This window comes from Passer montanus, unplaced genomic scaffold, assembly GCF_014805655.1.
Source record: "Passer montanus isolate IOZ18808 unplaced genomic scaffold, ASM1480565v1 scaffold67, whole genome shotgun sequence".
Lineage (NCBI taxonomy): Eukaryota > Metazoa > Chordata > Aves > Passeriformes > Passeridae > Passer > Passer montanus.
The window spans coordinates 503,036-647,214 of record NW_024371815.1 but is presented as its reverse complement, the minus strand read 5'-3'; the positions used below and the strand labels follow the sequence as shown (position 1 = coordinate 647,214).

Below are 144,179 nucleotides of genomic sequence, written 5' to 3'. Positions count from 1 at the left end.
TTATAATGTGTTTGCAAATGAAAGGTGCCATTGTCACTGCTAAGTATTATGACTTCTAAAATCAGGGACAGATGTGGCTGGCATAGACATTAAATTAAAAAAAAATTTCCAGGCTGTTGGTTTGTTCAGACCTTGTGTTTATTTTTCTCCATTTTTTTGTTTGTTTAGTTTTGATTATTTTTCTTTTTTAAGATAGAGATAGTGAGGTGGTGATTTGGATGATTATTTAAATGCGTGTTTCTGCCAAAACAGTTTATGTGAAATCCTTGTTCTCCTAGGCGGCATTGTTGCCTATGATATCCTCTGTTCCTGGATGAATAAATAAAAGTTATATTGATCAAGGGTTTATTATCTTTCATTTGTCACCTTGAAAGGTTTACAACAAGTATTCCAGCTAACATTTCTATATGAACAGTTAGAATGTCGGACAGCTTAACCCTATTATTTTAAAAGCAAATAGTCTGTATAGAAAATACAGGTTTTGAGTAAAAGCAAGGCTCATAGGAATTCTTGACATAGATGAACTTGTTTCTATGGCTCTTACAGCTAGATTTATATCTGTTTTTCTTTAATATTATGATGCTATCCCTTTCTGCAGCCAAGAATATCAAGTATACTTATGGATAAGCTATTAAAACTTTCCATTTAGTTCTGTACTTGAATTTTTTGAAAAATGCTATTGATGTAAAGAGTTTGGTGATAGAATTAGAAGCTGAGTGTGTCTAAAAACAATAATTGTGTTTGAAAATGGTATTAATAATCATAATTTCCCAGTGCAGACACTAGAGAACTCATTCACACTGAGAGAAGAAAAGAATTCTGATAATGTATTATTTTAATTACTTATTAACTGGAATTTAAAGGTGCTGTAAGTACAACTATACTAAACATTTTAAAGCAATCTTTCAAACTGAAAAGACTATTTTTGACTCTGTTTCTATTGAATCCTTTACATCTAATGGAATATTAGAAACAGTTGTAATCCTTCAGCTCAGAAATCAAAAGTGATGCTATTTCCAAAACAAGTGCTCAAAGGTAGTTAAAGCAATACCAATATTTATTTCAAGTTTTGGCTCACAAAGTGAACAACACTTGGATTAATTTACCCTTTAGAAATACCTGTGTCATGAGCTGAGCAGATTTAAATGGAATGAGATTTAGGTGTAGATTCTGCAGCCCTCCCTCCTAATGGCCCTGACCTGGGGCCTCCCCATCCTGCTGGGATCTGAAGGCCCCTGTAAGCTGTATGGAGGAAAAGTGAGATCTGCATGGTTCAGGGAAATCATTTAACCAGACCCTGGAACTTTTGAATGTAATGGGCTTAGTATTGAGCCTGCTTGGAAGTTAAACCCTTAATACTGGTTTGGGGGTTATCTTCTACCTCCTGGGGAAATGGGGTGGGAGAAGCGCAGGAGGAATGTGATTGAAATCTCTTTGTGGTGGCTCTGCTGCAATCTGGTCTGCAAGAAATGTTTTATGTATTTAGTCTTTGATATTAATTAGTTGTGTCATCTTGGATTACCTTTTCAATTGCTTGTCACAGAAGACTGACATCTACCTGAGCATTTTTTTTGCTGTTGATATGAAGTCTCAGTGTGATATCCCTTTACAGCTGTCCTTAGGGAAGGGTCTTGTGACTGTGACTTAGGGAAGCTTGAAAAACAAATCTCATGCCCATAACGAGGTTTAACCTACTAATGGCTTGATGTCTTTTTGGTACCTAATGCTAAAGCAATCATATGTTGTTAGAGTTAACCATAGTTTTAGCCCTGCTGGTTAGATAAACTTGCCCAGAATAAAATAATTTTCTCAAATGAAAATGAAGGAAACTGCTTCTGATGGTGAAGAAATGAATTATCCCAACCTGAGTTTAGATTTTTTTGCATTTTCTAGTTACTACTCAAATGCTGAGGCTAGTACAGCATTTTAAGCTGGATTTGTGCAAAAAACGGTGATATCAGATGCAGGAGGTGCAGGAACCTGGTGCTAATTCCAGTTCCCAGGGCAATGCCTGTATTTTATCCCATTTTTCTGCATTAAATCAGAAGCAGCCTGGGGAAATGGGAAATCTGGATCTCTCTCTGAGCACCTGCATGCCAGCAGGCTGTGCAGCCTGGTGCTGCGTGGTTCCCCTGCTCCAGCAGCAGAACAGAGGGTGTCCCCCCACCTGCCCATGTGTCCTTTCTGCTTCCCAGTGATCCCTGAGCAGGGGTGTGACAGCTGCCTTGGATCCAGCTCACTGCAGGTGTGGCTCAGGGGTACATGAATACAAGATGTTCCTGCATCACCCTGATCAGAGCTCTCCTCGTCGAGGCTTTACCTGCCTGGGTTTCTGGAACAAGAGAGTGGGCTGGCTCTGGGATGCAAGAAGACATCTCCATCAGTGGGTTTATGTAACAGCTTTGTGCAGAATATTAGAAACAATCTTCATCTTAGATCTGAAGGAAGGCGTTTTTTAGCCAGACCCTAGATTTTCTGAGCATGGTTAGGGCAGTACAGAAAACTGGCCAAATTGCCACTTTCCATTAGTAATTTTCAGTTCATGACTTCATTTGGTAAATGATTTCTGGTGGTGGTTCTATGATGTAATCACTTATCTTGAAATATGTGTCTGTCAGGGGGCTTCGTCTTTCAAAGCCTAGGAGCATCAGAAAGGGAACATTTCTGCTTCAAAAGACAGAAGGTACTTTTTTTTTGCTGGAAGCAGAGCTTGACCTTATGGATCTTAAAGAAAACATTTTCTTAACTCATAGGGGCAATTTGTTGCATTTTAATATGTCTTAGTTACTTACCACTGACAAAGCAAGAGTATTCAGAATTAGTAAGATAAACTTTTAAAAGAAATGTGTATCTTGCCTTGAACTATAAAAAGGGGCAGCCCCTTTTAATGAAAACATCCCCAAAAGGATTGTTCTGACTTGTTTCCCTCGGATGAAACTGCTGCCCTACTTTTTAATGGTTTCCCTCTTAAGGACTAATGCATCTGCCTATACAAGGAGTGGAGTTCACTGGAAGTGCAAGTGGGTTTTTACAATCCTCATACCCTTGTGGTGTCTCTCTGGATCTCGTCTATGCCAATGGTTCTGTACTTCTCTACTTTTTTTTTTCTTTTTGGTACCTAAATTATTTGAATTCATGATACAGTTTGACTTTAAGTTAATCTAGTCCTCAGTGGTGGCTGAACTCAATGTCTCAGATAATTTTTTTTTTTGTTTGTTTTGTATTGCTTTTGGAAATCTTACCTTGCAATTTGTTTAACTTTTAAATTACCTCTTAGCCAGCTGGATCTGTTAGTGCTGGATAGCACCATACCTAAGGAGGGTCAGTGTATTTGTAGTCTTTGTGTATCTTTGTGTGTAATTGCAGATGTAATTAAATTGATTACAAATGTAATTAAAATTACATTTTAAGTCTTCTATGGAAGAACAGAACATGGGAAGGTATCTTAATTTTTAAGAAGCTGGGACATGGAGAACATGAAAGTACTGTGTTTTATGTAAAATGCTGCAAACACCATATAAACTCTTTCACTCTTCAAACCCTCGAGAGCTTTTAACAGCTCTGGCTTTAACAAAGGATGTTGGGCTGTATAGTGGCTTTTGTTTTTTGGTTTTTTTCCACAAACTAAAGAAATGTAGAGACCTTTCTGAGAGGTGAACACAAATAAAACACTTTCCAAAGGGAGGAAAAATACTTCAGTAATTTTTGGTAAGTCTGGTATTTTATTGCTTTGCTTTCATTGTGGTTTTTTTTTACTTTTGCCAACTACATCTGATGTGTGTCTGCAGGGAGGCTCCCTACCGAGAGTTCCTGCATTTTTGTAACATGTAACAAAAAGGGTTTTAAAATTAGGAAGCCTTCTTGTAGCAATGACACTGAGCACAATCTTACACCATTTAGGAGTCAATCATGTATAAACTCAGCATCCAAGATTGACAGGACTGGAGGCAGTGTTCAGAACATGCATGAGACTGGAGGTTTGAGAGGTCACAAGTTCCTCAGCTGTTTCTATGTACCAAAATTGCCACTCTTAACAAGGAGGCCATTTTTTCACTGTCACACAGAAGGCAGGGTACACACCTATGTCTGTGTTAATAATTATGCAGAGATATTTCTTTCCTTTGGGGCCATCTTCACTACTGTTTAATTGAATTCATAAGATCTTTAAAAATATGCAGTGCCTATTTAATTCAGCAGAAGACCTCAGGGGTAGATGTGTGCTTAGGTCATGGAGCAATGAAATTATTTCTCCTTGCTTCTTGTGAGTATTGCCACTGGGATTCTCTGACAGTGGTTGAAGCCATCTTAAAATCGGCGCACTGAACAAAACATTTCACCTGCTTCAATGCAGAAATATATTTTTTACTCAGATGTATTTGTTTGTTTTCTAACTTTGGAAGCCTTTTCAAATTTCTCAGAAGCTTCATGAAGTCTGCACAGAGAATCTCCACTTTGATCATAGATCAGCAACAGCAATTGCATTTTGAGTCTTGTTAACTATATAGACAGGATTTTACCCTCCAAGATTATTTTTTTTTTTTAAGATAAGGGTATACTTCTGGTTTAGAAACAATGATGTGCACAAAACAAACAATAAATGAGGATATTTCTGTTAATGGGACATCAAAGATATGTCACTTCAGCCTTTTGTTTATTGTTGTAGTGGTATCATTGCAGTTTATGGTAGTGAACATTAATAGCATTAGGTGTGTCAAGAATGGAAATAGAAATAATATCATCTGAAGCAGATGATGGATGGTTTTTTTTCAGAGAACCTGCTGTCTCTCCCAGGATAGTTTAGTTTAATGGAAAATTTACAAGATTATTTTATATTGTTATATGTTGAAATCCATTCTTAGTTGTAAATGGAGATAACAGTCAATAATATTTATAGTAGGCACTTATTTAAGGAGGATAAATATTTTTATGGACTTAATCTTTATATCATAGCCACCACAGCCACATTTATGAGATTTATAAAATACTATGCAGCAATCATAAAAAATTAAAAATTCCAGCCTGCGAAAAATTTTTTTTCCTGTGAATTATTCCCTGCAGTTAACATCAAATACTTGTTTGTATTGAGAACTGTGCCTTCATTGCTACCAGAAGCTGGAAAGCTCTAACCTTCTACTATTAATCTACTGATTCATGGTAGGAGGGAGGTCTGAAAACAAGGAAAGAAATGGCAAAATGGGTTCTGTTTCCATGAAATCAGTGTGGTGTCAGCCAGCTGGTGCAGGGGACTGCAGGGAGCATTCCTGACACACAAGAACCTCACCCTCCACCACAAGAGCCTTGCTCCTAAGATGGGAGCTCCAAACCTGCATGCGATGCATAGGAAATCTGAATTATTTTTTTTTAAACAACAGATGTTTTGAGGTTGTTAAAGAAAAGAGAGACCGCATTTTCTTTTCTGAGGTTATGCTCTGAATGAAGTGGTTTCAAGTGAGATCTGCTTAGCGTGGTCTCTCCGGCGCAGCTGGTGCTGGGCTGTGGCTTGGGCGGATGTGGCTGTGAGAGCTGCTCGGGGCTCTGCTGTCTGAGCTGCACGTAGGTCATGGTTTAGGGACCCAACACTGAGCTGAAGAAATCCAATCCCAAATTCATTTCGTTTTTCCAGAGCCCCTGGTAGTCGCACAGCAGAGATGAGCCTTGAGCTTGGTTGCTTCTGAGGAATTGAAGGAGTCTGGTCTGCAGCTCACCTGATGCAGTTTTGAAAATGTCCCATTAATCAAATATTAACCAGGAAGTTCAGCATACTTGCTTTTACCCTCTGACCTCATTTTTCCAATTGGGAAGGTTTTCAGTAAGATTCAAAATCTAAGTTTCTAGCCTTTGGCCTTGACCTTTTGCTTTCTCTGTTGACTTGATATAATTAGTCTTCTTCGGTGAGCAGAAGCTCCTGGCGTGGAGCTTGCTGCTCAGGTACCTTATTGTCACCAGATCTGGAAATACCTCAAGCTACACTTAAATTACATTATTTCTCTGCCCCCAGGGGATCTTATAGGTCTTGTTGTTGTTGTTAGTTGTGTTTTTTTTCCAAACAACATCTCCTTTCTCAACACAAGATTATTCACCAAAACCATAATTTAGAGGACAAAAGTAAATGGATTTTTTAAAAGCTCTTGGGGATTTTACTTGAGAATACAAAGTGAGAATGGATCAGTATGAGACACAGAGGTAATGGAGTTTTTTTCTACAAAAGGTTTAATTTTTTGGCTTTTCTGGAAATAAAGGCTGAATATTTTCATTGTGAAGAGTATATGGATTCTATTTTTATATACTTACATATATGTTATTTTACATATATTTAAAAAAACAATTCAATCATATTTATAGGGTAATTAAATATATTTTTCTGTCTATAAAAGTAAAATCTACAAATTCACCCAAACGAAGCAAGTCAGATCTTAAAGTTTTATTATCTTTCATTACAAGAATAAAATCCCAATGCAAATTTCTTTCAACTAATTTATATTCAAAGCAGTTCTATAAAGATTTGCTAATCAATCTTTATCTATAAGCATTCTGAGACAGAAAGAAAAGAAGAAGATTAAAAGTACCTCGAGATCTCTCAACAATGGATATTAAACAAAGCTTTTGTCTTCCTGGATCAGTAAAACAAAGATGCAAACTTCTTCACAGCGTGCAAAGAATTTCTGCTTCATCAGAAGATAAAATGTTTTGCATAATCTCCAAACATTCAACTGAGGTAAGACAGTGTCTGAATGTTAAATGTCTTCTTAGGTAGAAACATCTTCTGTATTAAACAATTACTTTGATAAGTCATATAATGTCATTCTCTTAAAAAATAGTATTTGCAGATAGGGTTTCATAGGTGAAATGAGACATAAAAGTGCAAATTCCAGGACCAGCTCAGCAGCACTGGGAAAAGTGGCAGGATTGAAATTCCTGGCAATAGCAGAGCTCTTGTCTGAGCATGGGAAAGAAAATAGTTGGGTAGAAGGGAAGGAGAGAATTTAAGAAGGAACTAGAGAAATCAGCTGAGTCCATAAATCCACAAGTTTGGTGGTGGCTGAACAAAGCAAGGGAGCAGGAGGAAGTGAATGGTGCCCAGTGGCTGAGGCAGGGGTGATAACAGAGGTCAGTAGGTTTGGAGCAAGCAGGTGAAAGGGGACTGGAAGGGGTCAGGATGGGGCCAGGGCAGGGACTGTTCCTAAGGGCTTGTGGGACTCAGGGAGGCCATGCAGAGATGGGTGAGATTTACATGGGGAAGCCAACAGAGAGGGGCTGAGAGTCCTGCCCACTTCCCAGGATCCACAGACTCCTGCTCTGTGCAATCCCCTCCTGCCACTTCTGAATAACTTCAGCATTTTATCATTAAACACATGCAACTCAAGTGTCTGTCTACTGTGTGCAGCAGATGAAGAGCTGTCACACTTATTCCGTTGTGGTACAGCTTGGAAAATAACTTCCACAACAACACTCCACATTATCCTGCAAGGAGTGCTTCTCAGGGAGGGGAGAGCAGAGAGGGTTTGCTGGTTTTGCTGTACAGTGGTAGGGCATTTTAGGGGTTTCTTCTGCTGGATTGCTGGAAGAAAGTCTGTCTTCCAGAAACTTTCTGAGGGTGCCTAATTGAAATCTCAGGTAGAATGGCCCTCAGTATATCAATGCTATGTTTTCTTTAACAGTGCAATTAAGGTGCATGAGGAACATAGTCAAAATGTGGTGCCATGTATTAAATGCATATATTCATTATGAAAAGCTGACTGTGGTGACTTGTAACATGATGATACAGAGGTGACTCTTAGTGACTCAAGCCTAAATCTGCCAACATGTAAGTACGAGAGATGTGGGGGCTCTACTTTCTGCTAAATGAAAGTGTTAGCAATATCTTTTTCAAATATAGAGGTACCAAGTTCTACTATTTTTGCCTGTTGAATAAAGATGGTTTTGTACAGTGATAGGATAGCTGGAATGGGCCTAGGACAGAAAGCTTAACTTCATACATACATATTTATATATCCCGTAGCATCTAATAGAAAATTTTAGTATATAAGGTAGCAATGCTTGTGCTGTTATACATCTTTGCAGAATGTGTCTTCTTCTTCTTCTTTTTTTTTTTTTAATCTTTTAGTAGCTTCTTTCAGGATATCCAGGTGATGGTAACAACCTGCAGAGATCTGCAGAGCAAACTCCAAAAAGTAAATGTTTTGCTTATGTACTGTTTGAAAGAGAGGTGATGATACCTCTGCTTGAATATGTTCCCATGCCAGCACAAAGACCTGTGCCTCAAATCTGCATTCCTCCTGGATCTGTGCACACCACAGTAGTGCCCCAGGTTTCAGAAGAGGAGACAGTGCCCTTGCTCACCCTTCTGCTCAGCAGCTCTCCTTGGAGGATGCAGAAGCTCAGTCTGTTTTCAGCAGAATCTCTTAACCACCAGAGTGTGGTACACATTGCAAATAACTCTCCTTACTGGATGTGTCTCAGTCAAGCTAAATGTCAGGTTCTGAGTGTGCTCAGTAAATCAAGTGGGAGCAGTGCAGGAACACCTGGTCTGCAGGTGCCAGAGCTGGTGGGAAGCTGTCTCAGCAGAAATGAAGACCAGTGGGATGTATGTGATGGCACAGCTTAAGGCGTATGGGGGCAACATTGCCTTAAAAATCACCCTGGTGTGGAAGCAAGGTTTGTTCAAGACTGTTGTCCTGCCCTTAGGCACCTAAATTCCATGTAAATGAAAATGTAAGGACTTTAATGTCTTCTAGGTTATGGATGTATTTACCCAAATATACCTGTGGATGTTGCAGATGAATCTGGATCCCAACTAGTCAAGATTTTAAATGCAGCATAAATGTGTATGTACAAAGTGGATGACTTTGTAAATTCAGACTGAGCAGGATCATTCCTTTTCACTTGTGAGTATCACCTGGTTCAGCATCTGCTTTAAATTCTCTCACAGTAAGCTGAAGCAAACCACTGCCTCCCACATACTGCTGCACTGATTCATGTGCAGGGGTTATTAAAACACCCTGGAGCAGGATTTTGCAGCACTAGGATGCAAAGGATGCAGCAAAGGATGTAAAATGAGGACCATTCTATGTGATGTGCTCCCCAACTTCAGCTGGCCAAAGAACAGCTTGTGTTACATCAGTACTTCTTTGCACAGCACTCAGACTGCCTTGGGGAACTTAAGAGATGCCTTTAACTTCACATTTCTGGGCTGAGAGGTTTATTTTGTGACTCAAAGAGGCACAGCTGACTTCCAGTTGCTTTTTTGAAAGATAGTATGCTTCAGTGCCTTGTGTATAAAAGCAAATGGAATGAACACAGCAATGGCAGCAATACAAACTTTATAACTTTAATCTACTAGGACAGATCATTCAGTGGTGAAGCTGATTTAAAAGGGGTGGCTGCCATTCTAAATTTGTTTCTCCTCTTCCTTTCCCTTTCCCTTTCCATCTCCCTCTCCTTCTCCCTCTCCCTCTCCTCTCTTTCCAAGCATATTAGCTGGAGCACTAGAGACAGTTTTTTGGTGCAGAAAGAAATGGTTTTTTTCTACTTCATCAGATATGATAAACTGTTCTGAAAGTGTTAAATAATCTCCTTAGGTGCTGCTAATTAGTAGCTGGAAGAAACATACCTTCCAGATCTTTTCTCCAGCCAAGATCTTATCTTTCTTCTCTTTGTGGTCCCTTCTTCTTTCCAGGATGACTTCTTTTTGGGAACTCTACTTTTCTGTACCACCTCTGCTTTCCAGAACCCCAAGCACCTCAGAAGCACATTGCATGGTCAGCCAATTGGTGACTGGTTTACACTTCTTTATTTCTGGAGGATTCAGGATGTGGCACTTCAGGTTTTATCAAAATTTATCTGTCTGCATTGGTTTCTGCAGCAGACTTCTGCTTGAGAGTCAAAAATTTGGATTCAGATACTGGTTCTCCATATCAGTTTTTTGCAGCCTATTGATGCTCAAATTGAATTTTCTTCTTTCACCTTCAACAGCTAAAAAGGATTCTCTCCTAGGAATCATCCTTCACAAATTCTTTTTCCTTGTGAAGAAACTCCAAATTCAGAGGAGACTGAATTCTGCATGTCTCATTCTGTGTTGAAGTCAGCAGCTTCCAGGTCATATGAGAACACCTCTTTGTGCATTCTTTCTGGTTGGCAAGCAGTGACGATCTCGGGCCAGACTGGAACTGGGTTTCTGGTTTACCTGCAGACCTGTGACTGAAGTGAGGATGGAACCTTCGAGGTCCATCAGGGTTGTTCTGTCCAGTATTGGAGCCAGACTTTAAAAATCTGTTCTCCTTTGAGAAAAGAGGAGCACACTTTCTCAGCCCTTGGAGGTCTCATGTGTTGCTTGTGTCAGGTTACGAAGTTCTGCTGCTCTCATCTATTCAGTGAAGTGACTCTGACTCTGTTGGAGGTGGTGGGACCTGCACCCCCAGCCTGCACTGAGAACTCAAATTGTAGCCATCAGGGCTCTGAACAGTGGAAATGTCTTCTCATGTGCCCCCTTTTTGCCTCCTCTACAGGATGAGCAGTGTAGTATGGCCAGTCGCTGTCCTTGTAAATTAGAATATACATACAAAAAAAGATAATACAGGAAAGGATGAAATACAAACCAAAGTGAATAGCTACACAAAGACTTGACAATTTGTGGTCCCAGCACTCCATGCAAGACTGGCTTTCCATGAGCTGGCTACACCTGTGTATTTCCTTCCTTCAAGGACAGGCTTGGGGCCAGCTCATACTCAGACTAACTTTGGCAGCAATTCTCTCTCCAGCTCTCCTCTCCCAGTGGGCAGAGCTCAGAGGGTCCTGGTGTAAATAATGTCTTTTGCAAGCTTAGCCCAGCTATGGTTCCCACCTGTTCAAAGCCCCAGCCCAGATCTCAAGTCCTTAATATAAATAGTTGTCTAGTATTCCCATCCCATAACTTTCACTTATTTTTGATTTTCCAAAACTGAGATTTAAATGGAAATTTTACCCTCTTAACTACTGTGCTGTGCAGCCTATGTTGTGCACACCACTGTCTTAATTTCCTCCCCACTGGTAAACCTCTGAATTTGATTAGAAGGAAGGATGAGATGTCCAGGCTGACAAACCTACGCTTAAAAATTTAAAGGGAAAAAAAAGCCCAATAAAAAAGTATCGTAGGCTTAGCAAGCAGTAATTGGATTCCTTTCTGGCTTCATTTCAGCCTCAGCTGCTTCCTCCCACTCCCACCTCTTAGCCAATAATTCATACAACAACACAAAATATCTAAGAAGGTGGATTATACAAAATATCTTTGTATTTAGCCTCTGGTTGAAATCCAGACATGGTTAGTGATTACAGGATCAGTGAAGTCCATTGAGTGACCTATATAAGATAAATCATTGTACTCACACAGCATGAAGTTCTTCCTATAGGGAGAAGTGGAGAAAAGCACCAAAAAGTGACTTAAATGTCACTTGTCAAACTTTTAATAAGCCCTAACGTGGGAGTGGTGAAGTGTTAGTTTTAACTTCTTCCAGAGTTAAGTAAGTTTATGTCCTGTCTGCCAGTCTGGTATTGAAGGCATTTAAAAATGAGCCAATAATTCTTTCCTGGACTAGGGAGGGAAGTTGCTGATGTATTCAGGAAGATCTTGCACTGAAATCCCAGACAAAAGGAACTGTTACATTTGGTAAATTGTGTGGATGGTTTGTCTAAGACTTTCAGATATTGTAACTCAAAATGAAGACATTTCCTTTTCTATAGCTGCTCCTTGTTAAATTCTGCTTAAGGTGCTGGTGTCTGAGGCATGAAGTTTTATACTCCATCCATGGTTTTTGTTGTCACTGAGTATTATAAATCCCCAAAAAGCTCTGAGATGTTCTGTCTAACCAATACAATACCAGTCAAATTTCTGGGAACAAAAACCCTATTTCAGGTCTAAAGTATTTTGCCTCTGTATCTAATGAAGCTACTTGTGTGTGCTTAAGTCTCTGTTACAGAGAGATATCACCACCTGCTACAAATAATGCTGTGCTTGTAGCTCTGAGCAGTGATTCACTTAGTTTTAGCTATCACTGAAGATTTTGTAAATACACAAATTAGTCTTAAAAGTTCACTGCAGTTTCCCTTTCAGATCTGAGGATGTCAAACTGAAGAATTAGGTGCTGTCATCAGCTTTTTACTGCCTTTCTGTTTCATCTTATGCTTCCCTATTTCTTATGTCACATGGCAAAGAGACCAAACCCTCCCAATCTAGTGTATTCATGAGCTTCTGTGCTTGCTAAATATATGGTTCCAAATTTTCAGTTACACTTTACCATGGAGTTGTTTATGACTGTCATAGTTCTTGTGCAGAACCTGTGCCTTACTACAGTTCTGCCTCCCTAGTTTATGTAAAGTATCTTGTGCACACTGCAGGCCTGATTTGGAGGTGAATTATGGCACTTTTTCACCATCTTAATGTGTAGTGTGTAATCTCAGTAAAAACACAGCTGTGAATTTGCAATAGATTACTAGGAATCATTAGCTGATAACAAAGCTGCAGGAAGAGAAGTAAAACAAAAAAAAAGAGAAGCAGGGAATGTGGTTCAGACAGACTTTGACTCACTGATGCAACTCAGAGACATTAAACAGAGTATTGTCTTCTTTTTCCATGTATTTTCAGTCTCAGGGAAGTTTTGAGAGTAACTACTTTGCCCTGTGCAGATCTGGAAAAACACTGAAGTTATTTTATAAATTATCCATCTAGGGGGTGAAAGGCCAGATAAAAGAAAATGTTTTATTTAACATCCCCATACATCATTAGGTATTCAAGTCAGTGCGGTGCAGATAACATGCCATTAAAAACCTTCTTCAGCCAGTGTTCTTTCCTTGCCTGGAGGATTATAGCTGCAGGGTTTAGTGGGGAAAAAAGGCAGTGTTAGGCTGGGGAAGGGAATCAATGGTTTTAATGACAGAACGTGCTGGACGGTGCTGCACAGGAGCCCCGTGTGGCACTGGTGGGTGTGGGAGTGGCAGCAGTGGCAGGAGCCACACGTGTGTGCCTCCCTGCAAAGGCCAACTGTTGTTTGCCTTCCCACAGCTGAAATGTGGAAGACTGTTTATTTCAGTGTTAAAATTTGGAGGTAACTACAACAACAAAAGAGTAACTGCAGCATCCTGCTCTAGTAGGAGTAACTGAGTGGGTTTTTAATTTCCATATCCTTCTGAGGACAACTCTGGTTCTAAAGCTAGTGACAGATGACAAAAGTGAACATGTCATGTATCCACAGATTTGGAGGTGCAGCTGACAGCTGAGATCTGATGAGTCTAGAAGGTCTCTTCCCCATTCCCACCCCAAATCACAACAACTCGGACTCCAAACAAGACATTGAAATGTGAGGATTCAAGTAAAACTATTTCACTCAGGTGCATCTAAAGTAATTTGTATTTTTCCAGTTGATTGCCAAATTGTCAGGAAATTCTATCAGCTGTATTATGTTTCCCCTAGCTCTTTTCCTCCCTTACAAAAAACCCACAAGTTAAAGACAAGACTGCTAGGTGCAGTTGCAGCAGGGTGGGATGGTCCCAAGCCCAGGGCTCTGTATGAAGTTGGTGGGGCTTGCAGAGCCCTGGGCTTGGGACCATCCTCAGGCACAGGCAGCTGTGGCTGGGGTGGGCAGGGCGCTGTCTCTCACCAGGAGCTTCTGGGACCTGTTCCTTGCTGGTTCTCTGTGGGCCCTGTCACTTTGCTGCTTGTACCACAGTGTATCTAATCTTAGCCCAGAGCCCTGCCAGAACTGGAAACTTGCCTCAAAAAGAGAAAAAAGAGACTGAGAAAGGGAAGAACTGATGAGTGGTGCCTTTTGTAGGTGGGAAGAGCAAGATGAAGGAAAGCTGATTTGAAAAATGCGCTGTTTGCATGGATGATCTGATGAAATGCTAGTTTTTGAATATACCCCAAATTTTTAGATCATTATTATGTCTTTAGTGATGCAGACATTTGTCTGAGTATTATCTTCAATCATGCATTGAGAGATACATAATGCCAGTGGAATTATCATTATGTTACAAAAAGAAATCTCTATTTCTTTCACCAATTTGGCTCACCACTCTGTTAAGCTACATTTGTTCTTATTTAGGAGCTATTTTTCAGGTACCAATTTCAAATCCAAGTAAAAAATAATTTTCAAAATTTTCTTTCCAACTCAGATAAAAATGACACAGGCTGACAAAAGCAGACACAATTCCAGGTAAAGCTTGTCTTTCTATTTTTACTATTCCCCTGATGATACCATTGTTTTCCCCTTACCTGTTGGTCACTCTGTAGCCATCATTGTGGTGATTTACTGAACAGTAGAGGAGGTAAAGCACTTGTTTTATTTAGGGTGGTACCAGGGGCAGAGGAGACCGGGTGAGTGAGGGCAGGCTGAGATATCTTGTGCAATCATGCAGCTTCACAGTGAAGTGCAAATAAAGAGTGGACTACACACCTCATCCATCTATCTATCTATCTATCTATCTATCTCTATCTCTATCTCTATCTCTATCTCATCTATATCTATATATATAGATGGTAAATCCCACACCGGTTCTTAAAAAAAAAAAAAGGCAGCAGCCAGGACAGAAAATCTCATAAATTTTTCATTCATGTCTATTTTTTCATGTTCCTACAGACAAAAAAAGTCATGTTCCATGGCAGGAACTTCTGTAAAATGGAAGAGATTGCAGGATGCCACCCTAAAGTTGAGGCTTGTGAATGATCCCAATCATTGGTAATTTTACATGGGTGCCCTCACACTGACCTTGGTGCTGTGGCTGCAGGTAGGGCTGCTGCTTGGGACAACAAAGGACTGGCTATGGCTTGGGGGATCAGTGTGGCTCTTTTTCCCTTCAGTGTAAATTAGGGATGTGTCCATGGCCAGTGAGGAGGTGAAGGAGGCTGGAGGAAGGAGGGAGGAATGGGAGGGAGCAGAGCAGAATATGGAGGGAGACAGGGGGTAAGACACACAGGAGGGAAGAAACTAAGAAGGAAACTAATCAAGTGAGTAATTGAAAATTACTGTAATTTTCTTTTGAAGAGAATAAAAGTAAACTCACCCTCTGTGCAATTAGCAAGGAAACACGTTAACAGTTATCACAGCTGTGTGGGAAAGGGAGGTGAAATAGAAAGGTAAAGAGAATAGTGATGAAATTTGATAATTTTTTTCACCATCCTAGCTTCCCCTAGACTAGAAGGTGATATTTCTGTCTCGTGATTGTCAGGTTTGAGTCATGATCTGAACTGAAGAGCTGGCAACACAGCAATTCCTAGTTAGGGCTAGAAAGACACATTTTTTTCCTTTAGTTTGAGGAGATAAAGATCGAGAAGACACATGGGAGATGTCCCCAGAAGCCTAAGTAATCTTGTGGAAATGTTTAGCAGCTTTGTCTAAATTTCTCCTGCAAAATTGAAATTTGAACATCCCGTCTCACACAAAAGTAAAGCAATAAATCCAGGTTTTCTTGCTGTGCTTTAACGAGGTTTCTGTATGCCAAGTGAGAGACACAGAAGGGAATGAGCTCAAAGGAGCTCTCTGACATGTTCCCAGCAAATCTCAGTCTCTGGATCCCAAAACCTTAAAGCTCATCACCCATCTTACAGTTCAGAACTGACGTCCAAGCTTCAATCCAAGAACATGTATTTGGCACCAGCCCTGGACAGCTCTCCTCCACGTGTTGTGAGCTTTTTGTGTATCCCTTCTGGGGAGTCCTCCCACAGTATGGAAGCCAGACACCTGTTCCTTTGTGCTTCAGCCTGGAGGCCAGGCTGTGTTCCCTCCCCTGGAGGGACAAAGTCCTTCAGCAGCTCAGGTGTGTCTTTCCTGCCTGGATGTTTTGTACTCAGGTGCTGGCCATTAGGAAATCTTTCTATGATGCAAATTTTGTCTTTGGGATTTTTGATGTTCAGAATGAAGCAAGCCATGGCTAAGAGGTATGGAATTGTTGCTGAATTTATTCTTAGTATCTAGTCTAAACCTACTCTCTTTTAGTTTAAAGTCATTAAGATGCCCCTGTAGCACATGCTGCTCTGCCTGCCAAGGATGGAGAAAAAGTAAGTTCATGATTCACCTTACCAGGTAGGCCTGCTCCATAGCAGGCAATTGACAGAAGATTTATACCTCATAAATAGGTTTTTTTTCTCCACTCTGTTTTACAAAATACCACTTGGTTGTGTACAACTGCATGAATTTTCAGGTTGGGCTTGTGGAGAGGCTAAAAGAAGAGCTCACTAGATTCCTGCTGGTACACGTTTTCCTGGCCCTCCCTATATCACAGGGTTTTTATGGTATTTAGGAAAAAAATACATCTGTGTATCTAGTTGTCATCATGTCACTCACTTGCTCTGGAGCTGTTCTCATCCATGCCAAACTTTCTTTAGTGAAGCTGTCTGCAAGTTCTTTGTCCTTGGTCTCTTGCTCACTGCTGTGTCTGTCACAGGAGGGGCTGTCCCTCAGCTTGGCTTCTCCAGCTTGGGCAGCCACCCTTGACCTGCAGTGAGCCTTCCTCTAATTTAAGATAAAATAAAAATATGCGAGTTCACAATGCTTCCACCTCATCCGCACGAAGCATCAACTATGGCAACAGTGCTGCATTACTAATGAACTTTGGGGAAGATGTTTGGTTTTTTTTCCAAGCTATTCACTTTGAAAGACACAGTGGCTCTTTGAAAGCTGCTGACATTTTGAAATGTTAACGATGGTCACAATGGAAGATAGATTAGCAAGTGAAGACAAATATGCCCAGAGGGCCAGTAAACTATATTTATTACATAGTTCTAGTTACAACTTTTTACCTGTTAGCTTGTTTTAGAACATTACTGATATCTTCCTATATTCTTCCACATTTTGTTCTTTTGGGCTTCTCATGCAACAGAAAGTGCATGCCCACTGTATGCAGACAAACTGATTGAGGCTGTGTTGTATTTCTGTTTTAAAGCTGTGTTTGTTTCTGCCCAAAATGTGGATGTTTTATTTTGCTGCACCTGAGCAGTAATGTAACCTCCCCCAGGAGTGCAAACCTGCCTTTCTAGAAAAGTTGATTTTTCTTTACCAGGGTGTTGAAATCAAACTGGGAAATGTTCTTGGAAAGGTTATGGTTCCATGTCATGGCTTTCAGAAATATATGAATGTAATAACTCGATTAAGGGCTTGAGAAGAGACCACATCTTACAAGATGTAGAAAACTTCACTGTCACTAGACAGTACCTTCAACTGGTGATAGTTTACTTATAAGTCTGTTTCCTCAGAATACCTTCTCCAGGAATGTAACTGGTTACTCTGCATTGCTCTCAGCAAGACAGATGCCCATCTGAGAGATGAATCATCTCATTTTGCTTTCAGGATTTTGATTTATGCACCATTGGAGATACTGTGGAGAATGGCAACAGCTTTACTCCTAGGGAGCAGACTGAATTGTGTACCACCCCTCTTTTATTTTGTTAAAAACAAAATCCTCATCTGATTTTTAGATTAATATAAGAATTATTCTGCTTTTTTTCTTCTGTCTTCCTTGTCAATTCTCTGTTTTGCTCTCCATGGTGTATTTCACTGGCCTGACCTGTGCTTTGCTGCTCCTGGGCTAAGCAGAGATGCAGTTCAAAGTCTGGTGAAGAGCTCTTTCCACTCATGCTTGTCAAATTGAAAGTCATTTTTGGAATGCTGAACTCGAGAACTTTGGCATTTTCTTTCTTGGTTTTTTTTGCTAGTTCAAAATGAGTCATCTCCTGCCATTTAACGATCACAAAGAATTAAGGCAGTTGTCTTTTAGGGAGCTTCAGTACAGTATGAAAAATGCAGAGAACAGAAGGGCGGCTCTCCTCACCCTCAAACTGCAGTACTGTGCTTGGACAACTGGCTTTTCCCTGAGTCTGGTCACTGGGGCATCAGCTGTTATTTCAGAAGGTACATGGAAGTGTCTAAGAAAAGCAATTTTCCTGTCAGTGAGCTTTGTGTCCTACAGGAATCTGGAGCCTGTGGAAAATTTTTAGGGACCAGCAGATAGGAAAACATTGGTGAGTGTGAACCTGGAATTTATTTTCTGTTTTTCTGCTCCATATTGAAAAAAAAACCAACAAAAACTCCAGAAAATTTTGCATAACTCTTTTTCTGAAAGATATTATAGTGTTACACACAAACATGTTCTCCAAACAGTGGGGAAATTTGACCTATTATCTAGATGCATGAACTCATCACACTGATCTCCTGTAAGGAATGACAGAGGAATGAGAAACTGTTTGTCAGGAATGGTTCTTTGCTTGTCCCAACTACCAGACTCTGCCTGGGAAGTTTTTGTAAGGCTGCTGGTCAGGATGGGCCAAAACTGAGCCAGGCATGTCTGTAGTGATTTTGTGCTAGACACCTGTAAATTTAGAGTGTGCCTGGGCATGTTCCCTTTCCATCTACAAACCTAGGCTCAACTGTCAGAGAACATAAGGAATATTATTATTCTTTGGGCCATCTCACTGAGATGAGTGCCATTCCTCTGTGCAGCTCTGCTGCCACCTGACCCAGGTGGGGTGTGCAGGAGGATGTGTGCATGGAGGCTGTGCAGCCAGGAGTCCCTGCTATGGACCAGGAGCAGAGGCAGCAGTGGCAGAGGGTCCCACCAGCAGCTTTTCTGCAAGACTGTGTGGAGGAGCAGTCAGTGTGCAGTGAGGGATGGCAGGAGGTTTCCACTAGAGGTGAGGCAGCTGGTATGAACATCACTAATTACAATTTCAATTGAAACACAAATCCTGGCTCTGCAAGAATGGTGCAATTTAGAGAGTTAAATGGGACTTGTGTGCAGACCTTCGTGAATGTCAGTCTTTGGACAAGAGCCTAACAAATACTGACTTGTTTAGGAACAAATTTAGGGGCTAATATCTTTACCAACAGGAGGGGCAAGGTGATGGTGTCCTCTGGAGTTTAAATATAACCTGCTACTCTACTGGAGTGAAAAGAGAGATATACATTAAGGGAGACATTTATCTCCATTTCTGGCACAACAGATTCATGTCCTTTCTGAAGTGATCTGAAAAGTAGCTTCCAATACACAATAAATTTTGCCTTTGTTTATTATTTCAGTAATGGACTTGGCCCAAATCAGAGCATTTACCATCTTTTACACCATTTTTGTTTTGAAGCTTGTGGGGAATTTTCTAACATAGAATTTAATCCCAAAGAACAGGAAAATGATTCCAGAAATTACTTGTGTTATATTGTATAGTAACAGCGTGTGCTTTGGGAGTTAAATTCAAGCCTTTATAAGTAATAAATTGTGGACCACAGTGCACATTGATTACATTCTGTAGGATACTTTGTGAAATTATAGAAAAATATATTTTTTTCCTGGCAGCTGTAATGTTACAATGAAATCAGTTCCAGATACCTGGCTGTTATGTCTGAAGTAGCTTGGAGAAGCCTGGATGTCGGTTTATTCCAGGTGGTTCAAAGCATGTGTGTGCATTAATCCAATGCATGTCTTAATTTTTAAAAAGTCTCTAGGTCTGAAATATTTGAATGTTGGCTTTCCAGGAACATAGACACAGAGTTTGGTGTAATGCTGTGTGGATGTGAGGACTTAGATCCACTTTACTCCCAGGAACACTTTAAAATAGATTACAGATACAGTGATAGGACAAGAGGAATGATTTTAAGCTGAAGGAGTCATATTTACATTAGATATTAGGAAGACATTTGCATGAAGGTGGTGGGGCACTGGAAAAGGTTGCCCAGAAAAGCTGTGGATGCCCCACCTCTGGAAGTGTTCAAGGCCAGGTTTGATGGGGTTTTGAGAAACCTGGAATAGTGAAAGGAGTCCCTGCACATGGCAGGGGGTTGGAATTTGATGATCTTGAAGGATCTTTCCAACTCACACCATTCAATGTTTCTATGATTTTTTTCAACTTTGGAAAGTTGATCAGAAAAAGCTTACAAGACAAATTTTGCAGTGTTAGAAGAGGGAGGAAAAGGGACTGAACAAACACAGGTTTGTGATGCCTGATCCCAAAAATTTCAACTCTTTTAATAAAGATGTGTCCACATATTCAAACTTACATCACTCAAATATTTATTTATTTCATTCTTCCTTATTTATTGGTGCTCACTGAAAATCACATGATAGCAGAAAAGGTATTTGATAGTTGTGAAATCAATACTAATTATTCCTTTGCCAAATTGTTTTAAAAGCACATTTAGATAAATGCCATAAGTAGATGGGGATGGTTTTTCCTGAAAAGCAGAAATCTTGTGCACTGAATAGTTTGCTCATCTGTACTTGCAATGGAAGTAATTACCATTACACTTTAGTGTCTGCTTTCAACAGAATCAGCAGAACTTGATTAAGCTTAAGAATCAGCCAGAAGATCCAGGAAGAAAAAAATGGCATAAATCTATATTTATTTGAAGAAAATGGTGGAAGAAAACATAGAATGGCTTTGATTGGAAGGAACCTTAAAAATCATCTAGTTCCAGCCTCACTCCCGTGGGCAGTGATACCTTCTGCTAGACTTGGTTGCTCAGGAGCATGGGAGGAGAGGCTGGAGTTGGATTCTCTCTCCCAGCTCATCTCACTGGGGCTGGGCTGAACTGTCGTGGTCGTGGATAAAGCTCCTGCTCAAATCAGGATGGGATGGGGGCGCCTACAGGTCTGTTCAAGCATGGGCATGGCTGTAACCCATGCAAAACCAGGTGCTCATTAATCAGCTGAAGGTCTGATCTCTTGACAGCAGTTTCATACGGATCACTGAAGAAGGGTTGCACCTCTTTGGCTTTGTGGTGGCCTACACTTACCACAGTATGTGTATTCCTTTGTGAGGCAGTTTTAGGAAAAAAAGGCTCACTTTCACCAGGTGTGGCTCATTTCCTTGGCTGCCCTATAACCAATGGAGAGAAGGACTCCCTAGGACACAGTTTGAGTGTCAGGCAGGAGGCAGGCAGCCCCAGGACTAAGGGCAGCCTTTGTGGATGCCTCTCAGTGCCTTGGAAAACTGTAAGTCTTTTCCCCCTATGAAAATCCTTTGTCATCAGGAAAGTTTCAATTTTTCACATTTCACCTTAGCATGAAATTTTCATTTCTTCTTGATGGGTGTAAAAGACTGGGACTTTATCACCATTACAGTGATATACACCCAGGGCCAATATCTGCAAACTTACATAGGCACAATAGCAGTTATAGTCTCACCAGAATTTAGAGGATCATTTTTACTTCAGGAAACTATGATTATTTTTTTTTTTTAAATTATTGATCTAAAATTTCATTATGTAACTGTGGAAACAAAGCCCTGCATCCAGCCCTGGTTACAGCTGGGGCAATACTTTTGGTGGGAAGCAATGCAATGCTATCATGCACTTATCACCATGGCATCCAGGTAGTACTTATTTTTCTTAATCTTTCTGCAAACTGCACACATTTATCGGCTCTCCAGCCTGATATTTCTGGCACAAAGTGATTAAAGGTGTGATCCAGCAACCCCGCTATCTCTGACAAGTTAAGCAATGTCAAGATGGACAGGGAAAGAATAATTTAGATAATTTGTTAGGTGAATTTCTCTCCCTGTCATATCTTTCTATTTAAAAGTAATTTGTGTAACCTGTAAAACTGGAAGGTGATTATTAGATTACTGAGAATCTGGGCAGAAATTTGAAAGAGGCAGATTTGATAACTGTAGGAACCATGTTACAAAAAGCTGGCATTTGAGTTTACTTCCTTAAAGACCAACACAAACTACAACATTTAAAAAACTATTTTGAATAATTTACAAGAGACAGATTTCAAACCCACTTGCAGGCCTTTTCCCATTGCTCAGTTGTTGACAGAGTAGCCCTTTTTAAAGATGTTCATGGCCCAACTTGCCATACTAATTTCATGTCAAAATCTAGCCACCTCTGTTTTTGCTCATATGCTTTTCAAGGTCTCTTGAAAAGCCTGTCCTTTATCACTAGTATTTTATAATAAATATTTCCATTCACTAGTGTTGTTCTGTGAATAATGGATGAACTGAGCACAAGAAGTGTCAGTCCAACAGTGGGATTTGGGCTCTGGGTGGGAGGGAACAATTTTAATACTAGCCCTTATTTTTCTTATGCTGTTGAAAGAATGCTTTTAGACTTTATGAGTGTAAAACTCAGGCCACTGCCCTGATTTTAGGTGTCCTCTGTTTTCATTGTGCAAAGTTGCTTTGGTTGTTTTTTTTTTTTTTCGTGGAGTCATTTGGATGTTTTAGATAAGTTGTAACTGCCCAGGATGAGACATAAAGTGTGGATTTGCTACTGTTGTACTGCAAATGCCTTTTATAGCAGTAATAGTGGAAAGACAGGACAGAGAAAGAAGGCAGGCCCCTTCTACCCCAAGGGTTACTGGTACTGAAGGGGATTCTGGCTTTGAATGTCATTTACGATTGAGCATGCAATAATGTACCTGCATCAGGGCCTTCTAGAGCCTGAGAGATAATTACAGTGAAATCTATACACCAAAAAGTAAGCTGGGGATGTTAGAGGTCTCCTCTCCCCCTGCCTGTGTGTTCTGGGGCCAGAGCCATGCTGGGTTCTTTCTGCCTCCAGCCACTGCTGCCACTGCAGTCTGTGCGGTGTTCTGTTTTATTCTGCTCAGAAGCACTCTGCCTGTGATAGGCATGGCCAGCTTCCCTGCCTCCTTTCAGGCTCATCTGACAATCTTCATAAGGGGAAGACCCATCAGATGTCCCCATGGCTCTGATGTCCTCTCTGATGGGACAGAACGACCTTGGGCAGACGGGTGGAGATGAAGCAGCTCCTCGGGGGTCCCGCGGCTCTGCTCTCAGAGGAGGACCAGCAGCATCTGCAGATGGGTTCCTGAGTTTTCCCAGCCTCCCTGCAAGCACATTTCACCCTTTACTGCTGCAGTAGCTCTTGCAGCAGTAGAACTTCATTGCTTGTTGTGTGGTGTTAGCCATTGCCACAGTGCCACCTGAGGAGGTGCTGGGAGAGGTCACAGGGCACAGCCCAGCCTCCGTGCAAGCACATTTCACCCTTTACTGCTGCAGTAGCTCTTGCAGCAGTAGAACTTCATTGCTTGTTGTTTGGTGTTAGCCATTGCCACCTGAGGAGGTGCTGGGAGAAGTCACAGGGCACAGCCAACCCCGAGGCAGGCATTGTAACCATGACCACGCTGATGCTGTTGAAAGGTGATCCTTAAAATGTACTTCACAGCGTATCTCTCTTCCAAGAGAGCTATTTAAGGTAAAACATTATGTAACAACTGGAAATAGATAGTCAGCTATTCAAAGTTAATTACCTCTGCTGATGAAAGGACTAATATTCAGCAACTGTGCAGTGTAAGTTTATTGTGGAGCAGATGTTGGGAAATTGGAGTATATATTAAAGAGGCTCCATTTTCTGTTTATTTTCAACATGGTATTGTGTGAGTGTATATTCTTGTGACTCGTTTGGGAAGATAAACTTCTGCCTCCCAAGTTCCAATGCCCAGCAAGGCACCTGGGAAGTTTTCAATGGGTTTTGGTAGAGCTTTTTCATTTAACATAGCCTTAATGAGGAGCATATTTACGCCACCCACTGGTTCCATCCAGATGACATAAATTGGAATCTCCTGCTCCAGAATATTGACACAAATCACTGCCACCACCAAAGTTGAGCCAAGAGAATAAAATTATTTAGCAGCAACTTTTTTTTTTTTTTTTTTTTTTTGCCATGTGGCTTTAAAACACAGTGTAACTGAGCGTTGTGGCATTTCTATATTGTGATGCTCATGTGTAATCACTAGAGACTTTCCAGACTGGTATGTGTAGCATTTTGAATTTTAGATGCTATAAAACTTCTCCTGATTCCTATTGATTTCCTTTTTTGGACTTTTTCCATCAGCCAGGTGGAGCACAGTTAAACTCTGGGTCTGTGGATATTGTATGGATGAGAGAAGGTAACCTCATTTTGCAGTTATTATCTAGAAGTGATACACTCAGTATGGCTATGGCTTTCTCTCTGCTGCACTGTAAAAAATTTCAGGGTGAAATAAGTTCTGAGCAAATAAAAACACTCTCATCTGTACAGCATGGTTTTGCTGGAGACAGAAATATACAGATAACAGGAGAGAGGCTTTTCTGGGTGAAGTCACTCAAAGATTCAACAATTATCTCTTGTTTTCTGTCAGTTAAGAGAATTGCACTGAAAGGCTTTGATTATAGTGTGGAAAAAGAGAAAAGGATGAAGAGAGCTGAAGCACAGATTATTCCACGTGGAGTTAGAAACACCTGTGTCTGTATATTTCTCGCTCCCAGCCAGGGGTGGGGGATTCAGGGCACTTAAAGAGTAAGAGAAATTGTCATTGCATTACTGCTCACTCTGTGATTTCCGGCTGTTCATAGTCTTGTTGTGATAAAGGTTTTATCTTGCCTTGTATCAGATTGCCAATGATTTAGTCCAGAAGTTTGGACCTATGAGCAGCAGAAAACTGCTGCAAATGGCCATGGGAAAACCATGGAAGTAACCATAACTAGTGCCTTGTTAGAGAGGGATTAATTGTAACTAAGTCACTTTTCTACAATTCATTCCTTAGCACAACCAGACAAAATCCTTCCCCAACTCCCAAAAACATCTACTCTACTGTCACGCTGACCTTGCTGGTATGAAAAAAAATAAATTGCAACTGACCCCCACTAGTTCTTGTTGAATCCAGCAAGAGCACAGTTTATGTCTTCCATTTCTGCAGCAAGCTCTTATATACATGGCTTTTTCTCTGTGTGGTGGTTTTCTTTATGCTGAGCCCTGGTTCTTTTGATCTTTCTTCAGAGGTTCATGTCTGTCAGCACCACAGAACTTCTTCCTCAAAATCTCTGAGGTGACACTCAGCCACTTCCCCGGGCAGCCTGTTCCAAAGCGTTGTCAGGGAAGTGGTGGAGTCAACACCCTGGAAGGGTTTAAAAGACAGTAGATGTGGCAGGTTTAGTGCTGAACCTGACACTGCTGGGTCAAGAGTGGGACTTGGTGATCTTAGAGGTGTTTTCCAACCCAAATGATTCCATAACTGTTGGGTTCTGTGGACTGGTTTCATTTCTCATCAGTGCAGCTTTGGTTTGTGACCTGCAGGACTGAACTGCAGCTTTGGTTTGTGAACTGCACTTCCTTGTGAGCCCTGAGCAGTGGCTCAACCACACCGGCGGTGGGCCTAAAGTGGGAGTGAAAATGTGTAAATCACAGTTCTCATGAAAAGCCTGCGGGATCACAGACCTGAAAAATGCTGTTTGCACCAGTGCTGTGTAAGCTGATAGAATGCAGAAAACAATGGAATTGATGGCTAGTATGAGGAGTGGGCTGGAGCTATGTGGGGAGGGAAGGTGCTGGGAGAATTGTGCTTAAAAGAAGCAGCTGAGACTAAGAAAAAGGGTGTTCTCAATGTCTTGGTGTCATTTTGGAGTCAACATGTATGCTGAATAATGTGATTTTTCTCCTCCCTGAAAGTACTCACCAGAGGCCAGGATTTTGACCTGGTCAGGCAGGCTGAGAGCACCCACTGAGCACCTCTGAAGTTGCTTGGCAAATTCAAACAAGGAGAACAGTTCCTGTTTGTAAAAAACAGTGGATTTTGCCTGGGAGACTAAATTAAAAAATGTTTTTCTGTACCTGAGCCATCCTGTCATGTATAAACCCAGGCTTTAGCTGTCAAGCCCCAAAAACTCTGAATCCATGTTATCACACATGTTATTTTCTACACACATTTTGCTAGAGTACATAAAAAGATGCAGGCATCAATAGATTAATATAACTCCCCATTCTACTGCCAACATAAACTAAGCAATATAGAAAGGACTCCACTATTTCAGTATTAACAAGATCATAAAAATTCATGAGGCATTCAAAGCTGCTAGTTAAGCTGTGTGAGAATTTCTGAATATGCTCTGTGTAGGACTTGACTGAAAATAACTCACAAAAACTTAGTTTCAGTGGCTTTTTAAGCTGCTCTAAGTTCTACAAGAACTATGAATTTCCTATTGTTATTTGTTATTGTTATTTGGCCCTGGATTTGCACAGACGGCTCTCCCAGAATTACACAGATTTTACAAACTTTGCATCAATAACTGGGAGTAAATGTAGAAAAAGCCAAAGCAGCAGGGACCTGGAATCCCTCTTCACTAATTGTACACAGTTGTATTTCTATTTGAAGGACTAGAACTATTCCAGTGATGATTTCTAGAACTTCTCCTTTCTAACTAAAGAAACCAAATCACTAAACTCTTGACAGATACATAAATAATTTATAAATCTGTGAACTGGTCTGGAGAAGTGCTTCAGTTTGTGCAATTTAGTAAAGATATTCATGATGCAAGGAGATACAGTTTACTGAACTACTTCTATTAGAAATAGAAAAAAATGTTTATGTTGTACAGCACATAAAGCTGTATTTCATATGTATTTGTGTGTGTATATATATGTATAAAATAATCTAAATATAAAGAACTCTGCATGAAAAAAAATATATAATTATTCCCCTATGCTGCATATGATTTCCATTATTCTGGGAATGGATTTATTAACTGAATACAATTATTAAAATGAAAGGAATTTTTTTATACATTCCCTGTTTTGAATAAAAAGATCTCTGCACATGTAATTTTGGGAATGAATCACATAGCTGCACTATTGACCCATAAACAAAACTCCCCTTGGGTCTGAGATGCTTGTTTCTCTGCATAGCTATTATTTGAATTTATTGCAGAAGAAACATTTGGAAAGAGCAATTATCTGAAAATCATTATTTTATAAGATCAACTGCCATCATGACAGAAAAGATATTTAAAGTCTGTGAGCATTCTTCATATTCTGCTGAATGTATACAAGGAATAACTGACTAATACCTAGCTGTCTACTCTGTGTTTTTCCTTCTATTTTGCACTGGGATACATCTGAAGCTACATTCCCTGTTTTGAATAAAAAGATCTCTGCACATGTAATTTTGGGAATGAATCACATAGCTGCACTATTGACCCATAAACAAAACTCCCCTTGGGTCTGAGATGCTTGTTTCTCTGCATAGCTATTATTTGAATTTATTGCAGAAGAAACATTTGGAAAGAGCAATTATCTGAAAATCATTATTTTATAAGATCAACTGCCATCATGACAGAAAAGATATTTAAAGTCTGTGAGCATTCTTCATATTCTGCTGAATGTATACAAGGAATAACTGACTAATACCTAGCTGTCTACTCTATGTTTTTCCTTCTGTTTTGCACTGGGATACATCTGAAGCAGAGTCATTAGTCACCACAGTGACAGAACTCTATTTGCTCCACCAAATAACAGTGGGGTCTAACCAAACTGGCACGATTGCAGTGCCACTGTCACTGGGCTATCATACCTGAAGAAAACTCAACTTTTGAGTGTTATGTGTGATTTTTTTCCAAGCAGTGATTTTTCCTTGGGCTAGAAATGTTTGTAGGCACTTATGCTGAGCACTCAATCTAATGTGCCAGGGATGCACCTGAGGTTGAAGGGTCAGCTGGCAGAGCCTGGCTGGGCAGAGCCTGGCATTTAGCTGCTATTTCTGCTTCCCACAACCCCTTCAGAGTTTGCTTCTTGCCTCAGAGGCTGTTGGAAAGACAAGCAGAGTGCAGGAGGGAGAGTGGTGCTGCTCCTTCAGGGCTCCCAGCCCCCAGGGCTGTCCTGCAGCTGAGCTGGCTCCTTCCAGGACAGCAGCAGCCAGAGCAAGAGGAGCTCTTCCAGCTTCAGCACCTTTGAGAACTTCTATGACATTTGATCTTCTTCTTCTTCCTTTTTCTCTGATAGCTTCCTCGCTATTGTCCAGCTGACAAAAGCATAGACTTTGAAGGGGGTTGTGAAAATGTTATTTGATGGTTTCTTAAATAAATACTATGCAAGATTTTTTTTTTTTCCCCCAAGAGAATCTTATGTTTCTAAATCTTGGGAATAGGCAAGGGCAGAATTTTTTGCCATGAAAAACACATATACACAAATAAAGAAAACACCAAAAATTACAGAGTAAAGCAACTATTGAGTTTCATAAATATGAAGCACAAAATGTCATGGAGCAGATTAGGCATTTATCATGTTTCATCTCAATAAATTGTAAGATTTATGTCCTTTAAGTAACTGTGAAAGGACTAAAACAAGCAAGCACTGCTGCCAGGCTGAGGGAGTGGATCTGTGACCTGCTGCCAGCAGTGACACTGTGCAGGAACTTGGTCAAACCCAGCCAGCCCTGAGGGGGGCAGATCCTGAGCTGGTTGAGTTGTGCATGTAGGTCAGATGAAATATTACAGATAAATGCCCAGGGAAATCTGGTCATTGTAATAATTCCTGCTGAGCATATTCTGAAAGCAGGAAGCAACTTGTAGAGATGGTTTTAATTTCAGTCTTAGGAGGCAGCAGTCATATCCTGCTTAGCTCCACAATAAATCTTTAGGACCACAGACTGGGGAGATTAGTACTGATTATGAACAAGGACCCAGTCCTGCTAATTTTTAACCTGATGACTAGCTCTCATTTGTGTTGCTTATCAATAATTTTCTCATCACCAAAAGTATTTATGTGAATATTTAGTGCTGTGTAAAGGTTTCTGAGTGAAATCCTGGCCTGTGATGACAGGGAAGAGTAAAATGCCAAGCACTGCCTGCCTTAGATCCTGCAATATTTAAAGGTAAAAACTCTCTAAAAACTATTATGTGGGGCCCCAGAGAGAATGGCTTTAATATTTGACTATTTTGGTATTTTTCTTTTGATTCTGAAATAGGAGCAACCTAAAAGACATTACATTAACTACTGGAGCTGGAAAAAGCTTTCTACTCTTCACCTATTGAAGCTGTTCATGGTATAACTGATTGTCCTGGCTTGTAAAATAAGCATGTATTCTATTTTTGCCATCTGTTGGGGGTTAGGCAGTTTTTCTTATCTCTTTCAAGAACAATGACACTGCCAGGAAGATAATCTCCTGCTAATGGGCTATTGAATTACTCACTGTGGCTGGTAAGATAGTTACATCATCCCATTGGGAGATGCTCCACCCAGAGGGAGGAGCCAAGCATCCCTGCCACCATAAAACAAGCACTTCTGAGACCACAGACAGCCTTCTTCGCTGGATTTCCCAGAGGAATCAGAAACCAAGGCCCAGCTGCTCCTTCGCCGCATTTTCGGAAGGGATCTACACCCTTCTGCAGATCGCCGCTCCAGGAGGAGCAGCCACCATCTGGCTGGACTACTATCAACACTCTGACCTCTCAGGGTGTCAGGTTTTTCTCACTCTGCCAGTGGTTGTTTTGCTTGTGTTAAATTACATTGTTATTTAGTTTTTTTTTTCTTCCAGTAAAGAACTGTTATTCCCGTTTCCCATATCTTTGCCTGAGAGCCTTTTTTAATTCTGAAGTTGTGATAATTCGGAGGGAGGGAGTTTACCTTCTCCATTTCACAGAAGGCTTTTGCCTTCCTTCACAGACTCCTGTCTTTTCAAACCAAGACACTGATCAAAAGTGGCCATCAAATAAGTGTCCATGATCTAATATTGTGTACAGAAGAAAGCATTGTCAATGTCTTTCATTTGAAAGATAAAAGAAATGTCTTTGCCTTCAAAATCTGATTTTTAAGTAGTATTGAGTAACTTAATGACAGTGAAAGCAAGTATGATGTGTTACAATATTCTGTCACTTCTAAATTTAAACCAAAAATTGTCTTAGAGCTGAGAACAATTTTGAATTCCAGAGTGATCATCTCTTCAGCACCACCCACATCCCGAGTGCCAACATCACCTACTCCATTTGGAGTCCAGCTCTTCAAGTCAGTACTCTGGAGTACAAAGCTGACCCTATTTAGTAAATAGTTTGAGAATATTTAGAAAACATACTTATTAAGTTTTTGCAATTTTAAATAATCAGAGCTAGCTGTCCTGGTTCATAATGAACATGCAAGCTTGCCAGACATGCTGATTCTCCTCCTACTCTTGCTGAATTGTTAGAATTTTTTTTTTGTCTTACTAACATTCATTTCTCATGCTGATTAGCCAAGGCTGTGAACAATGAGAAAAGGTTGAAACTTTTACCAAGTAACAGCTGTGCAAAATATGAGTTAATGAAATGTAGCAAAGCTTTTAAAAGAGCTAAAAAAGTTCAGAACACAATCTCCCAATGGTTATCACTAGGCATAATGTTTCAAATTTAATATGAAAACTTCCCTGGGCAACTTGGGGCTTGGATTTTGGGTTTTTTTGAAACAATGTGAGACTTATATGCTAATTTCTTTAAATTTATTTTGAGACATCAAAGGAAAACATCAAAACTCTTTTCATCCAACTAGAGAACAATTTGTATTGAAGACCCTCAGGAAGCAGCAGGTATTAGCATAGTGCTCAGGCTGGGCCAAGCTAAATATACTCTTCCAGGATCTAGTGATGCATTTTGTACACCAGAATCTCCCAGCCTTTCAGTGGGGAGGTCTCATTGCCACATTCCCTTCTTTCCCCTCCTCTTTCCCCACCTTCCTCATATCTTATTTATTTATTTTTTGGGTAGTGCTGGAGTTTCCCCACTTCTGTGGTCATCTGGGTCAAGAAGTAGTGTTCACTGCAACCTGTAAGAATTGTGACAGCATGCCTGAATGGCAGCCCAGAAAAGCATCAGCTTGTGTCCATAATTTAACTGTACATCTGAAAAGAAGATGGGAGTGTGATCTAATGGCCAATTATAGGCAATTCAGCTCCTTAGAGAAATTTCTTAGCTGTTATTATCTACAGCTTTTCTTTATTTCAAGTGCCTAATGTAAATATGAAAGTTATTATTAATTTAAATATCTACTCCTATAAAAATTCATTAATTCTAATTTGTGCTAATGAATTCTACAGCTTTGGTTATGCATTTCTGAACTTTTCTATTACCTTTAAATTAATTTTTAATTGCTCATTGAATAGGTGTCATGTACTAAAAAATAAGCCATCTGTCTTGCATCCTGTTTTTCTTGGCCATGTTTATTCTTAACTGATATTCCATTAGAAAACTTAGTTTGTAATATTATATTTTTTTTGTGATGTCCACTGTTATCCCTTTGGCCTTTTGTTTTGTTTGATTACTTTTGCACAGTGAGCAGTGATCTCAGAGTGATACTGCAGATACCTACATGTTTCATAGTAATTAAATCATGAGCAGCAATGTCTAAGAGATCATCTTGGATGATTTCTCAGACACAGATTTCATCTGCCAGCAGCTGCCCTGTCACAAACTCCAGAGTTTCTTCCACTTTCCTTGTGGTTGCATTGCTCATGGCCAGTTTAAAGTCCATAAAAGAAGTTGCAAAGTGCAGCTGTACCTGTCTGCAGGAGAGCCATGGTTGCATAGTGCCACCCCTTCATCCCACTGAGAGCTGACCCCTCCTTTCTGCCTCTCAAGACTCTTTCACTCTGAGCTGATGGAATGCTCTTTCTAAAGATGTGCTGGCACACCTAGAGCAAAGCACAGCCCATGTCAGGGGAAGGTGGGGAAAGAGAGGGAAGAGAAGGGAGGGGTGGCAGTGAGATCTCCCCACTGAAATTCTGAGATTCTGGTGTACAAAATGCATCACTAGATCCTGGAAGAGTTTATTTAGCCTGAGCACTATGCTAATACCTGCTGCTTCCTGAGGGTCTTCAATACAAATTGTTCTCTAGTTGGATGAAAAGAGTTTTGATGTTTTCCTTTGATGCCTCAAAGTAAATTTAAGCAAATTAGCTTCATAGTCTCTCCCTAACAGTCTAGAAAAGCGGAAAATGAAAAATCTAAGGCTGGCCAAAAGGAGACAGCCTTGCTAGACAACTTTTCCAAGTCTAAGATCATGGAAACTTTAGCTAAGTTTGTTAATGCAAGTGTCTGGTGTGTCTGACCTGTCCAATTCACAACTTGATATAGTATCCAAATGGTCCAGTTTATTTTATGTATAAGAATTAAAGCTGCTGAACTTTTTCCATAGGATAACAAAAGTCTCTCTATATATACACATATACATAGACAGTAGAGTTTAATTTAAAGAGATGAATTTTTTATGAAATTTGGATTTAAGGGATTAAATCTTGAATTCATCTTTGAAAATGCCAGCCTGTAGAGAAAATTGTATTTATCACTTTTGTAGTCTTTGGCAAGTTTCTTTTCCTAAGTACCTATTGCTTTTTGATTTTCAAGTGTGAACTGTAAAATTTTTTATATAATTGGGTGGAACAAGTCAGAAACAAAAGATGGAACAAATGTAGAGATGAGCATTGCATTTAGCTTGACTGACTTTTTTAACTGAGAGGACCAAGAGAAAATGAAACAAAAATCAATGTCTCTGCATGGCACCTTACACAGCAGCAGACAAATCACCCCCTACATTTGCAAGATCATGCTCTTAATGGATTGTGTTTCAAGGATCTGACAGAGTCACATTTGGCTTTATACCTTTTGGGAAGAATCTTAAGACAACCAACAACTCCAGCAGTCTCATTCTTGGTACTCTGCTTTGGTGTATGAGCCAGACTGAAAGTGTTCTCTTAAAAAAAACCCTCAACAAATCTCCAACCAACCAACCTGCTCCCAAACTCAGAAGAAATGCCTCAGATTGGTGCTTTTGCAGCCAGTGAATTATACAATTATTTTCTTAGACTGAGAAAACAAGCCACTGGTTTACTATCTAAAGAAGATAAAAATGTGCTAGGTTTGCTAAACTCAGCATTCCTGTATGTATACCACGTTTTTCTTGGGTACACCTGTGTAGTTGAAACCACTGGAGAAGATTCCTGTTAACCTCACTACTCACTGTGTAAATGTCTCCTGAAAGTTTTCCTTGCATATTTTTTTAAACTCAAAATCCAAGCTTAAAAGAGTTTAACTGTAGTGAAGCTTCAGCAGGAACATCTCAAAAAGCAGCTCAATTATCCACTGCCCGTGTTTGTCTTAGGTCATGGCAAAAACAAGGTTAGTGCAGCTTAGCCTGCAAGGAAGAGGGCTCTAGTGACTCAGGTTATGCATGATTGCTTACTGAGCTGTGTAACTTGATTAGGAGTCCAAGTACCAAGCACTTGCCACGAAATTCACCTTTCCACAGAGCTCACTTTCAAACAAAATCACTTGTAGAGAGAATTAAGTATGGACTCAAACCTGAGTGTTTTAACTGCACAAATGTTTACCTTAACAAACCTGCTTCAGTTTGGGCCTCTGTGTTTCAGGTTTTTAGATTTTATCTGAACTCTGTTTACTTGAGTTGGACTGAAAGAAAAAGTCCACAGACATTTCCCAAGAATGCTTTACTTGGATTTGTTCTTCCTGCTGTGCAAGGTGATGTGAGCTCCAATAGTTTATATGGTGATGTCTGTAAGGAAAAGCACTTAAAAATAGTCAAATGAAAGAAAGCAAATTTGAAAGAGTTGGTTTTGGAGTGGGCTTTTTTTTCACTTTTTTTTGTTTTACTTTTTAAAATTTTACTCTGAAGATGAAAATTATCCCATATGGATTATTACTCACATCTTCCCCCACTAGAAAGCAGATCCTTGTGGAGTGAAAATTGGCTTCAAAACCTGAAGTATGAAATTCAACTTTTTATACATATTTCAGATTTCAGTTTTTGCATATCCTTGTAGCAGAAATAGTCACTTGACTGAATTTCTCACCAAGTAGAGCTGTAGCAACTCAAAGTCATCCATTGCAAATGACAACTTTCCGCAAAAAGCCTCACCAGTTTCACCAATTCTTATGAGCAGTTATTACTACTGCTAGCCAGTTTTAATAATTTTCCTCACATCCTTGTCTGCATTTTTATTTCTGAAGCCCAGTATGAACATATGAAAGAATGAAGTGTGGAGTATGATTTGAGAAGAAAAATATAAATAATTCTTAAAAAAATATACAGTTTCATTGATCATTTTCTTCCTGTAATTCCCAACCATCCAACTGCAGAGTTCACAGTGACTTGGGTTATCCAGACAGAGGGCTGAACAGTCTTGTACTGGGACATAAAAAACCCAGGGAATTGAAACGTGCATATGTGGAGGTTCAGATTTACCCAGAACAAAATCCACATAATTTAAATTTTATTCCAAATGTTTATTTTGCAATCACTGTGCATGGACATAGTTGATCACACAGACTTGTACCCATACAAGCACCACCTCACAGTACCTCACCCCAGTGTCAGACAGGAAAAGGGAATGTGACACCACACAACACTTGCTGACAAACACACAGGCTATAGACAATTAGATACATTCAACAAGAAAAAATAAACTATAAGTTGTTGATATTTTCCATGTTGCCTTCTCATTGCTGGAAAAACTATAGCAGTGTAACAATGGAGAAAAAAATGCGTGGAACAGCTTCTAGAACAACACAAAGCTCTCATTAGGGTCAGAGATGAGAAAGTTAATGAAGTACTGGCATATCTGAAACTTCCACATTCCAAGGCAGAGGACACGTCCCTGGCCAGTGAACAAAGCATGAGCTTGGTCTGGAATTGCTTTGGATGGCAACAAAAATCAGGTGAGATGTGGAACCCCCGTCCCACACCATACCCAGTCTGGAGCAGCTCTTTGCAGCCACACAGAAAGTGTGTGCCCATCTCAGGCAGGACAAGAGGGGGAAATGGGACTGCAGAAATGAAAACATGACCCCTTGCTGTTAATGCTGTACAAGGCCCCCGAGCTGTGATAGGAAATTCTATCAAACATTTCTACCTATGCATTCAGAGCTGGGCTCCAAATGCAACTGTAAGCAAATGTAAGATGATTTTATCTTGTTGCAGAAGTTCTGATTTCTGACACAACTGCTGTATTAGGTCAGCATGATATTTAATGGAAGTTATCCAATGATAACATTTGCAACAGTGTCTATAATGTACATTGATGAGCAGCACTAAGTGCTAAATTCTGCTCATTCTGATAATATTGGTTTCCAATCTTCCACCTTGGCTCAAAGCACATCTCATCATATTGTGTTACCAGCTCTAACTACAAAGTAAGGTAATTCCCAGTCTGAAGGAGAGGATCTGAATTTGCCAGTCTTGCCCTGCAGGCAAAAAAGGAAGAAATTTTTCATAAAATTTTCTGGAGGTCTGGCATTCACACTCAGTGTTTACATAGCCAGTCACCTAGCAAGGCTCATGTAACCCTTGGAATAGGGAACTAAAGGCACTGAAAGGTAATATTTTCATTTGCTGTATATATAATTTTACAAGTGGTTATTATAATAATATTTTTTTCAGTTTTCTCCACAGTATTTGATTAGCTTCCATTTATGACTGTCAGTTGGAATAATCCCGCTTTGCTCTCTTTCTTAATAGTAGCACCAAACCCATACATTTTTTATTTTTCATTCTTAATTCTCTTTCTCATATATATTTCATATTCTTACTGCTGTACATCTATTCCAGTGGGAAAGAAAAACGCCACAAAAAAACCCAACCAACCATAAAGTTTGGCATAAAAGCCCCCATCAATTTTTTGTCAATTATCTAGTAATGAAATTGCCCTATTAGGTCAGCTTACAATGTCTGTGGTAAATATGCCATGTACAAATAAATCACAGTATAAAACTATATGCATAAATTAGTAGTAGCAGCTGAACATTAGGATCTCTGATTTTAATTTACAGTGTAATTTACAGTGTAGAACAAAACAAAAACCAGCTTATCACTTGGAGAAATACAAACACCCCCCAACTCCCCCAAATACTGAAAAAATAATTATCCATTGTGTGTGCGTATATAAGAATATAAATCACAGAATCATAGAATAGCCTGGGTTGGAAGGCACCTTAAAGATCATCTTGTTCCAATCCCCCACCATGGGCAAGGACATCTTCCACTAGACCAGATTGCTCAAAGCCCCATTCCGTCTGAACTTGAACAATTCCAGGGATGGGGCAGCCACAGCTTCTTAGGGCCACCTCTCCCAGGGCCTCATCACTCTCACAGTGAAGAACTTCTTCCTAATATCCAATCTTTGTCTACCCTCCTTCACATTAAAGCAAATAATATTAAGCCATTGAATATTAATATGTAGCTATACTTGGAATGTATATATATATATATATATTCATATATGCATACATATATGAATATATATGCACATTTTCTTGCAAGAATGCTCCAAATTCATCAATTTCTAGATTAGTAAATTTAACTTGTGGAAGCAGTTGACTCTACCTACATGCTGCACTTTCTTCTTGTGTCTTACTCCTAGCTGAGAGCAGCTCGAAGACTTACTGACTATTCGTATAAAACAGCTATCTAATTTAAAAATCCTTATTATCCCTCAACATCCAGGTACCTAGAGGGATCAAGAAAAACTGTTATCAAAATTACAAACTTCCCCATGAGGTTTAGTTTTCCTTTCATATTAAACCTTTTAAGTTAAAAATTAAAATTATGTAAATATATGTATTCAGAGAAATGCAGTGCCAGCAAACCCAGAAGCTAGAGACAACTCTCTATTCCTAGTGATTCAGGATTTGCAAGTGAGACAAGGAAACTCATCAGGGCCCAGAGCTGCCCATTTGTGGGAAGGTGGGAGATGTTCAAACAATGCAACTGAAAGTCAAAATAGCTAGAAAAGGAATGGGAGGTGAGGGAAGTGTCGTGTCAGCTCTCATGGGCAGCTTGAATGACATCTTGGGAAACATGGAGAAACACATGCTGGTGCCATTCCAGGTTTGCTTCTCAGCAGAGCCCCCCGGGATCTCTTCCCTTATCTCTGCCTCCTCCTCCTCCTCTTGGAGAGAGCATGCCCAGCTCCCTGTGAGCACACAGGGGTGCTCAGCCAGCTGCTGCTCAAAACCCTGGCTCCCCACTGCCCTTCACATCTCCAAGTCTATATTCCCCATCCCACTCAGCACAGCACTTGCTTCACAGGTGCCAAGGAAACTCCATCTCATTTATTTCATCAGTTGCCTCTCCTCCCACCCCTCACTGTCTCAACTGTTACCCCAGCTGCTAATGAGTTCACCCAGACTCACTTAGAACATTTCCAAGGGAGAAGCGGTTCATGATGTTCATAAAATATACAAGTTGTGCACTGCTATAAATGAAAAGAGCACGCTTTCCCCCATCCCCCGAAAGAACATCCTGGCTTTACACAATCCCTTTTACGGTTTCCCCATTGTCCACTGAAGATGTGAAGTTTGATTCTTGTTCTTCACTTGGTTTCTTCTCTCCTGGGTAGTGGTTCATCTCTTGCATTTCTAAAGTTACTTTATTCCTTTTGGCAAATGCTTGGCTGATCTCATGAAATGTCTTATTTTTTGTTTCAGGCAGGACAAAAAACAGGTAGGCCGCTCCTGCAAAGCAGATGCCAGCAAACACTAGGAAGCAGTAGGTCTGTAAACCAGCCTGTGAATAGAAAACAGGAGATGGTCATTACAAAAGAGAAAAAATTCAGAAAAAAAGCAGGAATGGTTTGAAAGAAAAAATGGGGCGTATGGAGCAATTTTTAACCAAGTACAGTACTGGCACTCATTGCTAGTTGGAGCGCTGAGAAGTTCATAAAAATGCATGAAATTTTGGTTCTTCCAACACTGCCTGTGGCCTGTCGACAGCAAAGCAGGTTCCTGGCACAGGCACACAGAGCTGCAATCTGGGCAGTGCTGGGAGACACCGGAGTGAGCTGGGGAAGAGCAGGGGAGAACAGGAATCCTGCACTGTGCTCAGCTGAGCCTGGCACTGCCCCGGGGTCTCTGGAAACAAGGCAGATGTTTCTGGGTGGTTCTGCACACAGAACCAGGAACTAAGGCACGCTTTAGCAGTGCTGTGCACCTCTGCAAAACCCATGGAAAAACTGCCATAGCCAGGGGCGTCTTCATCACAGCAGTTACAGCCTTTGAGATTTGCAAAATAAATGAGGGAAAAACCCCAAATAGCACACATTTGTTATCACTCTTATGGTTACAGGAGTTCACAGCAGGAAAAAAAAAAATCCATAAAATGCATTTCTTTTTTATGCTAGAAAGTGTAAGAGTTAGTTAAGGGAATGCAAAGTACAGATCATATTTGAATGTTATGGATTTTACTGCAAAAGTAAAGAGAGTAGATGTAAAGAAGTTCATTTATAAATTGATTATAAAGGCTCCAACCAGCCAGTAGGAGTTGAACTTCACTGAAACTGCCTGGTGATTATTAGATCATTTAGCAGCTACCAATTACCTTTCAGCAGTACAATTGTGAAAAAACATTTGATAAATACCATATGAACTTTGTTGAACTTGGAAAAGGTTTTATATTATGGCTCCACAAAAGCCACTTGCAACATTTGAGGAAACCTCCCTTCCTCCTCTATTGATTAACACTCTCAAACATCCAACTTACCCATATTTTTCTGATTGTTTTTATTAACAAGGCTGAATTAAACCGGAAAGGGTTACTCCAAAAATAAGGTGACATTTCTGTGGTGCCTTGTGTGAGGTCATGAACAGCAAACCCAAGGAGAGCCAAACTCCTCACACATCACCTCAGGTGCTGCAAGGCTGAGGTTAACCCAGGGAAAGCCACACAGGACAGAAGAAGCAGACCTGTCTTCCTCAACACACATATTTATAGATGCCATTAAAGGTATGTAACTGAAACAAGTAAGACAGAGCCAGTAACCTCCATTTTACACATTTTTGAAACAGACTCTCATCATGCCTCGTTAGTCACACCAGTCCTACACTGCAGGTGGTTTAGCTCCCTGCTTTGGTGCTCAAGGTGTATGCAATTCTTGGCACTATTTTTATGTTTCACTTGCTCATTATGCATCATGCGTGGTGTGCAAGAAGAACATTAATTCCTGCGTGGAACAAGAAAGAAAGAATGGAAAAAACCTTTCCTGCAGCTGCTTTTTAATACCATGGCTGATTTCCAGCCTGCCGAGTCACAATGTTCTCTGTTTCTGCGGATAATTCATTACCTAGCTCAGTGCTTCAAATCCTGTCTGTAACAGGAAAAGCTAGCAAATGCATTCTGTGATATTGTCTATGGACTCTAGAGATCATCAATGCTTTTTCATTAAATCCTAGAAGCATGAAGTCCTAAGCAAGCTGACAATCAGAAGCCAAACACCATGGGTAACATGGGAGGGGGGAATATTCTGGCATGTAACAAATAGAACTTAATAGAACAAATAGCTTATACAGAGGCAGAAGCAAAAGGATGTAGGAGACAGGAGAAAATAATTTTGCAGTGCCTCATAAATCATCCTGTCATGCTAAGAATTTAAATTTTACATGTGGATCTTCCGCATTTGTAATTGTTCTTCAGCTGAATGGCAGAATTTCAACCCAGAATCATATTTTTCACTTCTTAAAATTTCACTGAATTACACATTTTCCATTACGGAAGTGAACCATTAATACCTCATATAAATAAACATGGCAACCAAATGTAATAAGTTACCTGTGTCTCTTGGTGGTGGAGCCACAACTTTGTCTCCCCTTTCTAATTCCTCTTGATTTCTTTGCTGTCCATGAGCTAAATAAATTAGTGCTTATTATCTTTGATTCATATATAAGTAAACCTCTTCTAATTTAACTAAACACTCATGATTGCATGTCTTGTTTGCAATTATCTTACCTAATGTACTTATATTTATTTGTAATAATCATACTCTTCTTAATTTCTGCAATTCCTTACAAAGTAGCCCTCAAGGACCTCCCACTGAAGTTTCACAGAGAGTAAGCTAAAAATTAAACTTTGTTATAAGTGGGTGTTTTGGTGTATTGGGTCCTGCAGGATTTGTCCAACAGGCCCATAATTCCCAGACAGGAGGAACACTGCAGGGTGACCACAAAAAGCCCTTTCATCACCAGCCATTCTTCAGTTATAATATTTTTTTAAAGCTGGTTATTATTTTACACTCGCAGCAAAGAAAACCACTCATTCATAAGCCTTTTATAAGTCAACCACAGTTCAATTTATATCACCCAAACCTGCATTTGGCACAGAACATCACATACTGATTAAATTACTCATTATAAACATGAAACCTTCCATATGCACTGCACACTGATATAGGTTGTAAGACAGAAATACAGGGTAAAGGGGGAGGAAAATGTTAAATCACAAATCCCAACTCAGTAAAAACCTTAAATGGGACATAGGTGGGATACAGTTCAGCCTGGATGTTTAATTCATTTTTATCTGTTTTTGATGTATTTTGAATTGCCTGGTGCTGGAGGAAAGATCTGAGGGGTGGAACAAGCAATAGATTGGCCCAAACGTATCTGACATGCCCATCAGGGAACATAGAAGGTGAGATAATGTGGTGAAATGCAGTAAATGCTGAGCTATTGAACAATGGCTACTACAGAAAAGGTACTGATAGACAGATCTGCCAGGAAACAGGATCTTTGTTCCATGAGATAAGTGTACTTTTTAAATTTATACTGGATATTATTTATGTTATGTCCATGAAACCCGTGTACTTCACTAATAACTGTAATCACCATAATCTCCTAATTAACCTGTATTTCCTCTGTTTTACTCCTTCCAGTGTGCTAGAGGTGAGCCTACTGCTGCTACTGTAGAAGTAAAACCACAGAATATTGCTTATCCTGGGCTGGGGTGGGAGTAAAAAGCTGAGGAAGAACTTCAGTTAAAGTCTTTGGTGACAAAGCACGGATACTCTGCAGCTCTGGGAATTTGGACCTACAGACATGGATGGCCTCAAGATTCTTCACTGACATGTACATTGTCAGTGATACAAGAATAATGACAACATATGTGATAAAATTGAAAAGGTAAATCCTTTTTCTATGCTTTGTGACAGTATTTCACGTGCTACATGGAGTAGGAGCGTCAGCGGTCAAAAAATTGAATATTTGTATCCACCAGAAGAGTAGCTTGACTCTTCTGGTGCATACAAGTATTCAATTTAGCAAAACATACCACCTCTGAACAGCTGGAAGGGGCAGGTAAAACAGGAAGGGAATGTCAGAGGAAGAAGTAAAAGCAAAGCAATTCTGAATGGAAGTTCTAAGCAAATAGAGAAAAAAAAAATTAAGGAAAGTGAGTGGTTTCTGTAGTTCTGCATTTCCTCACGTAAGGAAAGGTTACTGCCTCACACTCTGCTGCAAGCAGCAGCAGCAGCAGCCCTGGGCTTGCAGGAAGCTCCAAGGCAGCCCCATCCATGTCCCAGTGACACATCCACTCATGCTGCTCTCTTCACACTGCCTGCACAGGCTGCTCAGGTTCAGAACACCCTGCACCTTTTCAGAACAAAGCTGCTTCTCCTCCCCCAAGCCCAGACAGCCTTGCCAGAGCTGGGAATGTTTCCTTAGCAGAACCTGAAGCCAGGCTCCTATAAGCATGGTTAGAAACCCAAAGGGCAGGAGGAGGTCAGAACAAAGCTCTACAACAGCCTGTGCTTTGCAGCTGTTTCCCCTTAGCATTTCCTTCAGCATAACCTCCTGCAGGAACACCCAAGGTTCAAAGGTGAGCAGAGTTTCAGGTGGATTCCTAAACAGCAACAGTGCTGTCCCCTGGTAGATATCCATTCAAACAAGGGCAGATACACAGTGAGGATCCTTGAAGGACCAGGCTTTCTGGAGTTACTGAGGGTCACCTGCTCCATCAGGTGTATGGGGAGGGCAAAAGAACAGCAGACACACTTATTGATGCAGTCTCCTGAGGGAAGCACTTACTAGGTCAGCAAACTAATAAAACCTCTTCAAAACAGGATTTACATTGGATTTTTGAGGCTGGTGAAGACTATTGCTATACAGGATATTTAATAGTTAAGCATAAACTTTAAAATGCATCACCTTCTATTTTAATACCAGCTTTCTAAGGAGGCCATTTGAAAAACAGCATTTCTGCAAATTCTGGCCAGCTGAATCCTGAATTACTCATTTTTGTCTTTTCTGCAGATAATCAAGGCTTTGTATTTGTGGGAAAAAAAAGGAAAACCAAGAAATTATTTACCTAAGACATGCCTGCAATTACCACAAAATAGAATCAAAGTTGAAGTAATCGGGCAATTCCCTCAAATCAGATCCCAGGCATGGCAAGCAATCAGGCCTGACTTTGAGGATGAAATAGAGCTGCATAAGAAACATGTATGAATAAGTAGGTGCAGCTCTTCCACATTTTCTTAAGCAAAGAGATGAACAAACCTATCCCCAGCTTGTGAGGGCCTGCTATACACATTAGAGAGAATGTACAGGCATTTCCCCCATCTCCCTTTAAATACAATTGTAAAGAATACTTAATTTTTAGCATTGTGAACTGACTTTAAGTGCCCAAAATGAATGAGAAAAAGAGCTAATTTTTGAAAGCTAAAAAGTAAACTGAAACAAATAAAAAATCCTAACACTGAAATGGCCAAAATTTTGGTTTTAATTTAAAAACCTGTACAATTTGTTACTTTTGAAGCAATCTAGCTGAGAACAGTCTTCCTGTTAATAGGTTGCACGCTGTGAACACCATATTCTGCAGGAATCTAAAAGGAGTTGAGAGGATCATTACGTGCTATTTAGCAATGGCTGCTTACTGACTTAACACACTCTGTAACAAAAGTTAAATTGTAAGCAGGACTGTGATACTGGAAACAGGAAAACATATATTCTAGAGAAGATACAGCAAAATAAATGAGAAAATGAAAAAAATCTGAATTAATTTAACAAACCTAACACGTTAATATTTTTAAAACAAAACTTTTTGTTCTTCTCAGCAAATGCCAAATGTGACTCTAAACACTCAACTTGCAAAGTCACAGCCCCTGACACCAGCAAAGGCTCCTTGCACTTGGAAGTTGCCATGAAGATTAGTGTCATGAGATGTGGGTCAAACTGGCCTTTGAAGTGGTGAGGTCAAGTGAAAATGGTTCAATGTCTTACAAAATTGATCAGCAGAAAAAAACTGTTATTCATGTAGGCATTTGAGTTCACTTTCCTTCAAATTGATATAATGCAGTGAAACAAATGGATAAGGGCTTGTGTCCTTTCCCCTTTGTCCTTCTTCTGTTCACATAACTTAAGGTTCTGCTGAAAGTGCAGGACAGACAATAAAGAAGGACAGAGCACTAAAGTAGAATGCTCATGAAACGTAATTCCTAAGTAAAAAATACATTGTTAGACATGAACTGCAATTTCAACCATGACCTTCACACCCTCACTATCTCTTCATAAAAATGTAACAGATCCTTATATTGTATCCCTGAAGTGGGTTCCTTCTAATTAAGATAAGCATATCTAACTCTCTGATAGCCCACATTTTATTTTCTCATCTTTGAGGGGAACTTCAACCTTTTCCCCTAATATAGGGACACTGTCATTACATGGAACATCCAATGTATTTGAAGAAGCTTGAAACACCTTGCTCAGGGAGACTATGCATAACTTTCTGTGCACACCTGTTATTGAAATCCTTGTGCTAAGTAATAGGAAAAGTCAAGGGATACTATTACACAGTAAGGAAATAAGGACAAGCAAAAGATAATCTTGCTGAGTAAATGAATCTTGAGGCATGAGAATGAAAATCTTTAGTGTAAAACTAAGGAAGAAATAAAGCAGAAGTAAAAGAAAACCTCCAGAATCTAGTATAATGACTCAGAAGTACTACTTCACAGGCACAAATAAATTAGTTTTTGAAAGGTCTTAGCATGGTACTAATAGGCAGTTTGAACTAAGACTTCAAGGCTTGTAGCACCTTTATCCCATGTGATACTGAGCTCCTTCTGGATCACTGATCCAATCAGATTATTTTGGTCAAACCCCAGTTAAGGGTCAAATCAGTTTTCCATATAGCAGTTCCCTGATCATATTCCTCTGCATTCCCCACTTATTAGAAACTTTTGTATTAGGAGGAAAGTCTGAAGATGAGCTGTTCTTGAAAATGAAAAATATACATAGCAATTTAACTATTTCTTGAATATGTACTGAATATACAATGAGACTTTGACATCAAAAAGACTGCCCAGTTTTCTACAAAGAGAAATTATTATGACAGAAAACTTCTGGAGAAATCTGATACATTTCCCTACAATATATTACTAATTTACCATGTAGTCTTTAAGTGCCTCATAACAATATAATAGCACAACTTGAAATATGAAATAAAAATGTATCAGCAGGTAATGAAAATAGCAGGTTGGGACATTATTTGGTAATTATTGATGTTTAGTAATTCTCTGTATTTATGCAACACATTTACAAAAAATAAACAGAAACTTTTTCCAGATAACATGTAATTTAAGGTTCTGCTAAACCACTGGATTACTGAAGTGTATCACTAAAAACTTATTGCTAGTGAAGAGTATTTCTTTAACACAAGAAACCTATTCTACTGCACCAGAAGTTTTTGGCCTTTTAGATTATACTTTTCTGCAGGTTTGTTGTTCCCTGTGCCTGCTTCAGCTCATTGCACCCATTTCCACATATATATACATTCTATTTTCTGATTTACTGTTCACATTTCAGCACCTCAAACAGGTAGTGATGAGGCCTGGAAGAGAAACCACATTCAACTTTTATTTTTTTAATTTGTCAAAAATTGATTTGTATTACTGCTTTTCAATCTCATCCATATGTTTTAATGTATGACTCAAGCCACTTTTTGATTATATTTATCTACAGATGGTTGAAGGGCAAAAATCTAGTCATTCAAATTAGTTAATTGGTGACATTTGGAAAATTAACTACTGGTTGATTTTTTTAGTAACCCTAAACTTAACAGATTTGTTTCCCAAATGTTTGGAATAATTTTGTAGAAGCACACCAAGGATCAAAAAAAGTGGCTGCTGTTTCTCAAGCAATCAGGTTAGTATTTAAATACACAGGCAGGATTATGCATTATCCTGTGAAGGTAACTTAAAGATTTTTTTCCTGGTTAAGGTAAAATGAGCTAAGAAGATATTGCCTTTATGTGAAGAAAGTGGTGACTCATAAACTGAATTTTGAGAATAAGGTTGACTGAAATAGGAAAAAAAGTTAAAGCTTAGGAAAGAGGAGATGTTCTAGTTTGATCTTGTGAAAAAGCTTTAAAAATCAAAGTCTGAGTAACACTGCTTTCATCTTTAGGTACAAACTCTGAGCTTTTTCTCTTTTTATTTCTCTCTTCTTTAAAAGAAGAAAAAAATTCCCCCAAAAACCTTCAAGCTGGAAATATAATTTATCTTCATTAAAACTAAACTGGATAATTTTCTAATCACACAACTGGATATTTTTATGACACATAATGATAAATTCCCCAAGGCTACAGCAAACTTCATATGGATGTATACTAAATCACTCAAGAAGCTTTAATATGCATGTGGAAAATTATAAAAGGCAGTTTGCCTTTTAATTTGAATCTACTGAGTGTCTTTTTAAGCAGTTTTCACCAGGTGATCTGTCAGGTAGCATTAGCAGAACAAGCAGGGATTGTCCTGAGATGCCTGAATTAAAATCTGACAGCTAAGCAGAATTCACGGTTATCCCAGTTTTGTGCAGGAGGCAGAAACTGCAATTTTGGAGAAATGTGTCTAGATAATTAAAAAATAAACCCAAAAAACAAAAAAACAACAAAAAAAACCCCAAAAACAAAACAACAACAACAAAAAATCAGAACAAAAAAAAATACACTAGATAATTAAAAAATAAACCCAAAAAACCAAAAAACAACAAAAAACCCCCCAAAAACAAAACAACAACAACAACAAAAAATCAGAACAAAAAAAATACACCCTTGCAAAAAAAAAAACAAAAACAAAACCAACAACAACAACAACAACAAAAAATCAGAACAAAAAAAAATACACCCCTGCAAAAAAAAAAAAAAAAAAACAACAAACCCAAAACCACCACCAACAACAACAACAAAAATAACCAAAATACCTACCTAAATAAAAGTATTCTGAGTAAATGTCCCTAGATTTGGGATCTTGTTCTCTGTCCCTGCCCAGCTGCCATGGAGGCAGCTGGTAGAACCAGAAGTGCCTGGCCAGCTGGGCTGGAAGGGAGGATCTAACCCTACTAAAACAGTCACTCCTCATCTTCTGGAAGAAAATCCTATTAAACCACACAGAAACATCCACTTGCTGGAGGAGTTGGGGCTGCCCCATGGACTAGGTCAGGCTTTCAAAACCTCAAGGGAACTGTGCACAGCAGTGATATCAGTGCGCATGGATTACCAAGGATGCTGAGTACCTGGATGAAGGGGAAGAGCAGTCCCACGGCGAAGTTGCAGAGCCAGTTGACTGTCCCAGCTATCATGAATGCAGCTGGCCTCTGTGACTGCTGGAAAAGCTCTCCAGTGAGGACAAAGGGAATCCCACCTGAAACAGGGCCCAACAAGACAGTGGTTTTAGTAAAGTCCCCCACCCATCAGCAGAGATGAACGAGCCTTGTGAGGCACACCTCCATGACTAGCACTGCTCTGCACCTCTCTGCAGGGCCTCCTGAAACAGATACGATCTGTGAAAACCTTATTTGAGAGAAGTGACACTCCTTTCTTTCATGCCATCACATCTCCTGTTTGACATTCTTTTCAGGGATGACAAGAAGGTAACAGAGCAGTGAATCCACACAACAGCTTCCAGAGCATCATGTGATGAACTGTTTATTCAAAATGAGAATTATTGTTTCTACTATAATGCTTGAAATTGAAAATTCAGAGATACTCCAAAATACCTTTAGATCTTAACAGTTGGAAAGATGGCTCCAAAGAGACTAACTCCTATATTTTTATAATTATTACGCGCTTTATTTCAGCAATAAAAAAGACAAAACTTTTGCTTCCCTATGAGTATATTTGTCATTGATGCTTATTTAATACATTCCCTTACCAGTTACTGCTGGCACTTCTGCTGAGGTCTATTTCTCCCATCAGCCAAGGACTCTGACCTCCATAATAACAACTGCAGTTGAATATCACATTTGTGATGTGTTTCCTTCCACTCAGGCAGTGGACTATTTTGTACAGCACTGGCATATTGCAGGCCTGACAGTAAGCCCCAGGGAGTAGCTGTCTAATATCTGAGAGTCTCAGTTTATGATCTTTGGCTTCCTTCATTCCCATCTGATATTTCCATATAAATATTTCTATTTTTAGAGAATAAAACCTGGATCTTATTTTATCAGCTACATAATTCAGTTAATGTTACACGTTGCACATATACCTACTTGTAGAATTATTTCATTACAGTTTGAAGAACTGTACAACTAGTAACACCAGTATTCTGCTCTTACCAGTTTCTGCCTTTAGGTCCTCAAGTGTGCTGGTATTACCTGTCTCACCATTCAGCTTTGTAGGCAAGACCCATATTCACTGTGTAAGACTATGTAAGTCCTTCCTCAGTTTTAAGCATTTTAACAAGATAGTGTAAACAACCAAAACAATATTTATAGACATATTTACTTTCAAAAGCCTCTATAGAAATATTGACCTCCAAAAGATTTTCAAATTAATAAGAAAGCACCACTACAGACTTATCCATCCACTGGGTTTTCTCCTTGCACATCTTTCCTCTGTGTATGTGCTAATCTTTTGCACTACCTTTACCCTTGGACATTTGGGAATACATCTCTAAGTGCATTATAGGGCTGCATCCTTATGTATCCCTGTGTGCTCAATGGCCCTGAGCTTAAACATGCACCCGAAGCTCCTGTGAGCAGTGTGAGAGAGGGACTTGCAAACATGCAACATGACATGCAGATGACAAGTGTTGTCAGACATTCTTCCAGATGCAGAAGCCATGAATATGTGCATAAAAGAAAGGCAATGTGATGCAGCAAAGAGCTACTCTCCATGATGAGCTTGGGTGACTTTTTGTGAGAGCATATCTGAAGTGGTAGCAAAGCCTTCAACAGAACTTTCTGTGCCAAAGAGTGACAGCATAAATTACACCCAAAAAATAGAGAATAAATAAATAAATTTATTTACTCCTACTTTATACATAGGAAACTGAGATATGGAGAGTTTAAGCCATCCAAACTGCAGCTTTTTATCTTTCTACAAGACATATGCGTATCAGAATTCTGTGACTAAAAAAGGGTAACTTCTCCCAGCAGCAGTTTGAATGTGTAGAAAAAGTATCTGAACCCCCATAACTTAACAAAATTCCAGCAACACGGGGTCTATCAATGCTTGGTGGTGGCTTCCAGGGGCCATTCTATCATACTCTTAAGATTTGGGTTCAAATGGCAGCAATCACATCTGTTCTGTCAGAATCGGGTTTGGGTTTTAAATACCATATGAAGCAGTTTGCCAGGACACTTGTCCCTTGGAGAGAGGAACTGAAGGACTGGAAACACAGAAATTGTGTAAGATTATTTATGATCATTTATTCTGTCATGCCTTTGCTGTAGGACAATCTACAGAGGTGTTGCTGTTCTTGTCAGAATAATAAAATATGCTGTTGGAAGCAGCATTTGGAAAAATACATATTGGACACAAGAAAAAAAGCCAGAGGCAAAAAAAAAAAAAAAAAGTATGAAAGGACAGAAACCTATCAGAAAGCATAAGTGTAATGGAAATAAAAATGCATGGGCACTATCTTGGAAACAGGTTCCTTGAAATTCCAATTTATTTTCTAAGAACATATCAACTATCACTAACTTCCAAAAATTCTGTGGAGAAATGGGAAGGGTGGCACAGACAGACCTCTCAGCTTTCTCATGGTCTAGAGAAGTATAACCACAGCACCACAAAACAGAAAGTCAGCTTCTGTGGAGGGATGACTTAAAAGAATCATAAGGAGGAACCAAGGAGCCTGAAGAGTGATACATGAGTTATGTGAAAGTCAGGTCAGGTCAACAAGAAATGGAATGAAGCCAGGTCACTGCTGTCGATTGCTGTGTGCCTGTAAGAGCACAGACCCGACCTTAAGCTGAAGAGGAGGGCATGTGAATGCCTCCCAAGGGCCACACACTGAAAAACACACTCTGCAACTGAGTGAAGGGAAAAAGAAATTTGGGAGAGCTGAAGGAAAACTGTAAACCTTAAAGTCACAGTCAGTGATGGTACCTGAGATGAGCTGAACTTACAGCCCCAGGATTCCATCCTCAGTCATTTCAAGATGTCAGGGATGTGCTCAAGGAGACCCTTTCTCCTGGAACTCACTGCTCTTTGAGATACAAATCTGTGGGCCTGGGGCTGAAGGAAGCTGTGTTATGCTGTATTATGTTTTGACTACATAAGTTGGGTCTGAGCAGAGATCACAGTACTGACATCTCACCAACCACTTCTCAGGGTCAGTCTCTGCAAGGTACCCTGCAGAATCACTAAGCCAGATGGGTCTGTACTAGCCTGTGCACAAACATGGAAGCTTGCAAACCACTGCCAGAAGCAATCCAACCAAAGCACTGTATTTTTGCAATAGTCTTTAAACACTTTGTCACGAGTTTTGCAACTTTAACATGTATTTGAATGTGGGTGAAATCAACAAAAAGCCACCTGATGATCTTTCTCATGGAGGATGAACCTGGCATTGTCTTTTTCCCTGGAAGGCTTTCCATATAATTTTCAGTGAAGCAGCTTTATTTTAGCTCTGATCATAAAACAAGAAAGTGTATGTTAGGATTTCCTGTAGGAGTTTTTCAGCAAAGTAGCTTCCAAACATGAATTTAAATAGGTAATGCATTGACCACATAATTACAGTGATTAATTTCTAATACTTTTTTCTTTTTAGCATTACAGTGAACATAATAAAAAAATTCTTAACATACTGCAGTGCTAGTAAAGAAAGATTGTTATACCTGTTAGGATTCTACATCTATTGGAAACTACAAATGTCTTACTGCAGGACTTGTACATCAATAAGGTGTTTAATAAAACAAGATCAAACCCACATGAAACAATTAGACATGCATAAATACTTCTGTTTCTGTGTTCTGTATTAATTTATATCTGTAATTAGTCCAGTTACACATAGAATCAATGTCATGTGCTGGTAAAAATCCAGACTTTCAATCGAGTACTCTTTTATGCATGAAATTTGAATGTTAGGACAGGAAAAATATTCTTAGTATCCATGCTATAGATTTTCAAATATATATATAAGTTTACACAAGTATCAATGTGTTTCCTCAGGAAAAATCAGGTGCTCATATTTACTGGCTTTTTCAGTGAGCAGTTATGAATAAATATTGCTCAGCAGAATTTACATGAGTCAGTGCAAAAACCTGAATACAGAAGACATGAGAAAGGAAGAAAAATGCTGAACTCCTCATTCTGTTTTTATCCAGTACCTAACTGGGAATTTATGTTATGGCTATATATATGATTTATGAAATGAGACTGTTACAAGAATAAATGCCTAATACAAATCAGGGAGATTTATCACAGTGGTAAATCACCTCTAAAGGTGACAGAAACTTTGTGCCTTAAGAGCCACTAAAGGGAAAGGAACTCCCTGAGCTAGCAGCTCATCTTTCAACACCCACCCAAGCCAAGCCCTGGTGTGCTCAGGCAGTGGCCCCATGGCAGCCAGAGGCTTCCCAGCCCCACCTGAAGGGTCACCCATGGCCACCCAGCCTAGCGACCTCCTGCAGCTCTCAGCACCCCAAATTCTGCTCTACAGGGAATCTGGGAATCCCAAAAAGGCTGATGAAGGCAAGGGCTCCCAGACTTTCAACTCCATGCTTTGAGAAAAGGAGGCTTCAAATTTTTGAGAAAACAGACCTTGCAACAATGTTCTGTTTTGGGGAGAAAAAGAAGTCTGTGGAGCTCCAGATATGATCAAGCAAAATGACTTTTTCTGCAAGAAAGGGCATGTAGGGAAGACTGATACATCCTAATAGGGTTGGGAGACAAAGTACTGTCCCAAAGAAAGGTTTTGCTATTTGCAAGCCAAGGGACCTCTAGAGAGCAAATCTGGGAGAGAGGCAGTGGAAGTGAGACAAAACTCCTGGAAGAAAACTGCTGGAAAAACAACCCAATGCTCTTCAGTGGGAGAGCAAAAGGCTGTTAGTTTCTACCCAGCTTTAGTTATTTAAAAACCACAAACAAACAAACAAACGAACCTTGACCTAACCAATGAACAAAACTCCCATGGGAAAATATACTTCAGGAATACTGCTAGGGGGCCATGCAATGCAGCTACTGAGTTTCTTCCATTTCTGTCGGTCTACAGATAGAATAAAAATTTTGCAAAATAGATATCTCAATCTTTATAAAGGTGTTCTGTCACCTGTTAGATTATTTTAACTTGTACTTTGTATTTGATTGAATAATACCCCACCAAATATGACATTACAGTCAGATATGACAGCTGTACTCCCAGCTAATCCTGCTGAGAGGACTGGGAACAGAAGGTGTGACAGGGGTGTACTGAGTCACAGCTTCATGCTACAGGCTTTTCTAGCTGTCTGCTGCTTTTCTCCACAGGATAATTAAGTAAAACAGGCGCTTTGTTTGTAGAAAATTGTATAGATCATTAACCACATTAATTTGTACCATTTGAATCTTTTCTGCCTTAGATTAAAGGCCACTAGAGTAAAAGACATTTAAAGCAGTCTGTGGCAAATAAAAAGTGCAAATGATAAGACCAAACTAAAACACACAAATAATACAAAATCTTGCAAACTCTGATATTATAATAAATTGTATTTATAATTATTAAGGACTAGTTTTTAATTCAGTTTTGTGTGAAAGACTTTTTTCATTGATTAATTGGCCTTTGGTTTAGCATCTATATAAAACCTATTCCAACAGCATTTAGAAAGCCATTTCTGGAGGTATTCTGAACTTTGTTGGTGCAAGGCAACCCATAGCATTCAGGGAAAATAAAACAAACAAACTAAGCAATGGTGCAGAACAAAAATATTACTTCACTCTGTTCTAACCTCAGTAATTAAAATGTTATTTCTTGCTTCTCATCAAATAATTTACACTAAAATGGTTGACATACAATAACAAGGATGTTACATAAAATATAATAAATCACACAAAATTCTTTCTAGGTCCATTTAGGTAACTAGTTCTACAGCAGTTATTCCATGCAAAAAACCACAATACCCTTGTCTGAACCACCTGATAATTTCCTTCTCAGTGAAATTCTCTCCCTCTTGAATACTAATTAATGTATTTTCCTATAATTTTTACTTCCATAAGTCAGTGCACTCAAGCAGAATTTTGTGAGCAATCCTTTACTGACTGAATAATTTTTTTCTGAAATTTTTTTCAACAAAATATTTATCATATAACTGATGAATCCAAATATGTTCAGTACTTTAAAGATATTTTTCTTTAGATACGTTATAACAATTCCCTTTGAAATACAATCGTTGGTTGTAAACATAAGAAATATATTTAATCTTGAATTTATTTTAATTTCTTAATTTAATGTAATATTTAAAATTTTTCCTCTTTTACTGTAAGACAAAGCAGCAGTATGTAGGCCATTCTGAACAAAATGAATACATTGTTTTTTTTGTTTTTCTTGGTAACAATTTCAGTCTATTGGGATATTTGGTAAATTTTTGGTTTTGGTATTTTTTATTATTATTGCTGTTAGATATTTTTTGGTCTTGGCTTTTGTTTGTAAAAACTGAACATCAACATTAAATTTCTCCTCTAGTTCTTGGCAACATTTCTTTTTGCTTCACAATTATAATGCTGCATAGATACCAAAGAATAAAATAACATTAGATTTCTCCTCTAGTTCTTGGCAACATTTCTTTTTGCTTCACAATTATGCTGCATAGCTACCAAAGAATAAAACGCAATTAAAAAAATACACTCAACTTATAACTACATAAACAGTTAATAGTATTTTCAACATTTCCGCCATATATTCAGATCTACCTTATAACATCACAAATCTAATTACAGCCCAACTTTCTGTTCTATTTTAATATGAAGAACATTTTTTTACTGAACTATGACTGTGAGACTATATAATAAAATTAAATTTATAATTATTCTCAGTAACAATGATAATTAGGCACTTCTGTTCATATTAAATTGTTAAAACCAATTATCTCAATTATGCAAACAATGATGAAAGAGATTTTCCTATAATAAAAGCACGGAAGTGTCCCTTGTATATTCATCCACTATACAGATGGAAGTAGTGTGGAAATACCTAAATTAAAGGCTCATGTTCAGTCTTAGGTAAGAGAAATATTCATACAGTCACATCACTGTATGAGGACTGAAAAGAAGAAATAAACCAACCCCTATCTATTCTAGGTTTATTACTTCAATGATAATATATTCTGAAAGAAATCTAAAACCATCAGACATGATTTCCTGTTCGGAATTCAAGTTGACAGACCATTAGCACAAAATGCTGCTGGTTGTGAACCTGCAAGCTAAAGAAATCTTGTAAAGTCAGTATAATTTATCAAACGAATTATTCATGCTAGCAGTGCACAATTATGTAATTGTATAGCTGCATTCATCCTGAAGGATGCCAACAGCAAATATAGTGGGCCAAATTTTCAGCTGGGACTGAAGAGTTGTCCCTGTCCTTCTCCTGTTTAAGGTGGGTAACAGACCACGTCTTCACTGTTTATGATTTCTGCAAACTGTTGAAGTTTTTAGGACACATGGCCTCAAAGGCCAGTTATTAAAGAAATTGGTGGCTGCTACAGGATGGTGACCAAGGTATAAGGAGCAGTAGTTGTAGAACTAAGATAATGACAAAAGAAAGACATAAGATAATAATGTAAGATATAATAACAAAAAAAAATTCCTTACTGTGACCAATAACCAAAACAAATATAATAAATATCTGTGATGAACAGTATAAGCCTTTTTTGTGATGAAACTCAGAAAGAAATCACATAAGCCACAACTCTCTGGTTCCAAAAAAGTGAAGTTTCTGGAGTAGGACAGACAACATCTGGAGTTTTAAAGGAAGCAACTGCTTTGACTATTTGCTTGGTCAAACTGGCACTGACTACCCTTGTTCATGTAGTCTCCTGACCTATTTTTTTCCTCTGAAAGTCTGTTTCCTCTGAAAGTCTGGTGTTTATTCATCTTTCTATGCAGTGCCTTGGCTACCAAGAAACCCTGCCTGGACTCCAGAGTAGTGTTCATTGCAACATTGAACAATAAACTTCTGCATTTAGATCTTAGCCATGGAGATCAGTCAGAAATAGATGAGATGAACAGAAAACTTTTCTTTGCTGTGCATTGTGCCTGGGAATATGGAAAATAAAATATTTTAATTGCCTTACATTCATTAATTCTATATCTACTGTTATATATATTTATTAGTCTGCAGTTTTGCAAGTATAACCATTTTCTATGAATTCACAGAAAAAAATAGTTTTGGGGTTTTTTTGGGTTTTTTTGTTGGTTTTTTTTTTGGTTTGTGTTTTTTTTTTAATTTTTTTTTTTACTAGGCTTTCCATATCCAATCCCTATTAATCTGAATAATGAACCTAGGTCACTTTTGAATAAATGTTTTATTTCATGGTTACATGGACCTCTCAAACACATGGGTGTATTTTTGCATCAGAAAATTTCTCCAGGATTGGAGTTGTGAGCCATCAGCAACTAATTAATGATCATTCAGGAAAAGCTGCTAGTTCAGGTAGGAGGAGTGCTGTCAAGTGTCAAAGCATTCACATTTTGAAAGCTTCAATTAAGATAATTTTTTAAATCTATTGTTAGCGGGATAAAGTTCATAAGTTTTCCTGCTGCTGAGAACTCCAGGTGTCACCTCCAGCAATTCCTTTATTCAACAGATACAATTACCTTTCAAATACTAGGGGTTCATTTTTCTTTGGAACTGCCACTAATTATAAAGAATTTAAATCACCTTTGCTGCAGAACCGTTAAAAGCTACACATTTTTTCTATGCTGCTTTTTAAGAGAGAGAATTCAAACAAAACGTAAATCAGGTATGAATCCCAAAATATATGTTGAATGACACTGTATTTAATATATTCAAGGGACATGTTATCCTCCCCCCCAATAAAAATTCAATGAATATTGAAGACAATTCTAGTCTTATTTCTTAATAGCCTAAAAAATCAGTTTGTTCACTCAAAGTAACCGAAAGATAAATTCTCAAGTACTTGACTTGGTAGAAGTAGTTGACAATACTCCTGCCCCCAGGGGTAGGCAGCAGCTTTTCCATTGCTGGAGAAAACCAGAGAAGGAGAGGTAAATGAGCCTGCCTGGCTGTGCTGCACAGCCCACAGCTGTTAAAGGGACTGACACGGCAGGCTGTGATGGGGCTGCAGCTGGGAGGGCAAAACGCGAGTCCCAAGGACTCCTGCTTTGGATGGATGGCACCCGAGAGCAAGGGAGTGTCACAACAGGGCAGGGCATGGGGCCAGGGGTCTCAGAAAATCTTCAGCTGGGACTGGTATGTGCTGTCTGCAGGTTGTTACAAATTTCTGAACAGAACCATAACTCACATTTGGAATATTTAACTGATATTTATGCAGTATATTTTAATTCTGCTGTTGTGCCCACAAAAGCCATACAACTATCAACAAGCCAAGCCTTTTCCTAAATACCTGGGAAAACTAAAGGTTATTTCTGCACAAATACCCTCCATATCCAATGCAGGAACTACTTAGCATTATCAAAGAATGCCTATCTGCTGGGAAGATTGTAAATGCTTCTAGAATAATAAAAAAATTTGAAAAATAACCTAACCTTTCAAATCTACAACTTTAAAACTAAATATAGAACATCATGGGTTTATTTCTTTCTTTTAACTGCATACACTTTTCTGGTACAGAGAGTGGGTTTATTTTTTGCATTCAAGCAAGCTCAAACTCTTTCTCAAAGTGGACTGGCATAATGCCTCTGTGGGAGGCCATGTGTGTTAGAAGTTCTTACATCCACTGTAAGTGGAGAAGCTAAAATATCACACAAAGCTTCTGTAAATGCCTATTTCAGGCAATAATACTCACGCTGCCTTTCACTGCTGTACTTTTATGTCTACATGTGTGCTATCACACCTTTGGTTGTTTCACATTCAAGAGCTGATTTTTATCTTCTTCACTCATGACATTTCAGGCTGAACAAACCTCATGACTTTCAAAGTGACCCTTTTATGACAACAGCTCTGCTGTCAGTGCAGCTGCACACTGGCATTCATAGTAAGAGCATGGACTGATTTAAACTTTAAATACCAAAGTATCTTTGATATGCCTCAGGACACAGCAATGATTTCCTCTTAGTTTCCTGTTGTTTACCTTGTAATGTCAACTTAAAATGGTATTCAGTTTATTCATTGTATTCAGCTGTGCAAGGAGAGACTTCACATTCCATAAGCTATGACAAATATTATAAAACTCTCAAGACATGCACATGTGAAATATTTTTGTGGAATGGCCTGGTTTGTTGATATTTCTCAGCTGTGTTTGGAAATGCAATTGCTATAAAAAGTAACAACTGAAAAATGAAGATCTTGCTACCATAAAACTACTATTTTTTTCAAATTCATCTGAGTTTGATTTCTCTTTCCTGTAATCACAGTCTGACTGGAAACATACCACTGATCTGATTTTGTCATCCTTATGCATACTAAATAGAAACCTATTTTAAAAGTAGGAATTCAAGCAAAATCACACAGACTCATGTTTGATCACACTAAATTCAGCCTTATCTGTGCTACACTGAACTCAGCAGGGCTTCTGTGGGGAAATGCTTACAGCATTCAAGACCAGAATAACTACTTCTGAGACATTACATAAGACTGAAAGCAAAATGCCTGAAGCCACTGTGTATGACTTAGCCAGACTCCTGCTTTCTTCTCTCTAGTGCCACTGATTTAAAAATAGCAGATATTGACAGAAATTCAGTCAGGGGCTGCATTTTGTTGCAGTGACCCACTAGAAAATCCCTCTGGCCACATGTGCATCTTTGCAGACACCAAGGGCTTTAGACAGGTAGAAACAAGGTATGACTTTATACAGAGGATTGAGCAGCTCACTTAGAGATAAAGAATACAAGATTTGAAGATTAAAAAAATCCAGGATCATATTAGATCATCTGGTTCAAATACAATCCTTTCAGGCACTATTTGATTCTCAACCTTCTCTGTGAGACACTATGAAGATATTCTGGATCTTTTAATTCTAAAACTATTTTCTTCACCTTCATGGTTTCTTCACCTTTTCAGTCCTTCTTTGCTAACTGCTGCCTGAGCAGTTTTGTGCTCCAACATTCAGCTCTAAGTCATCTCAAAAACGATGACACGATGCCTGACAATACAATGAGCATTTTTCACATTACAATACAGTAAGACAATGCATGACAATATGATGTATTAGGTCTTTAAGAAAACATGTAAAAGAATGTGCATATAGAATATTAATATAAAAATTTTTCAAATTACTCAGATAAAATATAATCAGCTATGTGGAAGTCTTCCATGTGATACTTAGAGATATTATGTTTTTCCCTAGCTAACTGGCATTTTTCAGACAACCTTAAATCCTCACCCTGTTCTGAATTTCTAAGCCTCTTTTTCTCTCCAGGTCATGCAGGCATGTATGTCCCATTCTTAGAAATGGGCAAAATGCATAAGATTCCAGTAAAATCACTAATCTCAAACTTGAAGTGCCACGAAAATAACACAGATTTCTGGCACAAAGATGTTATCATGATCAGGCAATTGATAGAAAATCAACTCAGAATTTTGGAACTTCTGTGGGTGTTACTGTTTGTTGTAATAAAAGGTAATTTTTCTTTTCTTTCCAAAGGACTCAGAGGAACTCTTTGGAAGAAGGAGCATTACCACGTGCCTTCCTGTGCACATATGTGGCTGATCTCCCTCCCAGAGGCAGTGGAGGCAAAAGGTGGGCATTATTTGTGCTACACAAACACATTTTACAGATCTTACTGCCACAGTTAGGGTCTGGGGTTATTTCTACATATTTCCAGTGGTAAAATAAATCCAGTGCTTCAGTGCACCATGTTTCCAGAGCCAGCAATTGTGCAGAGATTTGAAAGCAACAATACATATTCAGTTTCTGAAAGAAGGTGGTAAAAGAAGATTGTTTCAAAGCTAGGTATTTTATCAAAACAATACACCTTCTCCCACCTCCTCCCATCCTTTCATTTAGTTAAAGACAGGCATCATGCCTAACCTCAGCCATGGTTTCCTGTCCCTTCTCTGCAGCAGTGCCTTCTCCCCTTACCAAACTGGATGGAAAGGTGTTCCACTTTAACAGAGTACTCTTCTAAGGAAGAAATACCAATAAATCACTTCATACAAAGATAATGCATGGAAATGCTTTATGCCACGTTTCCAGGCTCTCAAGGTCTTGACTGTTTTTTTGTTACACTTATTTTCACTAGGAAAATTATCCAGAAGTTCATGCCAATGTTTCCGTAATCCCCAATTAATCAGTTGATCAGGTTTTTTTCTCCACGTTTCACTGTCTGGCACATCTTGACAGGTGGCAGAAAAGCCATTTTCTGGCTCAGAGGATGAACATCTAATTGTTTTATGTGAGTGGGAAAAACTTCAAAAACAAAACCTGCGAGTCCCTCATCTGAAAATGCATGACAGACTCACTGACAAATGGGGTCAACATCCCTGCAGACAAATCAGGAAACCGAATGGAATGCATTCTATGTCATTTTTGGGTGTTCAATTCTTTTTAAAAATATATGGCTGTTGGGTAAAAGGGAACAATCTGCAGCTGGTTTTCTAAAACTACAAGACACATTTTTCAGTTTTCCCAGAAAAATCAAAAAATCACTTGCTGGCACAGCAACTGTTGTAAAGGTACAATGGGTGAATGGGGAGTTCAAGAAAATAGCTACTAATAAGTAGAACCTTCTTTTTTTTTCTGTTTAAACCAGATTTTAGACCATCTTTCCTTAAAGAGATTGATTCTGCAGGCACAGTTGAACATGAGTGTTCAGTCCATCAAGAGGCAGCCACACAGGTTTAACTGAGAAAGTGGGAATAAATCTTAGTTTTCCTTTTTTCTTAAATATTAACAAAGGCAAAGTTGAAGAAGGAAGACATTTCACATGTATCTAAACCTGTCTATCATTATCCAAATTTCCAAAAAACTACACATTTACCCATTCTGTAAAGGCCTTACAAATCAATGCATTTGCTCATGATGCATAACCTGAACTGCACAAATGCTCTCTGCAGATCCTGAAAATGTTCTTTTACTTTTTTCTTTGATTTGTTTTCTCAGCTGCAATTCCCTCAGTTTTTTTCTTTTTACTTTTTGCTGGATGACAATTCCTTGTTCGTATCCTATTCTCTGAAACAATTCTTTGAAATGTATCCTCTATTTCAGGTCCAGCAAATATCTTAACTTGTGTAAAATTAACCAAATAGGCACAATGAAGCGACTGTCTGGGGCAGCATGGCTCCCTTATCTATAGAACAATAAATAATTTTCTTTCAGATCACACATTGACTGTATCGAGCATAAGGGCCCCTTTTATTTTTAGAAAGTGAAAGGTTTCTGATGCTGTCTTTTGACAAAAAATGATGAAGTACCAAACCACACATGCCTGAACATACCTGTTGCTAGCATTACTGTTTCAGCCCTCAAAAATATCTGCAAGCTGAAAAGCCAAGTTCAGAAAAATGAAACCAATGAACACCCTCCACAGTTTACAGTGACAGCTGATCCTCACTGTACAGGAGCAGATGGGCATCTTGCATATGCTATCAGAAAATGGTTTACACAACATCTAAGCTATCAATAAGGTATTACATGTTTTAACAAGAGAGAAAATATTGTACATTTAAAGGCAATTTTATGCTATAAATTGTTAAAGCAGTATTTTTATAAATACAATTCCTCATGTTATTTATCCCGTCTTTAGATGAGATAATTTTTCCAAGTACCAATAACTCACTGAACATAAACTAAATTTGTCCTAGGTTAAGATTTGTACCTATGGAATCATTACAAATTGTTTTTGTAGCATAACTACAGGAGGAATTAAGATACTGAGGATTAGTTGACAATTGTCCCTGTTTAACCAATACAAATTAATGGCAAAACTTCTACAAAAGGCTAGAAGTATTAAAAATATGCTTTAGAATAAAGAATATATCTTAATTTTCCTGGGGAAAACCCCTTTTACTACCAGAAAGGTGGAAAAGTTATTCTTGAACTTCAGTCTGGTCTCATTAAACCATCAGAGTGCTATGAAAGGACACTTAAATGTGAAATTTTCCTGTTAAAATGGTGTCATAAAATATCACTGAGAAGGTGACAATAAGAAATAGCTGTTCATTCCAGAAAAATCTGTATTGATAAGGTAAAATTTTACAAGATCACCAAAATGTTGAAAAAGAGGAAGAGGATCAGTTGCTCTGTTTCTGCAGGACCTAGAGGGTATCACACAAAATCTAACAAATTATGTATGCATGAAATGTGGTAGGTATATAGTTTTCTTTAGTAGGTAGGTATATTCTTTAAAAGAGGAAGAGGATCAGTTGCTCTGTTTCTGCAGGACCTAGAGTGTATCACACAAAAACTAACAAATTATGTATGCATTAAATGTGGTAGGTATATAGTTTTCTTTGCCAAAGAATACAAAAATTCTGCTGTTTCAGACAGAGATTTAACAAATCCATGGGAGACTATGAAAGTGTTAGAAGCTATGCCTCAGAAAGACCCTAAGCTGGAAAAAAAATTGCATTGGTTCTCAAAAAATGTCTCAACCATTTGCCCTGTGCTCTGGACACTTCCCTACAACCACTGCAATGGAGAAAAAGAAAAGTACCAACTATTCATTTTGATCTTTGTGTAGTAATTAAGGACTCACTACCCCTGGCAGCCTGATCTACTACCTAGAACCAAAAAGCTTTTCCTTACAGTCTCTCTGCATCTTGTTTCTACACTTTCATTCTTCCTCTCAAGCTCCTCACCAACAGGAGACTGGCTCTGCCATTGCAATACCCTTCTCACAGGCAGTGGCACTGCTCTTTGGTCCCCAAATCTGTCTCTTCTCAAGCTGGACAAGTCCAGTTCACCCAGTCCCTTCTCACAGGTCTCCTGACACTGACATGTCCAATGGACTTGTCACAGGCTGTTGATGTCTTCCCTGTACAAGCAAAGGGGGACAAAATTTGACACAGTAATTGTGCTCAATTGTTGAGTTGTGCCTTGTGATACGAAGAGCAACGGATGCAAAGTGGACTTCTTGGTAATAATTTGTTTTTTCAGAAAAAAAAATCTATATGCTCTCTTCTTATTCAATCATCTCAAAACATTGCTAATAATGGAAATTGCCCAGCTAAAAGGAAGTAAAGTAGTTCAGATCTCATAAGCTCCTCTAAGGAGAACAGAGAAGTTTCATTGAAGATAAATCAGCGTCCATCAAAGTCAGCTAAAATATTCCTATTGATTTGCAGAGATATCAGAATATGATTGTTCACAGCTTCTTCTCAAAAGCTGAAGAGTCAATTACAGTTATTTTAATTAAAAGCAATTCAATGTTAAGTGCTACCCAGATATTCCCATTATTGTCAGATATGACAAATGTTTGAACACACAGAGGAAAGGTGGAGAGGCCAACTAGGTAGCTGCTGGTACACTATTAATGTTCTTTGGCTTTAACAGCACTGAGCACAGGGGAAGAAAAAAACACAACAGAAGCTTTAATTTTAATGAATTTCTGTAGAAAGCAAGCAAGAACTTTCTAACAATAGTTGTTTGTCCTGAATGTATCTTCAGACACTTTGTTCCAAAGAGATTGTGCAGTGCAGGACAAATCATGAATAACATCAGTAAAGAGAAAGAATCTAAATGAAAAACTCTAGAACCCATTTTGAAGAATGGTGAGGTGAAGAAGAAAAGCAGAGGGTTAATCTTAATATGCTGGAAATATAACATGTAAGAACACATTGATTTGCAAGTTCTAAAAATTGGTGGAACATATCTGTAATAGGGAAAAAACTTCAGTTTATTTCAACCAAGATTTTAAAAAGCTCTAATGGTAGATACTGCAAGTAGCTGCACTGAAACCCTCTGAGCCACATAAAACACCAGAAGGGAAGTTTTAAAGAAGTTTCAATCAACATTTAACATTCCTAAGGTATTTAAAATTCAAGAAAAGTTATATTCCACAGAATTCTTTAACACCCACCCCCAAGATCTCAGTCTAAGAAACATATGTCAGCAGTACAGTGGACTTAGCTGAACCTGATATTTGTCCTTACAGAAGGACAAAGGGATTGCTATTTTTTTTCAGTATTTTCACAATATTTTGCACAGAAATTAGTGACAAACTCTTTTCCTAGAAACAAGGATAAAAGAAATATCTTGGTCTTCTCCCCATTTTTCTCTAAAGCAACATATTTTTTTCTCAGCTTTTCAAAAGAGGATTGATGGAATTACAGCAGTATTTCATTAGAGTCACATCAAACATCAGCAACTCTTCCCCAAATAAACCACAATCAATCAATTAGACCACTTCAGTGGTGAAGATGTATAAACAGCTGATTAATGTTTAATGTCAAACTCCTTACAAAGAAAAAGAGGCAATAAATAGTGCATAAAAAACCCCTCAAAAGCTCAAGGGAACAAAAGTCTTACTTCCTGGTTTACCACCAAGGTGAAGTTCTGTACAACTGATTTGCTAGCATAATGCCAGTGCAAAAATACCTGTCCTCAGATGTACAAAGAAACATGAAAAAATAGATACAGACATACCTGGTCCAATGCAGAACGATGCAATGATTGCAAGGATACAAAATATACTGAGGTAAGGAAGCCAATACACTGTGTTCTGGGTGGATAAAAGACATTAATTTTAGATATATTGTACATATCACAAATAGTTTTGAAAATTTTTCAGATAATAGACAATGTTTTCCATGATTCTTGATCAATTTCAGAATTTAGTCTGGGGTTACTTTAGAAAATCACAGCATTTCTGTGGGACTTTATTAGATGATTTGTTTTAAAGGCCTTGGTCTCTGTGAATTCCCTGTAGAGAAACACTAGACAAGCTATGTACCACAGAGTCAGAACTCTAAAAAATCACAACTTCTTATGGTAGAGCTCAAGCCAGCCTGGAACACTGAACACTTCAGCACCTCCAGCTACCTCAGGTATTTCAGTCATGTTAAAAAGAGCATCTAGGATGGCCCACAGAGCTTCACAGTTCACCAGTCAAAAGCTTGGCTGAAGACTATACACGACAGGCTGATATTTGGTAGGACAACCAGGTATCTGAACCTTGGCAAAACATGGCAAAGCTACAGCCCAGGGCTTTTCAGATGTAACCTGATTTTGCAGACAAGGAAGGCCATATATCCTATCTTTCCTCTACTTCTAAGTAGATTTTTCTCTGCTGAGACCTCTAAATATCAGGAACTTGAAATATGAAGAGAAATTTCTGTGGAGCTTGGAGGTTGGAGAACACTGTTTCATAATCATGTATATGACTGATTCTAATACTAATAGATGAGAAAAACCCATGGATGCCCATTTCTTTCTCTCTCCAACAAGTGGAGTTTTACTGCAGCAAATTGTGAATGATATTTTTATTAGAATTCTGTTATTTTTGGAAAGTTTGTTAAGATACATGTAAGTGTACTATCACCACCTTGAATGGCACTTTAAAAATATCCTTGCTAAAGAAAGTAATTAAGTGTTAAGGAAAGGGCCCCATTTTCTGATGTTTTTTCTCTTCCAGTCTGGGTTATGTCATTAGTTATGTGGAAACCATGGTCTCCTGGACATTAACATTAACCAAAATGCTTGTAGATCTATCAAAATTACACAATCTAGGATTCTTGTCTGGAAGCAAATCTATGGTCTCTGAGAAAGAGAAGGTGCAAATATGGAGCAGACATAAATTTCTCTGACATTAAGCCTATTTGTACCATGATCCTCTTTTCAAAGCAAATCTCTAATACTTTACAGATTGAGACCCTTTGAAAGAAGGTAAAACTGAAAAGCATTCAGAGTGTAGGGATTTAAAGTAGCTGAAGGCCTTCACATCCCCAGTTGCTCTAAAAGATCTGGAAGGGAATTTTCACTTGACATACAAAATATGCAATAACTTCTGTCTTCAGAAGGAGAGCTGTCTTACAGCTGTCCTGGCAGGTGTGTGAAGTAAAGTTTTATTGTCATGTACATACAGGTAAATCAAGTAAAACTGCAGTGACATGGCACAGACCTGCCAGTCAACCTGACCTACTGACTCCCTTCAAACAAGGAACAAGATTTGGAAGTCAGATTAATGGCACCACACAGGAATCAAAACCAGCAGGAAAATACCTTGATGAAACACCACCCAAACCCATGCCATTTCAAATGTCAGTTTTACTTCTCTGAAGTCCTTAGGAACATAAACAAACTGCATTATTACACAGATGGAAGCTAAACAAGAAAAAATATACAGGGCTAGAGTTTGAATTTGTTTAATAAATAAAATATGATAATTTGAAACATCTGGGGAATTGAGTGCTAATAACATCTCATATCTTAGAACCGTATTATTATAGAAACATATTGATTGAAACTTATTACACAGATGGAAGCTAAACAAGAAAAAATATACAGGGCTAGAGTTTGAATTTGTTTAATAAATAAAATATGATAATTTGAAACATCTGGGGAATTGAGTGCTAATAACATATCTTAGAACCGTATCATTATAGAAACATATTGATTGAAAGAAATATTTAAAGCTTGTCTAGTTCCAATCCCTCTGCAATGAGCAGAGACATCTTCAAACAAATCAGTTTGTTTAGGGCCTGTCCAACCTAGCTGTGAATGTTTCCAGAGATGGGGCATCAACCATTTCTCTGGACAACTTGTTCCAACACTTCCCCACCCTCATTGCAAAACACTTCCTCCTTATGTCTAATCTAAATTGACCCTTGTTTAGTTTAAAATTATTATCCCTTGTCCTATCACAAAAACCTCTGCTAAAAAGTCTATTTTTATCTTCTAAGGCCAAATGTTCTCCAAAGGATAAGTCTTTATACTGCCTATATAAATACCAGAAAAGTAACTTGAAAGAAACACCAAAGGTGGAAATTTGTCGCTAAAAAAATTCTAAACCTAAGATATGAATGACACATAAAGCTGAAAGAAATTTCAGAGAGAGTGAATTACAAAACAAAGACACACCCACAGAATACGGGTAAACTGTTTATTCAGCTATGGGTAAAACTGACTTTATAATAGTTCGTCCTATGCATAAGTCTTTGAATTAAGGAGTCTGAACATGAGAATGTGAGAAAGTCCCTACAGCTTTTTTAATGCAAAAGCTTTGAAGATTCATAAATTAGTATAAAAGACCTTTCCTTCCTCATGCCAAACTGATTAAAAGGATTGGCTCATGCAGGAATATTGAGACAAACCAGTATCAAGCAGGTTTAAAATAGGTAAAAGAGAGAGTAAAAATCTCTAGTGACCCAAGTGTTACCTGTAAGGTCAGGGAGACAGTGAGAACTGCAAAGAAGACAATCATCAGCCCAAAACCTCCAATGAGGAGAGGCCGGCGCCCAAGCCGTTCAATAACCAAGCCCTGGAAAACAAAAGGCAGCATTTGACCTTCTTGAGGAAACACTGAAGAACTTGGATCATGAAATCTGTTCTCCTAGTAAATATGAAGATCAAAACTCAACCATGAATTGATTTTACACTGTTCATAAGCTATGACATTCATAATTGTGCTCACAATTATATTTACAAAATTTAACATGCTTCAAAGAACAAGTCAGCATGGTATCCTTATCTGAGAACACTGAAAAATTGTTCATTGTTTGAATGACTTAAAAATATGCACTACATTTCTATGACAATGTTCTTACAATACATAATTTTTAAATGTCTGTATGTTGAAGTGAATTATAGTCTCTTGCTTTTGCATTTTGACTTTTTCCTAATTTCAACATCTCTCTGAATTTAAGCTTAAGACATTTAAAATATGAGATTTAAATATTTTTAGCATAAATTACATCTTAATTAAACTAAAATTTATTTTAAATTTCCTTTTTTCTCAAATATAGAATAAGTATTTAGTTTTTATTTTGGATAATTACTGTAATTAGAATACACAAGCAAAAGAAATGCATGCAGTAGAAAATTTTGCTCAGACAAGTGATATTAACACTGATATTTGTGCAGTTACACATTTTGAATTTATATTTAACATCTGAATATAAATCACAGCAAAATCTGAATACTTATCTGCTAGAGAAAAACACAATGAAAAATTTCTTAAAAAGCTGTAACTTGAAACTCGCTAGTCTGACTCATTAAAATGCGCTAATCCGTATTTTGTCATAACAGCTGATGTACTTTTCATGTTGGTAACTACTAAAATTACTAATTACACTTGGCTTTCTTATAAGAAAAATAAGAGGATTTTATGAAGATTAAAATGTACCACTTCAAATAAGTTAAAGTCAGAATCACAAAACCGTTTGCCATATCATTATTGACTGGTGACTGAATGTCATCTTCTGCACATCCTTTGAGGGAAAAATAAAATGGGCAACTGAAATGAAATCTGGAGTAATACCCATAATTCTGGGAAACAACACACATCACTCCACTGCCAGGATCTATAAGAAATGTGTTAAAACAAAGTACAGAGACACCCACAGATGAAATGCCTTGAGAGGCAAGTGCTTCTCCCTCAGCCTGGAGTTCACCAGTGGATTTTAGGGCAGGCTTGTCTGTCCTAAACTCACGTTGATATTGCACCCTGAGCTGAACTTCCTCACCAGAGATATGCTCCATGGTGCTGTAGATCACTGAAAGCAGCTCTATGGCAAGACTTTTCATTCTTTATTTCTTTAAATGGCGAAATATATTAATTTGGACAATTTGCACTGCTTCTGTAATAGAATTATGGAATTTTAAAAATACTTGCATGGATATTAGTAAGATCTTATGAGGTCCAAAAGTTTCAAAACTGCAATTGCTTAACTGTCAAAACCTCTACAGGATGACAGTTATATCTTATTATGATTAATAAATCCATTTTGCAAACACATATGACCACACAGATATTGAACCAAGAGACAACTTCAATGGCTTTGAGGGATAAAAAATATAAATGTTGCACATGTAATTTGACATGCTGTGCAATTTCTCTTATTTTTTTCAATGCTGAATTGATGGTCATGATCAAGCCATCTTGGTGTTATACAGCTGGGGAGTTTTGTATTAAAACAGGGTCAGGGATGATGCTTCTCTTAGAAGGAAAAGTTCATAGATGCCTCTCATACAAAACATGGGAAAAATGTGATATATTGTTTTCGCTTGTAAAACTCAAAGCAAAACGAATTCCAGTAAGGAAGGACTGTTTGGACTTGGTCTTCCATAACAGCAAGTTTTCCTGGTGAAAGCAATGCTGGTTTTGATGTTATAAACAGACAACAACTTAATTTTAATTTTTTAATTATACAAATCCAAAATTTGTTCACTTGCAAAACCCACTAAGATGCTTATGACTCATAAGAAGTGGAAGATGATTCATCAGTTTCCAAGTATTTATAGTTCTGAATGCTCCACTGCTATGTACTGGTAACTGTTACCTATTGAATATCTATAGCAAATCAAAATATACTGTACAGTAGAATAAATGAAATAACAAGAAATCCAGTGCATGCTCAAGTACAGACAGAAGAACATTAGAACTGTTTTCTGTGATAACACCTGAGTTATGTGCCAGGCAGTGTAGGCTGATACTTGTTTCTGTGTGATCATAAACATGCATTTGTAGAAACCTTTACCCAGCCATGATGGTTATCACAGCTAAAATCACCGAAAATGTGTAAAAAATATTGAAACCAAAATTCACACAACACAAATGTTTCGTGATAAAAAGGCAACTGATATACAAACTACATTAACAGTTCACACAACTTACTTTTGTCTGTCAGGAAATACTTGTGAATAAAGTTAAAGATGTAAATGTCAACCTTTTCACTTGAGTCAGCTGCAGATACCAGGGCTGACATAATGAAAGCAGAGTGCATTAAAATAGATCAGACAAGCTTCCTTGGATAAAATGAATGTGCAAGCAAGTCCTGCAGTCCAAATGGGAGGTTGTTGCATACTATTCCCTACTTATATCCTGCCTCTAAATTATACTAAGCAAACCCTGTCAGGTTTTCTTGATGTCTCAGCTCTGTGAAGAAGTTTGCTCTGTAAGTTAATGTCAAGAATAGCCACACTTTCTCCCTCATGTATAAAGGCCTGAGTAAGACTTTGTGACTAGACTCAGACTTAACATGGCAAGCTAACACTGTGTTATTTCCATTTTAAATATCAGGACTAAAATGGATAACCTCATTTACATGACTCTATGACACAATGTGTAGTGTCTTGTACCCAGGAAAAGGAGAGGAACAGCAGACTGAGCATTATAAATTGGGGGGTTTTTGATTCCTGCTTTGATGGGTATCCATTAGTCTACTGCTTAAATATCAGGACTAAAATGGATAACCTCATTTACATGACTCTATGACACAATGTGTAGTGTCTTGTACCCAGGAAAAGGAGAGGAACAGCAGACTGAGCATTATAAATTGGGGGGTTTTTGATTCCTGCTTTGATGTGTATCCATTAGTCTACTGCATGAATTATTTGTTTAAAAAAAAAAAAAGCGGCTATTGTATTTAAGTGCCTAAACTGGAATTTAGAAACCTAGCATCAACTTTGAGGACAAAAGCACCATCCTTAAATAAATGTCTGTCTGCAAGGTTCTCACATCAATTTGCCTGCATCTGTATTAAAGCCACAACAGGATCTTATACAACTTCTGCAGGTACCTGTCTAAAGGTTACTCTCAGTAAAGCATGGAATTGATTGCTACATTTCTAAGCTCAGCCTGAAGTTTTTGCAGTAAGGCATCCTTAATCAGCTTCACTTGGCAGTGAAATTTTCTGTTCACTAAAGATGCTCTTTAAAGATACTTCATACCTGCCAAGACCAGCACAGCCAGGACATAGACCATGCAAGGACTTATCTTAGCCAGTCACTTTTGCCTCAGCAGCTCTTGGCAACAGCCCCTAGGGCAGCACAAAAACACTCATTTCCTTATTCCTATTTTGTCCCTTCAGTAAACTGTAGATATTTCTGAAGCAAAGCTCCTTCTAGTGATGATTCAGTTGTTAAAAGTGTTAAGTTATCAAGTTTATGCTATAAAAGCCAGACTAGATCTCAACCCTGATCTGTGACAACTTACTGTGGCTGATGCTTTATTTTCTAATTATGGTGTTTGAATGCCCTGATGCAGATAATCCGGAATAGATTGATAAAAGAATTACTCAAACCCAATGCTTTTAATGCTCAGCAGCAGGAGATACATCTTTAAAACTTTCAATTTCTGAATATATCCTACAAAAGAATTTGTGCTACACAAATGCAGCTTTCAACCATACGCACCTTGGGTTTTAGGAGTAGTGTGGTAAGGCAGACCCTCTTGGTGAAACTTTTTCTTCTGGAAGGCGCTACACATTTACTTCAACACATGCAGCCCTCATCTATTCAAAAGTCCATGTGTATTAAAACAATTAAGAAGGAATAATGTCTTTACGTAAAAACAATCTGTTGATCTCTTGTGGGCTAAGGCAGTGTGCATTAACACAGTCTCTCTCTGCAGTCCACCCTGCAGACAAAATATGTCCAGATGCCTCTGGCCTTTGACAAGCACCATGATCTGAGATGCTGCTTGCCCAATCTCTTTGCTACTGCTCTCTCTATCTGGGCTGCTACAGACCAAGATATCACCTTCAAATTCTGGTAATCCTTGAGCAACAACTTGTCAGGGTGAGGGGGAAAAATGCCATGTTTGCCCTATTCATGACCTCTCTACTTACATCCAGCTGGAAATTATGGATATGTGAAGGCTGATTCTGACTGTCACATGAGACTGCATTACAAGTCTTACTAAAAGTCAGATTCTAGCAGAATTTCCTAGGAACCCTTGAGATTCTAGCATTTGTCACCTCTTTTTTTTTTTTTTTCACTTGCTAAGACTGGCTCTTACTGGAACACATTTCTTTCTCTTCTGACCCAGAGTTTCAAAGGAGATATCTTGCATCATCCTGTGGAAACCATGAAACCATGAAGGAAATGTGATGGAGATTAAAACACCTATGGAAGTATCTGGAATACCCTTTATTTAAGATGTGCCATGCCCTGAGCAGGGAATATTTCCTTCTATATTGAGAGCTATTAACAGTAAAAGAAACAAAGAACCAGTCTAAGAGCCACTTCTCATGACATCTTAAAGCAGATTAAAATCATCTTGCTAAAGAAGGCTGGCTTCCCTGACTTCTGTGTGATACTGCAAAGGATTTCCTACATTCTTTTGTGGTCTAGAACTGCAATGTATTTTAACTCATTCCAGGCTTCACACAGCTTGTCTCTGTCACAGGCTTTTAGTAACACCTTCATGCATCATCCTATGGGAAATACTTAGGGCACAGTCTTCTCAATATAGTCACATCTAGACTCTTTCTGTGAACACTATAAGAAAACCAAATTTGGTGCCACAGATGGCAAAATTGGATGTGGGATGCTTCATTTGAATAACATTCTCTTTTATTCGATGCTGGCTTCATGGAGGAGGGAAGGAATCTTTTCAGACATTTCCTTCTGTCTCCCCTTCTATTCACCCTGCTGTTGTGTAAAGAAAGGCACTGCAAAATTGTTCTCTTTCCCCACTGAGAGTAAGACAACAACTAAAATTAACCTGAATTACTAAAACTTAGAAAACAGCAACAGTAATCAATCTTACTGAAGAATAACAAAGTTTGTGGTATGCCCTCACTTTAGAAGTTATAGAACAGACTTCAAATAAACACAGGGAATTATTTAGGTACATTCCACCCTGCTTCAAAGAATTGCATCAGGTTACATAACTTCTGTAACATGTCTATGAGTAGTAAATCTATTCAGTATTTCATTCCAGAGGATACAAAACTTCAGAAACAAACTGAAATTAATGGGCACCCCACTAAAAAGTAATTGTCTAGCCAGTCCTCTAAATCAAATCTGTGTTAAACACAATGGCTGTAATTCTCTATCATTAACCAAAAAATATACAAAAAAATTATATTGTCTCCCTAGAGAGAAGCTAGGGCATCAGGTAAGCAATGCTATACATACTTAATGAAGTAAATTAGGAAGAATTGGTGTCAGCAGAAGTTGCAGCCAAATTATGTGAATGAAAGGAAAATTATGATGCATGTTTCATCTTTCAATGTCTTGTTTATATAGCTTTTGCTGGAAAGAAAGAGGGATGGAGCTGTAGGCAAAGCATGCTACAAGTGGGCATATCAAGGGATCTGAGGCAATGCAGAGCTATGAAAAGGATGGAATATTAATTATCTTTCCTCATGAACCACATCAACATTATTACTGTTGTGCTGCTGCTTCCAAGAGATGTATTAAAAGGAGACTTTCAAAAATTTTCACAGTTTCAGTATTTTATCTCCTGAACATTACCTTGCTTCTCCATGAAATACATCTCTATTTCACTGTTTTCCTTTGGCATTCATAAAGGTTTCATTGACTGAGGTCATCAATGCTCAAGTATTTTTACTGAGGCTCAATCCCATGATCGCCTAATTTATGTATAATGACCACAGATGGTACAGGATTTCTAGTGGACATTTCCAATTGGTATTTCATTTAAGAGGACATAAACTACACATTTATAACTGTTTACCTTTACTGAAATCCTAGAGTTTATTGTTAGTAAAATCTGGTTTCTTCTAGCAAACACAACATATTAAAAAATACCAGGAAAATTGAGTTCTCTTCTTGCTTTCTTCTGTTTCTTCCCTGAGTAGGAAAGGCAGGGCACCTGGCTTACCATTTAAAGCTGTGAGAGAGATTTTTTTTAAATGTCAAAAGGAGACATTGGGAGAGGTTGGGAGTGGGAGGAATCCCCTGTCCTCAGCACTAGGCATGAAAACTCAATGGGAATTTACTAAAATAAAGAAGCTGCAAAATCTTCAATGGAAAAACTAAATTCATGCTGTTGTTCCTTTAAACAACAGAAATGAAACATTTAAGAAGATTAAGGAAATAAAATTAAGGCTAAAAAGGAGTGTGCCCTGAACTGAGAATTTGGAAGGGAAGAGGTGTATTGGTACATCAGCATTTCCAGAGGCACAGCAGGCAGCATTAACAGAAAAATTACTTTAAAAACCCTTCTCTTGAGTACTGAAAGTTAAAACACATACCAGGAGCCAAAGCACACCCATCCACCTCATTATGTATGAAGAATGTGCTCTGAAGAAGCCCCACAAACTGACAGCACAGAAGGAATTGAAAAATAACAGACCCTATTTATAGAATGGCTTTAATATCATGGATTCCTCTCCATGTAATTATCACCTGTTTCCACATAAAAGAGGTGTATTCTTCACTTAAATCAGTGGTAGAATGATCATTATTATATTTCCATATATCTTAAACAAAGAACCATGTGTGCAGTATCACAAAGAAACCGTAAGAGGTAGACACTTTCATATTTCTCTATTTCTATCTATTAAAATGAACCATAAAATAAAAGCCTCTTTAATTAAAAAAAAGTGAAAAACAAATTTATGGAAATTCACAAACATCAGAAGGTTTTTTGTGACCCTGTAGTGTCCCTATGTCCTAGACTATAAGAAAACATGCCTGATAGCTGGATTTAGTTTAACATTTTGTAGGTCACAAGCGGTTACTCTGCCACTGAAAAGGACTCTTTTTCCAAAACCATTCTTCTGACATTTAAAAATGCTTGCTGCTGTGTTCAGTATTGTTCAAGTAGAGTTGGTATAGCATATATGAAGAAAAAATTCCAACAAAGAAAGGACTACTGGCTTGTTTTCAGCTTTCCATTCCAAAGACTTCTCCCATTCCTTCTTATCTATTCCAGTGCAAACATAAATGTATTTCCTTTGGCAATTAATTGTGTAATCACCTACTAAAATTTGAAGTTTTAGTTTGCTCATTTAGTGTATTTTTTCCTTAGTCCTAGTCCTGTGCATAGATGAGTTTTTCTATTAACTTCTCCCTCTACATCCAGAGCAGAGCAAAGGACCTGCTCTGGAGCTCATGTTAGGAAAGTTTGCCTGTTTGTCCTGAGTAAGGCAGCAGGATTGAACCCCACATGGGGCTCCCCTCTTCTAGCAGGCTGGCTTTACTCTTCCCCCTCCCTGGGTGGCTGTTCCTGCCAGCCACACTGAGCACCTGTAGCTGTCCTGTGCCTGAGACTTCTCCAAACAGCACCACCACTGCCCAGCAGGCACACGAGGAGACTGAGATGGGAATAAAGTGCTACCAGGTAAGGCTGTTCTACCAGGTGAGCTAAGTTATGAGTCACCACCTAATAGACTTTGGCCCTTGCTGTTTCTGCTTCTTCCTCTTCACACATACATAGCACTGCAGGACATACCAGCTTTTTCTGTTCCTTTTATGGATCTAAAATTAAAGAGCATCTTAAAAAAAATTCCAAGAGAACAATTTGGTTTAGGATTAAAATTAGAAATAATATTTTGAATTGCATTATCAACCATTACACTTAATCAGCATCCTATTCTTTTTATATTTTAAGCTGTATAAGAAAATAAAATCTAATAATATTAAAATATCAAGCATGCCAATGGATTTTCATAACCATACTTACAGAAAAAACAGCAGCCAGAGTCTCAACAGCACCAGTACTTAGTGTAACATAAGGGATTGTTTCACGATTGATCCCAGACTCACTAAAGATGTTGTTTGTGTAGTACCAGATCTGTATCAGAGAGAATAAAATGAGTTATTAATCATTATAGGTTGAACTACAATATATTGGTATTCAGCCCAACCATCCAGTCTGCTTGAGGTGAGACTTGTTAAAACTCTGAGCACTCCCAAGTCACCGAGGGCCAAACAGGACAACAGATGTAGGGAGAGTGCAAATTCCAGGTGGATTAGGTACAATGCTGCTGTAGTTCCACTTGCAGACCCAGACAGAATTACAAACAGCTTCAACTCAATTTAACTTCATTCACTTTAGGAGTAAATCAAAGAAACTCACTTTAAGCTTGAACAACAAGATACAAATGGGTTTTGTGTCGCTTACAAAGCAGGTTGGTGTAGCTTTATGGAATACTTCAATAGCATGCAACCACAGAGGAAAGAATAGGAAAGAGATGTTGTGAGGCAACAAGAAGAAGATGCTCATTTTTGGACAGAAGGAGTGAGGTGTTTCTTCTGCTGTAACATTACTGGAGTCAAGCCATCCCCCCAATCTCTCTTTATTATTCACAGGAAGAAAAGAAACTTTTAAGATTAGAGGTGCTTGGGGAAAAGTAATATGCTGTTTCAATCATAGGCTTGAAGTAGCTAAAGCACAGCAATACAGGTTGTATGACTTAGAGAAAGTCAATCATGTTTAGTCAGTAAAACCATATCCAGCAGTGACAATATCCAGGCAGAGAATATATATAGTGGCAATATTCTAAACAAGCAAATCTGGTAAGCATCAGGGTCTCATTCACATCAACTTCCCACTTTGGGAACGACTCCCTTAGAGCAGTATGTCATACAGTGTATTCCTTGAAATGAAAAGTATAACCTTCAGCAGTGAAACTTCACCGTAGTTTTGTGACTTCTTTAGAACTGAGATAAAATGGTGGAGGATAAGTAAGTTTATTATGGCTCATATGTATCAGGTAAATGTTAACAGAGTAAAAGAGACTAATAAGAAATAATTTATTTATGTCAGTTTAGGTCAGGCTGTCTGGTATTTTGTTATAATTGAAAACATTAACATGATCGGAGCTTCACCATGATTTCTGTTCCATGTGGAAATAAACAAATGTACAGTTTTAAGCAAAACAAATTTTTATCTTAAGTAAATCCTTAAAAATAAGCAAGTTTTCTCATGTGCTAGCAGGACAATTACAGAAATCTGCCAGTTGGTAATTTCCCTGGAGAATGACCTGAGATTCTTGCCTGAAGGAATCCCAACTTTCCCATATGCCCTGTGCAGATGGTAGCTGTGGAAAAGACCAGACTGACTAACAGGGCACTACAGACAAAGCAAATGAGTTAGAAGGAGCCATCCCTGCCAGGAAAACCTGGCTGGTGCTGGCTCACACCCAGCAGGCTGGCTCAGATGCACTCAGACAAAACAAGATCCAGGTTCACCAGTACTGGACTGGACCTGTCCTCTCATCTTGGAACTTTGGGTGACTTGAGCAGCATCAGTCAGGAAAGCAAAGCAAAAGAGACAAGTTTTTGAAGTCTGGTCTCTTAATCAAGTGGTCCAGCTATTTCTCTGAACCTCTCTCTTAATTTTCTTTGTTTTACTACTAACTGTTACTAACAACTGTTTAAATAATCCATTTCATAACACAATTTTTGTGTGAATATTTTTTTTTCTTGTTTGGTGACATTGCACGAGAGGAGAAACAGAGTAATAATTAAAAAGGAAGGCTTGAAATAGCCAACTCAACACACAGGTTTCCTGACAAAGACAGTTTTTCTGAGGCATATTTTCAGAAAGTGGCCATCCAATGGCACTTTTAAGTTACTCTGGCATCCATTTTGGACTGCACATGCCTGACTATCTATCCACACTCTCACTGAAGCCATGAGAGTGTGGCTTTGTTCTGCCACAGAATACTGAACAATTTCCGTCAGCTATTAAGTATCCTCAAAGTCACAAAACTCTTCCATTTTCCCTGAAAATTTAGCTGTGATCTTATAGGCAATGCAACGTGCTCCGTTATTTGAACAGTCTGTTTATTACTATAAGTGTCATTTTTTTTCCCTTATGTGTTGATAAATCTTAAAAAGACTGGATGACAAGATAATTTTGGGGGTTTTTTTCTCAAAAATTTATCCACAATGAGGAATAAAATAACCTGCCATTAGCACTGAAATCCTACCATTAGAAGAAAACACCACCTATAAAAACATTATTGTAGTTTAATCCACAGGATGAAAAACTTTTAATTCCTTCCCTGTATTTTGCAAAAAGCTTTTAGATACCAGAGTTCCAATTGCATTAATCTTTGAAATGGTCTTAGACAAATCACTTTTATTTGGAGTCTTAAAGCTATAGACATACCTGAGATAAGCCTGAGCTAATGTTCACAGATACAAAAGCACATATATTTATTAGCCCTGGGGGGAAAATCTAGCTGGAGTGTGCTGCAGAGCTCAGCAAGAGTTCCTTGCAGCAGTGAGAATATTGCTTTTCATATATATAATCAAGTAAAGCCTTTGAACTATGACAAAAAAACCCTCTCATTTTGAGGTGCTTCATGAGAATATTTGTTTTGTGCAGCATAAAGCATCTAAGCCAGATGCCACAAGCTGCAGCAAGGACAGTTCTGGCTGGATATAAAGAAAACACTTTTCACAGTGTAAGTGGTGTAAACACCTGGCAGAGGTTGCCCAGGAGGGTTATGGACTCTTCACCCTTCACAAATGCACAAGGCCCTTGGTAGCCTGGGACAGCCCTGAAGCAAGGGCTTGGATCAGGTGGAGGGATCTTCCAACCTAAACTGTCCTGTGACCTTCTCATACAGGCTCAGACAGGTAGTGAAAGAGACTTCTGATATCCATTAGTCTCAGACGTATTAATGGTCAATAGGATTCACTCTTTTATGTATTTTCCCTCTTTTGCTTCACTTTCCAAGACAGGAATATTGAAACAACAAAAAAATCAAACATGCAGTGCAACCTTTTAAAATCATTTATAGAAAGTTTTGATGACTTGTGTAAGTACTGAACCAAATGAATCCAACCTGAAATGTCTACTGAAAAAACTCTGAATAAGCATGGGGTGTATTCAGAAACAGAGAACCTGAGTACCAGAAGTGAAAGCTGCATGCTTTTCTTTTGCTGATTTTCTTTTCTACCTTTTCAAGCATTCCTTCAAAGTTAACAAACACACAAAGTTAACACAAAGTTAAGAAACATGGCTTTCCTCAAACTTCTCTTGTTTTAAAAGCCCCCAGGCAATACAGATCTCTGTGGATCTTCCCACTCATTGCTCTCCCAGAGTCATTGCTAATAAGAAACAGCCAAAAAAGGGAATTCATATTGGTCGGTAAATAGTGTAACCCAAACCTTGTGATAAAGGAAAGGAGTTCCCCAGGAGGTGCCATGGCCTGGGGAAGGACACTTACAGCATTTAGCCCACAGAGCTGGTAGCAGCCCATGGTGACGACCACGGTCAGGATCTGCCATCGCACCGCGCGCGTTCTCAGCAGCTGAACCACCGACACCAGCTTGGTGTTCCTCTGGGCCCGAGACTCTGCCAAAACTTCTTCTATCTCGTGAGACACATCATCTTTCCCAAGGAATTTCTGAAATGCTACAAAGAGAGGACATGTACTTTAGGCCAGACTCTTGGCACTGTGTTCATTTATAACTGTGTTGCATCTTTAAAATGGAAACGTTTGGCACAGACAGGAGGCATACATGGGCTACAACTTAATTATTCTTCTGCCAACAACACCATTCTGCTCTGGATGTGATTTGGTTCATCCCTGCTATTGGGCTCAAAAACTGAAACAAAACCATAAATTGTCACCCTACAAGATCTCTCTTATGTTATTTCATATATAATACAGCCTAAGGTCCAGTGAAGAGTAAAAACCCTGTGTGACTCGAAAATATTTATTACCAAAGCATCTCTGAACATTATTTGACTTGGCTACTTTTACAGCCTAACAGTATAGCTGGCTTCATTGCAGGAGATAGATTGGATAGAGAAGTAGGAAGATGTAAAAATGCATATAAGTCTGGGAAACCAAGAAAAGGCAGACATTGGATAGCTAAACAATAGCTACTACTTTTCATATTACCTCTTATTTTTACTAGCATATAGGCAAGAATTCACTTTGTCAAGGTAATTAATACTTAATAATTATTAGAAATAATTACCCAGAGCAGTTCCAGACTTTATACTTGTCAAGGGAAATGGGAGTCATGGGAACAAATTTACATGGCCAATGTAAGCAACCAAGCAGCCTCATCTCCCCAGAAACACACCATTTAGTACTGCACACTGATAGCTTCCTGAAATATCCTCCCACTGTGGATAATACAGGCTTTCCACCTCACACCTCCTCCAAGACAGAGATACCCCCAGCTGGATGTGATGTGTCTCCACCAACCTTGTTTGACAGATATTGTCTATGCAAGTGATACTTTTGTCTCAATCTAATGAACATACCCCAGGGGTTGGCATTTTAAAAGATGTTCAAAATGCTCATCATCTCAGAGTCACTGCAGAAAAACAATGACATTACAAACACCCCTGCAACAAGGCTTTGTGACCCAGTAGGATGCTAACACTCAAAACAATCTTTTACACAGCAGGTCACTTAAATTTGTAATTTTTATTAAATGAATAAGCTAATTTAGTTCACCTAAGAGTAAAATAAATTTTTCTTACCCACAGCTCTGCATAACACTGCCTATAAACAAATGACCACATATTTCAGTATGTTTACACACTTTGGATTATAAAAAGCACTCTGATGGTCAAGAAAACTAGAGATATTGACATCCAGACTTTATTTAAATTTTGAAGTTACAAAATTTTATCTTTTCAATTGTTACCCAGGCCAATTAGTGGCATTTCATTGTTTTGAGGGATAGGTCACACAAATGAAGGCACTCTGATGGTCAAGAAAACTAGAGATACTGACATCCAGACTTTTAGTGGCATTTCATTGTTGTGAGGGATAGGTCACACAAATGAACTGGTGGCCTCCCAGAGCCTCCCTCTCTGATACTTTGGTGAATGCACAAGGCTGCACATGCTGCCTGCTCCTGGTCTGGCAGTGGAGGGAACTAACAAGCTCTGGGCCAAGCCTTTCTGAGGCACTTAGCACTTCTAATGCATTTTAATGGGCCTCACCTGATTCTGCCTAACAAGGAGGATGATTTTTTTAAGGGATGAACCACCTCTGGGTGTTGAGTTAAGTCGTAACATTCGTATATTCTGATAACCAGTTTCTCTCTTGTGAGAGAAGAGGTCAGAATTTTTAAACCTCTCAGTAAAAGCACGTTCACTTATCTTTTCACACAGACTGTACAACCAGAAATGTATTAACAAATTGGGACCTCAGAACTAAAATTTTAAGCTGCTCAGTTTTGTCCTTCGTTATTGCCCATTTTTAAATAAATAACATGCTAAACACTAATTTTAACAGGTGTGATGTATTTAAAGACAGTGATGAGAAATGTAAAATTAGAACAATGTGTGCCTACAGCATGTTTAAGTCAATGTCTCATGCTGAAATTACACTTTCCTCAGTACTATTAGAATGTACATCAAGAAAAATTCAGGTAAAGATGAGAACAACCGGACATATATCACCATAGGCTTCCATGAAAGTATTCTCTCTGATTTTATGCATCTGGTTTATCAGTCTAAATTAGGTCAGTGCATAATTTTATTTATTTTTCCTGTCCTTAAAATCCTCAGCATTACTTTAGGTCACACAAGTCAAAAATATAGGTGCAATCAAGTAAAAAGATAGCAATCTGTCTTTTTTTGCACAAGGGAGTTTGCTGTATTTGTAGAGGGACAAGGAACTAAAAAACTGCAATCACTAAAATGGTCAAGTACAAGGCAAGAAAAACAAAAAACCATAGACACCAGATTTATTTTCTTTCCTTCATGGCATTAAGCAAAAAGATGTAAATGCACTAGGCAATGGTGATGGATGCTTAAAATTACCAACAAGTCAAGAAATACTAAGAAATTACTATGCTATCCATGCATAGTTTTGAATAGACATCACCTTCTTGGAGACACATTTTTTTGCTACTCAACATCTTTAATTTTCTTCTATTATCAGCTTCTCAGTACCATAAGAATCACAATTTTATATATAAAAAAATGTGGAAATAAATTCTGCATGAGCAGGGAGATAGGAAAACTCAAAAGCCTTTCAGAGTGTGATGTTCAATTTATTAGTTTTGCATTCCAAACCCTGGCATCACTGGCACTGAGAAGCACAGAAGTCGTTCCTCTCCTCCCTGCAATGACTCATTTCCCTCCGTGACTGGCTGCCTCTCCCTATAGGGAAGCTTTATTTTCATGTAACACTTAAAATGTCTAAGGAGTTGCAGTTCTAGAAACTTTTAAAACTTTCCAGATTCCTATTTAATTCCCATGGATCAGAAGGTTTTAGAAGCTCAGCCTCCAAAAGCTGGAATACTGCCTTCATAAACAGGAAAAGAGCTGGATGGTTCCAGCCAAGGGGAAATAAGTCAAGAAACCCTTTCATTTATTCCACCAGTTTTTATCCATCTCACCTAAGTGAAGGTGAAGCACCTGAAAGAGGTTCAAAGATCTGAAAAAAGTCAGTTGGTACCATCCCTAAAACCAACCAGGCCTTTAAATTAACTGAAATGAGCACTCAACACCTCAGCAACACAGGGAATTACTAATTCTTTTTCCACTATAGTACTTCCAGGACTGTGCAAAGAAAGCAGTTGTTATCAACAGAATTAGCATATCTTTGAGAAGAAATTTTAAAATATCAAAATGCTATTGAGTGGTTTACAGTATAAAGTCAGCACCAGGCAAAGGGGAGCAGAAAAAGAGAGGTGGTCAAAGTTTGTTTGGGCTTATTCTTTGAAAAGAAATGGACAAAAATTAAAATAAGCTGTGGGAGTATTATTATCTGTTTCCCAAGGACACATTCTGATGATCACATCCCTGATGATTAATTATATTAAATCATGTGTCACACTGTCTCACATATCTTTATCTAAGCTCTGCTTAAACAGCATCTTCTTTGGCCACTGTTGTAGATAGAAATTTCCTGGTAATGACTCCATGTAAACACAGAAATAATTCACAAAATGAACCAACAGTTATTTCATATAAACTAATTTTAATAGAATACTGAATATCCATAAGAATAACATCATGTGTCACACTGTCTCACATATCTTTATCTAAGCTCTGCTTAAACAGCATCTTCTTTGGCCACTGTTGAAGATAGTACAAATTTACCAGTAATAACTTCATGTAAGCACAGAAATAATTCACAAAATGAACTAACAGTTATTTCATATAAACTAATTTTAATAGAGTACTGAATATCCATAAGAATTGGATGAGGTATATCTTCCTAGGAGAGATATAAGTATAATAATGCTATTTAAATCTACTAAAATATAGTTAATCTACCAGTATGCAGCGTAGAAAAATTTAAGAAAAAAATCTCAGACAATATGACCGCTGGTAAATTACTTTAGGTTTTTCCCACATGTCACCTTCCTCTTCTTCTAAGTAAAGAACACAGATCTTTTTTGAGTTATTATTTGAGTTGTATTCCTCATCCACTTAAGGATTACATCTTTACCTGTTTCCATGTGTAGTTTTACACACATCAATAAGCCTGTTCAGGTTCACCTGAAACTAGCCCATATGTACAGGTAAAACAAAACATATGCACTCCACCCTAAAATAACACAAGAACTCATAAACAGAGTTATATTAAAGGTCCAATGACCTAATATCCTTTCTAAAAGATAGGAGGCTTAAGAAAATTTTTAAAACAAGTTATTCACACCACAATCACTCCACCTTTTGGCAGGGAAATATCTGAGATGAAGCCTTCACAAAAACCCAGCAAGTGTAGTAGTCATGGCTGTATCTTCCTTTCCCATAAGAATAGTTTATAATCCTTGCAGATATACAAACCCACAGAGAAAAAAAAATAAATCATATATGTGCTTGTTGTCAGTCATAACAACTTATTTTAATCGCTGGATTTGCAGTAAGAGCTTCCTGCTGTTAAACTTTGGGTTTAATACCTCTCCAGTCCATGCGGGCCCCCTGAAGGGCTTTGTAAAAAATTGGCTGCCTGTTTTTTTAAATCAGGAGTGGCCTTGCTCTTTTGTCACATGAAAAGGTATCAACCCTAATCCATCCTTCTAAAAATTTAAATCTATGCTTCTCATTATACCTATTTTAATGCTTCTTTCATAACCATGGGACTTCTAATGTATGACTGAACATACTAGATGAACAGATTTTGTATGTCACCAACAGATGTTGCTGTGACATTTTATCCAAGTTGTTTGACCCTTAAGACATAACAATATTCTTTTCTCTGGCAAGCTGGGATACCAGCTGAATTCCATTATTGATTTACATGACCTGCTACTGTAGCTGCATAAAAAAATGCAGGATTCCTCCCAGTGCACTTCAAAAAAGACATCTCAAATCTCCAACTGCAAGTGTTAATAACCCATGTTGTCAGTCATAACAAATGTTCAATTTTATCACTACTACTGATTTTATTTATTTTACATCATTGTGATACTCACAGATCAGGGGTGCATGCACTTGGCATGCAACTAATAGACAGCCAGTGTGAAATCCCTGTCTTAACTGTCCTGGAACTTGGATGGTAAACTGATGTAATTATAGCAGCAGGTTTTTCTTTTTCTCCTTGTTTCTATCCCTGTCACTTTTCATTTCCATAATCTCCTTCTAAAGTCCTTCTCTTCAACCACTTGAATACCCATTTCTCCTTTGCTTTCTGGCCTTGATTAAGAAGAAGGATCACACCAGTTAAATGCTAGGCAATTTCTTCCCTTCTATTCTTATAAAATGAGAAGAATATTAGTTATGGGAGCTGGGAGAGGAGCTGGGGTGGTTCTGCCCTTGCTTCATTAGCAGACTTAGTGTCTTGGGCAAAGCAGGTTTACAGATTATGCTGTTGTTCCAGGGGACTGCTCTCTCCCCAGAACACATGGATCAGTTCTCCCACATTCTGCAGTGAGATAAGAATATGAGAGATAGTTCAGATCTTTTGGATCTCAGGGAGTAGGGTAAAAGCTGTTGACATCCAGGAAGATGAGTCAAGCTCATCTCAGTGCTGCTTTTGGCAGCAGACAGCAGCAAGTCAGACAGGGTGTCCGTGTGTCCGATCAGCCAGACGTCGGCTCAGCCGCTCACAGCCTGCTCTGCCTGCACGGCTGGAAAGGGGAAAGCAGAGCACTGGGTAAAACCCCTTCTGGGGCTCAGGAGACCTCACTCATCTGAGGCATCGCTGCCCCTGTGCCCCAAAGAGCAGATTCTCTCATGTGGTGTGCCTTAGGCTTGCACATGATGCCTCTCTAACCCTCTACCCTCATTCCTTCATTTTTTCATTTGGTCCTTCCCCTTCTCTCGGTCTCTTATTTGCCCCTTAAAGACATCTGCTGGAAAAGAGGTTGTCACCACTTCTATTTTGGTAGTTAAAGACTGGTTGTCTCCTGAGACAGAGAAGAAAAGGAAGGGATGAAAGCAGGGCCAAAACCTTGTGGAAACTCAATGACCTAAATTATCTCACTTAGTATTTTTTCTCTATAACAATTAGGAAGATTAATGTTGCCATCTCCATTTTAGGAGCTCTGACATACATGCATACTTTAGAGAATTTCATAAAGTCTAACAGTCATCTGCTTTAAATACAGCAGACCTTTTGCAAATAATAGTTTTATATTTCCCTGACAATGTATAATCCACAGTGAAATATATATTTGCATGAATAGCCTTGATCCATTAAGGGAACGAAAAGGGATTTAGTCAGTAGAAAGAGTTGCAAATTTCCAATATTAATATTCAGATTTAAGCTAAGAGTCAAATAATTTAAAAGCATTACTGTAGTCATCATTAAAATGAAGAATTCTGCTTTATCATTATATGACTTACAAGCAGAAGGGCATTTTAACAAATCACAACTCCTCCAGTCTCCTTAATACTTAGACTTTTCCTCCCCCATTTCTGCTGATAATGTGGATATCCAGATGATTTGTCTCGATTGTTGATTCATTCTCCTATTTTTTGAATTCCACTGTAGAATACACTCAAAATGTGCTACACCATTAATTAGCTCAAAATGAGCTACAACATAGCTCAGAATTGAGTTTTTTCTTTTAGAATTAATAAAATCCAAAAACATATATTCATATACAGTTACTTTGAAAAGCTTTTTATATCAGTTGTCTCTTTTTTCTCTATCTAAATTTATAGTCCTTAGGGTAGTTCATGAAAGCCATCTTCTTGTAATCAGCAAACCAGTGGCTAAAACTCATTTCCCCAGGAAACTCCTCTCCTGATGCCTTCTTCTCCAGAACCCACCTCCAATGCCTCTGGATTAGATTTCAAATTATTTTCAGAACATGGATGCTGAAACATCCCAGAGTGCAGCTGGCACATTACCAGCAACAGTAAATGGTGTGAATTTCAAGGCAGATGGTGTTATTCTACTGCCATGTTTTCTAATTTTTAAACTCTGCCTATGAGAGGTCCAGTTTCACTGTCAGTGCTGAGGTCTCCAGGTACTATAGCAGGATTTTTAACAGCTCTTCATAGCAAGTGTAATATTATGCTACAGCATTGCAGATGTAGAGCCTTTGCCAGCCATAGCTCTGGAAATAGATCCACAGTTTTATCAGGCAGAAACGAGCCAGTTTAAACTTGGCACCCAGAAGCATTTCTTCCCTGCCCAGCCATGGTGCTGCAGAAGTTTCCACCCAAGAGCCAACCCGAGCTGGGTCCTGCACCCACAGCTGGCAGGGCAGCCCTTTCCTTGGAAAAGCTGCTCTCTGCCTCCTCAAAACTCTGCTGACTCTGTGAAGCTCAAGAACACTTTCCAAAATCTCATTACTTTTGTGCTCCTTTTTTTTTAAGCATTGAACTCTATCTCTGAGTGTCTGAGCCTCCAGCCTTTATAGAATTCTTCATTCAAAACCAAATTGAGACAACATGGGAGTCTCCTCATTAGTGTGCTATTTCTTTTTCAGAGGGCTCTTCAGAACAAAAAAAGGCCAATTTTTAGTTTCAAAATAGAATAAAGTGGATAGAGTTGCATTAATTTCATGCTAAAAGATTATTAAATTTATATTTCAGGTGTTGATACACACTTTACAAGTAATTTTGCAAGCAACTAGTTCATGGCTGAAAATGTTAATGGTCATATTCAAACAAAGTTTTTAAGAATAGTTTGTAAAGCACTTATGTTTGGTATTTTGGCATTATAATCAGACTCTTTTTTTATAGACTCCTGTTTTTCATATGTGGTTATAAGTTAACCAAATCTTTTAACACTCTCACACCTGTATTTGGACCATAGTAAATTTACTGGAGTGGAGAATGCAACAACTGTGATCAAAAAGCAAATAGTTTTATACCTGAAACCTGAAGCAAGGACAAAATATTCTGTGTCTGTGAAGCTGATGCAATATGGAAGAACTGGAATTTTTCAGTTAAACAGATGTATGGGGTTTTTATTAGATCAACAAAGGTTATTGAGTTACAGAACACAGGGTAAAACACAGCGACTACTGGGGGAAAAAAGCAGCAATAGAATCTGTGTTTTTATTAGACAAAGTGCAAAGACTGTAGATAAGGGAGAGTCACAATGACTGAAACCACCTTTTACTTTCAAATGAACCCTGCACAGAGTGGTTGGCCCACAACAGCAGGATGATTTGGTTAGTTCTGTATCACCATGTGTAATGTTATATAAGTTACCTTGCTGGAAAATTTAATTTATAAAAACGTCAAAGCTACAGCTATATTTACTCATACAAATGAAAAAAGAAGAGAAGACAAATGAAAAAAGTGAGAAAAATGATTGCCAAGAGATCCTCTGCTATGAGAATATTCTGCTTCTCGTGTGGTATCAGAATCAGGAGTCTCCAGCCTGAATCCCTACAATAAACACCCTTTATTGCAGAAAGGAACATATCATACCTTTTTCTGCCATGCTCCTGTTATGCTTTTCGAGTAGGAGGTACCGAGGGCTTTCAGGAAGAAAAGGCAGAATCACGACCTGTATCAATGATGGAACAATGATTGCTCCAAACAAGAAAGGCCACCGAGATTCCTGCAAATGGATGCAAACATGAGTCAGTGATACTCTCCCATAGTGACACTTGGAAGAAAAATAGCTTTGATAGGGAACACTATAAAAAATTACAGTGTCATCATTCAAAGTGTTGTGTCCTCCACCAGAGTGACATGTTCCTCTTAAGCTTAGTAAGTGGTTTGAACACCTCCCTCTCAGATCACCTTAGTCAAGGGCCAAGCCCCCAAACTACTTTTTGTTGTCAGTTTTGATTTTACATTCTTCCACTTCAGCAAGGCCTAAAGCACCCTGTTCTATGTGGTATGGGAATTATTCCATGCCTCAAACATGAAATGGGGCCCAAGATAACCAAATAACTCCCAGAAGTAATGGGTGGGGTATCTCTTAATCAAGCTTTTCATTTCCCCTTTTAGGTGAGAGAGGTGTTTTTAAAAAATGCTCCTGGGATAGGAAAACAACTTCAGAAAGTGTTTTTTCAAACAATTTAAAGCTTGAGGTAATCAGTCACACTAAGAGCCTGCATTACCATGAAGGCATCAAGACCCTATTTCTTCATTCCTTTTTTCTCTTTTATTTCCACTTGAGTGGAAAACTTTCTATAATGTAGATGAACAAAAAGTGGTTAACACTGTTTATGGATAAACAAGCCTGGATCTTATTTTAAAAGCTAGAAAACTAAGGTTAAGTCTTTAAAACAAGTCAATAATCAAAGTATCAAAGTGGGTACTGGTTTATGAAGAATAACTTAGGAAAACAGGCAGTATAACTTGTCACCTTCATTCCATATCTGCCTGGAATAGTTTCCTGCAATATAAACCTCTTTGCTATGTACCATATTGAAACAATTATAGGGTGTTATAATTTTTGACAGTACCTCCAGATAAAAATGTTACTCTTTATCAGCCCATCATATTTTCTGAAGGTTTTTCCCACCATGTCAAGGATACTTCTTAAAAGGAAAAAAAGGAATTTTTGTATGCTATTATCAGCATTCTGCTCACCTATGGAGACTTCTGTGGAATAAACTTACAATCCTTTTAAAGTCTCCTATATTATATGGTTTATAAGTTGCTCACATTTATCTCAAATAACTCTTCTTGAAAGCATTATTTTGAAACAGCTCTGAACTTACCCTTCACAATAAATAGCAAACCCTGCTACTGTAACGAAAAGCCCTTTATTTTTGCCACATAACACCCTGAATTTCCTTTATTTCCTCTATTTAAGATTTCTGTTTTAATTTTTAACGTTAGCTTCTAAAACCTTAAGGTAAATTCATAAATACTCATAAATTCTCATAAATATTTTCCCATTTGCCATTTTGGCGTGAATTGATCAGAAAGTCACTGAAGCCAGTGGAAGCTTCTCCATCCATTTCAAAATATTTCACGTCTATTCAACATTATGGAGTGTGTGCTCTACTTGCTTTTTTCTTAATTTACATTATACAATCTTAACTCTTTCCTCCCAGTACAGAAAGGAAATAGTAGGTCTAAATAAGTCCAAAGGATTCATTAAAATTGCTGGAAATCAGGTTGAACTAGACCCTCTAAAGAGAACTAAGAGAAGCAGGCAAAAGGAGGGTTTTATAACCTCTTTAAGAAGGAATAGAATAGGACATGTACTGGGACAGTCTCAGAAGCAGTAATAAGCTAAAGGCAAAAGACAGTGTAGGTGACTGAGGAGACACTTAAAACACTTCACCTCAATTGTCAGCAGTAAGGAGAAGCACTCAGGCACTGCTGGGAGAAATGAAAACAACTACATCCCACTTTATTTCAGGGAAAACTTAAAAGAGCATGAAATGTTTTAATTACAGGGGACCTGATTTCATCACCCGCTCGGAATTGGTACAAATAACATGTCAAGATGGTAAAATTTTCATTTTAAACTGTCACATTATGGATATTTGCTTAGGCTGGAGCATGAAATACCTGGCTTTGATGTATTTACAAAAGACAGTTAAACAGTAGAGCAAGTTTGACAACCGCAGACTCATTCAAAGGTTGATGGAATAAAGTGCAAAGCTGCAGAGACAGAAGATTGGGTGGAAGGGAGGGAGATAAAATATGGCATGGATTTATCAGCTGCAAATCAAACAAGATTATGGTGCACTGAAACACAGTAAAGAAAATGTTGCCATGTCAGAAAATTATCATCTAAAATGCAGAAAATGGAACTTATTGTAACCATCAAAAAGTGGAAAAGAAAGTGGCATGGGGAAATGTCAACAGGCACTGCTGGCAGCTGAACTATTCCTACCAAGCTCAATAATCTGTTTAAGCACCAGCTACATTTAGTATTCTCAGCAATTAGGAAGATTTTGATAAAATGTGAAGACACTCTCAACACAGACCGAGTAAACAATATACACATACATTTTAAAGGGAGAACAGAATTGTTAATAAGGTCATGAAACAGAGGTGAGAAGAAGTGCTGTAGTGCCCTGGATATGGGCACCTATTTTTTCAAAGATTTAGTGTGGCCAATTAAATATGCCAGTATGAGATGGATAATGGGATCAAAAAGACTGAGTAAGGAAATAAGCACCTGTGACAGGCTTCACTCTCTCTGTTTCTTTCTAAATAATTTCATAGAAACAGAGAAACATAGAATGGTTTGGAAGGGACCTCTAAGATCATCCCATTCCAGTACTCTGCCATGGCCAGGGACCCCTTCTACTATCCCAGGTTCCTCAGAGACCCATCCAGCCTGGCCTTGAACACTTCCAGGGCTGGGGCATCCACAGCTTCTCTGTGCAGTCTGGTCCAGTGTCTCACCACTCTTATAGTGAAGGTTTTCTTCCTAACATCTGCGCTAAACCTCTCCTCTTTTAGTTTAATAAATAGATTTTAATTATTTATTTATCTATTTGTTTTAAAAGCATAATCTGGACATAGAACCCCCTCCCAGTCACAACTCAACCATGATTCCCTACTCAGGGTCCTCATTTGCTCTCTGCCCAGAGTTTGGGTTTCTGTGCTGTGGAAATCCCCACATCCCACTGAGCATCCTGACCCCAGCTGCTCCCAGGCAAGCTTCCCCCATCCTGTCTCCTGTCCATTTTGGAGCCACAGGGAAATGCCCATACCCCAGACACCTTCTCCTAGGCTCAGGCTGGACATGGGGTAGCACAGGGCACTCCCCAGCCCTGCTCTGTGTCCTTGTGCAACCACCATGCTGCCTCACAGAACTGTCAAGGGCTTGGCTACCTCTACTGCTTGAAATGTGCAGGAGAGGGTATTAAAATAAATACTCTTTTCTCCTTTTTAGCACTCAGTGCACAGGATAATCTGTGACCTCTCAGTGAGCAAGTCTATTAACCAGTCACTATTAAATAGTCAGCATATGAGTATTTATTCTGGAATTAATTCCTTGGGGATGGGGTTGTGATGAGTTTAGTAAGTGCTGAACAATTTTACTGCTTGAAACGTGCAGGAGACGGTATCAAAATAAATACTCTTTTCCTCTTTTTAGCACTCAGTGCACAGGATAATCTGTGATCTCTCAGTGAGCCTATCTATTAACCAGTCGCTATTAAATAGCCAGCATTTAAGTATTTATTCTGGAATTAATTCCTTGGGGATGGGGTTGTGATGAGTTTAGTACGTGCTGAACAATTTATAAACAGAAATTACCTTTTTGTATAACTTTTTTTTTAAATTACATATTTTACCCATTTTGTATGTGGGGCACAAAGAGACTAAAGCCTCTGGCATCCAATGTAAGATGAGTATTTATTCTGGAATTAATTCCTTGGGGATGGGGTTGTGATGAGTTTAGTAAGTGCTGAACAATTTATAAGCAGAAATGACCTTTTTGTATAACTTTTTTTTTATTTTTTTAATTACATATTTTACCCATTTTCTATGTGGGACACAAAGAGAAAAAAGCCTCTGGCATCCAATGTAAGACACTGAAAATATCCAGGAAATAGTGATTTGGTAGTCTCTTCTTTTTAATTTTCTACAAAAAGCAGGAAACTTTTAAAATTTTAGTTTTGCAAAATATAATCACACATACAGACAGAAATAATTACATCTAGTCTAATTTTTGGATGCCCTAAAGCATCTTGCCTCAGCCTCCTTCTGCAGCTACAGAAGGATGCAGGTCTCTGTGATATTCTGTGTCACATCTGCCAGTCTCACAGGGACACCTAAGGTACCACAGGGCATCAAGATTATACTATCTGCTTATATTCAAGCAACTAAATTTTGTCCTTTTTAGTACAGACTTGGCACAAAAAATGCATATCAGAAATATTCCATTTGCCCGGGAAAAAAAAAAAAAATTATCTCTGCTCAGAAGAGACTGGGTAAATTTACTTAGGCATGCAAAGCCCAGAATACTGCACACGTTCAGCATTTCTCTGTTAATCTGCTACCACACCACATAAAACACTCCTAAAAGGACAACCATGCTGGCCTGGGGCCAAGGACTGAAAAAGCACTGAGATGGAATTAATTTCTTTGCTTTGGAACTATCTTTTCTTCCTTTAGTCAAGGGTATGGCACAGTGGTGATGATCATGTGGCAGCTGAGAAAAGAGAATTTCTGCATCTCAGGCTTCAGAGCAGCTACTCAAGTAAGGTGCAAAACAACTGCCTTCCTCTCACCTTTGTACCACTCCAAACACTGCTCCACAATCTCCTCTGGCTGCAGGGGATGCTAATCTCACAGTTATGTCCCTGCTGGACACAATTTGCTCTTTGCAAGACCATTTCTGTAACCCAGTTTGTCAAAATGTATTTCAATAACAGAATTACAAATTGCTTACCTTCCTGTTTAAAAAAAAAAAAGAGAGAGATAGATGTGTATTTCACCTCTGTTCTGCACCCAGATGTGTATTTTTACTGGTCACTACTACAGCTATAACTCTGACAAGAAGATTTTTCAAGTAATTACTCAAGTATCTTCCCAGGTAATAATCAGTACAGAAAGTCACAGACTTAAGGCTGTACAAGTCTGATGTAAAATTCACAGAAATCAGCAGGAGATTTTTGCTACTGAGCAAATGGCCTTCGGATAAGAACTTAAAACAGCTTTGAAAGTGTCTGGCGTCTGAGTCCCATGATTCTCTCTTCACTTAATGGCATGTTAGATCATGGAAGTATTCAGAGGGAGAATTAAAGTATCTCTTACGAGTTCCCCAGATGGTTTTTTGTCCAGCTTTCTACTGGAGTAATAACGAAATTTTTACTGCACACTCATATGGCATAATTTTTCTTCATTTATTTGTCTCCAAGAGAAGCAAAAATTTCAGATAAAAGCAATGGGAAATGGGAAGCTTTCACATGGGATTATTATCAGCAGCCAGAATATATATTTGAGCTTATTTAGGAAGAAATATTAGAGGTATATTGGAGCTAGGCACAATTTCTGACAGAACTTCCTTTCAGTTATGCATTTAGATTCAGGTTAGCATCCATAAATAACAAAATATAAAAATAGTAAATTAAAATAATTGAGGAGGATAAGACTCAGCTTTTTAAACATGAGAACATGCTATCATTCTGATGCCCTTGGGTACCTCAGATGTCCCTGTGGGACTGGCAGATGCAGCACACAGAACTCCAGAGACCTGCATCCTTTTGGGACTGTAGTGGGAGATGAAGAAAAGTGCTCCAGGGCATCTAGAAATTGCATTAGATGCAAATGTTTTTTATGTGATTATATTTTGCCAAACTGAAGTTATGAAAGTTAGACTAAGGTATATTAAGGTTAAGAGAAAAACTAACATAAAAACACCCAAAGAACATTTGCTGTTTTAAAAACAATGGAAGTTATTGAATATTTCATCTTAACATTTTTTTAATGACAGGAAATCTGGTTTGGATTTAAAAAAAAAAACAAGACCCAATTAATTTTAACTTGACATTTACTTCAAGTTTAAAAAAATACCTCAAAATACTAATCAAGAATATACCTATTTTTTTTTCCTTTTGCCAGCAGTTTCAAAAGCAAAGACACTCAAGAGTAGAAAAAACACCCTCCTACTCAATATGATGACTGCATGCTATCCTACAGTGCTTCACCAACTTACCACAGCATTAATACCTAATTTGTAAAGGATACATTTACATATTAGGACATGAATTTGCAATAATGGGTAGTTTTACAATGTATAATAGAAAGTAAAACTGAAATGTTAATCTTGGAAGTTAAGAACCTTTAAAAATATATTAGTGATGGTTATCTCCCCAGTGTGAGAAACACACCTGAAAGGAAGTCACAGGTCAAATTGATTTGGATTTATTGCTTAATAACAGATTTATAAGTATTATCAAATACTCAAGCACTAAGAAAACAGGAAAATCTGAAATGTTCACTTGCTCCTAAACATTTGAAGCAGAGTCCAACTTATACAGGGTAAGATGAGTTTTATAGGCAGACACTATTTGTCTTAAGGTCAGCTAAAATAGGGGAAAAAAACTCACCTTTTTAAGTCTGATAAAGTAGCAGAAAGTCATGTTTTAAATATTAGTGTAAACAAATGCTCTAAGTTTAGCTACGTGTATTAACTATGGTTCAGTGGTTCGGCTGCTATCAGCCTCCACAGTGTTTTGACGTCTTTCTTTCCCTCACATCTGTTGAAGGATATCTTTCCAGGAAAGCTGGTCTACTGCTCTTCCAACTGACCTAATTAAGCAGAGAACAGCTGCATAGAAATTTTCTCAAGAGTCAGGTGAGCACTGTTTCACTGTCTATGAGTAGCAGTCCTCACTGATGATAAGCTTTCATGCCAACGTTAGATGCTCTGCCATTAAGTCTTTTGTTAATTGTTGAGTCTAAATTATATATCTATCTCCATAGTGCTCTTGTTTCCATCACCACATTTCCAGACAACTCCTCTCCTGTAAGATGTTCTCCAAATGCAAAAACCGCAACATTTCAATATTACAAATGGCCCATCAGCCATATGTTGCTAAAACTTTGGGAATTGAAGCCTCACAGCACAACTTTAATGGAGTGAAACTCATTTGCAAACATGAAAACACACAGCTGTTTTCCCATGCATTACTTAATGAGTTCTGTACAGAAAAGGGATGAATAAATACCGTTGTGTCTGTCTCAGGGAACCAATAAAGAGTAGATTTACGATCTCCAGTAAATACATAATCTCAGCTGATACACAATAGATATAAACAAAGTACCTCACCTGATGTCTCCATTAGAAATATATCAACACATACCACATTCCCCCAGCAGGGCTGGTATTACGGAGTAGACTCTTCCCATGGGTCCTTCTGAACTATGAATATGTAACAACCCAGAGGGTCCTGGCAGCATTTCTGTACTTTTATCAGACCCACCAAGGTTGTGTCTGTTGCCTGCACAGCATCTTCCCTTGCCTGGATCAACCAGCCTTGGGTGAGGTGACCTTCATGTCCCTGACAGCAACTCACAGCTTGTATTGAAGTGCTTGTCCCTTGATAAAAGACTTGGAAATTGCTTCAGCAGTAACAAACTTTGTGCTTTATGTGTTACTGTGAATGGAGGATGGAAAGGTCCCATTGCTAGAAAAAGAAAAGAACTGAGAATATTTGAAAAAGGATTTCCATCTTCAAAATCACTGCCTCAAGGAATTCTTAATTGGTGTGTCTGGTAGCAGTTTGCAGGATGTGCAGGCAGACATCAAACACCTGCTGAAATTAGCCTTTCTTTCTTTCCTTTCTTTTTTCCTCTTTTTCTCTCTCTTTTCCTTCCTGAAATTCCTTCCTGAAATTCCTTCTTTCCTGAAATTCCTTCCTTCCTGAAATTCCTTTCTTTGTAAGGGTGTTTCTCTGAGTTATTCTTAGCAATATCATCCCCTTAAGGGATTTGAGCAGTCACTTATAAGCACCAACGTGTCTCCTGTATCCTTAACAGAAGTTTTAAAACACTCTTCAGGGAAGGCTTTAGATTTTCAGTCAGAGTTTTGCATTTTACTACTTGAATATAAAGAAGTTTGCTTCTGTGTTTTTAAGAAATACTGCGCAAGCTCAGGAGTCCAGTGAATTGGCAGGGACCAGGGTAACCTGGAGTCACCTTTTGCAAGCCTGGCTCAACAGCAGAATGGTTTCCAGGGGTACTGTGAGACCACCTCCTCAAACTCTTGCTCCAAACTAAGACAAATCCTGACCAAAACCCCCACAACTGGGAACCAGAGCTGATGAGAAAAATTCCTGTTATTCTTCCCAAGTCCTACACTCACCTTTCTCTTAAGAACTCATTAAGAACTAGCAATTCATATACTAAAATAGGCTCCACAAAGCATCATGTTTCTACAGATACAAGCAGCTCCACCATCATCCAGGTCATTAATGAAGATACTGAACAGGACTGGAACTCTGGGCCACACCACTAATTACTGGCTTCCAAACTGGACTTTGCTTCAGTTCAATATATTTTCAGAATATAACTAGGCAGAGTGAAGATGTTATGGGATTTTTTATTCTACGTAGACAGATGTTTGAAATTATTACAAAGAGGACACTTTAGGATTTCAAGTGATGCTGGAAAATGCTAAACTGGTGGAGGCATTTGTCCTACTCTAATGGAAAGTACAAACACCTTTTTGTATTCTACAGACAGCATAAGGCATAAGATGAATTATTTTCCAACACTCTGCATGCAACTGTAAGAGTTCATCTGTCTCTTATTGCCACATGAGCTCTCTGTTCTTTACTCTGAAATTCCGACTTGTATTTTAAAGAATAATATCTTTAACTGTAGTCACTATAATGGCTCAAGGAGAAGATAAACATACAGAACAAAAGAGCTCATAGAAAAATACTCAGAAACTTGTTGATTCATACTTTGTGTTATCATGGTAATGTGTCAGATTCTTTTCAAGAGCATCTCCAACAGACCATTTTGCCATTGGTGTCCACCTGCAGGCTTCAGGTCCCTAGAGCAATTTGGAATTGCTTTCTCTACTCATCTATAATTTACTGACAGATTTTAAGGAATCCTTGAATCTGAGTCAAGAGTCTTAGGAAGAAGGATCAGCTAAAAAAAAAAAGAAAAACAAAGCAAAATCATGCTGAAAATGAAGCTTTGACAGGGAAAATCAAAGCTTATTTTCAGAACAGCCTTCAACTGCACAGGCTGTACAACCTATTCCATCACTGTCTGTTTTTGTGCAAGTGAAGGAGTCCTTTTAAAAGACCTTGGTAGAGCAAAATGCAACATTCCTATATAAACTTTCCTAAATACACAGTTGTCTAGTGCATCAAATACATAATTTTAAGAAGTCTGGTAAAGAAAAAGAGAATGTAACACAGCATCTACAGAAGTTTTTAGTTTTATTACAACTATTCCTCAGCAAGGCTCACTTGTGTAAAAAATTTACTTGAAAGGGACTCATCACAAAGATGTTTCTTTACTAGACATCTGCTACAGTGTCTGTGGGGTTCATTGGTCCTTTTCCTGATTTAGCTCAATTTGCTGCAGAAATTGATATTGATATCAGCAGCAGAATTTCTTTGCTAAAATAATGAGTTGTGGGGAGGGCATTTTGGCCTGTGTCATTGTGTATCACAAACCTACTTCCAGATAAATACCTTTTTAAAAACAGTTATTCTGTAAAAATCTTTTTAAAGTGTAATTAGATTAATTCATGTGTCTTCTATGGCAAAGACAACATCCAGTTAATAAAGTTTGTAACTCTAACCATGTACACAAGATTTTCTCAAAAAATTCCAAGTGCTTTTAAAGAAAGATTGAGAAGAGTCTAGAAAAGACAGCATGTCATTTCAGAATAAATTCTAAACCTTCTCTGGTACACTTTGTTTCTATGCACTCATGCTTTGAGTGTTTCCCCAGCATGGGGTTACCCACAAGAGCTGTTTAACCCCGATTTTTCTCCTCAAGAAGCCACTTTCCAAATCCGAATGAAGAGATGAACACATCCAGGAACGTTACCTTTTTTTTTTTTTTTTTTTTTTTTTTTTTCCCTTGAAACACTAACCCAGCAATAGGATTCATTCAGGAAGTGCTCCCCTGGTGGGTCTTAGGATGCAGCAAAGTTTTTAGGGTAACATACTATCCACTAGGAAACAATGTAGTTAGGCAAGCTCCTGGGTGCAGGACCTAGAAACACTTGAAGTTTTAAAAGTAGGATTGCTGAAGTAAACAGAAAAAAAGATTCTATTTGTCCATTGGTGTAGCAATGGGAAGCAGCTGCTCAGTCAGAGAAGCAGCCAGAGCTGGGCAGCCGCTGGGGCCAACTCCAGGGAAAACAGCAGCAGCTTGGCAAAGCCTGACACACCAGGCACAGGAAAAGGGGCTCAAAGCTGTTTTAAAAGTAGGATTGCTGAAGTAAACAGAAAAAACGATTCTATCCGAGGTCTGAGGAAGGCATGGCAAAGGCAGCTGTTTCAGCTTTACCTGTCCTGAATAAATACACCCACTGTGAAACAGTTTATTCTCTCTGATATTGATACCCAGATACAAGAGATCCTGAAAGTCAATGTATATTGAAAATAAGAACACTTGGGGTACTGCAAATGTATTCAGAAACTAAATCCTCTATAATTTAGGGGGAAGTTAAAGCCCACCTTCATTAAACAACATGAAGACATAGAATAGACAGTCTGATAGTTTACAACGTCTGGAAGATGTTACCATGCTAAGGAAAACCTGTGGAGCAGGACGTTCCCTGCAGGAGGAACTAGATGAGTTAGCTGGAGTGATACCTAAAGTTACATGGAATATGTCAGAATCAGGCCAGACAATATTTCCCCAAGACAGCAAGTGTAAATTTGAACTTTCAAAACTGAAGTTGACAGTGCGTTGGCCTTTGCTTTGTAAGAGCAATCTGTCAGGAAAAATAGGATGGGTGATTCAATTGCAGAATCACAGAAACAGAGAGAACAGAAATACCTGAAGGGCAGTGTTTGAAGAAGTGACAGGTCTAAGATCATTTGTCCTTATCTTATTATCTCTTTTTTTTCCCCTTCAGTCAGATATATGGAAAGCTGCACATGCTGTACGGCCAAAAATGGCCTGAATTAAATAATTGTGTAGCCAGCAGCAATAATTCAGTGCCCACATTACAGCAGATAACATCATTGCACTCCTGTGGGCCTGCACCAAGTTATCACCTACAGATGCCATGGCTTCCTGAAGAATTAAGGACTCTGCCTTACAGAACACAAGATGCCAGCACATGAAAATAAGCACAGCTCTCAGCAGCTGGGGTGGTGGGGAGAAGCAAGCCACCAGCACATGAAGTGCTCGTGCTCTGTACTCTGGTCACCATCCCGCTTTACCATGGAGGAATTACCCAAACCTCAGGAATTTCCCAGACCTATAAGAATCAGAATCTTGAATAAAAAGCACAGCTGTGATTTGTTGGATGGGAAGCAATTGGCATTGTGGAAAGCAAGATTATCAAGTCACTGCAGCAGAGGATTGTTATCACAACTGGAACTTTTCTCACATAATCATTCTTGGTAAACACTGCATACTGAAGAAACATATTCTAAAATTAGTACCTTTGGAGGCAAATACAATAAAATTATATATATCCAGAATTAAAAAAATTGCCTGTATTTAGGTGTTGAAATCTTTACTAGATTGTAAATTTTTTGATCCATTTTCTCTTTTATACTATAATTTTAAAATTGGACACAGTCATATTTGTCTAGTTCATGTCAATATGGCAGGACACAGAAAAGAATTAAATGCATTTCTACGATACTTCAGACAAAATATTCCCAGGAAAACTAAGAAATGTTTAATATAATTCTGTTTTTCTAAAATATTATTTCATTTGGGTTACCTGTATAATCTTGTTCTTCTAGGTTCTAATTTAAACCAGGAACTATTGGGGACAACAGTTTACAGGGTGAGAAAGAGATTAAAGAGATTGTGTTACTAGAGGAGGTGAAATTTAATCTGAAACAAAGATCACAAGTGACAGAGGGAGGAGAGAGGAAACACATTGTAGAAAGTGGTAAAAAAAAAAAAGAAACAGAAAGGTACTAAGGAATAAATAACACTTGATGAAAAGAATAATGAGAATAAATTGACAGAACTGGCATGAAAAGATATTAGAAGGAAATGAGAAGATTGTCAATCCTCAGCACTTCCAGTAGAAAGCTTGGGAAAGCTGAAGGAATAGGAAACAGCCAACCAGCCTTAAGCCAGTAACCCAGCCAGAGCTGACCAGTGCCCCTCAGCTCTGCACCTGGGGCTGCCCACATGCCTCTTGCTGCACCTTGGCCAATCTTGACAAAAGAAAGATTGCTGAAAAATCAGTTTAGGACTCCTTAACATACTTGATACAAAAAGCAGTAAGAACTTTTGAATTGCCTCAAGTGATACTCATTGCTTTAGAGCTATTTTTATCAATAGCTCTAAACAATTTCACATTTAAAGAAACACTTTTGCATTTGATAACAGGGGAAATCATCACTTAGGTTGTTAATAAGTGCTTGTTAACACTGTGCCCCACAGCCAACATAAACACTTTCCTTTTCTGCAGAGAGAAGTCTACAGAACCACTTAAGGCAACAACCTCACATAATCCACATAAACACATCAAGCTCCAATTTAAAATTTTAATTTTCTGCTCAAGTTACTTTAGCTGGGAGTCTGTTCCAAACATCACTCTGATGAATTTCAGCATGCAATTATTCACACAATATTTATAAAAATATCATTCTTTGTAGCCATATTATCTTTGAGACTAAGTCACTCTATTCCTTCTTTCTTGTGTTAACAAGGTGCAGTCAGTTCCTGTCCCTTCCCTCTGCTTACTTGACCACACAAGCAATATTGCTGTTACCTCCTCTTACAAGAAGGAACTCAGTCATGCTGACAGCCATTCTTATATCCATCCCTTTTTCAAAGAGTCTCTTCCAAGCAAGATAGTAATTTCTGTTTGTGTCCCTCCTTTCTTCAAAACCATCAATGCTCAGATCAATGGTTAACAACCTCTTAGATATTTGCTTGCATTCCAAGTAACAGACACATAACAGATCTCAGCAGAAACCTTATGAAACCATGAAAGAAGACAAGTATTTGGAAGTGGTATTATTTAAAACAAATTCTGATAAGAAATAAACAACTACAGTGCAGCAAAATAAAAACTACCTCCCACTGAAAGAGTTTCAATGGGAGCCCCACAAACCCAATGGGAAAAAAATTCCTGGCTTGACTCAAACCAAGAGAAATTAAAAGAAAAAAAACCCACCCACATACCCAACTAGAATATTCAAGCTGCCTCCAATAAATTGGCTGGAAATATTGTGATCCACATCAGGAAAAACTTTGCTTCTTTTACGTGCTGATATTACCCATCTTGAGAAAACTAATTCTGTAGATAAAGCATTTTTTCTTACATAATGTTTTGTCTTTAATGGTGCTAGGTTAATTAACTTCACACTAAAGCAGGTTGTAGAAGAAGAAACACTACCTCCATAATGTGGTAGCAGCAACAACAGTGATGAAAGGAAGCCAAGAAGACAAATAAAACCAGCAATAATGAGCTGAAATCAAGGAATAAGAATTTGCGTGACACCTCATCTTTAAAAGTGCATGCATGCTTCAAAATCCCAAATTAAAAAAAACTCCTGCTGCATAAGGGCTGCCATACTCTAAGGAATCAAATTGGCCTCTTGATGTTTCATACACTTGTTTGTAATAGACTTGATTCAAAGGTAAGAGAAGGGACATCTGTTGAAGCCACACAATAAGAGCCATTTTAAGTTTTTTTCCTAAAATCTGTTGCTTTGGATGGGCAGGGGAGAAATCTGTCCTTCAATAAAGGGTAAATTGAATCAAATTATTTGCCTTCAGGAGAGCTGAACAGAATAAAGGAACAGAATAAAGCTGGTCAGGCAAAAATAAAAGCGTTAGGGAGGTTGGTATCATGTATTTACAAAGGAGTTGCCTTTGGGTGGACAGAGAAGGAAAAGCTCCTCTCATTTTCCAACTCCTTACTACTATTTCTGGCTGAACAGAAGGGATCCTCTGTTCAAGTTTTACTGTGAGAGGATTGCAGACCTTTCCTCCACACTGTCTTGAAGAATCATCTCTGAAAGGAAAGCACCTGGTCAGCTCAGATGGCCAGTGTGGTTCCTTCCAACCTTACCCATTGTGTGACTCTGTATTTTCAATTTCCAGCCTGAACAAAACTCGAGTTCATTTATTCAGAGTGATGATGACATCCAGTGGCCACCAAGTTAATCTCAGCCTATGACAGCAAGACAACCTCTTATGTGAATAAATAATCTTTCCATAAAGGTGTGTGTTAACTCTGCTCTTCTATCAGTTAGTCTAAAAGCTGGGCAAGTAAGGATTGCATTAAAAGGAACACTATAATCACTAAGCAAGAGTCTTCCTATTCAGGTTGTCATCATAACTCTAATCAAGCCTTTTTCAACTCTATCTCACATTGAAAAATTACAGATCAAAAATATAAAAACTCTTAAGCATTTCTATGATGTCCAAAGAAACTGGAAACCAGCAAAAAAGATGTACATCAAGAGGGGGAGAAGGACATCTGCATATGGACACACACAAGCCACTCAAGCTGTTGAACCTGCTGGCTACATCTACCAAACTTAGCCATGCTTTTAGTATGTACTTGTAGAAGACATGGAGGAAACGGCTTTTCAAAGTGCTTCAAAACACAGAATAAATATTTCTGTTTTCCACTTTTGTGAAGAATCCAGTCAAAATATGAAAATACGACACTTAGAGCATGCTTGTGTTCTTTGATAGAAAAGGTTTGTTAAAAACTTACTTGCCCAAATATTTCTGGCAGCCCCAAAACTTGACCAGTGAAAACACCAATGCAAATGAAGATTGCTGTGACCTGACCCAATGAACCACGGATTTCCTTAGGAGATATTTCACTCAAATACATGGGGAGGGCACTTAATGAAATGCCTACAAAAGAAGAACAAAACCCATATCTTAAATCAAAACATATTTATTATGCCAGGTATGCAACAAATTTCTATTGAAAGGAGCCTGACTGATAATCTGCTCACAAGGGTGGCATAAAAACATGCAAGGAACAGAATTGTATCTATCCATACATATCATGAATTATTTTCCCTGCATGTCTAATTACTCTCACACCATTTAATCACTATGGGATTGATTATCTGTTACAGATCTACAGTGATGTGTGTAGGCTGCTTTTTGATGTGGAGCACCAAAGGTTACTCAGAGATGAGAATCTCCAGGAGAACAGATTTTATGTTTTAAATTTGCTCATCCCAAAGCAAGCAAAATCGAGTTAGCACTGGTGTGGGTAAGAGAAAAAAATCCCAGTGCATCAGTCAGACAGAGCAGACATTGTCAGATGAAGTATTTTTACTGTAAATAGTATTAACAGATGTTCCTCTCAATACAGGCTTATAGCTGCAAAGAACTCTTTAAAACAGGCATAAAATAAGATTGGAAGGCTGTTTAAAGCCAGGAACAGAACAAACAAATGCATGACCCTGGTCAGTACAATGGCAAAGTTTGCATAGCTTCAGAAGTTTAGTTTCTTGATGGTAATCTGGGATAAAAATTAGCAGAAACCCTTCCTTCTAGCTGCAAGATTATTCTGGTGCTGCTGTGCCCCCATGGTTTACTTTCAAACTGGGAAGAACATATTGCCAGAACAATTGATGAGGTACCAAACCTTCCCTAGTCCTGCAGGTATTAACATGGGATCCAACTGCTAAACACAGCTAAAACAGTGTTAATAGCAGAATACTCTCTCCTGGTCAAGTGATTTTCATGGCATGGAAACAAATACACTCTACCACAGCTGGAAGAGGAAAGGTGGGGAAACAACAGTGTTGTTAGCAGTGGTGAGCATCCATTAGTGTCTCCTCCAGACATCAGATCCTCCAGCCCTTAGTGTGCCATTTTGTCCCAGTGAAATCAGTGTGGCTACTGCTAGTCCCTGGAATACCTCTTTGATGTAAAGCAAATTCTAATGGGGGAAGAGGGGACAGTGTGTGCACAGCACAAGCATTTCAGACGGGCACAGTGTGACAGCTTACCTGCATCCACACCCATGATAATGCGGCCCAGTATGAGCATTTCAAACGACCCAGCCAGCAAGGACAGGGACATCAACAGTGCAGCTGCCACTGCAAACACGTTGTTGAGCACCAATGTGCATTTCCTAAAAGGCAAAGATGGTTTAGGTAAAAACCAGCATCATGGCAGCTAAATCTAGTTGTATTAGAAGCACACTAAGATATTATTCTTAAATATCTATAAGTAAAAAGTGCCTAACAATCACTGCCTCTGAGATGTGTAGAGTTCTGAAAAACAGCACTATACCCACATGGTTCAGTTTCAAACCTACACCACAGTTTAAAGGAAAACATAACATAGATAACTAAGGAGCTGTACTTCAAAAGCACAGCAGGGAGTCAACTTATGCATCCTAAAACCCAAGTGCCAGGCCTAGGCTCTGTACATGAATGTCAATAAGCATACTCTGAAAAGATGTCTGTGTGGAGAACCCAAAGAATATACTTCAAACAGCAATAAGCTGATATAACTACAGGCCCTTTAATGATAGAGTTTTTGACACTTCAAGAACTTCCCAACTGTGACATCATCTGTGTCATTATAATTCATCCTTAAATTCTCCATTAAAACTGTACATTGAGGAAAATTACTTCCTACTTGTAGAGTTAGGAAAAACATTTGGGCTCATTCAAGTAATAATTTTTTTTCTAAAAATTGTTTGATTAATCAAAATACAAGACTACATATTTCTTCCCCACTTTAAAATGATTTCATTCTATAACAGTTAAATAAAACATTAGGTTTTTTCAAATAAAATGAATACTCTTTTTTGGCAAATTATTACTTTGTTAAAAAGTACAAACCAAATCACAAAAATATATTTTAAATTTTTCAAAACATCCAATTTTCTCATTTGCCAACAGCTTAATTCATTTTATTTGTCATCTTTCAGAACTTTCTGCTCAAGTTTGAGGGATAAATTAAAAAGAAGAGGAGTGACCAGGAAGGCTGTCTATCCTTTTCCTTTTTAGAGCAGGTGACAAACTGTCAATATGTAAGTATTAACAGGAAATTTCACCCCCATTGAAAAAGTCGCCCAACTTCTCACAACAGATGCATATGTTTTTGAAAGGAAATATTTCTAACACTCGTATTTTTAATCCTGCTTCCTGCTTTCTAGTGAGTTTTGAACACTGAATGAATAACATGGCTTGAAGATAGAAAAATGAGATACAATTCATTTAAAGTCTATACAACACAACCATCAGACTGATAACTGTAACTGTTTAGAACAGATTTTTCAGATGGATATACACTCTGAGATGGCTGAAGTGATACAAATAATGACAGAAATGGAAAGAAAATGTTCATTCAGGTCAAACAAATATTATACATTCATCTGAAGATACTGCTTTTTTCTCCTTTAATTTAAATAAAAAAGATAAAATACATATTTTTTGAGAAACAGTTGGCCAGCAAACCTTTATCCTATGCAGCTGAGAAGAGAAAAGCACAGCCTAACTAAGCATTATAAAAACAAAGACTTTGGCAGTATGAAAAGGAAATTGAAACGAGAAAACACTCTATTTAGGATGTTACTATGGAGAGCAGTGCCTGTGGCAAGGCTTTGGAAGTGTTGGGGCTGCAGGGGTGGCTTCTGTGGGGAGATGGAGCAAGAGTGTTACAAGGTCACAGGAGGAGAGGGTGATCCAGGCCTGGGCAGGGACATCCCCAGGGGGATTGTTGTCCATGGGGACGCAGGCTGGAGCACAGGGGGAGTGAGGAGCAAGGAGTGGCACAGAGGAGCTGCTGCACACTGACCCTGAGTCCCTGCACTCTCCTTTCTCTCACCCAAGGCACCGAGTGTGACCACTGGCTGTGGTACCAAGAGCAAGGAGAGGAGCCTGGTGTGATGCTCAGCCTCTCCCTCCTCCCAGGGAGACCCTAGAAGTGACCTAAACAATCCCTTGAGCATTTTGGTCTGGGTGCTCAGGACAAACAGCAGCAGACCCTCTTCATTCCAAGAGGGTAATTTAAGTTACAAAGAGTCAAAGCCACATCTGAACTTGGGAATTATGTTTATGTGGATGAAGGCTCCCTTTCAAAAAATTACATGTCTCTTGAAGTAAATAGGGCCTAGCAATCCAGTAATTTGGAATTTATGTTTTTAACCTTACAGCAATATGATTCAAAAGTGTTCTTTTAAAGTCATACATTATTTCTGACTAGTGCTTTTAATCCCCCTTAGCTCATTATTCTGTGTCAGTGTAAATGGAGCTCAGCTTCATCATAGATACAACCCTCCAACCTACACTTGAGCAATTTAACAGCAAAGTATTTTATTGTTCTGTCAACATTCCACTGTGTGCTCCTCAATTACCATAATGACGTGTCAGTCTGGGTTCCTAGACCAGACAAACACTCTGCAGGGTGAGCAGCAAAATCAAGATCCACTCTTTGGTGAGCAGCCTTTATTCACAGAGCCCCTTCCCATTTCTGCTCCATCACTCACCCCCTGCATCAGTAACAGAGCTGTTTTCATGGCTTAATGGAGATAAACACAACAAACAGGGGCAGAGCCTGCAAGTGTAAAGGTCTGCCCTGGAAACCTGACCAGCTCCAGTGGAAGTGTATCTACGGCAGAGATCAGCCACCATTTTAACAATTTTAACAATTTAACAATTTTAACAAGCTGTTCTACTCTTCGCTGAAAATTCTAACCTTCTGTGTACCCATTTTTACTTCACTTTATTTTAATAAAGACTCAACAATTTTCTGAGAATTAATCAGTCTGAGTCAGGCACGGTTCCATATTTCTAACAAGTATGTTAAAGCCAAATGTATGATTTGGCAGAAGAAATCGAAAACCTAAAAAAATAAATAATGTAACTATGGAAAATATTTAAAAATTGAAAACCAAGTGCTGAAGTGACAAAATAAATTCATGAAAAATGGGTAACAGCTAAGAATACTGACTTGCTGTAAGCATGATATGGAAGAACCTGAAAATACACTCTTTGAGATGAAAAATGAGATATGAAAAATAGACCTAGGAAAGTCCAATCTAATGGAAATAATAAAGATGAAAAACAGGAAGGTAAGAACACTGGAGGTTTACACTTATATTTAAGCTTCAATGATAATGTTCTCCTGTGATTTAACTGACTAAAAGATATAAAATAATATTGAATTTACAATTAAGAAAAATCCAAATGAGCAGTTATGATGAATGCTACATGCCCTTCTAAATATCAAGAAATTATAAATTACCTTTCAAATTCTATTTGAAAGACTATATGACACAAAAATTTGACAGAAATATCTATTTAGTACCTGCAGCAAAAATGCAAACACACACTAACACAAACATTCCTAAAATACTTATATTCTCTATGGTCAAGACTTGGTCAAATACTGCATTGTACAGAATAGATGCCATACCCCCTTTTTGGGGAAGGCCATACAGGAACTTCATCCAAGTCCAGTTCTTCAAACTGCAATTTCAGCTGACACAAGGATTGAAAAAAGAGTAAAATTTTATTACTATATAACAGCAAATGCTGTTAAGAAGCAAATGCGATATGTTGATATCTTTGTTTTTTTACAGTAAGATGCTCAGTAAACTCATGAAATGAGATTCTGCCAGTCCTTTGTGAAATCATTTTTATTTTATGTATTTTCCTTTGGCATACTTGACAAGTCACACTCCTGGAGATCTCAACCCACTGCCCATTCAGAGCAAATGGCTTTTTTGACCCAAATGATGCACAGTAAGTTTTCAGAATTTAAAGATTTGGGGGTTTTTTGGTTTTTTTTTAATAAAAGTAAAACCTTCTAGAGAGACTAAGTGAGAAATTGCTTTAGAAAATGCAAGTTTTCAAAAACACTTACCTTCCAAAGAACTTCACAATTGGGGTTACAATAATGGCACCCACAAGGCCACCAATGGCAAAAATGGAAACTGTTATGGACCAGAGGAGTGTCAGAGTGCCTTCATCCACTGAGAAGCCATATCTCCTCTCCCAAGTTTCATTGTAAAACTTCTTGATATACTGAAAGAAAACACACAATAAAAATATGTGGGAAAAACCCCCAACATTTTAGGAATACAACTGAGAGAAGCGAATTAAAAACCCAGAAAATCCCCAGTAGCTTTCTTGCAGGAATCACTCTTGCTCTTCTGTCTCCCTCCTCCAAAAAATGGGGCCTCATTTATAGATAAAACTGCAATAAAACAAACTGAATCAGTTTATAGCTATAACTGCAAGGCAGTACCAAACCAGATGGGGAAAAAACTCCACAGGTAGACAAGAATGTCCAGGACGAGATCACCCTTTAGCCTTTAACATGCCAAAGTTTACATTCTTCCTCTGCTTTCCTCACATGAGCATAACGACAGGATTTTGAAGGATGCCTTCTAACAACTTCCCTTCCCTGATGTTTAATCAGATTAAGTTCTTAACCTTTTATAAGGCAAAGATGTCATAGATCCAGGACAGTGTTTTAATAGTCTCTGTTTGCCTGCAGAGACATTTCCATTTTATTTTCTCTTTAGTCAAGCTTCCTTGTTTTTATGCTGCTCCTGTTTCAAAACCAAGGAATTGCACTGTGGTGCCTGATGCTCTGGTGAGGATACAGCACCAGGAAGTTGCAGTCCCTACAGCAGAAGGGCACAGCACAGTTGGGAAAAGCTCTCAAGCTATACAATATCAAAAGTTTAATCTTATATCTTTAATTACTTCTTCCCAGTTTCTTCTCAGCATAATAAGCCATTACATTTTCCCTGTTCAAACTAGGAATTTCAAACTTTACCTAAAGTCTGACCTTGGACACACAAAATATTCTATTTGAGGGTTTTTTTCATCACCTCTCCATCTACAAAATACCTAAGAAAGGTGACAATAGAATATACAATGTCTTGTCTTCCATCTATCAAATTTCTAGTAAACTTCCTGTGCCCTGAATTAAAAAGAGAACAGGGTTATTTCTCCCATCCTATCTTGAATGTTTCTAAACAGACAGGGGAAAAAAAATTAAAACCATTTTAAAAATAAAAATAAAAAAGACAAGTAATTTTTGGTGCTTGAATAATTTAGAAGTCTCAGAATAAGATTCCAAATGAATCTGCCATTAAATAAAGCAGTAACACCTTAGTTCTTTAACATCAATACTCAGATTATATTTAGATTCAGACATCTTCTTGTCTATTCAAAATTAATTTCTGGTAGTAATGATTACTAAGAGAAAACACTTTTAGAACACTATTAGCATTTCTTGTTAATGATAATGGCTAAAAATAGTATGTAAATTACTCTCCCCTTGTGTTATGACTAATTTTCTCAGCATAGCTTAGTTATTTACAAGGAGACATCAAATAACTGCAAATATTCAAGAAAAGAAAGTACAAACTAAAACACTCACTAGTAACAGATAGATGGATGTTCTGGCATGTACTAGCACCTCTCTCTGCACTTCCATTGCCAATAAGTAGGAAGTTAATAAAACACAGAGGTTTTCAGAAGATGCACATAAAACAAAACAAACCCGATATAACAAATCCACTGGATTTGAATCCATTAAATTGTGTGTAAAAGCTCCCTTGGGGGTTTTGATCAGGTGTCTCAATAACACTAAAAGCATAAACCTGTATACAAAAATTTTAGCCTGTAAACAAAGCCTACAAAAATGGTGGCTGACTGATATCAGTATCTTATTTTCTCATCTGCCTCAGTTCATTATGATAGTAGTGCTGAGAGGAGAAAGAAAAGAGGAATATAAGGAATATATAAAGTTTTATATATACAAATTTAATGGATATATTTTAAAACCAAAACAAATATTTTCCTTGTCTTACCCATAGCTACAGAGGTCATTCACACACAGTGACAACTGCAGAAGCAGCTGTCACAGCAGGCTGTGTGTTTGTGCCACAGGAACCCAGAGCTGCAGCCTCCTGCAGGACGAGGGCAAGGGCTGCAGAGCAGAAAGTAGCAGTGACTTTGCTTCCCTCACAGAGCACAAAGCACATCATTGTTTCACAGGCATTGCCCACAATCAGTCCATGAAATAAACTGTAGAAATGCAGCTCAGGAAAAGATAGAATCTTGTATTCAATTAAGTCTTTTGTCTTCCTATTGCCAAATGCTCCCATATGTTTTTAATAAATTCTGGTGACTCTTTGAACAAGCCCATGGAAACTTGTACTTCTGGGTTTCTCAGGGAATCATACCTGTGATGGGCCATGCTCTTTCCCACAGAACTACAGGGAACTGAGTGGGAAGCAATCTCAGCTCTGAACAGAGTATGTGCATCTGATTTCCCCCTTGCAACAATCTGCAAGTTAGACTAATTCTGCCTCACAAGATGACCTGAAGTAAAGCCCACCAATGGGAACTGTAGGCGAATTCCCCTGTGGTTTGATGAGCTGACACAATTTGTGGCTCTGAAAGAAAAGGGGACACAAGAATTTACATATAGTTCTTCAACACTTCAGTCTTAAATTAATTTCCTTCACTCCCTCAGCTCCTGCTGACATCCAGTTCGAGGATCCTGGAAACATTCTGTGTTGTAGTCAACTGTTGTAATCAGACATTTTTTCACTACTTCTCAAAGGATTATACAGTCCTCCTCTAAGGCTGGAGAACTTCAGCATCAAGAGAGATTGCACTGAAGTAAACAGGGGCAGAAGATACCCTGCATCCTATGGAAAGAAGGACAATCTGACAATGTCAGCAGTAAGCTGAATGTCAGCACGAGAAATTATTCTTCCTACCAAGTTTATAAAAAAAATGCAGCTTACAACTTGTAGGAATTACTGCACTCCCAGTATAACCTCTTACAAGGCTGCTTTTAGCTACAGCTACAAGATGCTCAGCTTTGGTGTTTCTCAGTCATCTCACATCAGTATTCCTAAAGGGTCACCTTGCAGCAGACTGATTGTGTCATACACAGGAGAAAAGAGATGGGGCAAAGGTTCCTTTTCTTGTGCTGCAAGAAGCACAGCTTTGATATGGCTCACTATTCCCCACCATGGCTATGACCTCAGCCGTTGCTCTTCCCTTCAACCTGGTCACTGCAGCTCCAGGGACAGGGACAGGGAAGTGGTCCTGAAATGGATGACACACAGCAGTGCTGGAGCTGGAGAGAGGGCCAGAGGACAGAGTGGTATTTTCTTCTTGAACTACAGAGCTTCCTTGCCATAGGACTACTCCATAGCCCTAGCTAAAGTATGGCTTAACATGAATAAGAGAGTTATGAAGTTTCTCACTCAAACACTGAACACCAAGGGAGACTTTGTGCATACCTGTAATGGTATGGCCAAAGCCATCAGCAGAGTGCCCAGTTTCAGCACAAAAGCCACACTAAAGATTTCAAACAAAACCAGACAATCCTGGAAGTGTCATTAAGCACAAAACCTGGAATTTAGCATTTTTCACAGGGTTGCATCTTCAACCTCCCCACCCACACCACTGTAATCTATTGCATGAATCAAAGAGAACTTTCTGAGTGCTGTCAAGGAGCACATCCCATCATCCTTTCTTTCCCTTACAGAAATTGAAATTGACAGAAAGCTCTAACTACCAGGACAGTCCATTTTTAAATGGTACTTAAAAGTTTAGAAATTGGCTCATTCCCACTGCTCTGTTGACAGCCCCAAGGCAGTGCAGGAAGGATTTTTCCATCAGGACAATCAATACTATTGCTCACAGAATTACAGCTTCTTTCTGACTTTTTCTAAGCCGTTTTTATCCTCTGATGACTGCAAGGTGAATTGATGACTGGACATGTCATGGTAACACCCAGTTTATCCAGCCTTGAATAACCAGTATATAATCACACAAACTTGAAGAAAACTCACAGAAGTTATGAAGCAAGCAATTAAAGATTTCTATAAGCCGAGTCGCTTCCTACTTCTTTGGGTCAACAGTTTACCAAATAAAATCCACGTATAGAACATAAATTTTACAAAATGCTTCTTTTGTTATTTGCATAAATATTGCATCCACCTTTAACATTAAAAACCTGTTTAGGTGGAAATCTAGCCACATATTTTAATAGAAGATTTTCATAAAAGAAGGAGCTTAGCTTTGGAAAGGAACTGTTTTGAGATGGATTTTCCACAGTTAATTCCCAATATTTACTAGCTACTTTTCAAAATATTATTGTTTGCATCTCCACTGAATTGCTTCCTGCTGTGCTTGACTGAATTGAGGGTCACTAGACAGCCAGTGTAAAAACAAAGTGTCCAGATTTCCATTTGTAATAACTGATATTTTAATGAAATCCCCACAATTTTGTATATTGATTTTATAGTGCTCTATTCATCAAATCTATCCCACATGTTGCAGCCAATAGACGAAGAAGTTTAGAATTCAGAACCAAACAAGAAATCACAACAAAACACAGAAGCTGAGACTCATTATTTAAGAGGAAACCAGAGGCATTATTTATAATATCAGTACTGTGGGAATGAAATGTTGTGCAACCCTCTGGAATTGGACGACGTGAACAGAAGTTGCTGAACATGTGCATGCAGCCCCTGAATACTCACCAGTCTGATATTAAAAATATTTTATCACATAAAAGTGTGCAAGAAGAGTCATGCTTAGCCTGGACCTGGGAGAATGAGAAGCAAAGCATGTGCACCCATTCACCTCAACAGCAGCATTTAGCTCTCGGACAGTTACTGAATTTATGTGAAAACCTCGCAGGAAGCAGAAAGAAAGTTTTGGGCAAAACAACGTTACTATACGAGATTTAATCCCCTCCTACTATGTAATCAGGAAGACTATAAAGGCAGGATGCTGAGGAGACAATAGTTGGACAAGGCTGCCCTCTACTGCTTTCAAATTCCTCTTTAGTCAGTCACTTACCCCTGCGGGAGCGTTCACCACCGACAGATTGTAACCGTAAAGAAAAGACGACCCAAAAGCACCAGTTAAGGAGGCTACAATAAGACTCCCAGACCAATTCTGAAAAACAAAGAAAAGATACCGCCATTATTGATACACTCAGAATTAATGTACCTCAGTTTTTAAACACTCCTTAGCTATCTTGCATGGCTCGTGCAGGCAGATGTCCTTGCTGCAGAATAGCCTAAAACACTTCCCCTTGCTCATTTTGAGAAATGTTACATTTGAAGTGACAGCATGTCACTTAACATCTATGGAGGCATAAGTGAACATTTGAACTCCTTTCAGCCTCACAGAGTTCTGCTGCAAGCGTTCTAGCAGCTCCCACACCAAAAAGTAAAATGCTGGGGAAGCATAATCTCAGCAAAGGACACTGTTGACAGTATTTCACTAACACAGTGAAGTAAGGTACAGCTAATATGTGATACAACAGGTCTGTGGGTAGATCTGACTTGGCTGAAAACTCATGAGATGATGTGCACACCCCCCACACCCGACCTAAAGGATTAGTGAAATTGTGACCAACAACATCAAAATGATGCCTACAAACTAGGTTTTGTAATCCAAATGCAAGTTTCCAACAGTAACTTGTTGCCACACACACTCTCCAGTGCCCTCTTTCCCAGTGGCACACCTGTACTTCTGCCTCCTCAGGTCTCCTCCCCTCATCCTCCTCATACTCTTTTTAGCCCAAATCAGCAATTTCTGCTTCCACATCAGCTGTTGAATAAAAGGTAGAGCTGCTTTGATTTGAGAGATTTTGCATTTGCATTCCTTTCCAACTTCCCCAGCATTACTTTCTGCCATTCACTTCTGCTGGATCACAGAGTATGGCAGAAGAGACCATTCCCAGCCATTCCCAAGAGACATTGAAGTAACTGTTTGGGTGGCTGGTCAATTGCAAATGTCATTGTGTAGATAATGAAAGACAACTCTGAATGTGTTGAAATGGACGTATTTTTAATGTGTTTTCAATTTAAAAAACCAGCTATGATAAGAATATAGAATTTCAGGCACAGCTCACTGCTCTTTATGCCCAGCCTCCTCACTCACTGAAGCCTCAATCCTTCCAAAAGGAGGAAGACCTGCTTAAGCAGGCCTAAGAAACTCAGCTTCAGTTATATCACTGACCACACCAAATTAATGAGTGAATACGTTCTGTCAGCTGCACAAAGTTGTGTGTTCCCTTTGGAAAATGCAGGTCCTGAGCACGGAGGAGTTTGTGTAGCTGGCACACGGCTCAGCTGCAGTGACAGGGGACTGGAACGAGCTCCACCAGCCTTGTGGGCACAGCAGGGCAGGTGAACACGCCGTGGCTTTGGCATGTGCCAGAGCTCCTGTGCCACACTGCTGTCACGGGCTCTGTGACCTCTGCAGGAGGGATGAGATGCCCAGTGCCAGGGTGGGGAGCAGGGTGTGCAATCAGCACATGTGGGGTCTGCCACGCTCGTATCTGCCAACTCTGAGCATTCAAAATGCACTCTGCAGGACGGCTGAGTGTTTTTAACTTCTTCCACATGATGTGGGAACCTTTTAAGAGATTACACAGTTCATTAACCAGCCTGCTTTTGGTCAGGTCAGGAGGAAGTGTGCAGGGGGTGAAAAGCCTTGTGTATGAAATATATCCCGTTGAGATCATTACATAAGCCAAACACAATTTATTGATATTAGCCAGCTTCTTAAAATGAGCCTGCCCCCCACACACTCAGAGTTTGCACCATTACTTTGTTAACAAAATGTAGAAACTTGACATAAGGCTTTATTTAACTTCTGATGATAACACCTCATATTGGGTGCTCATTATTTCTCTGCTATGCACAAACATTCCTGCACTTAGAAGAAATTGCTACTACTCTGAATGAATGATGTTGGGGAAAATATTTCTGGTGGTCTACCAGGCTGCTCCCAAAGGGTTCACAAACAGTGAGTTCCCAAGTGTTATGCAGTAATCTTGATGAAATATTTCTAAAGGGCTCTACTTCAACAACATTAGACACATCAGAAAAATCCTGCAATCAAAATTATTTGGAACATATAGCCTAATGGTTATTAAAAACATCAATAAATGCACAAAAATTTCAGTACAGGCAAATTATATGCATGTGAGGCTGAGTGGAAGATACTGCAGGGCAAATCATAGAAGTGCTTAGAAAATCTCACACTGTGATAACTGGGTTTAGAAACTTATTCAATACCATGGAGTTTTTAGGTATACAGGCTGCTGCAGAAAACTTCAGACTCACTCAGTTCAGAGGTTTTGGAACTTGGAACATGGACTTCAACTTCTCCATGTCCTGTCTCTTAATTCACTATTTTAAATATTTGCTCAGGTTTCAGCAACACCAGATAGAGACAAAAGCACAATGAAGCAAGAATGCAAAAAAAAAAAAAAAAATCAAACTGTTGCTCAAAAAAAAATTTACCCTGTGGCAACATTAGTAAAAGGACAGGAAAGATAAACACAACCCCCAGTGTCTTTTAAAATGGCCAGGAAACAAGAAGGCGACCACGCCTCCTTCATAGGTGTTCCTTGGCTTCACGGCCGTGCGTGTGCTCATGCGTCGCTGCTGCCAGCCCAGGGGCAGGAGCGTGTCACCATCACCACAGCAATGAGTTCAGCCAGGAGAGCTGCATGGCAGTCACAGCAAAGACCTGCAGATACCCGAGGACTGCTTACTTGTGAAAGCCCACATTTTCGGTCTAATCACAGATCCTAGTGCATTGTGGTCTACAGATGCTTTTCTCAGCTCCAGTCCTTGTTCAGTGAGTAGTGAAATATTTGCGCTGGCTACCATGAATCTCAATTTTCTTTCTTTTTTTTTTTTTTTTTTCCATTTACTCCATGACAGTTTGCACTTCAGTTTTCAAAACACAGTTTAGAGTATTGTACCTTGGTTATAGCCCCCTCCTCAGACTAAAATTAAGCACAATTGTTAGTGGTAAACATTGCATGCATGCATAAGGAAGTTTAATATTTTTTAATAGATATTGCTAATTGGCACAGGAAAGCTGGACTCTGGAGCTCCGTGCTGGGGAGTCCCAGGTCCGGCAGGTGCCCGAGCTCCCGGTCCCTCCGGCAGCTCTGCCCTCGGGGCTGCGGGCGATGAATGGAAACCTCCGTCCCTCTCTCCCTGGCTCTGCCCTTGCCAACAGGGTGGTCCTGGGCAGCAGCGAGGAAGCAGCAGCAGAGCCCTCGCCTTGCCCAGCCCTCGCCGGCCGCGCTTCCCCCGCTGCCGCGGTTGCCCCCGGCCCGGCACGCACCGGCCCCGCGCTGACCCCCGCCCGTGCCCGGGGCCCGGCCCGGCGGTGCGGAGTGTTCAGCTCTGCCCGCCGGCCTCCCTGCACCGGCACAACTTCCCGAGCGGGGAAGGGCTGCGCAACCCGAGCTCCGCCCGGCTCTCGGGGAAGCCTCCGGCTCCCTCAGCCTCCGCGCACCACCCTCCCCACCCCGCCAGAGAGGATCGCAATCACCCCCTCTCCCGTTAATCCTCCCCGAGGCTGGGCATCACAGGCCGAGCTTCCGCGCCGCTCCGCGCTCAGGGCTGCGGGCATTCCCGCAGCACGGAAAGCTGCCCCGCGTTACTTGTCCCTGCCCCTGCTCCTGCCCCTGCCCCTGTCCGTGTCTCTGCCCCTGCCCCTGCTCCTGTCCCCGTTCCTGTCCCTGTCCCTGTCCCTACCCCTGCTCCTGTCCCTGCCCCTGCCCCTGCTCCTGCTCCTGTCCCTGTCCCTGCTCCTGCTCCCGTCCCTGTCCCTGCTCCTGTCCCTGCCCCTGTCCCTCTTCCTGTCCCTGTCCCTGCCCCTGCTCCTGCTCCCGTCCCTGTCCCTGCTCCTGTCCCTGCTCCTGCCCCTGCTCCTGTCCCTGCTCCTGTCCCTGCTCCTGTCCCGGTCCCGGTCCCTGTCCCGGCCGCGGGAGGAGGCGGCTCTCGGGAGGAGACAGAGCCGGTGCCCGGGGCTGCGGGCAGGACTCGAGCGATGGGGAACACGAGCTCGCTCTGTGCGTGCTCGCACATAACTTAGAGAGTGTGCCCGCCCGCCGCCGTGCCTGGGGCTGCCCGACAGGCCCCGTCCCTCCGCGGGGATTTGCCCAGCAGAGCACGTCGGGCAGGGGACTGTCACGACTCGGGGCCCATCGCGGCCCCGCCGCCGAGTGCCAGTGGGGCTGGGGGACCACGGCTTGCAGGGGCCCCTGCCGCCGTCCCGACTGGAGATCCGGGCAGCCTTTCTGTGAGCAAGACTCTAGACTAAGGTGGGGAAGACTTCCCGTGCTGCCGAGGCTGGAAAGTGAGGGTACCACAAGACTTGCGGCCAATTAAGATGTTAAGGATGCTTCCACAGCCTTAGGAGGTTTAGATCTGACACGCCACACTACTGCTGTGTTAAGGATGGGGATTAGACATGCCACCTGGGGAAGATAAAAGCTTTCAGCTATTATATTTGAAGGTACTTACTTGCAAACACAGAATTTTGAACTGCTAAGAGTTAAATGACACCTTCTAGATGGCAATGATGAGTATTAAGTGCATCTGGGAATTGTCCCCAAGTGACTGTAGCTGATATTGGTGTAAATCTGAGCTGTTTTCACTTCTGATATGTTACATGCCTCAGAACTATCTTAGAGCTCTCAGAGTCATAGTAAGTAATGCCACTGAGCAATACAGGCTGGAAAACAGTTTATGATGCAGCAGCTTCGAGTTGTTATTGGCTCAAATCAAGATGACTGGTGTTTGAATAGAAAGCCAGAGGATACTCATGAGTGTGTGCAATTATTGTACATGTTGATAGAGGATCTGGACAACATTTACCATCCCTTTGAATTGTTGTAAGAGTCAAAAAAAAAAAAGTCAAGTTAAGAGAATCAAGTCACCAGAATATATAGAGTGTATTTGAGATGAATAAGACACCTGTATTTTGTTTTGTTTCATGTTAAATGGGTGCAAGTCGTTCAGTTCATACTCAAATACAAATGCCATGGCTACGTGTGATTAATATGTGCATAATTTCTCATCTTAACACACTCACAATTTTTGACCCTTTCCAATCACTGTTGGTTAGTTACAGAAACTAAACATATGCTACTCAAAAAAGAGTAAGTATTCATATAGGTTCCAAATAATTATTTTATAATTATTTTCTACCTCCAGTCAATAAATAACAAACAAATGCCTTGACAGAAAATTTGATGAATTCACTCACCACTTTTTTCTTTACTGCTTTATTTTCTTTCCTCATGCCGTTGCTTTGCTGTTTGCTCTCCATTCTGTTACCTTGTGAAATAATAGCTGAGGGAGAAAAGAAGAGAAATTATGCTACTGTTCAGGAGGCAAAAAAGATACAGGTTCTTTAGTAGATATAATGTCTCTATTAGAGTAGGAGCATCAGACCCACTGCAACTACAAAAGAAGTTTAGTCAGTCAGGTGGAACTACATTACTATGGCTGGATTCCAGCCAGGGCATTGGATTAATTGTTGGTGTGATTCTAAAGATTATTAGACCTATACTAGTTAGGTCATTGCACATTTGCAAAGGAGGAGTCCATTTATTTACTGTTCTCTCAAGCAAATACTTGCCTGTACGTCACCATATGTACTTAAATAATGTTAAAGAGCATTTTAATCTTAATTTATGAAGAAACTAAACTGGTTTCAGAGACAATCTGATATTTACATGGTGCTTCATTGTATGATCTTGGGCAGTCTGCCAGTTTGTTCAATTAATTTAGAACATGGATTAGTGTGTTATTCTGCTTCAACTTCTTGAGATGAGAGTGCCTTTCAAGACTTTTGCTTACGTGGCCATTATGGTAGTGATAGGTCCAGTCCTGAATACAAGTTGTCTTACAGACAGGAGTCTACAAGACAGTGAGCCATGAGGCATGGGCAGTGACAGGCAGTTTGGTGAAGCAGCACACTGGATTGTTGAGGCCATCACACTTACAAGAGGGTTTTAGGATGGAATCACTTCTGTGAGACATTGACCATTATATCAGATGGTTCCAAGCAACCAGTCTGAGCTTTTAAGTAAGAGAAACCAGAGAGGTAGCAACATCCTAGAAGCATTAAAGCCAGAAAAGTGAAGTTCTTCCCTCTCTCTTTACCAGTGCAGTCAATACTAACAACCTGCAAACAACTCCTTTTCCTCTTCTTCAAGGGACCTTAGTCAATTCCCTCTAAACTGTTCTTCAAAAAGGGCTTTCAGGGAAATGTATTTCACTTTATAGGAAAGAGGCTTAGTCTCATCAAACAGTTCTCCTGTCCCATGCCACATTGAACAAGTATATGAAAAATAATGTCATGACCTGTTCACTGAAGGTCCCACATCCCATACAGATTTCATATATGGATAATTTAGATAATTAAATTAATGAAGGTTCTGGCAGAGCACAAACAAAGCATCATCAAACTGGAATTCAAGAGCTGACAAGATAAAGAGTATATGGGTCATAGCACTGAAACACAAACAGCAAAATTGGAAACAATCTGCTAAACATCTAAGGAGACACAACCTCACAGCTAAGCCACTAGCAGGGATAACTTGTGTCTGCCTTCCCTCACTAAACTTATTTTTATGAGGCTGAATTTTTTTCAGAACATCTTGAAAACATTTTAAGATATGTTTGTTGTGTCTGGAAAGTTTAATTGCTAGCAATGCACCATCAGCTGAAGTGTTGAGATTGAGCTATCCTTCCTATATTTCAGGTAACTCTCTTTTACTTTGTTAAGGTATCAGCTGACTGTAGCAAAAGGAATGTTACCATATCCACAACAGACATTCTAGTTAATGCAAAAAATAAGAAATTAGAATTTGAAAAAATCTAAGGAAGAGATGATCCACTTAGGGGAATGAAAAGATCGTATTTGCTCTGATGCTGTTGTTTATTGCTTACTGAAAAAAATTAGTAGATAATGTGAAAAAGTATTCCTTCCCTCTGAAGTTCATATTGCTAGTACCAGGTAAAGTTGCTAAAGTTGTCAATCCAAAGATATTAATTCGTTATTTTTCTTTGTCATAGCAGATTAGATTTTTCTGTTCCATGGCTTGTACAGTTAGTCAGGAGGTGACTCACAAATCAGGAAAGGCTCATTTATGTCAGGCCCAGGGCATCTTCCATTTCAGCTACAGTTTCCTTATCTATTTATCCAACAGTTTATTTGGTGATGTATGGGTTGAGTTCACTGGTAGGACATGGAATCCAGCTGAGTCCTGTGAATTGTTAGCTTTGGCAAGGAAGGCTCAGCAGCTCACAAAAAAGGAACATTATGACTGGCGCAGCAAACTGACTTGGGAGAGGTATGAATAAACCTACTGTAATCCAGGTTTCATTTTGAACTTCTATTGAACATTCAACTTTCACGCACTGACTGCAAGTCAGGAAAAATAAAAGCTGTTAGAAAGCTGTTCAGAAAAAGCAAATATGCAAAGGGAGCAGTTCAGGTGGACTAAGATTCTAAACAGCCATATTTGCTAAGTTAGATGATGAAATCACCAAGGAGATGATCACCTCAGAAAAGCTGAATTAAAGGACACAGATGTTAAAAAACCAACCCAGACTAAGAAGTGTATAAAACCTGGTCTGGATCAATTGTAGTTGTCCAGTCTGAGCACAAGGCTCAGTAGCCATTGAGGGCCCATTTGCCATCTTCATCAGATGAGCTTGGACCAACACCAAGGCCCTGGTCACCCCACCCAATGCAAAACACAAACAAGCTTCAGGCAGTTTATCTGTGATATCAAAGATTCTCCTGTCACAAATTCCTCATGATGGGCATGCACAGTTTCCCTTTCTGTCTCCCAAGTACAATCTCGATGGAAAAATAATGTCTGTGGCAACATTGCACCGCTATGGACAGGAGAAATGTGGAAGAGCAGCCTCCAGCTGACAAAACTCACATGTAATTATAAACTAGTATGACCTCTAGTATGATGGAAAGGGCTTTATACCCCTCAGGACACATCTCTCTCAACTGTAGCACAATATAGTTTTCTTTCTTTTAAAAGCAGAAAAAAGCACCAAGAGAGACAGCACCACAGAAAGGTGTGAATGGCAAAGCTTTGGAAAATACTGGCGTAAAAATAACCCAAACAGACTCAGTAAATCTCATTGTCCATGATAGACTGACATCTAATAATTTTTGCCTTTGGGAGGCAAAATTGTCCACCTTAATTACTTTGGTTTGCTATGCTTTGTACTGGAAATAAGTCCATGTTTCAAAATACCTTTTTTGTTTTGTTTTGTTTTGGTTTTGTTTTTGTTACTTTTTTTTTTATTCAGCTCTAAAACTCTGGGAAAAGAGCATGGAGGAGAAAAGTTTTGCATCTCACTCTTATTCCATAGCTTGTGTGCTGCTATCTTTTTTCTACTCAGCTATAGCAGAAGTTTTCTATGGCTGAGTGCTTGTGCCTTTCAGAAATGGAGCTGTTCTTGCAGTGTAAGACATGCAAGCTGAGGACTTGCCTGTGCTTCAAGACAGATGCCTCTGCCCCTGGTTTGTGGTGTGTACTACAATGAATGTTCTCCTCTCCCTGCTACCATAAATCACACATACACACTCACATAGAAGAAATCCACCATCGATTAATTAAAGGATTGATTAATTAGAGCATCCAAAGTGAAGAACACATTCTGAGTGTCTGTGTCCTCAAAGCAGTAACAGACTATTAGATCCTGGTATGTGACATAACTACCTGGTTAAAAAAGGTACAATGGAACTCCATTAAAAACTGAAGGGATTGTTTTCTTCTCAAGTGGTTTTGTTAATCTAGATCTAGTCTGACTCTAGTGATACTGTACAAGTCAATGTTTCCTGTATTGTTTATGAAAACTATCTAGGAGTCTCAGCATTAGAATAACATTGACGGAATCAGATGGAGTATGACTTTAATTAGACACAGAGCATTCCTATGGTGCTGAACTATTTAGAAAAGGTTATTCTCAAATACTGTAGACACCTCAGCTCCCAGAAATATGTGCCTCGTAAGTAATTAGTTAATTGAGTGGGGAAAAAAAATGTCTTTTTTTCCCGTACCTGGAGTATCCATCCTAAAGTGCCTTTGCAAAATGATGAATTATTATATTTGCATTTCAATACTTCGTACAAGTCACAATCTGATCTCTTATACTGAGTAGTAGAGAGACTGAGTTTCTATCTCAAAGTGAAGTGTTTTGTTGTGGGTTGTTGTTGAGTTTTGAGTGGATTTTATTCCAAAAAAATCTGGTGAAAATTAAAGCTATTTATCATAGAAATGTGTTACACTAGGAGAGGAAGACAGATTTCAGAGTTAATGACTAGTTACGTAGAAGCTGAGTACTTGGATAGCATAGGAAATTATTTGTTTATGAATTTCAAAACATTGGTTTATACCAAGATAAATCTATTCTTCCCTCTCCAAGTCAACCCCTTGAGAACATTGTTAGATTTGCTGCAAAGTGTTAAGTCAAATTTTTAGATGCTACTCACCACTTATCTGAAGTACTCTTCTCTTCCAGTGAAGTTCAGTGCAGCTCAGAAGCAACCCTCCTCAGAATTGCTGCTGCTGACTTCTTCTCTAAAATAGGGACAACTAAGTCATTGAGTTAAATGTAAAGCCAGATTTAACTCTTTTATACCATTTCAGAAGTAATAAATAATTAACTATAAAAACAAAGAATAGTATGACGCTTCAGCTGGAATTCATGCAATGTCTCTTTTTTGCCCAGTAGAAAACAAACTGCCTTGTATGGCTGTGACACCCTACAAGAGGTCTTTGTTTCAGATACCACAAACTGTAAAAAAACTTTGCTTCCCGAATTTGAACCATTAGATATTTGAAATGCCTGTGCCTAAGGCTAGGACCTGCATTCTTATACTTTTACCTGATTACAAGTGGCTCCACTGAGGAACACCCACAGCATTCCATGTGCTGTAAATAGCTTTTCACAGTGGCCACTAGCTCAGCATGTGAGATGGTGTGTGGTACTTGTGAGGATTCACCCCTTTGCAAGATGATAGAAGGTACAGAATATACTGTACACCAATTAACCTCCCAGTAGTCTATAAAAAAGATTTACCTTGTCTGCTGTTCTGGCTTTCTGCCATAGAGAGGTGCTCCATATCAGTGTTAGTTTAAAAATTGAACTAAATATAGATCAGGACAAGGGTGTAGCAGTTTTGACTTTGTTATAAATTCCTTACATCCCAAAGCTAAGAGAGATAAGAACACTCCATTGTAAAAAGGTGCTATCCTCTTTGGCTTTTCCCTGATCCCACATGTATTGCTCTCTTGTAAAATTCAAGGTACGTTAAATCAGTCTCATCAGCATTTTTTTAATGACCTTGATAGGTAATTTAGTTGGATTATTCCTAAATTTGCAGATGTTAAGGTATCCAAGATATGTTAGGTAGTGAAACCGCTGTACAGAGGTGAGTTGGCTGAAACTGTAAACTCTGGCTGGGATTTGAAGTAACCTTGTTTTTGGGGAAAGTGGGATTACTGAGCATGTGGTACTTGGTTTGTATTTCAAATTGTGATTGTTCTGGCAGCTTCTACGGATCACCTCTGACCCTGTTACATAAACCTTGCTGAGGTTCTCAAAAGATATTAGCATCAGATTTTCTTCAGGTTAACATAGACATCCTTCTCCAGTTGCAAGATGCCAATCAAAGAAAACACCACTTCTGAGCAACAGGAAAGAAATTCTCCTTAAGATCCCCTAGCATATTTTATGTAAAAGTGTCTTTAGCCTTGGAATCCAATATCTTACAATTAACAGGAAATACAGTTTTGTATTTTAGCTCTGTGTAACATGGTGGCTAAAAGAAAATAGATTTATTCTCTGGAGTCAGAATGAGGGAGCAGACAGGTGAGTTTCAAACAAACCTTCTATCTCAGCTACAAGTGAGAGATGATGCCTTCCAGACTTGCATATGTTTAATTTTCATTTCAAAATATCTGCATTTTAACTGAAACTTTTACAACTTTAAAATTAACCCAAGGTGATTACGTTATGAAAACTAAAACCAAGATGCTCTACTTCCTAGTAGCATCTGTCACTACTGGAGAGGGCTTGTTGCTCAGCATGTCCCATGACTGGCATAAGGACAGGAAAATAAACAAGAAGGGCTATAAAGCTGGTACTGCTACATTATAAAACAAGTTTTACATAGTTATGTACGCTTTGGACACATATGCATGCTCAAAGAGCATTAATTCAATCACTGAAGCCCATTCTATGATAAAACTAATCCTTTCAAACGAAAAAAAACTACCTCTTTGATCCAAGTTTTCCCAAACTATAGATACAGGTTTACTTGTTTGCCCTGTTTCATCTTGATCAAGAATACAAAGAAAACATCTCAAGGGCAACTTACACAGACATGACCAAGAAATAGCACAACCAAAACATGAACTTCTATGTCAGAAATCACCCAAGAAAGAAATCATAAGCAAAACAGAAAAATTAAAATATTGCAAACAAGCCTATGTTAAAAACTTACAGAGTGACTATTCAAACAGAAGGCTGTGAAAATTTGCTGCTTGCAATGCTTTTTTTCATTGTTAGGAAGTTGGAAACACAAATGCTAGAGAAAATGTGATAAGCAGATAACTATGTGTGTGAATTCTCATTCACACATAAAGATGGATAGGTCCCTTTGGAAATGCAGGCTCAAACTGATGCTAAAATTTTGGATCTACATCTACATCTACATCTAAATGTTCTGAGCTAGGAAAGGAGTAGCATACAGTTTAGTTTTAAGCTAATTCCATAGGAAAATTAACAATATTCATAAATACTTTGCTAGTGAAAGAGACAAAATCTAGCTTCTCACTTAGTCAAACCACCAAAAATGGAGTTTGGTGTCTTTTTATGGCTGTATGTCATTGATGAAATGCACTGCTTCCTGCACTGCTAAAACCACAGTTTTGAGAGAAAAGCAGGACACTGACCATTTTTATTTAGTAGTTGTTTCATTTTAAAAATCAAAAATTTCCAAATCCTTATGTTTCTATACAAGGAGATCAAACATATCTGGGGGGAACAGAACAAGAATATTGAATATTTTAAAATAGTTTTTTGTTGATTTTATATGACAGTTCATAGGATAAGCTCCAGCAAAGTATTTTCCAGCTATTTTGCAAGAAAAAGTGGTTAATAATTACTCTTTGCTGTGTTGGCCATTAGTGTTGTTTTAACCACTTTTTCTTATGTACACATGCAAGTCTGGTGTGTCATCATTCAGAAAAAATCTTATGAGCCATGAGTTTAATGGTTTTTATTATGTTAGGGTTATTTCCAACATTACCCTCCATGTAGAGTAAAGCTAGTTAAATCTTTACAAAGTTATTACCAGTGAAATCAACCTAACATCTATGTACCATTTAGTAAATGTTGAATTAAATATTGACAAGTGAAGGCTTTTATGTTGTGAGGTCATGCCCTGAGGTAAAACCAGAGCTGCTGCTTTGTACAGGTTCACTCCAGGTGGAAAGGAAACACTTTTCAAGTAATTTGTGTTATAAAACACAAATTTGTGTTATAAAGGAGGATGATGCCACAAAATTAAGCCCTCCTAGGATGGGAAATTTGGACTCAATCCTGAAGGCAGAGTGCCCAGCATCTAAGTTCCTTTTGGTTGAACAACAAAGAATATTTCAAAATTTCTGAGACCAGTACATTTGAACAGTTTTGTTACACTTAGGAATTGTTTATTACTTCTCAAAATCTTCAGGGAATTGGTGATCTTTTTGAAAGATCAGTTGAATTGCTAACCCTACAGACCAAGCTCTCTGTCCTGACTCAAGGATCATCCTCGTTGATATAATGACTTCTAGCCTTGGACATGACTCTTGATCTCTGTGGAGAGGAAAGGATCAAAATGCCTTTGCATGCATTGCAACCTCAGCCAGTCACGTGCTTGCTCAAGTCTTGAGTTGCAAGGCTCCAGTCCCCTGAGACCAGCAAGCACTGCTTGAGCCTGGAGTACACACATTCCTCTCAAGGCTAAATGTGCCTAAAAAGGATGCAGAACAAGCCCAGGGTAGAAATATATACTCATGTTGCTTTCTTGTGAAAGTCAGTCCTGGAAATCAAGCTAGGAAAATAAACTTTGCCAAACTTTGCCCTATCCAACATGTCCAGCTATTTTAAATAACCCCAATCCCAGCTTTGCTTCAAGATAAGTCAAACTCTTTTAGTTTGCCTAGCTGTAGTTTTAGGTTTGAAGTTTCATTTTTCTTCATCTAGGGACTAAAAATAATCAGGTATATTTGTGTAACAAATTATTCTTCTATTCTCAGATTCATGAAACCTGGCAAGTGGTTGTTCACCATTTGTTCTCTTGAAGGTTAAGAGATATTATCAAAGTATTCCCCTCTAAAAGTAGGGGTAGGGAATGTAATACAAAAATAGGCTTCAACATAGCACTACCTTAATTTGTGTAATTAAATCTTGATATGTAAATATGGTTGCATGTTTTGGACATATTTTCCCCCACTTTGAGGAATTGGGGAGTAAAAGAAAAAGCTAATAAGGTAGGTCCTCCTTCCTCTCTCAAGCTTTAGCTGTGATTTCCAGAGGCATTTCAATGTCTTTTGTTGTAGTTTAAAAATGGTACAAAAAATGCTTCGTCACACTCAGTAAGTTTTAATTACATGAACGTAAAGATACGAAACTCCCTTACATTGCCAAGGCTTATGAAACACTGGAAATGCTGATGGCTGAAGTGCCTGCTTTGCATTTCAAAAGATATTGGGATCAAAGTCTGTTAGTTATTACCATTTTCAGCAGCTCATGGCAGCCAGCCCTCACCTCCCTCAGCAGAGCACGCCGAGGGACGTTCTCAGCCCTGTCCTCAGCCCAGGTAAAACTGAACTTTACCCTGAGTGTGGGCCTGACTAACTCAGACCTGCCTTGTCACTGTGGACTTGCCTGCTGGTGACAGGGCTGCATCTGCCCCTGACTTGGTGACTTCAGTTCTCACCTGAGCCCCAGAGTTGCCTCAGCACCAGGGCAGGTCGGGCTTCTGGCTGAGCCTGATCGCTGCTACCAGGTGACTGGAAGTCAAACAAGGAAATTGTCAAAGAAAGAGTATCAAACATGCATAAAAGGCACAATTATATCATAAATTCAGAAGCTGTGGAGTTGCAGGCAAAAAAAAAGCCCCAAAGGACTTGGAGGTGCAGGTGAGCTGTCATAACCCACCCCCTACCAAGGTGAAACCATCAGCCTTGGGAGGAGCAGGGAGGGGATGGATGAGTGTAATGCAGGGAGAGGAGCAGGATCTGAGCAGTGTGGGGTAACATTGCTGAGTCACTGTTGTTCTCTCTTTCTCTGTAATAAGTAGATCTGGACTAATAGCGAGACTCTTAAAATCTCAATTATAGAAACAGGCTCACAGTTAACAGTAAATTCTTAATAGATCTAAGGTGTGTTTTGTCTTTGACAGTAAACAATGCTTTGAGCAGTGTTTTTGTTCCATGTTTTTCTGCTCTGAAAGCCAGTCAATTGAACTGTGATATCCAGACAGGAAGGTAGAAGATACTGCAAAAGTTTAGTACAGCATCTTTATTTGTCAAAAGCAGGACTCTCATCTGGTAGGTACTAGTGACAGCAAAAAGAATTCTCCATAAAACATCCTCTTTTCTCCAGTTGCAGTTGAATTGTAAAACAATTTTTCTGCAGCATACTTCATTTTCAATCTTTGCTTAGAATGGTAAGTAATAGTTTTTAACCATCTAATTATTTAGGTGGTCTAATCATTCATGGAAATAATCATGTAAGCAGAACAGCATATCCTAGGAAGATGTTAGAAATGAAATTAATGTCACTGTAATTTTGAGTGAATAAGATATCTCATTATCTCATTTTATAGAATAGAAGGACATTGACAGAAAGCCATCATTTTGGGTGCAGACTTTCCTATGGAGAGAAAGACTAGGGCTAGAGCAGGGACCATCCCCCTGTGCTCAGCACTGTAAGGACTCACATGGAATCCTATGTTCAGTTCCAAGCCCCTCAGTTCAGGAAGGTCATGGAGGTGCTGGAGCAAGTTCAGAGGAGGGCAAAGGAGCTGATGAAGGGGCAGGAACTACTCTTCTGAGGAGCAGCTGAGGGAACAGGGGTTGTTTAGCCTGGAGAAAAGGAGGCTCAGGAGGGACCTTATCACTCTTAGGTCTTTTCCAAAGTAAATGATTCTATGATTCTGTGATAGCCTACTCTGGAACTTCACAAGTATCCAGACAGATGCACAGCTTCTTAGGCAACACAAAATCCCCAAGTTATAAATTCGTATGACATCTTATACAGCCCAATATCCTCTGTTTGTGTTGCTACTGACAGCTACTGTATTCCACCTTTTCTGCTTCCCTTTTACTCCAGCATTTCTCATTGTAGTGACCTTTTGGTCTCTTCAGTCTTAAGTACTGGCTTTAAGGTTCAGTTGGAGTTGATCTCTGCCCACTCTTGCTATTAAAGGTTTGAAAATTGAACAAGCTACTGTAATTTCATGGTGTAAACTAGCGTGTGAAAGCAAGAACGCTGACATAAGGCAAGGCTCTAACAGTGAGATTGTTCCTGGTTTTATTGCCAATTATATGAACAGGGTGTGATAGTGACTGAATTATGTCCAAGTGCATGACTCATGCCATGTATGGCAAAAAAATCCTGTAACAACACTATGTTGCTGCATTCCACTTTGCTGTTGGTTCAAGGGGTGCTACTTTCATGTTAAGACTTATGTTGTCAATTAATAAAACATTAACCTGAGAACAGAAACAGGAATCTATAGGTAGCTCACACAGCCACTGAGAAAAATATTTAAAGTAGTCATCTTATTCCACAAGCCATTATAGAAATTACTGATTGCTGCACAGCAGAGTTTTGTTTATAAGATAAGGTCCCCTTATCTCCCATTTATGGTTGTCATGAAAATCAGGTTTTTAAATACTTCCTGTGGCTTTGTTACTTGAAAGGTCATTTGCTGTTCCAGACCAGTATAGGATGCAGGTAAATGCTATCTAAGCACACAAACAAGTTATGCAAGTGCTAAAGCACCATGCTAAACTGGGTCTTGGTAATACTGAATTAAGCTGCTTCTGTATCAAATCAATTCCATTAAATGAAAGAACAGCACACAATAATATGACTATCTGAGAATTGTATTGCTCAACCTATCATTGAGTTGTTTTGAAAAGAAGGGCAAATGTGAGGAGAAAGTTCACATAGAAGTGCACTAGGGACACTCAGATCTAAGGCTGATTACAAAGAGCTATAGAAAGTCACTTTGTGCATCAAGTGGCAGATAAAATTAATTGCTTTATATGCATATTAATGTAGAAAAACTTAATAAATACACAGAAATGGATCCACATGTAGCTATTTTTGAAAGATCCTGAAACCATTGTGAATAGTCTTAGAAAGCTTACAGTTGAGTTCTCTGAGACAGAAAAAACAAGAAAAATAATAAAATTAATCTTAATAAACGGGTCCTTAGGCTGATACTCTTTCAGACTACAGCCAGCAGTAGATCCTGTAATGGGCCTTTACTCTCACAGCTGATACAGAGAAGGACAGAAATTATGGATGTTGGACTAGGTGTGCTAACTTAGAAGGGAGATGTGTCCTTTTCCCCGAGTTGTCTTTTCCTTGCAGAACCTTCGCAAAGCACAGACAATTACACAAAGAATCTCACTTCCACAAAGCTTGCCAGTGCTGCTTTTGGTCCAGCCCTGTAGTCATATCTTATAATGCGTAGGACTGGCTATTCAAGCAGTGAGAAACAAAGAAAGTTTATGTGTCCAGATTCTGGTAATAGGTTTCTTAACAACTTCCTACATTAGAGTATGTATTTGGATCCACTTTCCATTCCTCTGTGTCACTTGCCCAATGTACTTATAGTGTTTGTTCCAGCTTCCTGTGGCAATGAGTTTGACAGGGTTCATACATCAGGCTGTCAGTTTTAACTTATTTTCTGATTACTTATCTGGAATTTCCCTAATTCTTGTGTTGTGAGACTTATCAGCCATACCCTTCCTAAGTGAAGTTGTGCAGGTTTACCTGCACATTCCTGCGTTATTGGCTTGGTTCCTGGGCACACTCCTGTTGTGCTACATTAAGCAATTATATCTCACAGGCTGTATCTCTATTAGTCACTAAAATAGTTCTCATTTTCCTAAACTTTACAAGACATCCAGTTCACGTGCTTCAAGACTACTTTTCTTTACAAGCCAGAACATATCTTGGTTTACTGAAATTCAAACAAAAACACCACTGTGGTCACACCGTGATCATCCCAATGTGCCCAAGGAATCTCCATCAAATGGTGTAACAGGCAACCTCAGCCTTAGGTTTCTCCTCTGCCAGGAGTGTTGTGGTATGTTTATTTTCAAAAGGAATTTCTAGGGACAAGAAATGTCTGTTTTGGCAAAATTCTTCTTTTTCTGAGCTGCTGCAGCAGTGCCAGGAACTGGTGCAAGAGATCACTCAGAGCACAGGCAAACCTGAGCTGTTGCCAGATGCTCCAGGACAGGGAAAAGCAGGGCATCAGAAGTAGCAAAGCAGAATTATCAACAAAATGGAGCACTACAGCCTACAGAGGCAGTCTAGACTCCTTAATGTAAGTGCTCTCTTAGGGCAAGAGGTAGAGAATAAAAGTAAAGACTAGAGGCAATCAATCACATCTTGAAGACTGGACTTCTATCAGACTGCTCTGAGTTATTAGTTTGCCTTTGGGACAATATTTAATTAATTTATTTTTTTCTCCATATTTTTAATCTTCTCAAGATTCCTAAAAAAAAATTTCCTTGCTCAGTTGTTTATTTCCTTTTCAGAAAAGATTTAATTAAAGTTCTTGCCCCTTCACTTCCATCTTATTAGATGAGTTCTTATGCTCTTTCTACTTCATTTGTGATACAGCAGGTTTGTAGTGTCTGTGCAGGAGAGGGGCACAGGTTTCTGACCGTCTATTTCTAAAGTCCTGGAAAAAGAAATATTGTAGTTAAGCAAAAATATAGAGATTCTTGTTCTTTTTTTTTTTTTTTGTGGCTGAGGAATACAACCCATCAGGATGTTACATACCACCAGTGTCTGGCATGCCTGCTCCCTTTTTCTCCCTGCCCAACCCCTCTCCAAGAGGAGAGTGTGCACATCAAGCTTTCAGAGTGGTTTTTTAGACTGACATTGCACAGCAAAAGTTTGTGCACCTCATGAGTGTTGAGTGTGCCCTGGAGCCCCACAAACTGCTGCAATGCCATGACTCACAAATCTCACTACAGAGGGGCACAAGGCAAATAGGCAAACTCATTAACCTTTTTGCTTTCATTTTATTTTATAAAATAGATTGGATTATCAGTTAGTGAGACTAGGTCTGATCAAAAACAAAAGGTCAGCCAGGCAGGTAACAGTAGCAGCAGAAACAGACGTGTCTTATAGAAACTGTTGAGAGCATTTAGCAATAGGTGTAGTAAAATCCTTCTCTGGTGTTATGCACATTTGCTCTTCTTCTTCTCCTCACCCTCCTGACAGCTGAATTGTGAACATAAAGCTGTCTGAAATGCCACTGTGAGGTCTGCTCCATGGATGGTTAATTCTAAAACTGTTTGTTGATGTTCCATAATACGTCATGTATCAATTAGAGATGCAGACAACATAATTAATCCTGTCCCTGAAAGAATCTTCTGAGTGGCATTTAAGCTTCAGACGAAACAGTTTAATAGGCATAATATGGTGTTCTGCAGAAGTAGTGAGAGCAAATATACCCTGTAGTTTAATAACTCATTATCAACAAATGGTATGACATTTAAATAGAACCATTACTGTTTTATCAGCTGTATGAGAGCAAGCTAATAATCTGCAAGCAAACATGATAATAATGCCACAGCATCCGGTTTTTCCAACTTTGTACTCAAGATTTTAACAGACATTGAGAGCAGAATCACCATGGAAGAGTGAAACACCATGCATTTGTATGAACTGAATCTCATGATGGTGTTTCCCTAGTTATTAGAGACTCTGTTTGATATTTCCCCTTCTTCAAAAACACAATTCACATGCAGTTAACTAACAGCTGGAAACTTGCCTGATTGTTTCATTAGACTGCAAAAAACATAACCCAGGGAAGCAGGAGCACTAAAAAACTGACTTGTGTAATTGCTGTTGCAAAAGAGCTTGCAGCTTCTATCCAGCCTCTGAGAAACAGCTGGTGTGCTGATGTGCTACATTTAATGTGGTCTCTCCTACTTCTATATGAATTATTGTCTCAAAGGAAGGAAAATTATGACATACCATAGTAACTTTTCTCTCTGCAGGACCTGCCACCAAAGCTGCATTGGGTGGACACATAAGTTCATACACTACAAACATAAATGCTATTTTCATGGAACACTCTGAATAAATCTAAATGCTTGAAATGGTTAAATGCTGATGTCAGCTGTAGTTTGATATGCTCTCAACGGTCCTCAAGTCATGGTATGATAAATTCTATATTCTTCAGATATAAGAGATTTTCCATTTCTCTTGAAACAGAAATTTGGAAAATTTTCATGATCTTCTCCATTCATTCCCCTGTTCTTTTGTTACTATAATTTCCTGTTTACCCCTCAAATGATTTAGTTAAAGCATGAAATTAATTCATGAAACTCCTTAAGCTGCTCTCCCCATCTTGCCTTTCCTCCTATCTCTGCAAGGTCATAATATGGTGTTATCTGAGGCTCAGTACTGCTGCATGCCTCTCCCCATCTTGCCTTTCCTCCTATCTCTGCAAGGTCATAATACGGTGTTATTATGTCAGTACTGCTGCCTGGCCCCCCCATCCTTGATCATTTTGATTAATATTTTTTCCCCTCCAGGTGCAAAGCACTGTCCCAATATCCTGCTGTCTGCAATTATCACAGCTTCAATTTTGTTTGAAACCCTAGCTTTAACTCTTCAACTCCTTTCTCTGTGTGTAAGTAATTTAATTCCTGCTGGAATTAATACAAATTATGCTGTTCCTGGCCTCTTTATGGGGACATAACCATATACTGATTCTTCACCCGAAAATCCACAGCAGATATAACAGCCAAAGACTGTGTGTGTACCATACCAGGCCCTATGGCATTCAGGCCTCATTTGTGACTTCTCTCCTGACCTACATCAGCTGATTAAGGTCTAGTATCCTTTGTGGGCAGGATGTATCAAGGACAAGATAATCTCCCACATCAGAGATTAGATTGCACCACACTGCCAAGCACACCTTTGCTCTGATTCATGCCTGTACACATAGTTACACGGAAGCCACAGCCCTCTCTGGCCTAATCAAGGCTTGTTTGTGTCTGTCCATCTCTGACTGACCACAGATTTTAGAGACAGCAGATTACATGTGATGTTATTTCTCAGATCTTGCTCCTTGGATCTACACTTTTGTTGTGGTAAGCTTTAGGTGAAAGCAAACATGGAGAAGATTCCAACTGCATTTGGACACCAACCATCCAAACCTATCCTAATTCACTGTTGCCTCTAAGCTGAAGTGATATGAGCTACTGATACAAATTCTTCTACCCAAATTCCCAAGGAAATTCATGGAGTTCAAAGTGAGGGATTTTACAGATATGAAAGCAATGAAAAGGATAATGTAACAACTGCAAACAACTGTGGAGACTGAGAAGATCTCACAGCTTTAGATCACATGTGGCTTAACTTTTTTTTTAAAAAAGTCCAAGGAGGGAGGAATCTGGCTTTGACTTCCTTCAAGTTGTCCTCTTCTCTACATGTTCTTTCATGTTTGCAGGTATTGCCTTGAAATACTGACAGCTAGACAGACAAAGCATTATGTTAACTACAGTTTCTACTCTTCAACATTACTGTTAGGGGTTTTAGCATGAAATTAAATTCGGTTTCTGTAGCAGTGTACACTCCAAACTCTTTGCTCAAGTCTAAGAGTTGATACAATTCCCTTCAAATTTTCCTGGCTTGTTGATCTTGTTCTATCTGCTTCACTTGCGCAAGAGCTCAAATTTTTTTAATCCTTTTAAAAACAGTTTGCAATCAAAAAGATTTCTACTGGAATAGCTTCCTATTGCGGAATCTGAAGGGTTTTTTTTTCTGCTGGCAATCCTGATAGCTTCTAATGTTACTTATTTGTTCTTTCTTTTAAACTTAAATTGAAATGTGTCATAGTTGTGTGAACACAAAAGACTCTTGCCAACTCGTAAACTATGAAGCAGTAATAAATTAATGGAACAGTAATAAATGTCTTCCCCAAACTTTGTGGCACACCTCAAAATACTTTTGCTGTTGCTGATTTGACAACTCTTTGTAAACAAATCTCTACTACTTTTCCTTCTACCTATTGTCAATGATGTTTGTTCATAAAATTCCTTCCTAGTAAAATTGTAGTAAGAGCCAAAATCTTCATTGCCCCTTCCACTGTAACACACAGTTTAGGAATGAGGAACAACTTCTGTCTGCTAAAATAAAGCCATGAGAAAGACATATCCCTTGGTATGATTCCTCTGTTTTAGTGCAGTGGGGAAAAGAAGGAAAACCCCTTATTCCATTACTTGCCCATTTTCTTCCTTCTCATTCATGGATTAGTTTTGTTTGACAGGAAATCCAGAAATAGAGATTAACTGTCTTTAAGCAGTTGGGGTTATAGACTAGTGGCAGAAATAAGTAGTTAATTTCTATTTCTTATCAGCCCCTTTTTTTTACTCTGAAGAAGGACTGGAGATTATTCTTCAGTGATTTGCTGTACCTATATATGTAAAAATTATAGAACCTATAATTTGACTTTTTGTTTCTATAACCTGAGACTCACTGCAAAACACACATCCCTGAAGTACAGAGAGATAACTAGGTTTTTAGGATGTGGAAATAGATAGGGAGGGCTACTCCATGTTTCAGCATAGTGCTACTTAGAAAGGTTTGTTTTGAAAAACAAAACAGGACAAAACAAACCCACTACGCCAACACCACCACCACATACTCCAGATTATAAGAACTGAGAAGCAGATTTTTTCCCATTTTTTGTTTTCTTCATACTTTAGCTTCCTCCTCTTCTACCCGTGCCCTCTCAACATTGTGACTGGGCAACAAAGAACAAATCTCACCTACAGGCAGAAGAACAAAACCCTTCCTCACAAGAGGAGCAGAGGAAGGGAAGAATGAGAAACATGAGGTTAGTGAGATTAGAACAGGGGTTTATAGGGAGAGAATCAATCCCATCTGGACTAGGAGCCTGGGAGGTATCAGGTTGCTTCAGGAGCAAACAGGGTAGCATGCAGAGCCTGGCATCAGCTGGCTCTCCACCTCCCTGGCAGTGGGGCTGAGTGAGTCTGACCAACCATCACAGGTATTTGAGACTGAAGGATTTGGATTTTATACACATTTTGTATTCATTTTGATTCATTCTCTTATGGTTAGCATTAAATACATTCACTAGGAGAGTCTACTGGTAGGAGAGGGATGTACCCACTGTCAAACCAGGTTCTTGACCTGCCTAATTTACAGATTTTCAGCCTTAGAGTTTTTAACTCTATGACAGTGGAAGTGGAATTTCCAAGTAAAGAATTTTGGTGATTTAGCCATAATGTTGCACTCAAAAAGACTGGGGACAACCCATTAGACCATAGAGCATGAGAACAATTAGAACAGAAAGATAGAAACAAAATTAAAAGCAAGCAGGTAAGAAAGTCTTTGGTATTGCTAGTTTGTGTCTCCTACCTCTGAGGACAGATGATCCAAAAAGTGCTTGCAGGAAAAAAGAATTTTACAGGTGTTGGGTGTCAAAAATGTTGAAGTGAAAATTTACTCCAAATCAGTTAATACTGATTTTTATTTAAAAGAGTTATTTAAAAGCTTATTTAAAAGAGATGGGTTTGTTCTTTTGATGTTCTTGACTTGAGACTTGAGACTTGAGGCAGTCTGTGATCTTTGCTTGCCTTTCACACTGTATGGATAAACAAAGGGTGCTTTCTGTAAATTACTTTCTTCTACCTTTGCACTTAAAAAGATAATGGATAAAAAAAAGATACAAGATCACAACCTCAGCTTAAGTGTGCAGTACTTTTCAGTGTCTTCAGGAGATCAGTGTAAATCTTTGCCCCTTAAATTGCCTCACCATAAGTAACATATGTAAAACAGAATTAGAACCCTTGGCTGAGTAAGGAATGTCTTAATTTATTTTGTAAAGAAGAATATGGTGCAAGAAAAATATCCTTCACAGTTCTCAAAATGTATTTAGAATCAGAGTAGATTGCATAAGATTGAGTGAAAAAATTTCCATTGACATAAATATTTGATCTCTCTTAAATATAAACAAACAAGGATACAATAGTCCCCATTTATCTGTTATGAGTTTCCACATAAATTACTACACACTCTAAGAAACCACCATACGTTTTCTTTGGATCTTATTGTTGCAAGATTGTTTCCTTGTATATTGGTTAGAATACTTATGTCAGACCCCAAGTTTACAACTCACAATTTTTGCCATGGAGCTGAAACTCCCCAAGAATTTCTGTTTCTTTTTATAATGAGCTTTTTACTATTTTGTTATAATAACTGTACTGCTTGAAGAAAGAAATTATTTTTAATAAAGCCACTTGCCAAGTTAGCACATGATTAATCTATACATACAGCAATCAAAGAAAGGACTAAAGAATATTTTTGCCTCCAAGGAATGCCATAGTTACAGAACAGTTCCTCCAGAAGATAAAAGCTGGGACATTACATGCACAGACTCCTCTCAGCCAGAAGATTCCCCATAAAAACAAACCTTTTGTGAATCAGTAAAGAGGTGGGGGGTTGCTGGGCATCCTCTGCTGTGCTGGCACTCAAGAGAAAGGATGGCAAAGAGAAGAAGCTCTTCCTTCCCTCCCAGTGAGCAGCAAGGGCTCTGGACAGCCAACCCCTGTGCCCACAAGTGGAATTTCACTCAGTGCGTGGCCGATGGGGGCGGAGGGAGTGTGACTGCCCTCCCTGAGGGGTAGAGGCTGCTCAGGGCTCCCTCTGTCCCTCTTGTGTACAGTAACCAAACGCAGCACAGGACACACCTCTCTGCTCCCCAAGAAAGCTCTTGCATATTCCCTCCTGCATTGGGTTGATAAGTACTTAGCCTTAAGTCCCTCAGGAGGGAAGGGACTGAATGGCATGTAAGGAACAAAGTCAGCTGGTGGGGAAAGAAATACACGGCAGATAAGATAATCTGTTGCCTTCATATTAAGTCATTAATTGTAGCAGAATAAAGCTGAAAGAAAAAAAAATCAGCGAGGTAATTCCTCAGAGAAAACAAGCATGTTTTTCCTTCATTTCATTGGGTTTTATGCTGTCTGTTTCACTGCAACAAAAGCCTTAGAAAGGCAATAACACCTGTGTTAGGAAGCCTTTGAGCTAAGAAAAAAAAAGGAACAGACATTTTAAATTAAGCATTAATACAATAATACAGAATTATTATTCATTGAAATACCCAGTTCTGTACTTGCTGTTTTTCATTCAATCTTACACACAGAGCATTCTGAAGAACACAGAAGCTGAGTAGAATGTAAAGAATTGACACATCTAAGAAATTCTGCATTTTTCAGCTTTAGCCACATGACTGCTAACAAATTTAGTAAATTGGAAGCTGACTCCAGAATCTAGTTGTTTTTCTCAGAACTCTTTTCAAACCAGTATCTTTCTCTGCCTGAACTTTACTGGAATTCAGCCTTGGGTTCACAATTATCACAGCAATTCCTCAGACTCAGCACCGTCCAGTCAAAGGGACCACACAGTACATGAGCAGGCACTGACAGAGGACACACTGTTGTATTTACATTAGTGCCTCACTTAAGGGTCCAAGTGTGCTTCCTCTAGCATCTGCCAGACCTCCTGGCTTGGATCCAGGAGACTGTAATAGCAATGCCAGTAACAATTAGGGGCGATACACCCTTTATTCCCAAAGAACCATTATCGTTGGTATTAAATATTTACACAGTAGTGACTACAGGCCCCAGGTTTGGCATTCTGCTTCACTATCCAGCAGATAAAGAGCTTCTTTGTAGGGAGTTCACTGCACTTGGGGTGAAGAAAATAATACGAGAAAAACAAACAAAAGAAGAAAGGGCAAGTCCCAGTAAGTCAGTCATGCTATACACTTTCATCTTATTCTGCTGGAACTTCCTGACCAGCATAGTAAGGATCATTCTAAAACATCAGTGAGGTATTTCAGAAAGTACTGAAGAGTTGGTAGTTTTCAAGAGTGTGGTTGGGCGTGAGGAATTTGCTGAAGAGTTTTCAACTCAGGACTATGCAAAGGTTATAGAGACAAACATATACCATGGACAATGAGTCACAGAATGTGCTGCTGAATTTGTCTCTCATAGCCATGACATATGTATAGTTTCAGAGATTTACAACTCAGAAACCTGCTGGGAGGACAATACCAGCAGCCATTCTTTGTGGAAACAGACTAACACCCACTGCCTGTTTGTTTTTCCCCTAAAAAATTAGGGTGTTAACGTTTCTAGCAATGCCACTGTAATCCCCTGCAACAGCATCAGGAAATGGAGAACTTTACTTCGGTCTCATACTCGGCATAAGGAGATTCAGTCTCATTCCTCCAGTTCCTACAGATCAGGCTTGGACCAGGAGACCTGGAAGGGCACTGCCATGACCTGTACTGGAAAAAATGGTACCGAGTGTGCAGCAATGAGGAGGAGATTCACTAAGGAAAAAAGTACAGCCAAAGGAAAGCTTGAGGCTGTGGCATTGCTGTTCATGACACTCCAGTACAGAGCCAGGTTCAGAGTCTTGGAGTCATTCTCACCACACAGAGTTAAAGAAACACTGCTTTTGGTGTGACTTTTGCCGAGTGATACAGTCCTAATCTCTTCAGCCACTCAAGAGCAGCCAACAGCCTGTGTCTTGGGGTGAGCAAGCCTTTGAAAGTCCCTGGAGTGAAGAGGTCACTGAAGCTGCTCCTCCAGCTCACGTCCATGGCTGCCTCTTTTTGTCAGGTCTGCTCCTAGCTGCTGCATTGAGGCATGCAGTAAATGCACCTGGTTAGAGAGCTTCTCAGTGTGCTCCGAGCAGATTCCTGCTTGATACTATTTTTATCACCTCACCCCAAAATGAACACTATGGCTACTGCAGAAACAGCAAACAACTACAGTTTTTTATTATGTTTCTGGCTATCCAGTTCACACAACTGGGTTTAAAATAAAATTTGGCTTGACTTTATAAAGTCAGTTTTGAATCTTCTAATCCAATCCAAGTCCTTCCTTGGATTTAACCGAATATGCCCCCATATAATCTTGTTAATCTGCAGCCACCAAGTGATCATCATTGCACCCTGGAGCCAGATTTACAGGAGATTAGAGTGGAGAGTCTCCAAGCTGGCTCAGAGACCACAGGCAGTGTTAGGCACAGCAGCCCCGTGCCCACAGAGCTGTACGTGGGGCAGGGCACAGGACAGAACCAGACCTGAGACCTCACCACCGAGTCACACTGGGCTGGGGGCTTGCACCAGCTCACTGTGTGGGTGCAGGACTCTCACCACTGTGCTCCTACTGTCGCTGCAGAAGTTGCTGCAGATTGGAAAAAATAGGCTGTGGACAGACTGCACTGAAATAAATCTTAAGGAGTTTTCCTGTTGACAAGAAAATATGGTGAAATTGTTGAACTAGTAGGGTAAGGATCAAGGGCTGCTAAACCCACACTGGTCAAGTTAAACTGAGCTTAGATATATCCTGGAAGGACACAAGCTACAGCTAAAAAATATCAGGTATTTAACCAAGTGAATTATCTCTGATCTCGAGAGACAGCGTCCTCATGTACTTCATGACTCCTGTACCAGAATGACTCTCTGTGGAAATGCACAAAACTTAATCCAGAGAAAAAAAAACTTTGATGAAGAAATTTCACAGACTTCAATATTCACTCAAACATATTTGCAGTCCAGCCACATGTTCTTATTTTCCACAGGGAATTTTTTTCTGTATATATCTTAATCTTAGTCTGGACCAGAACAAGCCATACTTGATCCTGGCACACAGACCAAGGAGGAGAAGATAATTGGAAACCCTGGAAGATAAGTAAAAGCCCAAACTTGTTTTCAGTGTATTTATACTTTGAACAATTGAAGACTTGGCCTTTAAAATTAACTTGGTTTCTCTTTCAAGAATCATATTAAGTATGCACAAATACTTGAAAATATAAAAAGGACAAGCTACATCCATTATTTCATAACACTATATCAGTGTAACAGATATTTCTGCTCCTATAAATATTTGTACTGTTTGTTGTTTTTTTCTTCTTCTTAGGAAGCACATCTACCCCTAATGCAGAGTTTAGTCTTGCATGATAAATTCCTTTCTAACAGTCCTGTCTGAGCCTACTAAATACATGCTGAAGTGAGAGGTAGCAGTACTAGACTAGGCTATGCTGATAAATGTGCTCCATTGTGCACCATGTGATGAACTAAGAATTTGTGAAAATACAAATATGCCCCTGGGATTTTATGGCAAACGTTAAGTTTCATTTAAGAATAAATTGTGGTTAATTATCTGTCCCAAGGGATGGCAGTTCTGGGGTTCTTATGGCTAATTCAAACAACTGTAATATCAGTTATTCAGCAGTGGTAGTAATTAGAAAGATATCCAAAGGAAAAAATCCTTCCTGGAAGTTGTCCGAGTTCTGTAGGTAGGTCAAGGAACATAAACTTTTCACGCTTTTAAGGTATTTTATTAATAAAATTTAATAAAAAAATAAAATAAGAAAAGAAATTTACCATCACTTAACATTCTTCTTTTTACCTAGAAGATATATCGTGACTTATTTGAGCAGAACAATGGATTAATGTGAAGATGGAAATACAAGTGGAAGAAAGAGCTGGAATCTGATGTGTACCAAGATAATTGTAGTACATATGTTATAAAAATATGCAAATCAAATAAATTAAGCCAATAAAATTAAAGACAAAAATATATATGTGGAGAAATCCATGTGATTATAAGAAGACAGCATTAGTCAGCTCATAAGGAGTCTTGGCATACAAGCCTTAAACAGATCACAATCTATGCAACAAATATATATATATGTACACATATATACTGTATTTATACACAGGTGAAAAGGGCACAAAATAAAGACAGCACAAACCACCCACCTTCCCCTGGCACACATAGACTCTTCTTTTAACTAGTTCAGAACGCCCCAATTCAACATCCCAGCTTGTAAAATACACAAATATATGGGTAAAAGGCAAGGCTTTTTAAAGATAAATTATTCTACTTACTGAGGTCTTAATTAAGGCTGAAATTTATGCTCTTATTCATTCCTTCAAGAACAAGTCTTCAGTTTTCCTTTTCATCATTGCCAAACCTCTTTTATACTGTTTGTTCTAAGAGTGTTAGTCCATCCTTAATTCAGATAAACTGACTAATTAAGCAAAGCTGTTCAGCTGCATTCCTCTGCTCAGTTGCTCCTGGAAGGGGAAGAACTCAACCCAACTCAAAGAAACACTCACACTTTTGTGGCTGTTGGGAAAAATGGGACAATTTCCTTGGGCATTTTCCTATTAATATTGCTCTTGAAAAAAAAAATTAAAATATCATATGAATTGTATTCAATTTAAAGAAAAAAACAACATAAAATTCTGCCCTTTATTCACTATTTTCAAAATATCGGATTCCAAACAAAGCAAAATTAGGCAAAAAATGAAAGATAAGAAATGGTTTGTAATTTCCTTAGAAACATGATAAATTAATCCTGATTTCTTTCATAATACCTCTCATATTTCAGCATTAGTCTAGGATAGGGATTTAGTTACTCTGAGATATAAATACAGATCTTTAAACTCACACAATCTAGAGAAATTCCCAAACTAGATTCTCAAAGAAGAATTATATCTCTGAGATATTTTCAAAAATTTGTTAGTTTAATTCTTTAGTATTCAAAGACATTTCTATATGAGCGAGTGCTGCTTCTAAAAAGTGATTACAGGGCTAATGGCAGCCTCAGCAGTAAGGGATGTGATAATGGATGATTTGGCATTTGCAGTGCTGCCTCTGCAGTACCCTGTCAGGCTCTGGTCCCTGGGGACGAGGGAGGGATGTGCAGATGGATGGAAGCTCAGGAGCTGCTCGGGGTGTTGGAACATCCAGCACAGAGGCAGAGTCTGAAGGAGTTCAGTCTGGAGAACTGGAGGCTTAGGAGTGAATTTAATCACTGTCTTCCACTTTGTGAGGTAGGGGAAGGTGAGAAAGGGCAAGAACAAACTCTTCTTTGAAGCAGAAAGGGAAATTCTGGTTGTATATTCAAAAAGAAAATGTTCACAATGGATCATTTAAAGAGGCACCCAGAGAAACTTCTGAGAAAACTGTTTTAGCATCGAAGCTATTTCTACACTTCTACTTCAGAAATCTGGCCTAGGTGAAGCCCAGAAATCCTTTCTAATCTAAATTATTTCATGATTGTATGATAAAATAATTTTAATAGACATAGTCTTTGACAACATAAATTATACAAATTCCCTTAAGGAAACAAATTATACTACCAAAAGTGCTCTCTAATTGGTGCACTTCATTTTATTTTTAGATCTTTTCCTGTATATAAAGACCAAAAAAGCAGTCAGACTAATAAAACCAATGAAAATATTTTCATACTGACAACTGCCTCCTATAGTCCAAATCCCTAGTCAGTGGTCAGTATGAGGACAGCACACATGCAAATCTTAACTATTTCTTAATTAACGATTAAGAGTAGAAATCAAATCCAGTATTGAGGAAAACACATTAACAGCCACTGAATATTTCAGGACTGGACTTTGAGCTGTTGGATTTCTGGCTAATACATATGTAAAGTTTGCTGTCATCGGAACTTCATGGATTTGCAAGAAATGGTTAATTTGTTGTCAATTCCAAGATTTCATTCTTCTCAAACATATTCTGCCAATTGTACTTTGTTGTGGTGTTTTTCTGTCATACGTGATATGCCTGAAGCAAATAGTCTTCAGGTGATATTTTCTAATTTTGAAATTTGCCAAGGCAAAGTGAAAATTTTAGAGCCTTTTTTTCAGCCACCACAGCCATCATCAAGTCTGTAGTTTGAAGAGTTAGTTCTAGGCAGCTCACAAAGTTATTCTAGAATTAATTGATTCAAACATATACCTAAATTACAAAGCTCTTTAAAATGTAGGAGATGAAGGATCAGGATGAATATTCCAAGTTTATACCTAAATTACTTTCCATATAATTTAATAATCTAAAATACAGAACTATCTGTTAATCTATTCATTAGACAGAACACAAAACTAAAATTCTCTATCAACAAACTTCAGCTCAATTAGGTTTGGGCAAAAGGGGACTGAAGATTACAGTTAGCAGTTCCTATACATTTAACTGTGTGTGACATGTCTTTGATAAATTTTAAGCACAACATGGTTTCCATGACCTTAAGCAAGGTTTTGTTTCTGCTCCATTTGTAGCTTTCCTGCACTGCAGATAAAGCCAGTTATTGGTACAGTCTGTAAGCATAGCCTGTGACAAAGGTTTAGAAATAGTCTGAATGTTGGAGTTAGATAACAATTATTAACACTTTTCATATTAAAAGATATTTTGATTATATAGATGACGAGCTGGAGCAGCTGACAGAAAGAAAGTAAAGATCTTTTCCACCCTAATACTAGCCTATTTATGGTTTACTCTCTTGTGATTATTTAGCTTACTCAATTAGAGAGTTATTTATCATTATATTTTCTTTCCTGCTATTTGTGTTTTTAGTCTTCTCTGTCTAGTCCGGCTATATTTAATGCTGCTTTCATGTGTTCACCTCCATCCTCCTGTGGAGCTGGGCACCAATATATCACACATGCTTAGAAAGAGCCCTAAGAACTGAGCTCCTGACATTCCTGATGCAGCATTAGGCAGCTGTCCTCACTCCCACTGGCCTTAAGGGTCTTTTCCAACCTACCTGATTCTGCGATAAGCAAAAGCTGGGATGATGGCCCTCTTGGCTGCCCAATACCCTTTGCTCATGACTCTTTAATCTTTCTCACTTGGTTCTTAATTACCCATCTCCCCCTTCCTTCTCTCTTTACCCACAGGCAGATTTCTTGCCTTCAAAAGTTCAGTTCCTTCTATTGCCATTCCCAAACTGCTCTGGAATTTGCAAGTGCTCATTTTTACTCTGTAGTGCACAGCAGCTGAGATCCCTGGTGCCTCAGCTACCATCCAGCACTGTGCTGTTCAGCCAGCAGCTTGCCAGCAGCAATATTTTGATTTCGTGTATAACGATGTAGAATTGAGGGGAAGCTTCTCCCTGAGATAGAAATGAACCTATAGAGGACCCCCAGGCACCTTTTAAATTCAAGAAATTTTCAGGCTGAGAGATTATACATATATTAGGTGCCTGATTTACATATAATTTAAGTATATGGATAATTTACCCTTATCAAAAAACCTTGTTTAGAGATGAGGAAAGTGAGGCTTAGCAATTGTAAAGTCCACAATTCTGATATTCACTGTCATGACACAATGCACAAAGACTAACTGGACAGAGGTTTAGCTATGAGTACTTACTGGTCTCTCCTTCCTTTCTAGCTCAAAGTGTCTCTTTTGGGCACATTAAAAAAAAAAGAAATTCAAGTTCAAACTCAAAATCAGAGTTTCTCTGTCAAAAAAAAAAAAAAAAGAATAAAATGAAGTATGTGAAGAAAAAAAGCAAAGTGAAAGCCAAAAGTGGAAATATGACCCTCAGATTAAGAAATAGGTTTTTGTTCAAATTTGAAGTGTAAGCCAGAATAAATGCCTACTATTCATTGAGGACCACCCCAACACCTCTCTCGAGAAGAGTGTCACATGGAATTATAACAGTATGCCACGAACTCTTAAAATGTGAAAAAATAAACAACAGATTCTGAGTCCCCATTTGGGCTCCTTTCAAATCCTCCTCCTCTGGTTTGTGTATGTTGGATTTCTTCTGGTTTGTCAGAAAATAGCTTGGGAGGGTCACTTGAAGGCTCAGAGTATTGGTGCCTGCACAAACCAGGGCTTCTAGAGAAATCCTTGGCATCCTTCTTCAGCCTCTTGTGAACACACTTTAATTTTCTTTGGTGCTGTCAGTGCCCATGTGCTATTTTTTTTCCTTTGTCTTCCTTTCAGAAAAGGGTGTCTCTGTTTCATGAAGATCTGTTTTCTCTCCAGGGAGAGTTCTCCCAGGGTGCTGTCCCTTCACACACAGCATGCAGAGTAACATGTCTGATTTTCCCCTTAAGGATAGAGGCAGACTAGGAAAGCTGTGGAAGATTATGCCAGGAAACAATGTCTAGACTTCACACACCTCTTTTCAGTCCGTGCAGCCTGCTTCCATCTATGAGTAAAACACAGTCATCCTTCAACTTACCTCAATGTCTTGCTTACATATGGAGCTTCTTCATTCTTTAAATTCACTTCTCATCCATACAGGCCAAGTGGCCTATTTTTTGTGTTTAACAACCACGATTGAGAAGTGATAATTTCCCTTGATTATCTGCAGATGTGACTCACTGGATATTAGGGCACTTTGTAAGCACATCCGTCATGGTATTGACTTCCTTCTAGAACTCAGACTGGTTAGTCAGACTCAGCATTTGTAAAGACATAAGAAAACATGTTTACTAGAAATTGAACAGTTCTTATCCTGTTCTTAAGTCTTAGACATGTCTAAGAAAATATAGGCACAAGTTAATGTGATTATCAGGCTGGAAACACTCGTAGTTCCCTAAAACCCAGGTGTCATGGTATTGACTTCCTTCTAGAACTCAGACTGGTTAGTCAGACTCAGCATTTGTAAAGACATAAGAAAACATGTTTACTAGAAATTGAACAGTTCTTATCCTGTTCTTAAGTCTTAGACATGTCTAAGAAAATAAGGCACAAGTTAACGTGATTATCAGGCTGGAAACACCCGTAGTTCCCTAAAACCCAGGCGCTGTGGGCTGGCTGGGCTGCTTGCCTGGTGAGCTCAGAGCTGACAGTGTTAGTGGTGCATTCACTCACTTTAATGTCCAAAATACACAGGAGGACAAGGGCCCAAGGAAACCACTCTCTCCCTTTTCCCTTCACTGAAGATAAAAGCATGGATTTTGAATAAATTGCCCATACAGAAGAGGCATTGATGTAGAAGAACAAGGACTGTCCATGCTCTCCCTCACCTCACCTATACCTTATAATGGCAAAATACTCAATTACTCAGACTTGGAAGTTAATTAATACTCAATTACTCAGACTTGAACCACTTACACTCCTGGATGACCTTTTTCTATACGTACTTACTAAATACTTTAGTCTTTAACTGTAAAATCATCTGCTTCAATTCTACAGTACAAATATTCAATCTCCCACCAGTCTTGACCTTGTATTAGTGGTGTTTATATGTCTTTATTCATAGGGCCTTTTGACTTTATGAATCCCTGATCTTTTAGCCTGTTACATTTTTGTGAATGACAACTTTGGAAATAAAAATCAGATATGTTGCATTTACCCATAATGCCCAGGAACTTTCAAACACATCCAGAATTAAATTCTTGAACACCAGGAGGGATTTTTTTTACAAAATTTTTGAGAATCACAGAACAGCTTGGGTTGGAAGGGACATGAGAATATTGTCTGATACAGCCTTTCATGAGAAAGAGAGCTCAGGTGAGATTGTCTAGCCTCCTGTTCATTTGCACCTTGAAAACTTCCAATTATAGGAACTCCACCACATGGGGAGGTTGC

General features: G+C 38.8%; 2 protein-coding genes across 2 annotated transcripts in view; one reads left to right on the top strand and one right to left on the bottom strand.

Annotated features, from left to right (window-relative positions):
- DRD5 (dopamine receptor D5) overlaps positions 1 to 343 on the top strand; it is a 2,071-nt gene extending 1,728 nt beyond the window's left edge. The window contains exon 1 of the mRNA XM_039728871.1: positions 1 to 343. This exon is cut by the window's left edge and continues 1,728 nt beyond it. The gene's annotated coding sequence lies outside the window, so the exon portion shown is untranslated.
- Positions 344 to 33,976: 33,633 nt separating this feature from the next.
- On the bottom strand, positions 33,977 to 134,240 carry SLC2A9 (solute carrier family 2 member 9). The gene is made up of 14 exons (XM_039728955.1): positions 134,222 to 134,240; positions 119,951 to 120,038; positions 115,688 to 115,773; positions 110,456 to 110,554; positions 105,474 to 105,634; positions 101,603 to 101,727; positions 100,342 to 100,487; positions 85,491 to 85,623; positions 76,897 to 77,084; positions 73,395 to 73,505; positions 65,175 to 65,276; positions 62,444 to 62,519; positions 46,034 to 46,161; positions 33,977 to 37,268 (listed from the first exon to the last, which is right to left on the bottom strand). The coding sequence occupies exons 3-14, from the start codon at positions 115,748 to 115,750 to the stop codon at positions 37,011 to 37,013; spliced, it is 1,590 nt and encodes a 529-aa protein (XP_039584889.1). The 5' UTR covers positions 115,751 to 115,773; positions 119,951 to 120,038; positions 134,222 to 134,240; the 3' UTR covers positions 33,977 to 37,010.
- Positions 134,241 to 144,179: the final 9,939 nt, after the last annotated feature.

Bases quoted from the DNA above. Each gene is read 5' to 3' on its own strand.
- SLC2A9 (XM_039728955.1), bottom strand. From the start codon at position 115,750: ATGGAGAGCAAACAGCAAAGCAACGGCATGAGGAAAGAAAATAAAGCA. The intron at 105,635-110,455 runs GTAAGTGACTGA...GTTTTCTTTCAG, and splicing joins TGGTGAACGCTCCCGCAGGG to TATATCAAGAAGTTTTACAA. The intron at 85,624-100,341 runs GTAAGTTTTTAA...ATCCATTTGCAG, and splicing joins TGCCAGAAATATTTGGGCAA to GAATCTCGGTGGCCTTTCTT.